Here is a 121,896-nt window from a genome sequence, read left to right on the forward strand (position 1 = left end):
AATCCTAAAACTCATATGGGGCAACAAAAGACCCCGAAATGCTAAAGCAATCCTGAGAAAGAAGAACAAAGCCGGAGGCATCACAATCCCTGACTTCAAAACATACTACAAAGCTACAGTAATCAAAACAGCATGGTACTGGTACAAAAACAGGTGCACAGATCAATGGAACAGAATTGAAAGCCCAGAAATAAAACCACACATCTATGGACAGCTAATCTTTGACAAAGGAGCTGAGGGCCTACAATGGAGGAAAGAAAGTCTCTTCAACAAATGGTGCTGGGAAAACTGGACAGTCACATGTAAAAGAATGAAAATCAACCATTCTTTGTCACCATTTACTAAAATAAACTCAAAATGGATCAAAGACCTAAAGATTAGGCCTGAAACAATAAGTCTTCTAGAAGAGAATATTGGCAGTACACTCTTTGACATCAGCTTCAAAAGAATCTTTTTGGACACCGTAACCCCTCACATGAGGGAAACAATAGAAAGAATAAATAAATGGGACTTCATCAGACTAAAGAGTTTCTTCAAGGCAAGGGAAAACAGGATTGAAACAAAAAAACAGACCACTAATTGGGAAAAAATATTCACAAGTTATTTATCTGACAAAGGGTTAATCTCCATAATATACAAAGAACCCACACAACTCAACAATAAAAAATCAAACAACCCAATTACAAAATGGGCAGGGGACATGAACAGACATTTCTCCAAAGAAGATATACAGATGGCCAATAGACACATGAAAAGATGCTCATCATCACTAATCATCAGGGAAATGCAAATCAAAACTACACTAAGATATCACCTTACACCTGTTACAATGGCAAAAATATCCAAAACCAAGAGTGACAAATGTTGGAGAGGCTGTGTGGAGAAAAGGGAACCCTCATACACTGTTGGTGGGAATGCAAACTGGTGCAGCCACTATGGAAAACAGTATGGAGATTCCTCAAAAAGTTAAGAATAGAAATACCTTATGACCCAGCCATCCCACTACTGGGTATCTATCCTGAGAACCTGAAAGCAGCAATTCCAAAAGTTCCATGCACCCCTATGTTCATCGCAGCATTATTCACAATAGCCAAGTCATGGAACCAACCTAAGTGCCCAGCAACTGATGATTGGATAAAGAAGATGTGGTATATATACACAATGGAATACTACTCAGCCATAAAAAAGGACAAAGTCGTCCCATTCACAACAACATGGATAGACCTTGAGGGTATTATGTTGAGTGAAATAAGCCAGACAGAGAAAGACGAACTCTGTATGACTCCACTCATAGGTGGTAGTTAACATATGGACAAAGAGAACTCATCGGTGGTTGCCAGGGGAAAGGGGGGTGGGGGGAGGGCACTAGGGGTGAAGTGGTGTACCTACAATAAGACTAATAATGACGTACAACTGTAATTTCACAAGGATGTTAACTTTCATAACCTTAATAAAAAAATAAAAATAATAATAATAATTCTACCAGGTACCACTTAAAGAGGAGGAAATCTATAACTTTCAATGGAAAGGCACTTGTTAGGACAGAACAAGTTGGAGTTGCCTCCTTTACCCTCTTCTTGGCTCATTTGGTTATTTGGGCCTCTACACAGTTTCTTCTTCTTGGATTGTCACATAGTCATTTGGAGTCTGGCCTCTGACCTCTGGAGCCCTATCCGGAATGGGAACCAGAACGCAGAGCTTTGTTGGGGAGGCCACACATCAACCCAGTGCATGCCCTGGCAGCTCCACCCATTCTCACTGTGTGGCTGATTTTTTTTTAATGTTTTTGAATTTTCTTCACTCCTCAACCCCTTGGCTTGTCTGAGTTATGGGGACCCCTGGCTGCTCCTCTAAGAGAGAAGTAAGCAAGAAGACAGTAGCAAAATCAGCTTTGGGGTGAATTTCAGGCAGCTGGAGGGATCTAGGATAGGTTGATGCCTTTGCACCTCTGAACAGATGTGTATTAGACTAGAATAGAATAGAAGAGAGAAGCGTGAAGAATGGGATCCTGGGGATGCACTGGGATCCCAGGTGTGGGCCAAGGAATAAGGGCCCAGACAGTTAGTTCCTCATCATCTACTGAAACATCTCCCCATTATCTCTTGGGTTGGAAACCAGGGCCACTTGACTGATAAGAGCCTCCCTATAAGAACAAAGCACAAGGGGCCAGTCCAGTGGTGCAGCGGTTAAGTTCACACATTCCGCTTCTCAGCGGCCCCAGGTTCAGATCCCGGTTCAGATCCCAGCTGCGGACATGGCACCGCTTGGCACACCATGCTGTGGTAGGTGTCCCACGTATAAAGTAGAGGAAGATGGGCACGGATGTTAGCTCAGGGCCAGCCTTCCTCAGCAAAAAGAGGAGGATTGGCAGCAGATGTTAGCTCAGGGCTAATCTTCCTCAAAAAAAAGAGCAAGACGAACATGTTAGCATGGACATTTAGAAGGAAAATTCTGAAATTTTACATCGCAAATGTGGAATAAGAGTACAGTAAGCATTTGAATCAAGTCTTTAACCAGTAGAGCATCTTGCTACAAAAACGAAAGTTCTCATTCATAAAATGTTTGAGCAATTACCTGGAAAAGAACTAGCTTAGTCTAGAAACAGCCAGGTTGAATTTTTTTAAAGTAATCTCTAGCTGTTCAGTAAAGTATCAATCATCTAGTTATCAGTCCCCGTGTTTGTCTCCCTCATTAGACACAAGTTGTTCAAGGGCAGAGACCATGTGTCGTGCTCACTTTTGCATCTTTGATAATAGGCATACAATAATATTGGTAACCCACTGGCCTCTCAGCACTTAATAGCCAGGGTAAAGAGTTCACAATAAACATCAAAAGCAAGACAAAGTTGAATAGCTAGAACTACTTAGGCACAAAGCTTATGTCAAGGGAAGACCTATGCCCTGAAGTTGCCCTAATGAAAATCCAGCCTTTGCTCAGCCTCTACTGCTCTCTCTTTGCATTTCACCCATCTCGTTGTTGTCTAAGAATTGTAGCTTTTGCATCTCAAAGCAAAAATCCCTAATGAGCTATAATTCTGACCACAGTTTGGCCACTGAGTGTCAGTTGGGAAAAACTATATGGTCTATGACTCCTCCTCTGATAACCCCATACAGAGTGACCAGCAAACCAGTGTCACTCATTCAGGGGTCATTTGGGAAAGACAGTCTTATGAGCAATGTGAACACTTCAGGAAGATCAGAGGGAGAATTGGGGCTTTCACATCACTGGCTTGAAGGAGTAGTTCCCAGGCTGGCTTCAAGACTGCTGGTAGGCCCTGCAATGTCATAAAAGAGATTCCTTCTGTCCAAAGCGAGGAGAGCTCAAATTCTTTCTCTATAGCCGCTCCTACCAGGCCAATGACCCCAGACAGAGCTAGTGAGGGAAGAGTGACCTGGCGACACCCAAGAAATGGATAGGTTCGATTCTTCACAGCTAAAAATCACCCTTGCCTTGTCATGTATATAGCCCTGGATCTGACAGAGGAGTTTCCTTTGCTCTCTGAAAGAGAACTCACAAGAAACATGAGAACAAAGACAGCTGGGAACAAGGAAACTAAACTCTGCAGGTGTCCCCTTCCCTTGCCCCTCATTTCTGCTGACTCACTCCTTCTCGCCTCAGAGATGAGCATCTTCAACCCAGGCTCCCGAGTGAGGCTCGTTGACAGGAGGGTGATGACCTTCCCAAGCCTCAGCCTGGTAGTCTAGCTCGAAGGCAGCCTCTCTGTCATCAGGCCATTTTGGGAAAATGTAATTCACCTAGCTCTCTTGATTTATAGGAAGCTAAACTTAGAAGAATGAGCACTCTCAAGAAGCCAAAGCCAGAGAAGTAAATATCACAGACAAAATGCTTTCATTGCATAAACTTCCCGGGTCTGTAGAGCTTGAAAGGAGCTCATCTAATTGAACACCCTTACAAGGAGACTGAGGCCCACAGTGACAGGGCTGGGACTCAAATCCATTTCTTTTGGAGTCCAAGTTCAGTACTTCTTAATGGCACTAGTTCTTCCATGCCCTTCTAGATTGGCAACTTGTTTCCTGGGTTGGAAACTCAACCTTGGGACCCCTAAATTTGTACCTCAAAACTAAGAGAAGAAGGAAGGAGTGACTTTTGGGTTTCAACGTCAGGTCACTAAATTGAAAGAGAGCTGCCGCCACAATAAAAATTCTTCATGCCTCCTCTTTGGGGACTTGGCTTCAGAGCTTCCTGACCCCAGGAGCCATGGCTCTGACGTTAGAGGTCTTAGCACTCCTCTAAGCCTTAGGTCTCCTTGGAAAGGGGGTGACCCCGAGCATGTTTGACGGAGACATGCACTGGAAGAATTGGCAGGCAGAAAGAAGGACTGTGTGCCAAGTTATGTTTGGGGGCCTGGAACTGGAATTTTTGTCACTACTAGTAGAACAAAGCAGTAGTTAATCTGAGCAGATTCTGTCAGTTCTACTTGAGAATTTATCTAGAATCTGACCACTTCTTTCCACTCCTACTATTACCACTCTGGTCCAAGACATGAACTCTTGTTTCTCTAGCAATTCTCTCTAACTAGACTCACTATTTCTGTCCTTGACCCCCACAGCCTGTTCCAAAGTGATTCTGTTAAAACTTGATCCAGATCATGTCACTTCTCTGCTTAAAACCCTCTAATGGCTTTTCTATCACTCAGAGTAAAAGCTGAAGTCCTTACTATGAACTACAGGATGCGACACGATGGGGTCCTGTGACACTCTGACTTCATCACCCACCACTCTCCATCTGTTCCAGTGACACTGGCCTCCCTGTGATTCCTTCACGGTGCCAGGCAGGCTCTCACCTCAGGGTCTTTGCCCTGACTGTTCCCTCTACTGGTAATTCTTTTCTCTCCCTATCCCCATCCCAAAAACCTGACTTAGCTCTTTCACTTCTTTCAAGGTCTTTAATCAAAAGATACCTTCTCAGTGAGGCCCTCCCTGACTACCCCCACTTAAAACATTAACTCACCCCACCTGGCTGACATTGTATATACCTCTTTCTCATTTTATTTCTTCTCCTTAGCACTTGCCAGGAACATATTACAGATTGCACTTATTTATTGTCTTTCTCTCCCACTAGAATGCAAACCCCACGAGAGTTCACTGCAGGATCTCTAGTAACCAGAACAGTACCTGCACACAGTAGGTAATCAACTAACATGAGTTAAATGAAAAAATGCGTGAAAGAGGGTTTGAGTGCTTAAACCCATGACATAGTAGCACTGACCTGCCCTCCAACTGGAAACTAGGAGTCAGGCCTCCTGAAATAAGAACATTTGAGCATCCCTGTCTCCAACTGTTTACAACTCTGTTTCCCCCAATAGGTGACGAATGGAGACACATTCCCCATACTCACAGCCCTTCATCCTGTCCCTTCTGAGTTTCCTTCCCCACCGAGGCCCATCCCAACTCAGAGGCCCTCCTACCAAGTCCAGTGAGCCTCATCTTGCATAAGAGCAATTGTTCAACAAGTGGCAGCACCAACTGTGTATCAGCCACTATGCTAAGCACTTTCTATGGAGCACTTCATTTCATCCTTATGAGGTAGGTAATATTGCCATTTTCACATGAGAAAACTGAAGACAAAAGACCACATCGAAGACCTAACTGGGTAATTTCCCACTTTTTTCTCTTCTCTGAGAACTTCCCACCTACCCACAAAGGTGGGTTCTTGCTGGCGTGTTGGTACCAAGCATACACCACCACTCCTCAGGCCACAGTAGAAACTTGATCCCAGTGGGGCAGGTCAGTTTCTTTTTCCCAGAAATGGAGATTTGGTTTTAGAAACATTTGTCCTCACTGTTGGGCCCTTCACAAAGGTGGGACTGGAACATCAGTGTGTGGTCATGTGTACCATGAAGGCCAATTGAGAAAGAAGAAAGAATCAGATGCGCTGAGAAAAGCGGGAGCAGAGAACTTAGCAACTCCAGAGAAAGATAAAAAGGAAGAAAGAGGCCATGCCATGGTCCACAGTGGCTCTTCCACAGCTCCCAGATTTTCTGAGAATCTCTCTTACAAGAGTACTCCATTTTGATAAAATAAACCAAGTGGCTTTCAATTATTTGTAACCAAAGGGGCTTGACTCAGAGAAGTTAAGTAACTTACCTGATGCCACAGAGCTCCAGAAGGATGAAGCTGGAGCTCCAGGGCCCACACATTTCTGTAACTGCTAAAGCATTCAGACTGTGTCTTCCCCACAGAGGATGGCAGGGCAGATGTAACGCGTTCCCTACCAGATCACACTGTCCCCTTGTACCTTGTTTCATACCCAATACATTTTCCCAAGGAAAATTGAGGTCACAGTAACCTCTGGGGCAGCTTCAAATGGGAAAAGAAGTTACTTAATGATGAGAATGCGCAGGAAGGAGGGGAGGGCAGCACCATTTTGATGGGTAAGGATGGGGCACCATGGGGTAAGTTTATGTTTTCACCGTGTCTCAAGTCTTTAGGGGAGCAAGTGGAACCATCTCCTTCCCTCCGTGAGCCCCAGCTAGCAAATGGTGAGGAGGAGAGAGGCCAGGAAGGAGTATGCGGGCAGCTTAGCCTTTGGAGCAGGGACTTAGTCCATGAGGCCTCCAAGCCCAAATGCCTCATCAGGGTAACTGCGTTCAGATTTGTCTCCAACGTGCAGTCAAGCCAGGTGAAGCCCAAAGAAAAATGGGCCAATGACTTCTCTGGGCAGATCCATTAGCAGTAGCTGCTCCCTCGGAGCCACCTAAAGTCTGCCGCTCCTGGAGCTCCGTTATTGACTCTGTTTATTTCTCTAATTTGTCAAGCACTGTCTGCAGACTCGAGCTGGCCTAAGTGCTCAGCTTCTAGCCCGCCTCACAGGCTTCACCAATTTGATTAGCATACTCTGCACTCCATCTTTTGAGTCATTAATGAAAACACTGATGAATACTAGGCGTACATCAGACCCCTGGGAGACCTCTCTTCAGCTGTACTGTCTTCTTGCCTGGCCAACAACCTGGCAAGGATGACCCCTCTTTTTAGGCAGCTTTTGCCCATTGTTCAAAGTTTTTGTCCCCTATTTCAATTCATTAATTTATTCAATCACCCATTCCTTAATTATGCTAGGGCTAGAGGTTACCACAATTCCTGGAAAATGCGAATTCCTGGAAAATGCTTAACAAATGCAAGCTGTTACTACTACGAGGTGCATGGAGAAACGAAGATGCACAGGACAGACCCCAGCCCTCAACATTAAGAATGGGAAGAAGCATAACACCTGCCACTTGCCAGTGCTGGGCTAAGTATTATACAGATACTATCCCGCCTGTGCTGGACATTATCCACCCTAGGGAGGCAGTCATTGGTAATGATTAAGAGTAAGGATTCTTAAGTTTTTATTCTGGTTCATCCACTCACTGGGTTAAACATTTGCTTTAGATTTTCCCTCTGTAAACTTACCCCTAGGGTTGTTATAAGGATTTAAATTATTAAATAAGATAATACAGAAAAGGTGTTTGGTGCACTGCCCAGCACATAATAAGCATTCGGTCAGTGCCAGCCAGTGTAATTATTTCATGCAATACAACTGTCTGATACAAAGTACTGTTGCTGTGTTTTACCAACAAGAAGGCTGAGAGTTAGGGAGACTAACTAATTGCCCAAAGTCCTACAACCAATAACAGAACCAGGGTCCAAGCCCAAGTCTGTTTGCTGCCAAATCCCATCAGCTTTATTGTTATAACCTGGAAAGGAAGAAAACATGCATAAATAACTATTTTACAAGATAGAAAAGCAAATGAGACTATACAGCACAGAATATTTTCAGGACACACAGTGGATCCTCAGTAAATACTACCAACTGATAATGACGATTACAAAATTATAAGTGCTATACTGAAGTTTTGGAAAAAAGCATTCTAAGGTGTCTGAGGAAAGAGAGACCATTTCTGAACAGGGGACTAGTTGGGGACCTTCATGGAGAAGTGCTCTTTGAGTAGGCAGACGGTGTGAGTTGGACACAGTGAGTAAAGGTCAAAAGGCACCCTGTGTAATGTCACTCACTACATGAGCAAAGGTGTGAAGATAGCAATGTTGAGGGTGTGTCTGAAATAAAACCAGCATGAAGTTCCATTTAGGTAGCATGTGGGATATGAAAGGAAATGGCTGAGGATGAGCTAGAAAGGAAGGAGACACACTGGTGTTCATAAATGAGGCCTTGACCAAAAAACCGACCAATGCAGAGATATTTCTCCGAAGAGCCTCCTGCAACTCACACTGGAGAAAGAACACAGTAGGGATTGAAGCCGAGGTTGGGAATGAAGAATGGGATTTCTTTAATATTCAGACAAGAGTAATTTCCAGAACTCCTGTGCAATAGGGTTTACCTCTGAGGTGGAGGCCAGGCAGAGCTGACATGCAGCCAACACACGTGCGCAAACACAGGTTGTTAAAATATTAAAGTGTTTTGAACCTCGGGGACATTATGCGAAGCGAAACAAGCCAGTCACAAAAGGACAAATTCTGTATGATTCCACTCATATGAGGTATCTAAAATAGTCAAAATCATAGAAATAGAAAGTAGAAATGTGGTTGCCAAGAGAAGGGAAGGGAGAAGGGGGAATTAGTTTTTAGTGGGTGTAGAGTTTCAGTTTTGCAAGATGGAAAACTTCTAGAGATGTGTTGCACAACAATGTGAATAAACTTAACACTGTGAACTGTACACTTAAAAATGATAAATTTAACGTTATATGCTTTTTACAATAAAGTAAAACAAATATGTGTGAATACCCCCCACCTCCAGTATATGAAAGTGCTTTCTTTCCTTCCAGCTGGTAAATGTCGCTGCCCTGAGCCACCCAAGGCCCCTTCTCCTGGACCCCTAGACCTCCCTGACATCCTGCTATAAAACGATTAATGTCTGGCACTATTTTGAAAATCACCCCTGGGGCTGGGGGACTTGACTTGAAGATGCTTTTGCACAGCATTTTTCTTAAGTTGGAAAAACACAATTGTATCAATGAACGGGAGAGGCGGGCAGGGCGGTTGCTGGAGAGTGTTGAAAAAGCAAACAGACCCAACCATACACTCTGGCCTCAGATATTCCTCAGGCGAGATCCCTGCAAAAAAAAAATAAGCTCTGCCGGGAACTCTCTTCCTGCTGAGTCACTGGGGCGGCAGCCCTGCCCAGCCGTGCGACTGTGTTGTTTGGGAGTCTGGCGGTGCAGACCCTGAGAGGGTTCCCTCCTGAGCCCAGGGAGACCATGAGGGTCCATATCAGGACATCGGGCTCTGCCACCATGCTGGGCCCACACCTGACCATTCACCTTGTGGGCACCTGGTTTTCCTGTTGCTCTCAGCGTCAGAGATCCCTGATCCCTCCATTAGCTTGTCAATGCTGTGGAAGGTGCCAGAAAAAACAATCCTAAAGAGTAAGCTCTTGGCAGCTTTGGCTCAGTCATTTCTCTTCCTAATGAACCAGTGGAGAGCTGGATCTCTTGGTACATTATTGCTCCTTGCCCTGCTCCCAGCTCATCATCTGCAAGGCAGTGCAGCTCCCTCTGAAGCAGGAGAGAGGAGGGAAGGCAAGGCAGAAGCTTGGGGCCTGTTCTCCCCTCTGCTGCAACTTTTCTCCTGCTGCCCCCAGCAATGCCCTCTCCCAGCCCTGCATTTCAATCTGATCACTCCCACTCCCCACAGTCACCTCCCCCAACCCCCAGCCCTTCACCAAAGAGAGCCAAGAACAGTGAGGATGGGATCCTGAGGCAAAGCCCTTGATTGGGCCAGGTCCATGGAGCAAATCCAGAGGTCAGACGTGAGTGGTGCTCCAGGATGATCGGTGTCCCCGAGCCTGGAGTGCAGGGCCCTGCGTGCAACATGCTGCTGCTCGTTGAGAAGACGGCCCCACTCTTGAGCTAGGAAGCGTAGGAAGGAGATGTTGGACCTTCACCACCTGCCCTGCTGCTGGGTGAAGATACTGTTTCTTTAATAAAAGTCAGAGCCTTTCATCCCTCCCATCTAACAAAAACTCAGAGGACACCTGGAAGACCTTAACTCCGTCACCCTCAGGAGTGGCCGCCGTCAGATGCTCTTCCAAGGGGCTTCCCCTGGGAGGGGAATGGAGAGTCCATGAATTGCACTGAGGGCCTGAACAAGGGAGAAAGGGCACAGGAAAGGGAAGGGAGGGGGTTGTGAAGATTAATATGGTCCTTATTGGCACATCAGCCCTCCACGTGCTCCCCAAGACCTGGCTCTCACAGCAGATGGCGCGGGTGGGATGAGAGTGAGAAGAGGAAACTCAAGAACTGGAGAGACAGGAAGTAAGCAGAGGGGGCCTAGAAGCAAGGAACACATGGAGGCTGAACTGAGAGAAGTGGTGAGCTGGACATAGCGCGTCAGGGAATCATGATGGCAGGAGGAGCTGGGGAACCAGCATCACCCCCAATAGACAGCAGACAGTCGTGCTGACCCCTCCACTTGGATCGCTGATTCAGGGCCCACCAGGCAGTTGTCACTGACTTAAGCTGCAAGGCCTTGTAGCAATCAGTTCATCATCACAGCCTTCTTATTGACCAAGTTTTTCCAAAGGCATGAGATGCCAGTGGCCTCTCAACAGGACTCCCCAGGTGCTGGGGAAGAGAGGGCCAGGGAAACAGAGATGGAGCCCAAACACTAATGCTTCTGCCAGCAGGGCTCAGGGCATGCCTGGCAATGCTGGTTCTCTGGCCCTGAAGCAGGCAGCAGGCTGCCAGGCCAGGCACAGACCAGGGGCCAAGAAAGAAAGAAGGCCACCCTAAGGCCCTGGGATCCCTTGTCAACAAGCCAGTGTCCTTTAAAAAACACTCCAAAGAAAACAGCAAAAGTGAGACAGAGGATTTCCTTCCTCCTCTGGCGTGTCTGAAATCCCCTCTGGGTTCTTCCGGGAGCCGTACGTCTGTCTTTATAACAATCCTAGACATTGGTCAAAGTTTTTAATCCACCCTGCAAACAGGAAATGGAGAGGGAAGCAACATCGAAAAGATGCGTCAGAGTCTGTGGCTGTGGGAGCTTGCTGGTTCTTGTCATGGGGATAAAGCTGAGGAGACACAGATTTTTCTGCATTGCACCTGATGGGGGTGGGAGAATGAAACCCACAGCCTAGAACTGGGGGTCAGGGGAAGACAGTTAGAGAAAGGGGTTAGTAGGAAGGAAGGCAGAGAGAAGCAGAGGCAGGTGAAGGAAGGGAATGTAGGGAAAAGGGAGAGGTGGGAAAGGGGGAGACTGGAGGGGGAAGGGGAGGTGGAGGAGAGGAGGAGGAGAGGGAAGGGGAGGTAGAGGAGAGGAGGAGGGGGGAAGGGGAGGTAGAGGAGAGGAGGAGGGGGGAAGGGGAGGTAGAGGAGAGGAGGAGGGGGGGAAGGGGAGGTGGAGGAGAGGAGGAGAGGGGGAAGGGGAGGTAGAGGAGAGGAGGAGAGGGGGAAGGGGAGGTAGAGGAGAGGAGGAGAGGGGGAAGGGGAGGTAGAGGAGAGGAGGAAGAGGGGGAAGGGGAGGTGGAGGAGAGGAGGAGGGGGGAGAAGGGGAGGTGGAGGAGAGGAGGAGGAGGGGGCAGGGGAGGTGGAGGAGAGGAGGAGGAGGGGGGAGGGGAGGTGGAGGAGAGGAGGAGGGGGAGGGGAGGTAGAGGAGAGGAGGAGGAGGGGGAGGAGGAGGAGGGGGGAGGAGGAGGAGGAGGGGGAGGAGGAGGAGGGGGGAGGGGAGGTGGAGGAGAGGAGGAGGAGGGGGGAGGGGGAAGGGGTCGGGAAAGAGGAGGAGAGAGAGGAGAAATGGAATCATCATTGACTAGATCTGTCTTCACTTCTCCCTGCCTCTCTCATCCCCTTTATGTTCTGGGTCAGCAAGTTCTTGCCACTGACACTTAAATTCTCTTCACTTTATTGGCTCCACCACCCACCCCTCCAGGTCCTTCCTGCCTCCCCTCTTACTGTTCAGTGGTTCCCATTAGTCTTCTTAGTTTCAGTTTCTCCCATCTCCAGCTCATCTTTTCACCATCTAGGTTTACCTTCCTAAAGTAATTTTTCCATGACATTCTTCTCCGACTATACTGTTTTTGTCATAACCTTCTCTTCAACTCCCACCCTCCAATTTGGTGTAATGGACCCATGGGCTATTCATAGAGTAGATTTCAGGTTCTCAACGTCTGCACTATTGACATTTTTGGCCAGATAATTCTTTATTTGGGGGTGGGGGATGCTGTCTTGTGTATGGCTGAATGTCTAGAAGCATTTCTGTTACCCAGTAGCACATCCCTATCCCTCTCCACTGTGACAACAAAAGATTTCTCCAGACATTGCCAAACATCTCCTGGGAGACAAAATTACCTCCAGTTAAGAACCACTGACCTAGATTCAACTCCTGACTCTGTCGTGTACTGTGTACCCTTGGGTAAGTGACATAACTCCTGTGAACCTTAGCTTCCCTGACATCAACACAGGGCTACTAATATCTACTTTACAGAGCCACTGTGAGAATTAAATAAAATAATTCTAAGAAGTAACACATACCTAACACAAGACCTAGCACATGGTAAGCACTCGGTAAATATTTGTTCCTTTCCCTGATCTCCATTCTTTCCTCCAAAAGACATTGGTAGTTATCATTGTGTACAGTACAAACCAGAGGTTTCACCACCATTTAGCCTCACCCTGTATATGTTAGTTAGAATATCCATTTGTCTGTTATTATAAGGGATAAAATAATCGTGGATTAAACAAGATAGGAGTTCCTCTCTCAAATAACAGTCCAAGCAAAAGCAGCTCAGGGCTGATAAGGTGGCCACATGTTGTCAGTATCCAGGCTCCTTCTATCTTGTGGTTCCTGCCATCTTCAATACAAGGCTTTCATCTTGTGGTCTAAGATGGCTGTTCCAGCTCCCAGCACCGCATGTCTGTACTTCCAGCCAGGGATAAGGAAAGGGGGCAAGGGGAGAAGGCACCTCTTTCCCTATGTGGGCACAATTGGGAAGTTGTCCACAACACTTCCACTCACATCCTGTTGGCCAGAACCTAGTCACACAACCACACCTAATGGCAAAGGAAGCATCTTTGGTTAGGTGGCCAAGTGCTCAGCTAAACCTACTGTTACCATGGATGAGAGAACAGACGTTGGGAGGACGTACAGCAGTGTTGGTCTCTGTATATAGCCACAATTCTACTCGAGGAACGGCCCCTTTAGTCAGCCTGTCTCCCTCAACACCTCCAACAATCTCTCTACCCTTTGCTAGCCTTGTCTTTCACAGGGGCTTCCCCTCCCCCTTTTCCCTGCCAACTCTAATCCCATACATCCTTCAAGGCTGGACTCAATCCCACCTCCTCTTTGAGACCTTTCCCAATTACCCCAGCCCAGAGCAAGTGTTTGCTTCTCTAACCTTGGAAAGCACTAGTTAACAACCTAATTACCCAAACCTGAGGATTGTATTGGCTAGCATGGCCAGTTATTAATCTATGTGCTTCATCTCCTCTTAAAAGAGTCCTGAATTCCTAGAGGGCCCTAGCCCATGTTGTTTGCTTTTTCAAATTCCTACGCAAAGCATTGTGTTAGTTCGTTAGGGCTGCCATAAGGAAGTACGATGGACTGGGGGGCCTAAACAACAGAAATCTATTTTCTTACAGTTCTGGAGGCTAGAAGTCTGAGATGAAGGTGTCAGCAGGGTTGGTTTCCTATGGGGGCCTCTCTGCTTGTCTTGTAGGTAGCTGTCTTCTCGCTGTGTCTTCACATGGTCATCAATCTGTCTCTGTCCCAATCTCCTCTTCTTATAAGGGCACCAGTCATATGGATTAGAGCCTACCCATATGACCTCATTTTACTGTAATTGCTGCTTTAAAGGTCCTATCTCCAAATACAATCATGTTCTGAGTTGCTAGGGGTTAGGACTCTAACATATCTTTTTGGGGGACACAATTCAGCCCTTAACAACCATACTGTAGATGCTCGGGAAATATTTCTTATCTATTTGATTAAAACACACAGAAAGAGACGGAACAATCATGCTCTAATTAACTCCTGTGCCTGGGACCTCTCCATAATGTTTGACATGGTTACTTCTCCTCTTGCCCCTCTTAACTCAATATTCTCTTTGGCTTCTGTGACTCCACTCTCTCTGAGTTCTCCTTCTTCTTCTCAGGCTACCCCTTCTCCATCTCCTTTGTGAGTTCCTCCACCTTTGCCATCCTTTGAAAAGTCAGCGTTTGTTGGCATTGTTTCCTCTTCACTCTAAGCTCTTTCCATGGTGATCTCATGGACTCCATTGCTGCAATCACCATTTGCATGCTGACAGTTCTCAAATCCATAGCTTCCACCAAGACCTCTTGTGAACAACTCGTTCAAAGCACCACCAGTTTTATTGGGACATCGTACTGGTGCCATCACTTTAATATGCCCCAGACTGGATTATTTATCAATCCCCTCATTCTTCTCCACCATAGTGCACTATCGTCCCCAATGCACAATCACACACACTCATATTCTTCCTTCTCTGAAGATCCTTATCTCACTGAAGGATATCATCATCTCTCTGGGACTAAACTCTCCCTCACTCCTACATCCAATCCCCAAATCCCATAAATTTTACCTCCTTAATACTTCTTTCCATCCCCTCTTCTACCAGTTGACTTTGGGCCACTGTCAGCTCTCACTTAGATTATGAAAATAACCTTCTTTTGAATCTCCCTGCCTTTAATCCACTCTCTCCTCTTCAACCAAAGGGAGTTTCTAAAGCAAATACAAAGATATCACTCCCCTGATAAAAATTTTTAAGGACTTATCGCTGGCCTTACACAAAATTCCAAATTCCTTTGTCTGGCAAAAGAATTTTTCATGCTCTGGGCCCTTCTTCTCTATTCAGCTTTATCTCTCAGCCATCTTCCTGTACACTATTATATTCCATGACCTTAGTATATTACATTACTTTAGTATATTACATTACTTTAGTATATTACATTACTTACAGTTTCCTAAAGAGTCCTACACTCTCTTTCATCCTGCTGCTTTTCTGCATATTTTTCACTCGGCCTGGTCTCCTTATCTTTCTCCTCATCCCCTGGCTAATTCTTATTCATGTTTCAGGTCTCAGTTTAGACATTACTTCCTCCAAGAAACCTGATCATCGTTTGAGAAATAACTCTTCTGCACCCGCTTCTCAGGAACCAACCTCCTCCAATCTTCACACACGTTAACACCCTCCCTGGCAGAGTTCATTTCCTAACACCTGAGCATCTCTTGTACGTTGTTCATATCTTTATTAAAGCATTTATCACACTGTCATTTACTTTTGCACTCCTGTCTCCCCTGCTAGTATGCAAGCTTCTGGAGGACAGAGGCCGTGTCTGACTTCTGTGCTGGAAATCTGTTTGTCCTTCCAGATCTCCACTCTACTCTTCTCTGCCCTGCCATGAGCCCCAAGAAGCTGACCCATACCGACTGCATCAATGGAGGTCAGCCAATGGACAGAAGAGAGGGAGGTCAAGGTTTTCACCAGCTGGACGAGTCCCTCAAACATAGGTCACACACAGCTCCTGCCAGGTGGCCATCTCCACATGGCTCTCTCCTTCTGGATTCTGGGAATTTTTCTCCCCTCTTGTCCCTTTAGCCCTAGGTTGATAATATCTTCCTGATGTTACCAGCTCTAGGGTACTACACTATCCTTGTTTTCCTACACTCTGTCCTCACCTTTGAATATAGTCTCTTTATTAAACTCCCCTCAAATTACCAATAACCTAATTTAAGTTTGCCAGGACCTGACTAATTTCCTCTTTGAATCCCTTGCAAAGAGTCTTGCACATAAATGTTGAATAAATGAAATGGGGAAAACAACCCAAGCCATTGGCTAGCTTGACTTACTCAACCACCATTTCACAAGGAGGGAAAAACAAATCCCAGTCGAGAACTTGGAAGTAAAGTGAGACAGTTTTAGTGTTGGCAGTAATGATCCTTGGACTCTTGGCAGGAGGTGTGGTGGGGAATTGGAACGGGCTATAGGGCAGATGCCCTCTTACAAAGTGTCCCCAAGCCCTCTGCGAAGCTGCCAGAGGGCTGAGCATAATCCACCTGTGAGCCCCCTAAGGGAAGTCCATTTCCTGCAGTGACTGTGCCCCAGGTTGGGGGGGGAAGGCCTCTCAAACCTTCCTTTTCTTTCTTGTGGTCTCAACCCTAGAGAAGTGCTTAGAAAATCACTGGAAATGTTGCCTCCTCCATCCTCCCACTCAAATCTGGCAGCCTGAAATTCAAGCTCAAGAGGTGTGGGAGGGGATAGGCCAGCAGTCGTCAAAGCAGATAGACTGCACTATTAAGCAGAGTAGGGGGTCCAGGCCACAGCCTGGGGGCAGGATCCTCCGAGATGATTCATACTCTACACAACCCTGTGGTGCCCTCCCCTGGTCCAGGGCTATTAGAGCTGGAAGAGACCTCAGTGCTCATCACACCAGTGGAACCTGGAGCCCAGGGAGGGGAAGCCATTGCCCAAGATCACAGTAAATTATTGGCAAAGAACGTGCCAGGAGCTAGGTCTCCCAATGAACAAACCTATCGTCTCATACGCCACATAGTACATACACCACACTGCCTCCGAGGACAGGGGATGCTTCCAAGATGTCAGGTTTCAGTGCGAGGGAGAGGTTCACAAAAGAGAAGGGGCAGACAGACCACGGGTCTTCCACTGGGTGACTCAGTGAAGGGAACTAGCACTGACTGAGCCGTGGCTGCACATCAGGCCCCGTGCACCACGGTGTCGGGCTGAAGGTGCTGTTCTGAGCACCAGCAAATGCAGACCTGACTTCTGTGTGACCCAGAATAGGTGACTCAACTTCTCTAAGCCTCGGGTTCCTTTTCTGTAAAGATAAAAAGAATACCTCACAGGATTTGGGGAGAGGATTAAATAAAATAATCCACGTAAAGCACTTTAGCACATTTGAAAACTGGCAGTGAATAAGCACAGGATATATGTTGGCTATTATTTTTATCTACAGCAGTTGTCTTATTTAATTCTCACACAATTCAAGAGAGGGAGGACATAGGCTCAGAAAGTGAGTTATTTGCTCAGATTTGTCTCCATCCACATTCCTTAAACTCCTGCCAAGGGCAGACTCTGCTCCAGGCACTGGGAATCCAGCAGTGAACAAAGGCAACAAAAGGCTCTGCCCTCATGGAGTTTATATTGTAGCTGGGAAGACAGACAAACAAAAATCAAAGTGAGTTGCATGATATGCTAGAGGGTGGTAAGGGCTTCGAGAAACAGAGCAAGGAAGGAGATGGAGTGAGGAGTGGAAGTGTCACTGACGACACTGAGTAAAGGCTTGGAGAAGGCAGGGGTGCAGGCATGTGGATCTCTGAGGGAGGAGCATTCCAGAGAAAGGGAAGTATAAGTGCAAAGGTCCTGAGGCAAGTGTCAAGTATCAGAGGGACAACCTGGAGGCTAGTGCTCTGAAACAGAGGAGTGCAGAGAGGAGCAGTAGGAGAGGAAGATAGAAAACACTGTAATTTATGGCGCTGGAAGCTGGGATTTGAACTCAGAACTGATTCCCAAATCCATGCTCACGCATACCCCCTGCCTTGTTCAGCCCCATCACAGGCTCCCTAGATGATCCACTGATGTGGCTGGGAGGGTTGATTCTGTTCTTTCTAGAGAGGGCTTTGTGTGGTTCAAAGTCAGATACCAAGAAGGGGGTGAAGAATTCCATTTCCAAATAAGTGTAATGTCTCTGTCTTCGGAACAAAAAATCAAAATGTAAGCTTCAATATAAAGAGGGTAGGACAGAATATTTGCAATCAGAGCATCCAAGACATCCAGGACATGGTCACCCTAAGCAAGCACCAGTGCTTTTCAACCCAAAAGGTCCTCAGTGATTTAACCTTTGTCCACCTCTAATAAGGAGCACCTGGGAAACTCCTCCTTCGCTGGCCTGGAGAAGGGCAAATGGGGACTCTCAAATCCTCTATCAGCTGCAGTAGCAGCAAGGTCCAATGGGCCCAGAGCCCCATCCTGACTCTCGGTCACTCTCAGGACCTTCCATATGCCTTCCTTTCTGTCCTGTAGGAAGAGGACCTCCATCTGCACCACTACCTCTGCGGGTATTGCTAGGAAGGCTCAAAGAGAACCTCTCGAGAGGGCTGGCTCCCACTCCAGATAATTGCCAGGTAAACACACAGTGTCCCTGTGATGTAATGGGCCTGTGCTGACAGAGCTGAATGCAGGAAATTGCTCACTTTGGGAGGGGCAGGGACTCTCCCAGGCCTTTACGGTCCACTAAGTTGCCTCTGCCAAGGTGAAACGGCTCCCTCGTGACTTGGAAAGTGAACTATCTTCTACCATTTCACAAAGCATTTCACTTACCTGGACTGCGACGTTCCTCTTCTCTCTCCATGAAACCTCTGCAGCAGGGTCGTTTCTGCAAAAAGACTAGGAAAACAGCATGTATTTCAAAAAAGGTGAGAATTCATGTTGAAGGAGGTTGGGGGTTGGGGGAAGGTAGAGAAGAAATTCCTCTGGAGCTACATTAGGGCCTCAGGGTTACACCAGAGAGAACCCTGTGCCAGGGTCCAATACCGGTCATTTCCTGAAATCTCCATCAGCTGAGTGACCTTCAGCAAGTCAGGTCACGACCTTGGCCCTCAGATTTCTCATATATAAAATGAGAAGATAACTGCTAAGTTTGCATTCAGCTCTAAAATTCTGTGATTTCAGAAGAATAGATGGCATGGGGCCTTTGTAATGACTGGGATGGCTCATGATGGGCCCAAGATGATCCATCTTTGTTTCAGATCCAGAAACCCCTTTAGCCGAACATTTGCCACTGGCCAGACTGAGACCTAGACTGGGATTTTCACATAGGCAGCAAAACAAACACATTAAGAGGGGCTGGTCGTTTTTACTTGAAGCTTGGAGGCCCAGAGCAAAAACATACAAATAGGGCTAGGGACACACACACACTCAGCCCAGAATTATTTAATACCAGAAGATCACTATCATGAGCTGCATCAACAACTTGGCATCCCAGTTGGTGCCAACCAAGCCCTCTCGCTTAATTACATGCCTGGAGCACTACAATTTAAAATCCTGGCAACCACATGCTACGCAATTAAAAACGAACTAGTAAACAGGCCTTCCTTGCGCCCCTAATATTTTGTTAGAGTTTGTCCCTGCTGTTCTCCCACTTCCTTAGTAACTTAACGCTTTTCATCAAACAGCCTCAGTCCCCTGATGCCTGAGCCTGTGGATCACTCTCCAGCTTCAGTCAGGAGGCCCATGGTCAAGTGCCACTCAAACCAGTAGCTTTGCTTCCTCTCAGCCTGAGCTTCCAGGTCACTGTGCTTCCACTTTTCCCAGTTGAGGAACACAAGATTCCTGGACTGAGTTGGGGGTGGTGAGTGGATTTTGCATCATCAGTGCCTTTGAAAGTTGAAAGTGAGACTTCGGCATTCAGCCTCGATTAGCCTTCGTTTGTTGATTAGCTCCGCTTTTTCTGCCTTTCCATGTTTATGAATGGAAATCGGTGCCTAAGAGACACTCACTGTCAGCCAGAATCACAGGAAACAGAGAACCAATTCTCTACATCATTCCAAGCAAACATTAGCCCCAGCTCCATGTTCTTATAAGAGCTACTAGCAGGCAGTTCTATGGGTGGCATGAAGATGTCCAGATTTCTTCAGTCTTGCCTTGGTTTTTTTCAAACAAGTCCACCTAAGGGTAGAAACCATGTCTATTTCAGTCTTCACTGTAGACCCTGCATAGTGCCTAGCACAGAGATAGTAGGTTCCAAACAACGTTTACGAAGGAGTGAAGGAATGAATAAATGTCAGAGGAGGACACACAGGAACCCCAGTCTAGAAGGGAGGGAGGGTTGGTACCACATTACACCCAATTCTCTAGCAGCTTGTAAACCCATTCAGAGAGCCAGCCCCCAGTTTATGTTCCAGCTCCTCTTATTGCTGACCCTTGAAAGAGCATTGCCGATAAAAACTTCACCTCTGGAAGAGTCTTCTATCCTTTGTCAGCTATTTCAGACTGAACTTGAAGGAAAAATTAATTTGGCTTCAAGTTTTTCCAACACTCATTTATAACTCCTCACACAAAGCCCAGACATTCATACCATTTTGTCACCCAGATGCCAGCTAACTCTCTCAAAGGTAACCTTCTCTCCACCCCCACCCCAACAACTCCCAGCCCAACTACCTCCTCCCCAGCTCAGGGCTTCCGAGGACCCACAGGAAGAAGCTGCAGGCTGGGAGGTTTCTGTAATGTCCTCCTTACTGGAATGAATCTGCCTCAATTTCACTCGTACACCCCAGAGATTAATGTTATCTTATTAGCAACACAAAATGGGAAAGACTGAGCTGTTTCAGCTTAATCTGCTTAGTTTCCAAGGCTGCAGTGAGTTTCTCCAAGGAATGTGCTTGGCTTTTGTTAGAGAAAGGAAAAAAAAAAAGTCCAACGTATTATTTGGCATAAATCTGCCTATGTAATTTAGATTGTGAAAACCCACTGATTAAGTCCTGGTCCTGTCACTTTTTTTTCCTATGGAGTCTACAAATATCATTGTTATTAGGAAATCTCATGCTGTAAAACTCACCATTGCAAATCCCACTTTTATTCTTTCTCTCTCTCTTTCTCTCTCACACACAGTATCTGCTCTTTATTCTCATTAGCACCATCTGGTGGCAACGCAAATTCTCCAGTACTTTTTAAAAAAGTATTGCAGACCCCAAAGAGTACCTGTATATGTATGTGTATTATATCTATTATATTTATCTATCACCTTCAAAAATAAAACCAATAAAAATGTTTAAATTTATTGATTCATTTTAAGATAATTATAATAAACTCATTAAATATTTAACATAATGTATTTTAAAGAAAAATAAATACATTTTCCAAAACAAAAAAAACTCTATGAAAAAAGTATCATTATTTTACATTTTTGCACATCTCTTTAATGTCTGGCCAAATTCTCATCTCTGCTTCTGCATTCAATCTGTTTCAATATCTCGTTTTGTTGATACATAAAGAGAATCTGGGCTCACACAGACATGTAGTTAGAAAAGGGAGGACTATTTTAATAGCTTTTTCGGACAGTTGTGGGCATTCTTCTTTGATAACATATTGAAACTCGACAGTTATAGTTTCTTAAAGTTTAGTTGGAATGTGGAATCTGAAATCATATCCATGAACTTTTCATTCTATGTTATATGAAAATCCATTGGTCTATCCTGGACTTTGAATGGATTTTTTAATGCATAATATTGTAACTTCATTCTTGTCATATGGAAAATATTAGTTCACAGGGTTATGCAAAACTCCCAAATGTTGACACATTTCATTATATGACACCAAAAAATCACATTCATTAATACCACTACCAATCTCATCAGAAAAGTCTTTTAAGTATCAGGAAGCTGTCAAGCTCATGACAGACTCAAGTTTTCCAAAATTCTAATTTTCAATTGAAAGCTCGAATTTATCATTGAGAACAAATACTGCCAGTTGTTTTCACTCCATTCATTTTCGAGAAAATATCTGCCAAATACTGAAGCCCGAATAGCCATAGTTGGCTTGACAATCATTCTTTCGAGTGAAAATGGTGTTCTATGAAAAAAAAAAGCAGCTAGCTGAGCTAGCAACTCAATCACATACGTGCTTTTCCTCAAGACAACCCTGTACTTCCACAGACGGCAGAAGCGCTTTGTGCACACTTCACATTTCATCACACAGAATGTTGGAAAGGTGTACTCATGAGTGAAGATGTAATTAAATTAGTAATGTTTGCTCTTTCATTAAGGACGTTCTTAAGTGAAACTGGCATCTCCCTTCTGTGAGCATATGGTGCTGAAGAACACAAGGGCTACCATCCAGCTTGGTGTCACTGCCACGACCTGTGCTAAGGTCCCAGGAGTTTTGCCCACCATAGTTTCTGTGCCACTGGTGCACATACTGACATGGTGGAAAAGGCAAACAATGGCTTAATACTATTGGGAAAATAGTTTCCAAAAATGGTTGGTTTTCAATGTGGGTGTATGGACCACGTTTTGGAAACAGTTGCTCTACTGGGACAAACCCTCCATGTGGGAGGAAGGAGGGAGGGACTGCTATATTCTGACATTAATATCATTTGCTCAGAGATGGAGCCAAGAAAAAGATCCCCTGTGCCCAGAACCGTCTCCTAAGCCTCTCCCCCGAAATGTTACTTTCCATGGTATATACCCTTTTCTGATTCCCCACAGACACATTTCTTTTCCTCACCCCAGGGTGGACTAAGTTGCACAGGTGGAATCCAGCTGGAAGCACCCACTCCACCTCCACCTATGCTAAAACTTTTCTGTTTCTCTCCCAGTTATCACCCAACCCTAACCCTTGTAATAAAGAAAAGGCTCCAAGAACAAAGTACCCTGTGAGGTGAGGAACTCAAGATAAGCAATCCGGCAAAGGATAAAAATCCCCTCTACATGGGCTGCTCCCAATACTTGGAAACCCCATTACCATCACCACCCAGTGACTATTTCCATCTTACTCATCTTTCAGGTCTCGACTTAGATATCATTTCCCACCTCTCTCTCTATATATATGTATATAGTCATGTGTCAATTAATGACGGGGATATGTTCTGAGAAATGTGTTAGATGATTTTATCGCTGTGCGAACATCATAGAGTGTACTTACACAACCCCAGATGGTACAGCCTACTACACGCCTAGGCTACGTGGTACTGATCTTACAGGACCACTGTCGTATATGCGGTCTGATGTTGTTGACTGAAACGTCATTATGTGGCACATGACTGTAGTCTCATAGTGCCTTAATTGTTGCCTTACCTGATTTTTCCCACCAGATGGTAAACTCCAAAAAGAGAGTAGTCATTTTCTGTTTGGTTCACTCTGGCGCGGGGCGGGGGGCAAGGGGAGGCTGTTAAAACACAGAGGGGATGTGTTTACACATTCTTTTTTTAAGTAGATTCCTCTGGGTGGTACATCCCTCTCCATTCACCACAGTCCCCCACTGTATCTTATTGTCATAAGAATGCACCACTGGATGACCTGCCTGGCCCCAAACAGAATTGGAATTTGCCAGTCACACTGCACCCCAGACCAGAGTAGGCCCTCAGTAAGAATTTACCCCAGGGATGATTCTTTCCTTGTCAGGCTGGGTAAAGCACAGAACAAGATAGGAGTCAGTATTTCTTTAGCAGGCCACCCCTCACTAGCCATGGCCCTCAGGACTGCCTTTAGCTGCAGGAGTTCCATTGTGCTTGGTAAACAGCTTCAGTGATCCCAGCATATTTGGTCTCACCAAGGAGACTGCAACCTTCTAGAGAGAGGAATCCAGTCTCTCTTCCTTTCTTTTCTTTCCTTCTTTTTCTTGCACAACTCTCTCTTGCCTCCCCCCACCTCGAATTTGACCACTTAATTTGTCAACCACTTAATTAGGTTATGGTCAGCTTAGACACCTGGGTAGGATACAGTCTGCTCATAAAGAAGATAATGCTCTCTCAAGCAGGAGGCCTCTTTCCTGGAAGATCAAGTCTTACAGGGAACAGGGAAGTGTACAGTATTAAGGGTGGGGAAGGGCTGCGGGCAGGGAAATTATGGGGGAGTTTGGGAAGGTCGGCTGGGACCAGATCATGCTGGCCCTCAAGGCCATACAGAAGAATGTGGATCTTCTCCTACAGACATTGCGGTATAACATGACCAGACCTGTGATCTATAAGCATATTTCCTAGGGCGGATCTTCCCTCCCCCTTTCCTACTTATCACAAAGAAGTCTCCAGTGCCTGTCATTGAGAGGAGGGGCAGGGTAGAGCTGCAGACACCCACCCTTCACCACCACCCTACTCCCTGTGCCAAAACATGTTCTCCAACTTGAGCTGGTCGGACTAGATGGGGTGGGGACCGGAGGGCTCAGAGCATTAGCACATCAGTCCCAGCCTTGAACGAAGCACATTCCGTAGTCAAGTTAACAGGGTGTGGTGTACTAGGCCCAGCCCCGTTCCCTTCGTGGAGGGGCATGTACCTGCGCAAGATCACGCTGCACACCCGCCCAGGACCTGTGTCTAGGAGACATCCATAGCACCTCCTCTGTTCACGCATCCTCACTAGGTGCTGCCTGCATTCTGCAGGTGACTCAGCATTCCAGCACCATCTCTCAATCGGGAGGAAGTGATGAGGAAAGGGGTGAGGAGGAGATTCCATTAAGACAGGGGAGCTGGACCTAGCCCCAACCCCAACTCTACTTTCCAAGAACAGGGCTTCTGGAGTCCCCTGCTGTGTTGCTGGCGGCAGGGGGCGGCCTCGAAGCAAGTGGCCTGGGTGTCTGGAACATGGGCAGAGGAACCTGGTATCATGGGAAAGCACTCCCAAACTACTGTATTCACCATGGTTTTGCTGAAATTAAAAGTAACACATATTCACTGTAAAAAAAAAAAGTCAAAAATTCTAAAAGAAGATTTTTAGACCATCTACAATACCTCTCCATAAAAAAAAAAAACTGACTTATTTTCCATCTTTTTCGTATGCCTATCAAGGTGTAGATTGTTTTTTAAAGATGGAAAGAAAAGAAAATATATTTTCTGTATATAATTGAGATCAAGTTGTTTCTGAAGTTATTTGTATCCTGCCTTTTAACTTATGAACATTTCTCTATTTCCTTAATTATTCTTGAACAATCTCATCTTAATGGCTACATAGCATCACGTATGGTTTTATCATAAGACCAGAGATAGGAAACTAGTGTGAGGTATCACAGGGGTCACTTTCAAAATAGGAAGAGACAGAACTGTGCTGTGTGATATGAGAGGGCACCAGCTCTTGCCTTTGTGCCCCTCCATCCCTGAGGACTCAGCTCAGGTGTTACCCCCTCCATGAGGTCAGTGAAAGCCCCGCTCAGGCTAATGCCAGCCCACATTGGTCCCCTAGCACCATCATCGCACTGACCACATTGTATTCAACCAATTTCTTTACATTTCAGTCTCTCCCACCAGACCATAAGGTCTTTGACAACTGTCTTTGTCTGAGCAAGCTGTGACTCTCCAGTGTTCAGCTGGTACTTGGCATATAGAAGATATGCACTAAATTCCGTGCAAAGAAGCAAAGTTTAAGAAACCCCCTGTTGTCAGGCATTTAGACCATTTCTAATCAGTAAAGAGAACCTTCATGCTCTCATTTTCTCAGATTCTATGTTGAGCGAGGAAGAGGGTGGAGGATGGAGAGGAGGTAGACCAAAAAAATCTTGTTTGGGTCATTTGTATGGAGTCACTTGAACCCTCCTGCAAGTAATGTTGGGATGGCTTGTAAATAAATCTTTGCATCTGACTCATGATACAAGCACAGATGCTAGAATCAGACAAACCCCCAGCTCCACTCTTTGATAGTTGCGTGGCCTTGAGTATGTCACTTGACTCTCATCCTCATTTTCCTCAATATAAAAATGGAGATAATAAGGGGATCTACACTTATGGATGTTGAGATGTAAATGAGATAATGCAGGTCAAGTCTTAGAGCAATGCTTGACATACTGCAGCTAGTTTTTATTACTAAACGTTATTTCTGGGCCCATGCTATAGAATTAAAGCTGCATGGCCCAACTGCTTTCCAGAGACACGGGCCAATTTATATAAACGCATACAGCATATGGCACCTTTCATGGCATGCTCTCCAGCAAGAAGCTTGGTCAGTTTGCCATCTTTGCCCAATCTGCTTACAAAGGTTATGTGGGCCCTGGTCAAACCCACCTTGAAGTTCAGCAAAAGGCCATCTTTCTCCTCATAGTCTAAGCATCCAGCACAGACCTCACAGTCCCCCCCTCCCCAGGAGGAAGGGGCTAGGAGGTGCAGAGTGACATGAAAGCTCATGGCATTCAAGCATGAGGTGTCCATATAGAAATTAAGATGCCATTTTTCCACATGCAGCTGAATGATGAAATAAGGGACTAAAGTGGCAAAAAAAAAAAAACGGCCCCAAACAAGATTTTTTCTGTCTGCTTTCACTCTTATCCCTACCCAATACATAATCATGGAAAGTGAGAGCACAAAGGCTGCTTTGTGATCAGCTTGTCCCAGAAGAGGCCCAGAGAGGTCAAATGGCTTGCCCAAGGTCACAGAGCTGACAAGCGGCATTAAGAGTATCAAGACCACAAGGAATCCATGACTCACAACCGGAAAACCTCGTCTACAAGCTACAACTCCAGTTGTGATTGTCCTCTTAGCCCCATTCTCAACTTCACCAGGAACGTCAGGGTGGATAGTGATAGGAGTGGGAGACAGCACATGCTTGCTAGGGGCCCTGAACGCCAAAATCCATGACTGTGCGAAAGTCAGTGGTGAGAAGAGACGAATCACGTGGGCAGGTGCTGTTCAGCACCACGCTTCAGAAGGGCCCTTGTAGTCCAGTGGGGGCTCCAGGACCTCCAGGGGGGCTCCTCACCCAGCTCCTCTTTCCTGCACCATAACTGTCTCTCTCTCTAGTTATTTTTTTCCTACATATGGAAATTCCCCAGAAACAGCCAGTTACTTGGACATCTTGTTTAAAGAAAAAGAAAAGAAAGGAAAGGACAAGTTTACAAAGCACCACGGCAAACCAGAAGTCATTGTTATAAGTTTTATTCAAGTCTGTGTGTGCTCTGGTGGTGAGACCAGGCTGAGATCAGCATTACACTGTAATACGAGAAGAGGTTTAACCATTGAACCAAGCCCGCTTGGCACCCCTCGTTAACAATTTACAGTACCTTGGAAAAAAAAAAAGCCAAAGAAAAGGACCTGATAGAAGTTTCCTTCAGGACTTTTCTATTTTTAAATATTGTTGACAAATTACAATAACTTAAATCCCAAAGCAAAATGGGAATTCAAGGACACAGGGTCAGGACACATGGACAAGACACTGGAACAGGGAAGGCCCAGGGAAGAAAACTAGTAGCTAATCACAGAGGAACAAAATGGACATGTCTGAACTTTTGCTTCAGCCAGAATCAAAGGCTCTAATGGGGAGGAAAATTCCAAAGAAAGCTTTTCCGCGAACTAAGGAAAAACCATCTCAACCCCTTTCCTTAATCCTCTAGAAGATATAGATACAGTCTTAGACTAAATCTGTGTGAGCACGTGAGCGTGTGTGTAGGATGGGCAATGAGGAAAATTAGAGGAGAAAGTTGACAAGCTCATCATCTCTCTTCTTTGCTACAACTGGGTACCAAGGGCATGTGGCTTGATAGGACAAAAAGGCAAAAGCCTGCTTTCAAGTTCCCAAGGAGGAGCTACAATAAGGCTTCCAAACTCAAGAGACCAGGAGGGACGTGGGTTGAATCTGTGGCAAAGAGCCATAATGGGGCAACTGTGGGCTGGAAACAGGAGAGAGGCCCACAGGCCCCCAGGCCCTCAGTGGTCCTAGGAGAAGAGCTACAGAATTGACACATTCAACCCCTGTGCAGAACAAATCCCTGAAAAACTGTGGAGAGGAAATGGTGGAGGAGAAAGCAACCAGGAACAGAGAGGAAGTCGACTGAGCTTTAGGGAGGTTGCAAGTCCCGCTGGGTATGCCCAGTCATGAAGGCAGATGACAGGTTAGCCACAGGACACACTCCTCCTTGGACAAAGAGCCATCTCAAAGCCTAGGTGGACCTACGCTAGCCCGATTTTATCCCAGGGCTTCTAAACAGTGGCCTAATATGTGCCCAGAAGAAAATGAGAGACTGCATTGCAGTCAAGTAGATCAGCAATGTCACTTCCTAGCCGTGTGATCTTGGGCATGTTACATAACCATCTGAGCCTCAGTTTCCCCATCTTTAGATGGAGGTAATACCCCCCCAACCCCAGGATTATTGTGAGTTAAAAAAAGAATACAAACCTCTAGGATAGCACCTCCCACACAGAAGAAGTGCCATGGTTTCTCATAATTTATTATTAGTCCCCATCCCCAGGCCAGGATAAACCCATGCCTCATTCTGACAGTGATGAAGAAAAGAGCCACAGCCAGCATGGCTTCTGGAACTGGAGGATGAGGCAAATGATGAGTAAAGACGACAGAGAATAGTAAATGTAGCGAAAAGGCTCCCGGGGGAGGTGACGTGCTGGCTGACATTACAAAGGTGACTGGGGCAGGCACAGTGCTTGGGGCTGCCGCCCTCGGCATGCAAGGGAGTGAAATGCCTCCGTCCACTTCAGTCCTTTCTGAAATCTGGAGAGAGAATGATTTATTCACTTCTCTGGAAATTCAAAGATGTCCCAAAGAGGATGAAGATGAGAACCTAAAGGATCCTCTTCAATGTAATCACTTTCCTTTCCGCTGAAACAGACACCCCTCTAAGTGGCCTCAGGGTTTCAAAGAAGCCGAATGGAACCTGGAGAACATCAAAGAAAAGTCAGCCCCCCCACCCCGCTACAGGTCCAAGTCTGCAAACTGTCCCCCGGCTTCACTGCTGTAAGTCAGCACGTCCCTGTTTAAATGCAAACACTCCCAGAGAGCTCCCACCTCACTCAGGACTGGAGGGGAAGGGCAACCAGAAAAGACCTAAAACCCACTTTGCCATTCTGCCTAAGCACCACAAATGCATCACAAATGCAGCTGAGGGGCAGGGAGGGTAGAGACCTGGGGCAGGTGAAGGAGGCACTCACCAAGGACGCAAAATTTAAGGGGACACCGAAAATCGCAGGAATCAAGAGAAACCATATTTCAATGCAGCATTTTAAAATATTTAAATTAATGAAAAACACCACGATGAACACAGTATCAAAATTTTAAATAAAGGCAGGATCCATCAAAGCAGGCAGGTGTCTGGGTGTGAAGGATTTCAGGAATGTGGGCAACATATTACTTCTGAAACTCCGCCTTGGACTTCAGCAAGTACAGAGCAGGTAACACCATATCCATGGGGCCATCACGCCCCAAGACCCCTCTTCATAAACCAACCTGACCTCTGGGGGCAGAATTCCCGGATGCCCATCCCACACATCCCAGTAGAAAAGATCCATCTCTAAACCTCTGGAATTGTACTCCCGCTGTCCCATCCGGAGTAGCTATCTAGTTGCCAGGTCCACGCCCACCAAGCAGACTAGTAAAACTAGGCTGTGGGTGTTGGCAGGGGGGGTGGGTCAGACCAGCCAGGAGGCAAGACGGGTGAGGGAAAAGGTGAGTCTGTTTCCAAGAGAAACAAAGAGAGGCGTGGAAAAGCTCCTGGCTCTTATCCAGCTAGGCCCCGAGGCTCTTCTCTACTTCTAGCTGCAGTCATGAGCTAAAGACCCAAAGCGAGTCCACAGGCAGGGGATGTAGGGAACCACAGGTGGTAAGGATCAGGAAGGACCAGTCCTTCTGGCTCCAGATTAAGAAGTGAGCCCAACCTTCGGAAGAACAAATGCGAGGGCTCCAAGGGAAGCCTAGGAAGGCCAGGGTGCTTCCAGAGCCCAAGACTGGAAATGGGCAAAGGAGGGGGTGGGGCCCGTCAATGTCTCATCAGGATGAACAAAAATAGTCAAGAGTTTGAAAAGAAGTCAATGGAGGCCCACCTGGCCTGCACAGCCAACCAGAAGCCAAGGCTCCCCCTTCTGCCTCTCGCCCTCCAACATCAGTGATAGCAAGTGACCAGGCAAGGAGGCCAGGAAGGGGCCAGGGACCGAGGAGGACTCCTGGAAGCAGCAGTGGGTTTTCCTTTCTGATGTGGATTTTTATTAATTTGAATTCCTGATCTAAGAAAACAATGATTTGTCTGAAAGAAGAGAGGCATTGCCAATGTGTTCCTAACAGTAACTGTAGCTTGACAGGGAATTATCCTCAGGCCTGAAGCCAAGGCCTGCAGCGGGTGGTCTGGTAGCTTGAACCAAATGAAACTGCCGACATTCGACTGGTTTTGATCTACAGCCACACACATACAAACACACAGCATTTTCCACAAAGGGCAACAATCGAGCAAGGTGAGGCTCATCAGTGCTGGACCTGGGGCTCCGGGACCACCCATTTAAAGTCAGAAGGGCTTCATGCTTCAGGGAGGGAAGGCAGCCTCCTTCTCAGGTCACGGCTGGGCCCAGAGGTCCAGAGGGGGGAAGAGACATGTGTGACTTCATACAACTCGTATGAGGGCAGCTCAGATCACCAGATTCCTGCCACCCCTGCCACCACGTTCACCTATGATCACAGTGTGCTGCAGGTGGCTCTCACCTCTGACCCAGGTCTACAGTCTCTGGCAGAGCCCTCAAGAGAAGTCTGGCATCTGCTTCTTACCCTAAATCCCTCAATAGGCAAGAGTGTTTCTGACCTGCCTGATGGGGCGGGGCCCTCACACACTTGAGTCCGAGGCACAGGTCTAACTAAACCCATGAGGAAAATCCACAGAGGAGCCTGCCAGATGGACATCTCAACGCTGAAGTGTACCACTCAGCATCCAGTCTTCAGCAACCGCTTCTCTGTGCTTTGTTAAAAGCGACCTTGGAGAGTTAGGAATGTTCAGGAGGTGTCTCCCTCCTCGTGGGGGAGGGATGTGTGAGGGGGCCTCTCACGTGGGGACTGTGGAGCAAGAGTGTTGACAACGTCAGGCCTAGATGCTCTTGGGGTGTCTCATCATGTCCCTGAGCAACCACGGTCTGAGGGAAAAGGTGCCTTGTAAGGAACCTTACACCATGACACATGTCCCAAGGGCCAGCAGACCCTTTCCCAAAGATTCTTCCAGGAATTGGCCTGATTCCAGTCTCTAAACAAGTCAGATCCTGGGAATGACTCCATGAAATCAGACCCCAAACTGTCATTCTGACATCGCCCATTTCCTCCTCTATAAGACACTAATGGTGGGGATGATAGGCCTGACAAGTTAAGTGGGGGAATTAGGAAGGATGCGTTTAAACACCAGGTGCTACATAAACGAAGCAGAAGAGCATGTGCCTGACGATGGTCCCCATTAGTCATGCTAAGCCAACTCCAAATCACTCCTCTTCCAGAAGCCAAAGGAAAAAACAGTAGCTGAGTCCCCTAGAGGCAGAGATGGTGAGCACCACACAGCCAGCTTCAGCAATTTGTCCTTGTCGCTGGCAGAAAGCCACGGGCTTCACTGACCTGCTCTGATATGTACCCTCAATGCCCTTTCAGGGAAGGAGGTTATGGTCGCTTTTACAGGAAGGAAATCTGAGAGGGGGTAAGAGACAAGCCTGAGGTCAGACAGCAAAAGCAGAAGAGGGAACACAGCCAACCCGTTCAGGTCTCAGAGCCTGGTGCCCGATTCAGCAATCAGGCTAAGTAGCTTTTCCACTTCTCCTTACTTGAATCTTCATCTTTAAGCATTTCCCCTTCTCTACTAGCAAGTATATCTAATGCAGAAGGAAAATTATGTAATTTTGTAAAGGTCAGGAGGAAAGGTTAGGTTATTCTGGGTTGTCCAAATCCAAGATATCTTCCTCCTCCTCCTCATCATCATCATTACTACCAGACCCTCAGGACACAAAAGGATGAGAAGCTAAGAGCATTCACCAAAGCCTCTTAGAAATAACATAGGAGGATAACTGGGACATCAACTCTGCCTCTTGCAGGGACCTGGATCCCCAAGGGGGGTAACTGGAGGATAATTGTGTTTAGAGTCAGTGGGAGGAGCCGAAGGATCCAAGGAGAAGAGGCAGAGAACAGCATGTTTCCCATCACCATCTTCCACGCAGTGAGCACCTGCGAAGAGCAGAAGGAAAGTGTCTTTGAGGAAAGGGAAGAGGGGAGGCCAGCTACTACCACTGCAGAGGCTTGATCCCCAGCTTCAAGGCTGCTCCTGACCATGATCACAGAGGCACGGGAACCTGAGTGGACAGAAAGCAACACAAACCTGTTACTAGATGGAGCCTTATCCCACCCCAGCCTTGCCCCACAGAGAGAGTGTGGCGGGCAGAGCCCCATCAGAGACCAGGTTTGGAGGAGCTAAGAGATGGTAACTACTCCATCTTCGTGGAAACTCACAGAAGCATCCAGAATAACCCTGCCTCTGCCTCTTGCAGGTACAATTCTCTTCACAGAGACCTAGCCTTCCCTTGTCTTTCTGCCAGATGGAGGAGTAAGAATTGGGTTCAGCTTCTCACTCAATGACAAGTGGCTGTCATACAGTTTACACTACATCAGTTACACTACCACTTCCAAGACAGATGGCTGCAACCTAATCAAGTGACAAAAAGTAGAAAATGAGCAAAGGAAAAATCCCTGCCTCACACCACAGAGCACTGTCCAGAGCCAGCACAGTTTGCATCATGCTGTAGGCTGCACTCCACCAGAGGGCCATAGAGCGGAGCCAAGGCTTTACACCTGTGTTGGTGGCTTAGGGACTGCGGCCATGGAGAGTCCAGGGGAAGAGCGAAGAACAGACCATTTGTGTCCCTCTCCCCATCAAGAATGAAGAGGAGTCACTTGGTTGGCTGGAACCGCTGACAGGATTCACATTTTTTTCCCTCCAACCTGAGGAGTGGGGGATGGGGGCAAAAAATCACCTCTTACATATTGGCTTCACAGAACCAAGAGGAGAGAGTCAAGATGCAGTTACAAAACCCTGGGCAACAGAACCACTAGTGCCTTCCCCCAAGACTAGGTGGGGTCCTTGAACCAAAGTGCCAGTAGGCTCATAAAACAAGGAACAATTTGAAAACCAAGGTCACCCTTTTTTCATCCCCAGGGTGGGACTTCTGTCACAGTTAGAGCAGTGACCAAATCCCTCACTTGTGTCAGCTTCCCTGCTCTCCCCATTCTGGCATCCAGGCAGCAAACACAGGGAACCTGCAGGTTGGCCTCCAACATCTCCAGACAATATTCCACGATAAAAGACAGTGGAGCAACACTGAGAGTCTGGAAGGGAGAGGAGCGTGACCTAAGGACTCTGCTCCCAACCAAGCTGTTCTTCCCACCCAAAGACAACTGTGCACACCCAACCCAGGAGGCCTCAGAGTAAGCGGAATAGTAAAGATACATATGAGAAAGCTCCAGAAGAAGATCTACATTCAAGTTAAGGAAACATATTCCAGAAGAGGTGGGGTTGGCCTCTGTTGTCCTTCCTCCCAGCTCATGGTCCAGAGCCCAGCACTAGGGGCTATCTGTGCACAGAGACAAGAGGCTGTGGTCAGCTGCCAGCACCTGGGACTTGAAGGTCACTGTAAATCAGTAACTCACTCAGCACCTTACAAACATCATTGCCTCACCATATCCACTTATGGAAGGGACCACTAAATGGCTCTGTTTTACTTCAAGGGCATCCCAGAATGGACGGCCTGGCTGAGAAGGAATCCCTACAGTTCCACCTCCCGGTGTCCAGGACTATAGTGGTGCAGGCTATAGTGCTGCAGTGTAGAGACATCTCCCAACCAAACACATAACCCAAAGTCCACTAATTCCAGGGACTGGAGGAAAGATCAGTGAAGGGTATAACACACAAACATCAGACAACAGAAGAGACAAGCACAGGGACTTTGTCTCTGGCTTCCGAACGGGCACCAGTGAGTGAGTCTCCCAAGAAACTGTTCCTGGGATGAGCATGTGTTTGTATCAGAACCTGGTCTGACCATGGTCGACCCTAGATAGGAGATGGGTGATGTCAACACGTTTCTGCCCTTCTTTGAGTGTTTCCAAAAGGAACAAGGATAAACAGACCCTGTTACCCTCCTTACTCCAACTCGACTATATTTCTCCTAACTCCCTCCCCTCCCCAAGTTCTCACTAAGGCAGGTCCCCCTACCTCTGGTAGGCTCAAATAAGTAAGTAGGGCACCTGGAAGGGCAGGGAGGGAGTGCCAGCTCCATCAATTCCTATGCCCCACACTGGGGCACTATGCCTTCAGCCCTCCGGCTGGCACATAAGGGCTTAGGACACAGAAAAGCTCACATCTCACACCAACAAGAGTCTGATTCATGGGTGTTGGGGAAGAATGTGGAAGAGGAGTAAAATCAATCACAGAACATCCACTCCTGGTGTTTGGGAAAGCTGAACTCAGCACTAACAGAGGGACCCAGGACAGGCTCCGGGCACACCCAGGGGGCTGAGGAGAGGGAGCAGCAGACAGATTTGGCTGAGTGACTCTGCAGGGTCACCCTAAAGGCGAGGAAGACTGTGGAGGATGGGGACATGCACGCACCCCTCCCTCCCCTACAAAGCCAGAGCTGATGGCCACAGTCCCTCCAGTGGACTTGGGTAGAAAGGCCCTGCAGGGCAAGAGACTCTCTGAAGTGGCCCTGTTTCCATCCCTTCCAACTTCAAAGTGCATTATCAGTGCAAGAAGTAGGGCTGGATCCCAGGGGGTCCAACTCTGAGAGAGGGCTGTGCCAGCCAGCTCCCCCAGCTCCTCCTGCTTCCCCCTGGCCCACCCCTGACCCTTTCATGCTAAGACCAGAACTCTTGCTGGATCTCATAAGGAGCAGGCCTGTGTGTGTTCAGTTCAGCTCTGCACAGCGGCACAGTGCTGTCCTGACTCTGGCCCTCTGCGTCCAGGTCCAGAAGTGTCCGCTCGGCTGGGGGCACCGGCCCCGCCTGGAACGGGAGCAGGGCTGGAAGTCCAGGCCGCTCCTCCACAGTGCTGCTGCTGCTAGCAAGGCAGGAGTCCAGGTTGCTCGGCGTCTCCGTGCTGGAGCTGTTGGCCGGGGAGGCGCTACGGGCATGGCTGGGGGACACAAACCACCAAGGGTCCAGCCGTTGCCGGTTGGCAGAAGGACGTGGCCGAGGCAGAAACTCCAGGGTCTTGGGTCTCTCCAAGGTAGAGTCCTGTTGTGTGTTCCAGCGCCTTGGAGTTGGGGGAAAGACCACATTGGGGTCAGGCAGACGGGGGAATTCACCTGGGTCTCGGCTGGGGCTGGGGGTTTTCAACATTCCTGGTCAAAGAGACAAAGGGAGAGGCATCAGATGATGGCATGTTTCTGGGCCAGATATACTCTGCTCCCTCCCTACCTTGCCATATCCCCTATTCACTTGGGAGAATATGGATGACAAATATTTAATGAGCAGGTACTATGTGCCATGCGGTGTGTTGGGAGGCACTGGGGATACACACAATGTGAACTAGAAGGTACCTGTATCTGATGATGATAATGGGACATATGGGGGTCACGTCTGTAATGAAATAACTTAAGGCAGATGTTGGCAAACAAGACCCATAGGCCAGCCACCTTTGTTTGTAAATAAAGTTTTATTGGAAAACAGCCACAGCCATTGTCTGCTCTCCCCCTAAGTCATCAGAGTTGAGTACTGTAGTTACAACGGTAATGACCCACAAAGTCTAAAATATTTACCATCTGGCCCTTTACCAAAAAAAGTCTGCTGATACCTGACTTAAGGAAATGTCTGTTGATTCGCGATTCATCCATTTAATAACCATGTGACGGGAACAGAGCTAGGTATCAGAAATCTAAAGATGAGTAATATAGAGGACTCTATTTCCAAAGAGATCACCTATTTGAGTATAACAAAAAATTTAAAGATGGGAGGGCAAGCTGAATGGTAAAATACAATTGTCATTCACAGTCAAATCTTGTTGAAAGGGTATTGCCATCCCCTCTTCTCCTACTGGATTAGAGACGGTTTCTAACTGAGACCTAGGTCTTCTAGGAAGCAAAGGACAGTGGTGGGAAAGACCTAGGATGAGAGTGTGTGTGCCCACCTATCGCAGGTGTCAGAAGGAGAAGGTAGGCAGACGCACAGGCAGAGCAATCTACCTGGACACATCTCCAGATCTGAAGTGTCAGGCATGAGCAAGGCAGGAGTGGTGAAGGGCGTGATGCCCAGGCGGAAGCTTGCCTTATGAGTGTCTGTACTAACACTGTAACGAGAGGCTAGAGCCCAGCTACATGGCAGAAAATACCCTTCCTATGTCAGTGTAGGATTCCTTCTGGTAAGTTTGGTTTCCTCTTCAGGGAACAAACAGAGCTAGACTCCTGCCGTTCCTGTACCCTGAAAGCACTGCACCATGCACTCCAAGACCCAAGGCCTGAACACCCCACAGAAGTCCCAGGTATGATTCTTCCTGGAACCTGCTTGTCTTCTTTAACTCCTCAGGGAAGAACCCTTGAGGCACAGGACAGAAAGAAATTGGCCACTTCCTCTACCCCAGATGAGAATGTGTTGACTGGCTAAGTCAGAAGGGGAATGGAGTCCACTCCAACATCTCTGCTCCTGGGGAAGGCACAAAGGCAGGAAAGAGAAAAGAGGAGGAGGACAGGACTCACCTGCTCCAGGGCTGGGGCTCAACCCATTGCTGGAGGGGCTCCTGCTGCCTACGACAGCCGCTGGCTTGAGGGCCCCATCAGAAGGAGTCCTCCGGTGACTACCGGGCTGCGACGGGGCCGTAAGGGTGACATGGGTGGGAGTCAGGGATTGGTTGGGGTCTCGCTTGAAGCGCTCCACTCGGACATTGACCAAGGGGTTGTGTGTGCAGGGAGTCAGGGGCGGGGCTTCAACCGGGCTGATGGGCATCTCATACACCACAATCTCATCGCTGTCTGAACGCAGCAGGGAACGGGTGGAGTTGCACTCAGAGATGGAGGAGAGAGAGAGCAGTGTTAGGGAGGCAGAGGGGTCTCCTAGCAACAGCATGGGCTCTTCCTTCTTGAAGAGCTTCCGGGATGGGGGGCTGGTGCTCCGACGAGGACGGCTGGCCCTCTGAAAAAGACCCTCACGCCTCTTCTTCTCTTCCCGGGCTGGTGGCTCAGGCTCCTCCGGGGGAAGCGGCTGGCACTTGCCAGCTTCCAGAAGGTCAAACCCTAGGCCTGTGGCTGCGAGAACAGCCCCGCAGCCAAGCAAAGCCACCTCACAGCGGCGGTGGTGGGTACCACCCCGCTTGAGGCTGTTAGTTGGTGTCAGCTGGGGGGTACTGGTGGCTGAGTTGACTGGAGTGAGTTCCTCGTGGACTCCATCACTGCAGGGGCCATCACCATCCTCTCCACGAGGGAATGGGATACAGAGGTAGGACTGGTTGGGTGAATGCTGTAGACGACTCTCTCCACTTCTTGGGCCTTCACTGTCCTCATCCTCTGCGAAGATGAGGGGAATGGCAGGGAAACAGGAAATGGAAATTAAGCAGCAAGAATAAGAATCTGGTCCTTCCCCTCAAGCCCAGTCCCCCTGGCTTAGCATTATGGATGCAGAGGTCAAAGACTATAGGGGTGGGACAAGGAATTGGGCATTGAATCAATAGGGCTTTACCCCTCCACACTCAACTGTGGCCAAAATGGAGAAATCACTCTCCACTCCAGAGCCTGTTTTCCTGTTTTCAGAAAAGAGGATCTGCTAATTGGCTACTCCTTTCACACGGAGCCTCAACACAAGACATGCAGTGTGAGTTTCCTAGAACATTGGATAGAACAGAAACATCTCTAATTTTTCCACCTTAAAATTGGAAGGGACCTTGGATTTCTAAAATGTTACTCTAGAGACTTGTTTTAAGACTAATCTCCTATAAAGCATTAGAATCCCCAACATGGGTGAAGGCCCATCTACTCTACAGACTGACCTGCTATGACCTTGGAAATCTACAGAGATAAGAGTACTAACTGAGAGAGAGCCTGAAGAAGACCTTACCCATCCAGTAATCACAGACAACACTGAGAAGCTTCCTTAGAGGAAGACTGTGGTGTCTTCTACCACCATCTCCTGTTTTGCGGACTCCCCATGTTAAAATCTGAGGAAATGGAGCCAGAAAAGGGAAGTGCCTGATTCAAGGCTTCATCCTTCTGCACTGCCCTAAGGAGACTATAACTGGCCCCTTAGGATAGGAAGCCAAGGGCAGGCTCTATGGCAGCAAAAGTGATCAGGGAAGATTCAATAAAATGGGAGAAGAGCAAACTAAGGGGGAATAAGGTGGAGGACCAGGAGCTGAGTAAAAGGAGAAAACCCCCATGAAGTAACACTAGGGGTCTTCAAACAGTCCTAGAAGCTCAGCCAAGAAGTCCCTGAGGGAGAGTGTCAAGACAAGGGCAATGCTTACCCATCTCCATAAGGCTGGTGAACCCTGGCAGGGCTGGGCTACTCCTTGGGCCCTTCCCCAGGTTGGGGGCACTGGACGACCACTGCTTGTATCCATCTACCAGGGATTTGAGGCTGAATAGAGGAAATGAGGAAACGGTTAGAACTGGTTACTTATCCTTATGCTACTCTCAGCTCCATGGGCCTTTGGAAATGTCTCTCCTATCTGCTTAATTACACCAAAGCCCAAAAGCCTTGGGATACAGGCCAAACATTACTGAACCCACCTGCTTCATTAACAAAAGTGCACATGCTCTAGGGAAAGAAAAGCAGTGGCATGGCCCATCCCCTTCACATGATGCTCTGGAGCGGTAGAAAGATCTAGTGGGCAGGCTGGCAAGAAGACAGAAAGAGTAAGGACTGCCCAGCACTGGCCAGGGTCTTACCTGAGGCAATCAACCCAGAGACACTGAATACAACACACAGGTGACCTCAAAAATACTGCAATGCGAAGACTTGCAATGCAAGGCAAGCATTGGACAGACGAGCTAGCAGAGATGGGCCAAGCTACTCCACTCACCCCATTTATTAATTTCTCCTTCCAAGCTTATGGCATGCTTAGGCAACTTTCGAAGCCATCTACTTTTCAAACACAAAAATCAACCAACAAAACTGCACCAACCTAGTGCACTTTGGGCCAGACCTATGTGGCTAGTACACAATGCTCTAGTCGAGCCCTCGGTTTGTCTGGGAATGGAGAGAAAAACGACAGCAGCTCACTTTCAAACCCCTGTAATCAGCTCACAGTGACAAGCCAGTACTCTGAGGATATAGACTGGGGACCCCAACAACCCGCTTATAGGATGGGGGAATCAGAGACGCAGAGGCACTGATCTTTTCTCTGAAGGACAGTAAGAGGGAAGACTGAGGAATCTGTGAGTTCTGGTTGCCTTGGAGCTATCAGATTTATAACCAGAAGTGGCTCTTATTTTAGGGCTAGAAAGAGCCGTTCAACTAAAGCCCACTCTTCCCAGAGTCCCAACCACTCTTGAGGGAGAAGGACCAACTTCTTCCCTGACCTCAGATCTCTGTTTCAAGTGCTATCAGAAACACCAATGAATTAAAATACATTCCAGCCACCATTGGTTTCAACCAAAATACAGAGCCAGAGATAGGCAAGGTGCTAAACCCTGGAACTTCCAAGTGATAATCTTATAACCTCACCTCTAACTCTGGATCCAAGGAAATCCAGATCAGCAAAGTCAAAGCAAGTGCTAAAGATCAAAGGACGAATAGCCATGTCCTATCTCCCTAAACCTAAGGGTGCCAGGAGAATGCCAAAAACAGGAGCGGCCAGAGAAGTGAGGAGGCAAAGCCAGACCAACACAGGACTCTTCCCAAGGTGCACAACAGTATGGCTTTAAAAAAAAAGTCAGCACAGCCCAGGCAATGATGAGGCGTGGTTCTACGGGGTGCGCTGTGAGAACAAGGACGTGGAAGGGCGACTATTACCAGTACATGTGATGAAGGGTGAGGAGTAGACTCACCCCAAGTGGAAATGTGGAGATTCTGAAGGGGTACTGAAACCATTAGCTTTCTCACGTCTCTGAGGGGATCTTCAACAAATAAAGAGAATCAACAGGTAAGCAACAGCCGTACATCCTCTTAGCCTCTCCCATGTGAGAACCTTCCAGGCTGGACTCTAGCTATGTCCCAGCTGCCCTTCCCTTGATCAGTCAGCAAAGCCCACATCATGAAGGAATCTGAACACGATGGCCCTGCGTGAGCTGCCACAGGCCCAGGACCTCCCAATCTGTGGGACAAAGGACCCTTTGCAGCCACAGCCTAACTGCAAAGGGCCTGAGAATCCATAGATACCTGAGCTGTCTACAGACAAGTGCATGTTTCCTAGAGATATGCACAATTTTTTCAAAAAGATGGAGATTCAAATTCACTGAACATTACTGAATTCAATATAGCTTTTTGTGATTACGTATTTTCTTCAATCAACAGGGACTAAAATTAGAAATATTATCATATAGAGGCTCTCAAAAATTTCTAAGATTAAAGAGGTCTTTATTCAAGACTGGAAGGAATATACGTTATTTCTTCAATAGGAATTGAGAATCATGAAAAATTGTCACATATTTTGAACTGATTCAAAAGTTTCGAGGGCAAATCTACATAAGGAGGACAAAAATTCCAAAGTTAATATTTTGTAATGCAAAATAAAGTCAATTTAGTAGCAAGACAAAAAAAAATACCTTTAAATGAAGCAGAACCATAGAAACTATTGGGACCCACAGCCAACCTGGTAAATCCTATTTGGAGTCACACTAATGTCAGAAATATCAAGGGATTCATGGTGACCGAGTTTCTCAGCCCCAGCTCAACCCGATGCTAGCTCAGGGCTCAGACGACAAACTGAGCACCTCTTGCTTCTATAGAGCTTAGTACAGCAGAGCAATCTGCCATCCTCAGAGGATCCAACCACTGAATTCTTCCATAGCTTAGACAGTCTGCCCTACACATCTAAATTTTCTATTCCAAGGTATCTAGTGATTTCCAAAGCCTGGTTTCAAAGAGTCAAGCCTTTGTGACCCAATCAGTTATTTTCACCTCCAGCTCAGATCTGATATGGGGAAAAAGATTTCGGACATGAAATCTTAGTATTCGGAGAAATACCAAGGCCAGTTATAGGTTCAGGGCACCTATAAGGTTAATATTCAACCTTAGAAGCTCTTTGAAAAGCCACTAATAAAGGTGAAGGGTGTTACTGCCTGTCCTCACACTTGGAAAAGGAAAAAAACATGGTTCCAGATTCTAACACCAAGAGTAAGAAGTGTAAACCATCACTTTCACTCTTCAGGGATGAGACAGAACTGCACGAGAGGCATGCAAGAATCCTCATAGTAAATACTGACATATGCTTACTCTGCGCCAGCTAACCTGCTATGCGCTTCCACAGAGGAACTTATTTAATCCTCACGTCAACTCCACGACATAGGTACGGATATGAGCCCCAATTTATAGATGAGAAAACATAAGGTCCCACAGCGAGGCATGGTGGAGCCAGGCTTCACACCCACGCAGTCTGGGGTCAGCATCCAAGCTCATCACTGTTATACTACAAGTGACTAGCCTATGAAGGACCAGGGCTCAGGAGAATTTGGCCCCTAGACCACAAGACCACAGCGAGAACACATGCACATCCACGGCACCAAGGCGTGCCTTGTGCTTTGCCCAGAGGGGGCGCTCACAGACATCAGTATGGGAATGGGGCGGGACCTGAAAGAAGTTCTGGTGGCCCTGGATTTACACCCAACTGCAGTACAGGTATGGATTATTCTGCCTGCCCCTGCCTCAGGAGGAGCCTGGAGTGAAGAGTCCCGTGAGGCCTGCTCCTCCATCTCTTTCCTCTGAGGAGGCGTTTTCAGGGGAGAAGCCAGGTTTAAGCAGACACACAGCAGAACTCTACATTTGCTTAATGTGTGGGCTACTTACTGCTCTGAAGAGGATGCCCCCAGGGACCAGCAAGCTATAACCCGTGGGCTCAATCCTGCCCATCACTTGTTTTCATAAAGTTTTACCGGAACGCAGCTGTGCTCATTCATTTTCCGCCCATGGTCTGTGGCTGCTTATGCACTACCACAGTAAGTCGAGCACTGACGACCCAGACCACAGGGCCCATAAAGCCTAAAATATTTACTATCTGGCCCCCTATGGAAAAAGTATGCCGATCCCTGTCCTAGGAGGTTCCAGGGAACAAGGAGATTGGGAAACTCTGTTATAAAGATCAAGAAACTTGCAATTTCTCAGAAAGCAGTGAAACACACAACAAAGAAAAAGGTATTATGTATCCTAGTGTTAAACGGTGCCCCCATCTTTGCGTGAGAAAGAATTTGCCGTCATCTGGCTCTTACCCTTCGTCTCCGGAGGCAAGGTCCCTCTGACCCAGTGTGCCCGGCCCCCACGTCCGTCCCTTCTTCTTGGGGGCCCTTTTCTCCTCCTCCTCTCCCTCCTCCTTTGGAATGACAGAGTTCCGGCCCCAGGTTTTGCTGCTTTCACCTGGTGTCACTGTGAATGACAGAGGTTGGATGGGATCTGGAAAAGAGACAGACAGGTCCCCCCAAAACTAGCCTCTCCCCCACAAGACACACACACACACACACACACACACACACACACACACACACACACTTGGAACTGCAGGGAAGAAATCAGACCTCTTCAAAAACTCTGTGATAGAGTGGAGCCTTCCAGGAAAGCAATGGAGTTCTCAGCCAACAATCGTTTAGCACTCCCAAAGTACCAAATGCGGAAAAACTTCCTATAGTTTCTTAACTGCAACGTAAGCTGGAGCTCAGGCCAGCTGGACATCAGAGTTCGAAACAGATCTGACTCAAGGAACTTGTTTCGTTGGGTGGAATTCAACTGGGGGTGGCGGGGCGGGGGAGGAGGGAGGTAGGAGGAGGGAGAGAAAAAAGACAAGGGGCAAGGAAGATGTGGAAGTACACAAGTTTTGGTAAGAAAATGCTGGAAAGGAAGAAAATGAGGATTTCAAGATCATGGAGAAGGAAGTCAGGAGTGGGAGAGGGGGAGGGAACGGGCCGAGAGAAATACAATAGGTGAGAGAGGAGGAACATTCTTCTGACACCGATACCTTTGAGCAAAGATTGAAACCCAAATGTATCAGACATTAGCCTATATTGTAAATGAGTTAAGAGAGCCAGTTACCAAAAACAGGGAGCTCTGAGGACTGAGGCAAAATACTGAGCACAGGGAAAGGGGACTCCACTGATTTGATTTGATTTTTCAAGGAAAGCCAGAATCCAGTTTTTTTTTAATGAAATCTCTCTATCCTCAAATTAGGAAAACTAATTTATTCCTACACACATATACATATGTGTATATGTATGTGTATGTATATGTGTACATATAAAATTCTTTCAAGAAACACTGCCATAAAAATAAAATGAGTCCACAAAATCATTCCATTTGCAATAACATGGATGGACCTTGAGAGAATTATGTTAAGTGAAATACGCCAGTGAGAGAAGGATAATCTGTGTATGACTCCACTCATATGAGGAATTTAAAATTATGGACTAAGAACAGTTTAGTGGATACCAGGGGAAAGGTGGGGTGGGGGGTGGGCACAAAGGGTGAAGTGGTGCACCTACAACATGACTGACAAACATTAATGTACAATTGAAATTTCACAAGATTGTAACCTATCAATAACTCAATAAAAAAAAAAAAGAACACGAGCTGAGCTCACCAAAAAGAAAAATAAATAAAATAAAAATAAATAAATAAAATGAGTCCAGGGGCCAGCCCCGTGGCCGAGTGGTTAAGTTTGCGTACTCCGCTTTAATGGCCCAGGGTTTCGCTGGTTCAGATCCTGGGCACGGACCTACACAACGCACATCAAGCCATGCTGAGGCGGTGTCCCACATAGCAGAGCCAATAAGGACCTACAACTAGAATATACAATTACGCACTGGGGAGCTTTGGAGAGAAGAAGAAGAAAACAAGATTGGCAATAGATGTTAGCTCAGGTGTCAATCTTTAAAATTAGTCCAGATCTGGCTTATCATAAGTATTTGCTAAGTTTTCTTAGGACCTACGCTTTGAAAAAGCCCTTCCTTGGGAAGCATGGACAAAAGAAAAACAATGATGCCCCAATATGGCAGAAAGACACAAGGTCCCCAGGCCAGGGTACCAACCTGAATCTACATCACACACCAGCTCCCAAATCCGTACATCACTAAAGATCCCATCAATACCCACAACCCCCCTCACTGGTATATGACTAGGAGTAAAAGGGGGAGGAGGGAGTCGTAAAGCTAATGGTGAGAGACAAGGGGCAGGGCTAAGGGTTTGCGTACATATGTGCATGTATATACACATTGTCGAGGAGAGTGGCAGAAGTTATGGATGGAGCAAGCCTGGACCAATCGGTGGCTGGACAGAGCAGGGGACAGGTGCCCGTGTGTGTTCTGGCCCCTAATTTGGGAAACAGTCTCACACTGGATGGCTCGAAGACGAGGAATGATGGTGGGGCTTGCAGGAGGACTGGAGCGGCTGCTGATAAGACTCTTCCTCTTATCCATGGTGGGGGAGGCCTGGACCGTGAACTTGTGCTGGAAATCTGCTTGGGCAAAGACAAACATATGCGTGTGCATCAGAATTTTCCCAGAATCAAATTCCTATAAGAAAACTGACACTTCCTGGCAGGCTCGAGGGACAGGCCCCTATTTCCTGAGAAGCCTCTGTTCACCTGGTAAATGTTCTCTTTCGGAATCATCTTTTTCCCAAAAGATGGCAGGATGGCAAGATGAACATATGAAAAGAAGGAAAATTCATTATCTGGGCGAATGTCACTAGATAGTTTTCATACAGCTTCTATATAATGTATATAGGCGTGGCAACAACACAGAATAGTTTTTTTAGATCATGATGTTTGCTGATTATTCTAGGCAATCTAACTTAAAATTCTCTGTTTCATATTTTCTATTAGTACACACCCCCCTTTTCTCAGAGACCTAAGCAAGGAGACTGATGCTTCTCATTAAGTGTAGGCAGAGCAGGGTAACAAGAAATATCCTTGGTGGGAACTGAGGGAAGTGAGGGAGATGGAGCTAATGGTCCAAATCGTGATGTTTTCCAAAGGCAGTTCAGGCATAGCATAAAGAATGCAAAACTTACAGCTCTGAATTTCTGAGTTTCAGTCTCCTCATCTATTAAAGAGGTTTAATAAACAGCTGCATGCTGTACCTGGGTCTCCCCACTCAACTGTGATCTCTCTGAAGGTGGGCACTAACGCTTTTATATGGGCTTCCCCAGTATGCAGCAATACGCTGACACATGCTAGATGCTCGAGAAGTGCCTAAATGCCCCCCAAAAAGAAAAAAAATGTGCCATGAGACCAGTAAATACATCCCAGGAACACACTCACTGAATTCCACTAAATGATTCTCTTGCCTGTACTTAAGCCACCATCCTAGTGCTTAAAACCATCCGCTACTGCTCCATTTATGTCTCTTCCCTTGTCCCTTACACTTCCCATAAACGTGCTTCCTGAGGTCTTATAGACTCAGAATACAACGAACAACTTTTTTATCTACATACACACACACTTGAGCACTCACCTTCCTCCCTGGGTACATTACACCCCAAAAAGATTCTAATTCTTTACTTCCACATTTCTTTGCATCTTCCCAAGGCCGTATATATACCACAAATGTACCCTTATTCAGCCGATGTGTTTCTGAAAGGTTATGTGTAAATCAAATTCTCATACGTTAATCCTAATCTCAACTGTACTCACGGAACTAATTATCTAAAGAAACCCTGAGATAAGTTATTTTGCAAAGCCAAGAGTTCTCTTGTCTCACACATACACACCCTGGAATTTTTTTTCTCCAGTTACATGCTTCCTTCTCCAGGTTTGCTTAAGTGAGATGTGCCTGTGTGAGCACCCATGCCTCTAGCAGCCTGGACCACGCTTGCCTGTCAGGTCCATCACTGGTTTGCTTTAGGTTTACTTAAGTGAGACGTGCCTGTGTGAGCGCTCATGCATCCAGCAGCCTGGACCACGCTTGCCTGTCAGGTCCGTCACTGGTTTGTCTTCCCTTCATATTCTCTGTTTAGTCACACCCAAACATTTCCCTGCAGTGGGGGAGCTTTTCAGCACGCCCGTCATTCCACCAAATAGAATGGCCCATTTCAAACCTGGGTCTCATGTTTCCAAGCTTTGTCTATGGCCCCAACAGATCCCCTCCACACCAGCCCCTGGCCCTGCTTCCACTTCCCAGAAGGTCCCTGGCCACTGACCAGAAGGGAGGCTGATGCGGTTTCCATCCTTGAGCTTCAGCCGGCTCTTCCGGAACTTGCCCTTGCGTTTCTTCACCCGGGGCTTCTCCTGGCACAGCTGGTGGATGATGATGTTGAGCTCCCGTTCTAGGATGTCAATCTCCCGCTCGGCCAGCTCCTGCTCCCGTCGCCGCAGCAGCTCCTCCTGGTTCTTCTGCTGGAGTGCAGCCCGCGTCAGCTCCTCCTCCCAGGTGCGGAGCTCCTGCAGGGTGAGTAGAACCATCAGGGAGAAGAGTGGGGTGCTCAGTGCAGAGGCGTGAGGTCCGAGAGCCTCCAGAGGGCTGTGCCCACAGCAACCTGGACAGCACTTCAAGTCCTCAGTGGAGATGTGGGGCTCAATAGTCAGCTGGTAAATGAACACCTGACCATCCTGAAAGGAAGGCTCAAAACAGCCATATGGAGGACATAGCTAGAGCAGCCACAGGTAAGCCCTGGAGACAGGGGCTGATAGTTCCCAGCTCTCCTTGATTACCAATTAAAATTGCCTGTGATTGGGCAAAAAATAGAGGTCTGGGCAGAAAATATAATCATGTACTTAAATTTTACAGACTTGGTTCTATTTTAATTTTTTTCTATTATATAAAGGATTTTTTTTAAAAAGCAGAGCCAACGTAATGTGATATAGCTTAAAATGTGCCCGCTGGAAATGAATCACCCCTAGGTAACACCTAACATTCAAATAAAAATAAATATATTTCCAGGGTGGCTGTTCAAAAGGTATGTGATGCATGTCATCTAAATCTTTGTTCACTTGGTGAGCAAATCCACTGAGCCATGTGTTCTGAACTCTCAACTTATCTTAAAGGACAACCACTTGCTCTGGATCGTGACAGCACAGCAGAGAAGAGAGAACATTTCCTGAAGTCTTTGCCAGGCGCTTGCTCTAGAACCACTGCCACACTAGGTGGGCAGAACCTCTTCCCCGTCTCCCCTTCCTTCCGCATGAATTTATAAATAAACCCAGCACACAGTTCCTGAGAAGAGGTGGGGGAGATAGGGAATCAAGAAACAGGAGAAAAAACAGGAAAGAGAACAAAGCATGTATATAAAAATTTAAAATCTGGAATCTAAACTGTTAACACTGGTTACCCTGGGCCTAGGATAGAAGAGGGGGACCAGAACTTAAGAAACTTTCACGTCGGGGGCTGGGGGCCGGCCCCATGGCCAAATGGTTAAGTTCGTGTGCCCCACTTTGGCGGCCCAGGGTTTCGCCGGGTCAGATCCTGGGCACACTCATTAGGCGATGTTAAGGAGGCATCCCACATACCACAACTAGAAGGACCACCCACAACTGAAATATACAACTATGTACTGGGGGGATTTGGGGAGAAAAAGAAAAAAAAAGAAGAAGAAGATTGGCAATAGTTGTTAGCTCAGGTGCCAATCTTTAAAAAAAAAAAAGCTTTCATGTCAATAACCTGACCGAACCATGTCTAAAAAGTGGGAAGGTTTTTCAATAAAGCAACCAGAGCAACACTTCCATGGTCGAAACTTATTATTTTCAATGAAATGCTCCACTATAAGAAGTCATTCTGGACTAAAACAAAATACTGTAGAAAAGGAACCTAGAGCTAGAAAAAAAAGCTGAGCAGCAGGTAGAGAGCAGAAGGAACAGAGACAAGATGGGAATAAAATATTCTGATGTTAGGAGCTTTTCATCTGACTTGTCCTCCATTCCAAAGAGAATATCATAAAAGTGATAGAAAGGAGAGAAATGAGAAGAGGATTAGCACCTTGAAAATTGTCTGGTACATGGTAGGTGCTCAGTAGTTGCTGAATAACTGTTGAGTCAATGAATGAATGAATGAATGAGAAATAGAAAGAAAGAGAGAGAAGACAATTTTATAAACGTAATCCTTCTTTATGGGAACATAGATTCATCGTAATTGCCTGAGAGATGAGCTTGAACTTTTGAACTTCTCCTTTGATGAGATAAGCCCCAAACAGATTAACTGTTGGGTGCCCTCCAAATCTTTGGCTTCTCTGTCCTGTTACTTTGCTTTCACCATCAGGAGAACAAAAACACATGGAAGAATCAGAAAAATTATTCCTGGTTGGTTGATTTTGCTGTTAAATGGAAAAGTTGAAAAGTTCAAGCTAATTTCAGCCTTCCTAAGTCCTCTCTCCTGCATGCTCTTGTCTAAGGGATGGCTTAGGTCTAAGCCCCTTCCTTTAAAGGAACTCAAACCCCAGCTCAGAGACCAACCCATCGTCAAATACCTAGAAGCAGTAGGTTGAGCCAACGTGAAGAAGGAGCTGAATCATATGGGCAACCAGGACAGCCATGGACTACTTCCCCATGGCGCCATATACCTAGAAGATCCACAAACAAGCTAAATCCCCTTCTTGTGAAACACCTATTTGGGGATCAACTTCACAGTATGCAAATCACATTTTCCACATCTAATGATTTAAGAGGAATCTCTCCAGAGAGAAAGCTCGTTATTCATCTTACCCTCACTTGCCCAACTACGAGCCTTACAATAGAGCGGCATCATAGCATGGTGGTTAAGAACAAGGATTCTGGAACAAACTGCCTGAATTGTGTCCTTGGGCAAGTTAACATGGGCATCATATGTGATACGGAGTTAAGAGCACCGACATCACAGGCTTGTGTTATATAAGACAATTATCATCTTATGTAAGATTACATAAGAATTCATATAAATTACTAGTAACGGGGCACGGCACATAGTACATGCTCCACAAATGTCAGCTCTTACGAGAATGGGTTTAACTTTTCCTAGTAACTGACAAAATCCAACTTTCATTTTTCTTACTGGCTGGTACCCTTATAATTTCATCAATCAAAAGAAAGATAATCAAGACTGAGTGATTCAGCAATCTAAAACTTGGCCAGCAACTCTGGGGGTTCTTCTAGTTGGAAGAGAATTAGTAACAGGAAGAGTCTCTTTTAATTGTTCTGCTCAATGGTCAGTGCAGGTCCACCCCTCTCCTCCTGGGTCCCTGAAGGATCATCATAAGCTCACTCCATTCCCCTACAGAATGCTCGTTGACTTGCCAAACAGTACCGGGTTTAGGATTGCTATGTTGCATAAAAAGAGTTTAATCTCTTCAAATCAGCTCTGGAAATGAGTTTTAAGTCATTTGTTTAGGGAAACATCAATGACATTGGAAAGAAGATGGTTTTGGCATCAGAAGACCCAGGTTCAAGATTCTGCTTCCCCACTTACAAGCTGGGTGACTTTAGACAAGTCACTGACCCTCAGCTCTGAGATGAAAAAGACAGTAACATGCCGTCTACATGCTGGTGGCAGGGGCCATAAGACTCCTCGATAAAAAGGACGAAAAAGTCTCATGAGACCTTTAAAGTGAAAGAACTTGGAAGCCATAGAGACATAGCCAATTTTAGCTACTATTATGATCATACTGCTTCCCAAATTCCCATAGTGGGGAGTGAGAAGGGAAAAAAGAAATTAACCAAGTCTGTCTATGGACACGCCTTGTGCCCCTGGCTGCAGCCCTTAGATTTAGTCCTGCCCCTGCAGTATAAGCAACATAACTGCTTTGATTAGCTTCACCAGTATGGACACAGGTGGATAATGACTGTTAACCACACACCAAGGGCACAGAGAGGGGCCATCAAGGGGGCTATTTAGGGAATGGCCACCAAAACAAAAGGTCAGATCTCTAATAGGCTAAGAGTCTCTGAACTCCCCAGTTGGTTTGGGCTTTGAGATCTTCAAAAAACGTGAAAATGCCAAATGATTTCAGACCCATGGTATTTTTAGCCCATATGCTGTTTCTGGTTTTGATACCAAAGACACTGGCAGGATGTCCTGATAACTGTTCTCAATGTTGAAGCATCCATCTAAATCAAGTTAACCCCCTTCTAGAAGTTCATTGCAGAACCAAGAAACCTTTCTAGAACCCTCTTATATTTCAGCTGGCAGGGTGAGACAGCCTACTGGTACCTGCCCAATGGTGCTCTTCCTCCAGTTTGGACAATGAAGTAGATAATCCACAGGGAGAGCTTTGGACTCATGACTCTCCCTACTTACTCCTGCCACATCCCAAAAAGAAAGAAAAAGTCTCTATCATTTCAGGTCACACCTGAGGCCTAGAAAACTCTCTCCATGTAAAGCTGGGAAGGAAAGAGCTGCCCTGTTATTGCAAACCAAGCAGGAAGGTGGTCGTGTCAGAATCTATTCAGAGGCCCCAGTGGAGAAGGTCCACTGATTCAATGCATGCCTCTTTCTTTTCTTTCTTACCTTTTCTTTGGCCCTGAGTTGGTCAAACATCTCCTGAATCTCATGTTTCCAGTCATCCTGCAGGCAGTGGAAGGAGTCTTTGGGCATTTCGAAGAAACCAGACTCCTCTATGGTAGTTAGCTGGTCCAGGATATTCGTGAAAGATGGTCGTGAATGGGGGTCAGGGTTCCAGCAATCTGCATGGAACATGTGAGTAGACAAAAAACATGAATGAACAGAGGCAAACATATGACTTCGGATACTACGTGACTTCATCTGCCAGAAAACTACGTCTCATTTCTCCTTTCAGAAACAGAGATTGGGAATTAGGTAACCCCAACCAGGGCTCGGGAAGCAAAGCAAGCTGCCCAACATCACAGTCATAAAGAGTGAAATTGGAAATAAAAGGCAGCAGCTCTGCACCCATCCACTTCTGAGTGCTGACTCAGCACAAGACAAGCAAGTCCCAAGAGGTTTCCTGTGTGAAGCATGACAACCACTATTCATCAGGTTACAACATCACTCCAGGCCTGACAATAGGCAGCCACACACTGGGCCTCAACTTCCCAAAAACAGTGAGCTACCCTTCCCCCAATCAGTGGGCTGATGAGAAGGCAAGGATAAAAAGCACTGGTGTGGGAGTCAAGAAAAGCGAAGTCTGTCTACTCTCAGATCAGCCAATAACTAATGGAGTGGCCACCTGTCCACTTAAACTCTCTCAGCTTTGGATTTCTCTCTTACACGATTATAGGGTTTGACTAGATGACTTTTAGAGTTCCTTTCTTCTCAGATGTTCTTCATTTCTATATGTGAGACACTCAGAGATGCTGACATAAAAGCTGCAATACCTTCCTAATTTTGTATTAAATAATAATGTACTAAAGTACTGGAGAGCAGGCTTTAGTTATTAAGTTCTCCAGTCACTGTAGATGGGCAGAAGGGACATCTGTGACATCAATGTAGCAGGCCGGTAACATCATCTTGGGGAAGCTCTTCCAACTGCCCACAGGATTCCTCCTTGAGTGACTAATACTTCATCTCCTCTTTCAGTAACCGATCCTGTGGAACTGGCCAAAATCTATCAAGTGCTGATAGGAAGGTAAACTGTCTCCACTTTTGTTCCAGACAGGGGTCACTTACCTTCCATGAGTTTGGCAAAAGGTTCTGGGCATGTAGAAGGAATGGGAAGGGCAAGCTTGTTCATGGCCACTCCATAAGCAACTGCTAAGCCATCGATTCCTCGGAAGGGTACCTCCCCAGTCAGGAGCTCCCACAGCAGCACCCCATAGCTAAGGAGAGAAGAAGACAGAGGCCACAGGATAAACCAGGGGTGCAACTCACTGGCACAGCTCAGGAGGCTTTGCCAAGCACTTTCTCCAACATGTGGGGAAACTAACAAAACAGACGCGCTAACGTAATATAAAAGGGAGACCATAAGGCCTACTAGCTAAAAGCAAAAACTCTGCAGTCAGGCACACTTGGTCTCAAACTCTTGTTCCTCAAAATCCTCAACTGCAAAGTGCAAATAACACTAGCAGTCTCACGAGGCTGTCATGAAATAAATGAGCTCCTCTAAATCGGTGCTCAATAGCCACAGCTATTTTGTTGTTGTTATTGTTAACATAACAAAGTGGGAGAAGAGGCAGCCTCTCAGGAATAAATATTTTCTGTTTTAAGAGAACTTCAGCTTTAGTCACAGATATATATTTTTTAGCTTTAGAAAAGCAGAGAGCTGAACTCAAAACAAGCAGATTTTATCCTATAAAAGATTTCTTTAAATGCCCACTGGGTTGAATAGATTCCTGCGCTGGGTCAGCGTGAGTGAGTCCTTAACAGAAACCTCTGTCTAACTCAAAGGGAAAAGTTTCACATGGGTGGCCTGCATCGGGACAGCAAAGCGGTGTGTCAGCTGTGAGGGCTTCAGAGTTCACACTCTCCCTTTCAAGTCCACATGAAGAACTTCTTTCCACCCGTCCTGTGAGTCAGAGGATGGGGAGCACAAACCTTAGCAGAATAATTCTTCTATGAATTCACCATCAGAACCAGGCAAAATCACCTAACGTTCACTCCTTCCAGGAATAGGCAGGACAAGAAACCATAAGGCCACGAACAGCTGGAAGAGTGGCTCTCCTTATATTTTCAACACAAATCTTTTGTAACACTTATCAGTAGTTTACAATCAAGAAAAAGTCGTATTAATTAAAAAACAACAATAAAACCAGTATCTATTTTATCATGATACCTTGTATGTGCAGGGTGCTAAGACATTTACAAACGCTATCTTGAGTCTCTACCACAAACTTGCAAGGTAAGTATTACCATCGTCTTGCAGATGAGGAAAGCAAGTTTTAGACAGGTTTAGCAGCAGTTAGTAAGAGCATACATGGAGTAAGTCATGGTGGACCCTAGACCAAAGCCCAATTCTTTCTCTCTAGAATGCCTTCTACTATTTCTCTGTTTCATAAACTCTAATCGTCTTTCAAGATCTGTTTCAAATGCACCACTATTTCTTCATTCATTTTAAACATCTACTAAAGATTTACTATGTATCAAGCTCAATGCCAGGCACCAGGATACAGCATAGACACAGATCTTACCCACAAGGAGATTAGTAAGAGGAATAGAAAATAATCAATTAGAATACAGAGAGGTGAGTCATGACAGAGATACTATGAGGGCACAAAGAAGGGTCACCTAATCCAGACCAGGATCGGGGCCAGGAGACAGCTGGACCTCGGCTACTAAGTGAAGGAGGCGCCAGTGCTCCAGAGACAGGGGTCAGGGTGTACAAAGGCATGGGCCTGCCCTCAAAGAATCCCAAGTGGCCTGGCATGGCTCCAAAGAAGAGCAACGTCCCAACCAATGCGCCAGGGCATCCCGGAGGATCCCTACAGACAGGCCCTCAGAGTGGCCTTGCCAGTCTCCCTGGACAATGGCTTTACCCCAGTAAGCCCTCCAAATACTATTAGTTTCTTTATGCATCTTGACAGAAAAAAAGCCTGGTAGGACAGTTGCAGGTCTAGTCCTGTCTAGACAAGGAGTTGGACTTTAGTCTGAGACTGATGGGAACAATGCTGGACACTTTAGGAAGCCCTCCCTGACCCCCCCAGGTGTTACTCAGCCCTTTTTTGGGATGCCATGTACTGTAGTTGTTTGTTTACCAGCCGTTGGGGCTCCTAAAGGGCATGTTTTTAATCTTTGCATCCTCAGGGCCTGGCCAGGCTCTGGTACACAGTAGCCTCTCCTATGGTGAGTGAGTTGGTGGGTGGGTGTGGGAATGAGCGCACGGTCAGATGGTCCTGCAGACTGCACTGGGTCCCTAGAGCAGGCCCCAAATACCATCAAGAACAGCACGACTACACTTCCTGCCAAACCTTTCATGTTTGGCACTCACCCAGATGGTGGTCATGCTGGGCAGCTTCTACCAAGTGACCTCTCAGAACTCTGAGCACTGCTGACTAGATTCCCATGTTAGAAGGACTCTCATCCTCAGCTGCCTGCTCTTGGGCAACCCCCAGGTCCCAAAGAACCCCTTCCTTCCATCCAGGCAAAGATGGCTGGTGTCCCAGCCCTAACTACTTGGAAAGACAGTAAAGTGTTTCAAAGATCAAAACGTGTCCTGTTTGTGTCCTTGCATCCCATCCCTGATGGTCTTCACACTGAGTGGTAGGTGACCCATGGACATGTCTCAGGCTATCGGGAAGATGGAGGAGCCAGAGACCTTACCCTCCCAGCTTCAAGGAGGGCAGCTCTGCTCTCACCTGGCTTGTTTCTTTGTTCATCTGCATTCCATTCCATTCCGTCTGAAGGGCTCTACAACTAAGAGAAACGGGAGAACTGCTGCTCAAGAAAGACGTAGACAGGCTTGAGATAAATGCCTACATTACCACTTACAGCCGTGTGACCCTGGGAGAGGAAGCTCACCTCTCCAAATCTCGGTTCCCTCAACGGTACAAGCAAGACAGCAACCCCCACCTCACGGAGTAGCTGCAAGGAATAAATAACAACAACTACTCCTCATCCAGAAACCACTACCTAAGGCTCGTAAGCAAACTGCGTTTCCCCTTGGAAAGCGTCTGCCGAGATGTAGGGAGAGTCCCCAGTGGTGGTGAGAGCCGTGCCAAGGGACACCAGCATCCAGGGAAAGTAAGCCTTTCTGGGGATGACTAGACCAGTCAAAGCTTTCCCCTGCCATCGTTCCTCTTTGCTTTTGTAACAGCAGGTGGGTGATATAAATGAAGTCTTGGCATTCCCTTGGCAGGAAGAGAGGCCAAGAAGGAACGGGAGAAATAGAGGTAAGACGGGTCTGAGCCTCAGGGAGAGTGGGGAAGTAGAAGTCCGCGGAATTTATCTCAGGTTTAACTTTGTTGCCCTCCCAGGATTGAGAGAAGACAAGAGGTCCTTTCAAGATCATTTACAAGCAGCCTGGAAGTACCAGCTCAGTTAAAACTTGGCCTTGGAGTCCCTCCCCCAACAGGGAACCACCAGCTCCCAAAGTGCTGCCAGTGATTTCCCAAGAGTCCTCACAGCCTAACCCAAACCCTCAGGAATGCACCCTGTGTCGATAAGGAACCACCTCAGAGGTGCGGCAATCCTCTCCACATTTGGTAGGGTCAGGGGTAGGGGACGGGTGTTTTATATTTTTCAAAGTGAGGACAAGCACCAGAGCGGAAAGCAAAGCTTCCTGACCAAAGGCACAGCAATTCCACACCTGAGCTGGACCAGGGCTGTTTTTCTTATGAACCTACACTGTCTCTAAGATGCATGCTCTGAAAGGAAAGGCTGTCCCTTGAATAAGCTCCTGCACTTGGTAATTGGCTGTGACCCCACATTCCAGGAACAACACTGACTGTTTAACAATCTTTGGCAAAGACAATTGAACTACCATATGTGAAAGCACTTTGTAAATTGTAAAGTAACATACAATTCTTCTTCTGGCTGTTGTTAACCAGACCTCGTTCAAAATGATGATATATTTATTAACATATATATTACTATATACATTAATATAATTATTGACATAAATATTTATTGACATGGTAATATGCTAATGCTATATTATATTCAAAAAGCAGCTTATAAAACAGAATAATCCCATTTTAAGGGATGGGTAGATAAGCATGTGAACAGGAATAAACGCACCAAAATATCAATATAGATTATCTTTAGAGGTGGGTTGCAGGTGATTTTCTTTTTCCTTTTTTCTTGTTTATCTATATTTTCTAATTTTTTCTATAGTGAACATGTTTTACTTCTGTAATATTAGAAACTTAAAATGATTAACAAAATGCCTCCACTTCATCCCACACACAACAGGCGATAAGTCATTATAGGACGATGGCCTCTGGTTGTAACCACCTCTCCCTGCACAGCACGCCCAAAGGAAAAGATTTTGTCAATTACTCTTCTTGAGGTGGTCCAAAATCTAAGCAGATTGGGAAACTTACTAGAGGATCTGGGCCATTATCATCTTACCCTCCATCACAGTACGTGGAGGAGGCCAGAGAACTACCTCTGAAGAGCAGTAAGACAAACTCAGCTGGCACTGGGCACCCAGCAATAACAGAGGCCCAGAGGTCTGGATGAGTTCCAGGAGGGGAGAGGGTTGGACTCAGGCTCAGCCCAGTACCTGGCACAGAGTAGGCATTCAACAAACATTTCTTGAACAAGTAAATGAATTACAAGTCAACTGGGGAACCAGCTTTGTCCCGAGTTCCTGGGCACATTCTGGCCCTCTCTGGGATATCCTGCTGGGTCCCAGAGATGGCGGGCCATTCATTCTGGAAAAAGCTGCCCAAAGGGCAAGAACAAGAGTATACAGAAGGTAACACGGCTGCAAGCACAGAGTTTCAAGAGACACATATCCAGTAGTAACAACAGCTTTACTTCTACCACCTGCGTGAACTTAGGTACCTGACTTAAACCATCGAGCCTCAGTTACCTCAACAGTAAAATGGAAATGATATCTACTTTTGGGGATTCTTGCGAGGAACAAATGAGATAGGATACAGAGCATTCAGCAGAGAGCCTGGCCCTTAAGCATTTGTAGGTGGTACATACTGTTACCACTGTATGTGTATTGTACAAGTAGCAATGGACACACGTTTTCCTCTGGTAAAGGTGCGAGATCATCTGGAGCCACTTAGATGACTCGGCTTGAGGAGGGTAGAATTAACAGCCCATTTAGTGGATTCCATAAACTGTCTCCTACAAGGAAATGCTGTAGCATGAAAGCTAAGAAAGCTGCAAGGGAGCAGGATGAATTATGTTTTCAAACCACATTCATCAATCAAGCTGAGTCAGGAGGCTTAAATCCCAGGAATAATTCTAAACTAGAGACCCACCAGCAGAGTAGGCCATGTGACAATTCCCAAGACACCTCATCCAAAGTGCTGTTGATTTGGAGTTTACCTCCAAACTCTCCCCTTCAGAGAGCAGAATAACTTCATCAGATGCCTCTCACTGAAGAGGCTCCTCAAGCCTGCTTTCAGGACCTGTGGTCGAAGGGTAAGACCTGGAGGTTAGTCTTGGAACAAGGACATCTTGGGTAAAAGCTGAAAGCTCTTGCCTTGTTCCTTTCATGATGGACAAACCCCTGCAATGGCCTTGCCCTTCCTTGTCTGCCATTTCTGTCACCATGACAGAGAAGACCCTACATTAGGTATTTGAGCTTTCCTTTCCCACTAAGAATGTGCCTGGATACTGGAGGCAACTCTGTCCAAATCAATGTAGCAGCAGAAACCTTTAAAGTGTGTGACCACACAAGCTGAATGATTTCAAGGCCAGGCCGGGAGAAGAGGCTAGCAGGAATATAGGAAGAAGAAAATAATCACGTTACTGAGAAGTCATGGTTTCCCATGAAGAAAGGTAAGATAAAGTTGAGTGTGGCAAGTGGCTGATTGTCCCCCCAAATCCATGGAAGAGATTCTTCTTCCATAGTAAGCCCAGCTAAAGCCTACATTTGTCTGCTTCCTTTGCAGCCAAATGTGCCCACGTAACCACGCAATGGGGTGTGCACAAAGGAGATATGCATAACTTCTGGGTTGTCTCCAGATTAAAGACAAGCTGCTTGCTGTAGATAAGCTCTCTCTCCCCTTTTCTTCAGACTATAATGCAGAAGTAACAGTCACTCTGATGGAACCATTTAGCTAAGAACACCACCCTGAAAGAATCTGAGTTCCTGAATGATCTCACAGGACACAGCTGCCCCACCAGCCTGGACTGGCTGGACTACTCCTTGAAAAAGAAATACACTTCTACCTTATTTAAGCCATGACATCTGTATGTCTCTTTGTAATAGCAGCTTAGCTTAATTAATATACTAACTAATCTCATTAGCCTATGGTCAAGCAATGAATGTGTTAGGTTGAAGCATATTCAACTGCTGTTTTTGTAGGTCAAAAACAGTTGAATATCAGTGTACAGCTCAACCTAACGAGATCTGGTCAGAAATTTTCAGAAAAGGATAACTTCACCCTGTAGTTAATGTGTGGTGAAATAAGATTAAATATACGGAAGCTACAAAACATCATTGAAAGAAAATTAAAGGAGGCCTAAACAAATAGAAAGATATCCCATGTTCATGGATTAGAAGATTTAATGTTAAGATGGCAATACTCCCTCCAAAGTGATCTACAGAGTTAACACAATTCCTGTCAAAATCCCAGCTATTTTGCAGAAATTGACAAAATGATCCTAAAATTCACATGGAAATGAAGGGACCCGAAATAGCCAAAGAAGGAGGAAGTTGGAGGACCCAAACTCCCTAATTTCAAAACTTACTACAAAGCTACAGTAATTAAAACAGGGTGATACTGGCATACAGATAGACACATAGCAACAGAGTAAAACTGAGAGTCCAGAGATAAATCCTCACATTTATGGTAAATTGCTTTTTGAAAAGGGTGACAAGACAATTCACTGAGGAAAGAATAGTCTTTTCAACAAATGGTGCTGGGACAACTAGATAGCCATATGCAAAAGAATGAGATTGGTCCTCTACCTCCCATTGCATACAAAAATTAAGTCAAATGGAACAGAGACCTAAATGTAAGAGCTAAGATTATAAAACTCTTAGAAGAAAAATAGGTATAAGTCTTCATGACCTTGGATTAAACAATGGTTTCTTAGATACAACACCAAAAGCACAAGCAATCAAAGGAAAATAAATTGGACTTCATCAAAATTAAAAATGTTTGCGTTTCAAAGGACACTAACAAGAAAGTGAAAAGAAAACTCACAGAATGGGAGAAAATATTTGCAAATCATGTCTGATAAGGGATTTGTATCCAGAATATATTAAGAACTCTTTCAACATAAAAATAAAAGGACATATAACCCAAGTTTTAAAATGGCAAAGGATTTGAATAGACATTCATCCAGAGAAGATACACAAATGGCCAATAAGTACATGAAAAGATGCTTAACATAATTAATCATTAGGGAAATACAAATCAAAACCATAATGAGATACCACTTCTGATCTACTAGGATGGCTATAATCAAAAAGACAGACAATAACAAGTATTGAGGGGATGTGGAGAAACTGGAACTCTCATATATTGCTAATGGGAATGTAAAATGGTGCAGCCACGGTAAAAAACAATTTGGCAGCTCCTCCAAAAGTTAAACAGAATTACCATATGACCCGGCAATTACACTCCTAGGTATATACCCAAGAGAACTGAACACATATGTTCACACAAAAGCTTGTACACAAATGTCCATAGCAGCATTATTCATAATAGCCAAAAAATGGAAATAACCCAAATGTCCATCAACTGATGAATGCCTAAACAAATTGTGGCATATCCATACAATGGAATATTATTCAGCTATAAAAATGAATAGAGTACTGATACATGCTACAACATGAATGAACCTTGAAAATATTCTACCAAATGAAAGAAATCAGTCAGAAAAGACCACCTACGGTATGATTCCATTTGTACAAAATGTCCAGAAGAAGCAAATCTATACAGATAGAAAGTAAATTAGTGGTTGCCAGGGGGTAGGGATAGGGAGAATTGGGAAATGACTACAAACAGGTATCAGATTTCTTTTTTGGGTGACACAAATACTCTGGAAATAGATAGTAATTGTAGTGGGTTGAACAGCGGCCCTAAAAAGATATGTCCACGTCCTAATACCCAGAATCCTTATTTGGAACAGAATCTCCCTTCGAGTTTCTGGAGGGAGTGTGGCCCTGCTGGCACCAATTTCAGACTTCTGGCCTCCAGACTATAAATTTCTATTGTTTTGAGCCACCAGGCTTGTGGTAATTTTTACAGCAGCCCTAGGAAACTAATAACAATGGTGATTGTTGTAAAACTTTGTAAATTTACTAAAAATCATTAACTTATACATTTTAAAGGCTCAACTTTATGGCATGTGAATAATATTTCAATAAAGTTGTTATTTAAAGTACACACGTTCATAACCATACACATGCAAGCTCCTTTTACAACACGGCAGGAAGCAACAACTTCACAGGCTAAGTAAAGTACATGATAACCTATCGTCCTTTCTTTTGTATAACAAGGTGATGCTCCTGCCTCACAGTCACGAGAATATAAACTCTGTAGATGCTGATCCTCCCATCAGTGAGGACAGGATTTTTAGATCCATGTCCTTGTGACCTCGTGGGCTGACATTTACTAGAGGGATGGTTGGTCTAACCTGTGACTCCGCAGTTTTGGGGGTATGCTTCAGACCCATATTTTCCCAACCTCAATTCTCCAAATCCTGAAGTATGTGTGCAGCCAAGACAGACCTGGGGAACACTGACCCTGCAGCTCTGGACCTTACCTCCACACGTCGCTGCCTTTGGAAAACATGGAGGCACGAATGACTTCAGGTGCCATCCAAGCATATGTCCCTGCCGCGCTCATCTTGGTGGTTCGGTGCCACTCCCGAGCCAGGCCAAAATCAGTGATCTTCAGAATCTTGTTGCTCAGATCTCCATTCTCCACCTTTTGGAGGATCAATACTGGGCAACAAAAGGAATAGAGAAGAAACCAGAGAGTCTGCATTAATCACAGGGAAACCACCGAACACAGAGCCCTCCTTCCATCCTCTAGTCCTGAACTGCAGGCTCCATCATGTGGCTACCACGGGTTGATGGTAGGAGCCATTGTTCTCATACACCTACAATGCATAAATTTTTGTGCCAAGTATTTTATAGGCATTATCTTTAACCCTCAAAACAACTTTATGAGGTAGATAGTACTCTCATCTCTGTTTTACACATGAGGAAACAACTAGATCCAAAACCACCAGAAGCCAGGGCATTTCCGCACAGCGTACTTTCCTGGAATGTGTGTTATAGATATAGTCTCCCAGCAGTAGTGAAATGTTTAAACTCTCTCCTGGGAAAAAGTCACTACCACCTCATGGCATGGTGAGGTCACCAATAGAGATACAGCTCTGTTAGATAAATTTTCAAGGCCACACAACTAATAAGCCAGGGCTGAAACCCAGGCAGCCTGACTCAAGAGCCTTCTCTGCTGTCTTTACACCATTCAGCCCATTCACACTCTATGAAAGAAGAGCTGTGAGGTCACAGCTGACCCTTCTGAGAAGCAGCTCCTTGGGCTTTCTCTCTGCCAGGGCACCCCGGGCTATACCCACCCTCAGATCACAAGGAATGGGGAGGTACATGTTGGATTTTCAAGGTTTCAGATGGTGTCTGGACAGTTTCCATGAACCTCTCCAAGTTACTTTATTTAAGCTCTTAAGAAAGCACGTCTTTTGGGCACAGAGATTTCCCCTTAATCCAGGAACTCACCCCCACCCTTTGAGAACTGGCTGACAAGTTGGAGAGGTCAGAGTGACACACATGTTAACACCCGTGCTGCTCTCTGTGAACATGGCCCAGGCAGGAGGAGCTAGTGCACTGAACTGATTATACTCAGGGCCCTGCCTCCTACATTCTAACACCAAAGCACCACAGCGTGGGAGCCATCTTGGCTCTCCCAGGACAGCAGCTGAGGCAGCTACCTCACCCACTTGACGGTTCCAGTGGTAAGTGTGCCCTCGTGGGAACCAATCTCCCTCAAAAGAGCAAAACTGCAAATTGACTCAAGTGCTGGAAGCTAAGTCAAGGAACTCTGCCGGAGTGGGCAGCTAGCGAGCTCCTTGGACGTGCGGAAGCCAAGCCTTCGTGTTCCCAAGTGGGACGGTTGCAAAGGCCCAGTGGCAGCATAACCTCTGGTGGGCCAGACGCTGAACCACCCGGGATTCAGAGCTCAGTACACAGGATTTCAGCAGAGGAAGAAAGACTCTCTGCCGTTCAAGCCCAAATGGGGAGGGTACGGAAAGGGAACGATTTTAGGGTAACTGCCTTAGGCAGGTCCCTCAAGTCGCACAATTGGACTTTTCCTGCTGCCCCCAACAAATGTCCACTGAACTGTTACATATTGAAAGGACTTAGGCCTATGTGCTTCTCAGAAAATCAGCCATAAAGAGGGATTACAAGCAGCCATAGGCCTGAGAGCACAAGATAAAACAGTGCCAGCCACTCCCTAGATCTAATGGACTGAGACTCCTTCCTCCACGCCCTCTCCCCACCTCCTCTTACATACACCCCCCACGCCGAGCTGCCAGCGTCCTGAATGGGTCCAGGCCTCTGAATGCTTGGGCAGACTGGAAAAAAAAAAACCTTTCTCCATCTCTCCAGATTCTTCTGTGCCTCTCTCCTCCTTTCCTCGGGCAGAGATAGACAAATATGGACCCAGACTGCTGGGCAAGTGACTCTAAAGAAACCCACCGTTCCTTCTACAGAGGTGGCCGCCCGCTCCTGACCATTTCTTTCTGAGCCGCCCTTAAACAGAAGATTTGGAGGGAACCCTATCCTTCCATATCCAGTGGGGTTCCGTCCCGCCACCCCAGACCCCAGAGGACTGGCAGGGGCAGGGGGAGGAGGAGAACAGTTTCATGATACTGTGTGGATCCAGCTGAGCTGCCTCACTCTATGCTGGAAGGGGAAGCAGCGAAGTTTACATTCTGTTACAGGAAATAGCTGTTTTAGAAACTGAATAGCATATTGAAGATGATTTTTGAAAACAGACTAATCTGTCAGATGGCTTAAAAGGAATGGCAGAATGATGAAGATGGGGCAAGAATCAGCCCAGGGACGTTGGTCTGAATTTAAATGACTTTAGATAGCACAGGTCCAGCCTGGTTCCATCTAACGCCACTGCTCCCTGCTGCCTTACAACCAGCTGACCACGAACATTTATCCCAACAGGTTGGGTCCCTGAAGCCATCTGAGTTAGAAATCCCTGGCCTAGGGGTCCTGCCCTCTGCAAAGAGGAGAGGCTGTGTAATCAGAAGCCAGCTAGTCATCCTGGCAGATGGTAAGAGCCGATGCTTCTCAATAATGGTTTCCTGAAACACTGCTATCTACTAAGCATCTATTACTATAAATAATTAAAGCAACAAAGTATGTGAAAGCTTTACCTTTTTTGTAGATTTTTCTTCATTGAGATAAAATTCACATAGAATTAACCATTTAAAGTGAGCAATTTAGCAGTACTTAGTACATTCACAATGTGGTACAACCACCACCTTTATCTAGTTCCAAAACATTTTCATTGCTCCTGTAAGGAAACCCAGTACCCATTAAGCAATTATTCCCCATTCTCCTCTCCTCCCAGCTCCTGCCACCCACCAATCTGCTTTCTCTCTCTATCAGTTTACCTATTCTGGATAGATCATATAAACAGGACTATTCAACGTGAGACACATCTGGTTATTTCACATAGCATAACATTTTCAAGGTTCATCCACATTATAGCTTGTACCAGTACTTCATTCCTTTTTATGGCTGAATAATACTCCATTGTATGTATATACCACAATTTGTTTATCCATCTGTCCACTGAAAGACATTTGGGTTGTTTCCACCTTTTGATTATTGTGAATAGTGATGCTATGAATATGTGTGTACATATACTTGGAGTATCTGTTTTCAGTTCTTTTGGGTGTATACCTAGGAGTGGAATTGCTAGCTTATATAGTAATTCTACGTTTAACTTTTTTTTTTGGGTGAGGAAGACTGGCCCTGAGCTAACATCCATTGCCAATCTTCCTCTTTTTTTGCTTGAGGAAGATAGCTTAACTTTTTGAGAAACTGCTAAACTGTTTTCCACAGCAGCTGAAGATTTTACAGTCTCATTAGTAGTGTATGAGGGTTCCATTTTCTCTTCAACCTCGCCACACTTATTTTCATTTTTTTTTATTATAGCCATCCTAGTAGATGTGAAATAGTATCTCATTGTGGTTTTGATTGGCATTTCCCTAATAACTAATAATGCTGAGCATCTTTTTGTGTGCTTGTTACCCGTTTTTATATCTTCTGTGGATAAATATCTATTTGTTGTTTGCCTTTTTGTTGTTGAGTTATAAGACTTATAAGTTATAAGTATATCCTGGATACTAGACCCTTATCAAATATATGATTTGAAAATATTTTTTCCCTTTCTGTAGGCTGTCTTTTTTACTTGATAATGTCCTTTGATGCACAACATTTCTTAATTTAGATGAAGTCCACTTTATTTTTTCTTTTCTTGCTCATGCTTTTGTTGTAATATCAAAGAATCCATGGCCAAGTTCAAGTTCATGAAGATTTACCTCTATGTTTTCTTCTAAGAGTTCTATGGTCTCAGCTCTTATATTTAGGTCCCTGATCCATTCTTAGTTAATTTTTGATATCATATGAGATAGGGGTCCAACATCATTCTTTTGCATGTGGATATCCCATTGTCCCAGTGCTTCTTGTTAAAGAGGAAAGCTTGACTCTTTAAAACAGAGTGAAGCACAGTCCTCTCCCAACATGGTTTCCCTGGTAGGAAAGAAAGGTTATATTCACAGCAGCTTACTTACCTGAACCACTGCAGTGAGCCCATTCTAAGCTTCTACCGCTGACCAACTGCAGCAATAGCAAATTATCATGCTTGACTTCTTGGAAAACTTAGGAATGTTTTATCAAAATCTGGTGAAGTCTATGAAAGCATATTGTGTAAACCTCCCCTCTCATGCGTAGGGTAGTGGAACAAATGCTGAAAACAACTAACAAGTGCAAGTCAATGGGGGCCTGGCTAAGACAGAAGGAACAGAGAGGAAAAGACGCATTAGAACTAAAGACCTAGTGATTAACCAGATATAGGGGCTTGATGGAGAAGACAGAGGTCGCCAGCCTAGTACACATGGGTACCAAGTAGAACAGTAGTGCCCCTCATTGAGAAGTTGAGAGACAAAGCCCATTTGAGAAAGCCACATTGAGCATGGGACATAATGGTGTTTAAGGTGACATCAAGTTTAGGCTTGACGTTTTCCATGGGACCCTGGACCAATTTCATGAACTCTGCACCTCTATTCTCGCTTTTGTAAAATGAGGATAAAGACTAATAAGATTAATAAAGATGATACAGCAATGAAGCACCCAGCAGAGAGTATGGCACATAAATAGGCACTCAGGACACCACAGCTATTATTATTATTACTAAGTGTCTTGTAAGTAAGTGGAAACCATGGAACTCAGCACTCAAGGTACTAGGCGTGAAGCCTGGCAGTCTCTGATACATAATAACCATGCAATAAATTTTTACTGTATAAACAAATGGAATGATTGATTAATTAATAATGTTAGCTACCTATCAATCACTTAGTGGCATGCTGCTCTTTACATACATCACCTTAGTTAATCCCTAAATTAACCCTATGAAGTAGGTGTAATTATTTTCTCCACGATAAAACACACACAGAAAGGTTAAGTTAGAGAGGGATGGAGATGGGATTCGAAACCAGATCTCTCTTTGCACGCTGTGCCATGCAGGGGACAGAAAAGAATCCTATGCGTCTTTAAGGCTTATCTCAATTTCTGCCAGATCCCTAAAACCGTCAGTCATTAACTAGCCTTCACCACTCTTCCTTTTCCTGAATTATTCCTTCAGCATCCAAAACCAATACCATATAATTAAACATTATATTTTTTATGATTATTCTTCATATGTATTTAATAGTCATTTATTTATTTATTGGTGAGGAAGATGGTCGCTGAGTTAACATCTGTGCCCATCTTCTTCAATTTTGTATGTGGGACGCCACCACTGCATGGCTTGATGAGTGTGCGTAAGTTGACGCCCAGGATCCAAACCTGCGAACCCTCGGCAACTGAAGCAGAGGGCACAAACTTAACCACTACGCCACAAGGCTGGCCCCATATTATATACTTCTTTTAATCATTCCCCGCTGCTGCGTGAATGTGTGCCTCATCATTTTCTCTAGAATGTGATGGAATATGACTCCCAGAAGGCAAAAACCTCTCCTTCTTCTGGAACCCAAGTCGTTCCCCCTCCAGGAACCAAGCAGAGGACCAGGCTCTCTGGGGGAACTGAACCCTCACTGGTCACTTCTTTTACTGAAGGAGTATCTGTGCATCTTCTGAGACCATCAACCTCCCCATTTGATTGTTGTTGAGTGTTGGGCAGCATCCCCCCAATACTATCCATCCCTGAGGCACTAAGGGGAGCCGGTGTGTACCAGGCAGGATAACAAGACTGGAGAAGGAGGAACACCTCAGCCAGGGGTCACTAGTGACTAACACACTCAAGTGGTGCCAGGTGGGGTGGGGGGACACAAGGCAAGATGAGCTGGGGACTCTGCCCATAAGGGCCTTCTACACACCATATGGAAAGATACTCGACAAGATGGAACATCAGGTCAAGACAAAGCGTGCAGCAATAAGGGCCCACATTTTGCTACAATTAATAAGATAATCACAGTTTTCTAAACCTCAGTAACCCAAAGACATTATTCTTGACTATTTCCAGATCAGGACACCACCTATATACCATTTATTTAACATTTTTCTTAAAATTGACTTTTTTCAAAATGGCTTCAAGAAATTTTATATCATTATTATAAATGGAAAAGACAAATATCCTTCTAATATTAGGTAACTTGTACAAATAAATAAAAGGAAAACAAAAATAAACATTATTAAGTTTCAGTAGATCCTGCTACTGCTCATAGCCTGAGTCTAAAGCCTGCTGTCTCCGTTAGAAACAAAAGATTACAGGTGTAGAGGGGAATAAAGGCAGACTAGCACCAAAATGAATCTTGACCTCCAAGAACATGGAGAGGTTGAATGAGTTTCTATGGGATTCAACGGTACTGAATACAGACCACCTAAATGGCCTCAGGGCCATCCTCTGCTAGGAATTCAGAAGAAGAAATGAGTCAGACAGGGTGGCCACAAAGGGCTCGTGAGAATGACCTAATACCATTTAGCTGGAGGCCAGGCTCTCAAAACTTGGCATACCTGAGGAGACTCTCCCATTAGGTCCTAATGGTAAATTTAGCTTTGGTTGATGATTTATCATTTTGAGATTTCGTATTTATTATTCATCTCCATTAGCATAAGGGGCTCCGATTTGCTAAATGATCACCTTGGCACCAAGGCTCCTATCACCATGCCTTCATTTGGTTTAAATGATTCAGCATCATCTCTCCCAGATTAAGCAACTGGCCTAACTCTGTTTTGAGGGTTGTGTTCTGCTTGGTTTAGTCTTTTTTCTTTTTAAGTTTATTGTCAAATGCATATACACATAAAAGGGTGGATAAAACATGTTTGCATGGTTAAAAGAAAATAAGATGAAAACCCATGTAATCCCATCCAGTCTCTGAGAAGCTCCACGTGTCCCTTCCTGTCACATCCCTCTCCCTCTCCCCAGACATCTCAGTCTTGACTTTTGTTATGCGTTCCTTTACTTCTCTTTATGATTTTACCACTACGTACACATACTAAATAAGATATTGTTTAGTTTTGAAAAGGTGCTTTTGACAAGTCAAAAGTGGTTGTGTATACTAGTTTTCTAGGGCTGCCAAGCAAAACTAACACAAACTTGATGGTTTAAACAACAGAAATTCACTGACTCACAGTTCTGGAGGCTAGAAGTCCAAAATCAAGGTGTCACCTGGGCTAGGCTCTTATCAAAGGCTATAGAGAAGAATCCTTCCTTGCATCTTCCAGCTTCTGGTGGCTGCCAGCAATCCTTGGCATTCCTTGGCTCAGGGTAGCATAACTCCAATCTCTTCATTCGGCTGTCTGCCCTCTGTGTGTGTGTCTCTGTGTATTCACATGGCATTCTCAGCTCTGCGTGTCTGTGCAAATTTCCCTCTTCTTATAAAGATGCCAGTCATTGGATTAGGGCCAATCCTCATCCAGCATGACCTCATCTTCACTTGATTACATCTACAGAGACCCTATTTCCAAAAAAGGTCACATTCACACCTTAGGACTTCAACATGTATTTTTCAGGGGGACACAAATTTACCCACAATATAGAATAACAGTAAAAACATTGCCTTTGCTAGATGAAGCCTCACAGAAGGAAATAAGCTAAACATAGTGTCTGGTCATAGTCCCAGAGAACTGACAAGAGCCCTTTCTGGGAAAGTCAGTAAGCGAGATCATCTATGAGTTGGAAAAAGTGGGTAGATGACCACAGTGGGAACATCTGGCACTTGGGCAGCGGAGATGCAAATACTAGACATCCACCAGAAATATCGTTGGAGGAGCAGGCTTCTCTGTATTTTCTATTTCTAAATTTACTTTAGCCTACCCCTGGTTCTCAGGGTTGGGCAATGAAAACACTTCTGTCTGCCCAATTAGCAGGGCAAGGAGGGGTGAGCAGGAGCTTCATCAGCACATGAGCAAGACAGCCAAGTGCAGATAAGAATCTGGACCAGCCTCCCCCAGGTAGTCAGTCCTCAGGTGAAAGAGATGGAACACCAGCAGCAGGTGAGCTGGTGATGACAGCCTGAGTGACCCTGCCCGATCTCAACTGCCCATCATCTTCGTCTACTGCACAGCCGTTCTCCTGGGATCTCCCTTCAGTCCTCAGAGTTTTCCTTCATCTCTCTCCTGTGTTAATTCCTGTGTCCTGCATCCCACCTTCTCTCTTTGCTGGTCTCTTCTCTTGCTTTGGTGGTGTGCATTCTCCAGCAGCTCCTTAGAAACCGTGAATGGAAAGCACATTTTTTTTAGTTAGAAAATGTCTATATTCCACCCCCATACTTGGTATAGAAATGATTGGAGATCCTCCTTCACAATTTTGAAGGCATCGTACATTATTTTCTTGCTTCCGACATTGCTGTTAAGAAGCCTCAAGCCATTTTGCTTCCTGATGCTCTGTAAGTGATGGGTCTTTTTCTTTCAGGAAATTTTCAGTCTCTTCTTAATCTCCAAGGTTCTAAAATCTCAGAGGGATGTGGCCTCGGGTGGAAACTTTGTGAGCACTTTCAAATCTGAACACTCGTCCTTCAGTTACAGGGAGTTTTCTTGAAGTATTTTACTGTTAATTTCCTCCTTTATATTTCCATTTTCTCTCTTTCAAGAACCTCTATTATTCAGATATTGGGCTTTCCAGACTGGTCCTCCAATTTTCTTACCTTTTCTCCTGTACTTTTTCCATCTTTTTTTCTTTTTGCTCTTCTTTTAGAGACACCATCGCTTTATCTTCTAACCCTTCTATGGGTTTTTCATTTCCCTATCATGGTTTTAATTTCTAAGGGAGCTCTTTTTTGTTCTCTGAATTGTTTTTTTAATGGAGTGGCCAGCCCAAATGTAGCCGTGGAACAGCTGTTTTTGTAATATGCACAATGTCTCTTCTTTCACCCAACTGCATCACTGGTGGCTCTTTGTTTTCTCCCAGTGTAGTATGTTTCAGCTACTTTTTCGATTTGTGCTTCAGTCTCTAATGCACCTTTGCTCAGAGTTACAGCAATCCGGTGGCTGTCCATTCATGATTAAGAAACAAATTGTGCTTATGTTTTTTTTTTTTTTAAAGATTGGCACCTGAGCTAACAATTGTTGCCAATCTTTTTTTTTTCTTCTTCTTCTTCTTCTTCTTCTTTTTCTCCCCAAAGCTCCCCAGTACATAGTTGTGTATTCTAGTTGTGAGTGCCTCTGGTGGTGCTATGTGGGACGCCACCTCAGCGTGGCTTGACGAGCGGTGCCATGTCTGTGCCCAGGATCCAAACCAGTGAAATCCTGGGCCGCCAAAGCCGAGCATGCGAATTTAACCACTCGGCCACGGGCCAGCCCCTGCACTTATGTTTTAAAAAAGGAAATCCTTATGTTCTAAGGTGCATACCAGAAAAATTTACCAAAACAAGGACAGGATGCTGCAGCTTTCCTTCAAAACAGTCAAAGGAGGGAAATGAGTGGGGTGACAGAGGAAGCACGATCACCCACAAGGTGGTCATGGTTGATGCTGGATGAGTGCTGGGGGGTTCCTTATGCCCTTCTCCTTACTTGTGTGTATGTTTTCCATAATAGTAAGTGGGCCAGGTGAGACAGCAAAAGCTGACTAGAACTCTGAGCACACAGGAGGGATGTGTCAACTGTGAGCTTCACCACCGGGAGATCCGGGTAAGCCTGGACAAGGTATCTGAGGTCACTTCCTTGAGCTGGTCAGCTCCCAGAGAGCACTATTCTTCCAAACCACTGGGAAAATAAAGGTCTGGCTGCCAGTGTGCCAGGAATCCAGTCAGGAGGAGGCCGAGGTGGTCTCGGAAGGCAGACTTCAGGATATAAAGAGTTACTTCCTCTCCACTTCTTTTTAGTACCCATAGCCTCCAGTGTGCAATCACACCCCAATCCAGAAACCGTCTCACCCCTTCTAAAGGGAAAGGAAGTCAGGTGGCTGCATGGAGTAGAGGAGGAAGAGATCCATGGGACCCAAATGCATTTCCTACAAGTGCTCCTCAGTCTGTTTATTTTAGCACCCGCCTTGACCCCAGTTCCAGAGGTACCTGGTGCTGCCAGTTCCCAGACTTTACAGGATTCTGTGGTTCTTTGGATTTTGATTAGTTCTTTGCTTTCCCCACTGTCAGCTTAGAATTATCTTTCTCAAATATCCTAAGTCAGCTATCGCTCATCTACCTGTTTTCCAGCTTCCAAAACTTGGTTGCTGCTGTCTTCTCTCTTGTTGGCCTCGTGAGTTGTCGTAGTTTTAGCTGGGTTTCAAGAGAGAGCACAAGCAGATGCAGTATCTGTATGTGTTCGATCTGCCCTCCTAGCCCAGCATCCGGCCTTCAGTTTTGTTTGTTTCCTTCGGGACAGGGAGAAGGAAACTGGCAGAGTCTGTATCCAAAGGGACCCTGCAAGGGTTTCCACATTTCCTAGGCTTGGTTCTTCCATCTTTCCCCATATGCAAAATCTGTACTCCTGCTTGTGACTGCCACAGCTCGGCTCAACCATCAGATCTGTGTCACAACATCCTCTCCCACCTTAACAAGAATAAGCTCGGAGCTGCCGCAAGGCAGAAAGAAAAAAACAACAGACGAAGACCCAGAATATCTGGGTTCGGGCTCCACGACTGTGTGGTCTTCACCCATCTCTGACATTCTCTAAGTCTGTAATTCCCTGAAAGTACTGTCGGTCTTTCCTGGGGCCAGCCGAGCTCCACCACCCATCTGAGCTGAAGAACAGCTAAACCCAAGGGCAGAGAGGAGTGAGGCAAGGTGATTCCACCCAAAGAAAAGCTCCATTCACTAGACACAGTCAGGCCTTAGGGCAGCTGAGTCAGCACTGCAGACATTTGCTTCCTGCGGCCTGGTGTCTCCAGTAGAGGAAGGAAGAAGATCTCAGGCTCCAGTCCCACTCAGCAGCCCAGAGTGCCAACAGGCTGGCTGCTAACACAGAGCAGGTTCCCTGCTGTGCTGACTCAGCAAGAGCCACATGGAAAAGCCTGACTCATGGACCACTACCGTGCAGCGAGGGCACGACCAGCATGCAGTCCCCAGCCTCTCCTGCCCCTGGCACTCGGCCCACTCTGTTCCTCCAGGCAAGGCCAAGAGTGGCCAGACTTGCTTACTGAGGCGAGTGATTCACCACCTAGACTCCCTAACTCTCCGGCTCAGCAGAGGTGTGGTGCTGCCTAGAGATGGCAGGGAGATGCCAGGAACAGCTGAGGCCCCAGCCGGGTTCAGCACCGTCAGCAGAGCTGCACCAAGTGGCACAGCACAACCAGCAAAGAGAACTGTGCTTCCTGACAGGCACTCAGGGACAGGAAGCCAGAAGTCCCTGCTGGACAAACGACAGAAAGGTGGAGAGGACTGGGTCCTTGGGGACTTAGGGTCCATCCCCTCTCTTCCTACAGAAGAGGAAACCAAAGTGAATGGAGGTGTGAAGTGCTCTCCTGGCAAAGCCAGAGGACACCCAGCACAGTGACCTTCTCCTAAGACCCAGAGGTCACAGGAGCTCAATAAAGATTTGTCTTGAATGAAGGAATGAATACAAACCATCCCAAAAGGTTTTGGATTAAGTCAGTTTAGACAGTGGTCCCCAAATACCTGTTTGAGGGCTGGCTACATCAGAATCACCAAAGATGCTACAGCAATGGTTCCTAACATATTAAAATATGTCCTTTCAGGTTAAAAGAAAAAAAAAGCCACTACTACAATGGTAGATGTACTTTTAGTATGTGCTGATTAAGAAAAGACTAACCAGAGCTCATGTTTCCAGGGGCCTTGGTGCATGCTGTGCCCTGATTAAGTGATTCACATCCATAATATTATTTAATTAACAACTCTGGAAGGCACTTTCAGATGTGGAGGTTGAAATTCAGAGAGGCGGGTCCACAGGCGGTAAGACAGAGCCAGGATATAACCCATGTCTGAATGAAATCACAGTCAGGGCCCCACCACGCCACATGAAACACCCAATAACAAAAACACTTTTCAATGAATTGGTATTTTATCAACACAGCAGCACCTACAAACATCTGAAAAACAGAAATACGAATATTTGCACTTCCTACAAACATATTTAGATTCAACGACACCTTGCAGTAGCCCCCTGCCCAGGAGTCTGCAGCCCACCACCGGGAACCTCTGAGCTCAATGATCGACCAGAAGCCCGTTACGCAGAAAGAAGCAGGGTACCGCCCCTGAGGGAAGGATGTACCTGTCCACCATCACCTCGCATCCAAGCAGGTGTCTCAAGGCCTTGGACTCCAGAGGAGGGGATGGGAGAGAATCTCCAAGGAAGGGTTAACAGGAGGACAGAGTCAGCAGCATTCGTGAGAAAGAGAAAACAAACTGAAAACACAGCAGAAACAAACTGCTACATTAGCAATCCTGGCAACTGGTCATGGAAGGACTAACAGGGATTAATGCTAGGAAGAGAGCCTGAAAGCTGTGACCCAGACTGCTGGTCGCCCTTCAGTGGTTATTCTCCCCTCTTCCCACAGAAATAGAATCCTCATTTCAAGATGGGCCCCTGGCCAAGTACAACATTAACCACATCTTCCAGTCTCCTTGTTCCAAGCTATGGCCAGGTGACTAAGAAGGATCATGCGGCTGTTTTATGTCTTAAAAGGTATCAGCTCAGGGCCTCTGACCCTTCTTCTTCATCCCTTCCTATATTGTGCTGCCTGGAATGAATGTGATGGCTGGAGGTCTAGCTGCCATCTTGGACCACAAGGATAAGACCATGCCCAAAAGTTGGCAGAGCTGTGAATGGAAGGAGCCTAGGGCTTGTGGAACAGAGTTGCCATGCCAACAAGGACTGTCTCCTGCTAGACTTTTATGTGCAAGGGAAACAGATTTCTTATTTCAGCCACTGCTACTCTGAGTGTCTGTTTCTCATAGCCAACCTAATCTGACCAAGACAAAGGTCAATTCCACTACTACAAAATCTCTTTATAGCAAAACAGAAACAGACGTATCAAAATTGAAAATCTAAACCAAAAGCAACATTTCAGTGAATAAAATCTCCACACAATATAGCCAAAGATTTGGACAGCCTCTCCAAACTTCTATAAAATGAATCAACTTGAAACATGTTTCAGCTGCATATTTTTTCAGTAGTATGTCATGTTCTATAATAAGTGTTGATTTAAATGTTTCAAAAAAAAACAAAAGCCCACATGCATAAAGGGCCATATGCATTGTGCTAAGTAAGGGTGTTTGAATGTAAATTAAAACAGCACCTCTCCTCAAGAAAACCATCAGCCAGGAGGAAGATCCAGGGAAGAGGAAAGGATAGAGCCCGAGGCCTCTGTTTTTATTATAAGTCTTGTGATATAATTTGGCTTTCTAAACTAGATACTATATACGTAATCTAAAAATATATATCAAAAACACACAGTAGGCAATTTAATAACATATGTGACTATATTATAATAAAACAATAGTATACAAAAATACATAGTGTGATCATATTTCTTTTTGTTAAGAACACACTATCACATAGAAAAACACCTGAAGGATATATATCTAAATGCTAATAGCGGTTATCTCTGGGTACTAGGATTTGGGGGGATAAATTTTCCTTTGTCATCTATATTGTTGAAATTGTCTACTATAAACATGTATTTTTTGTTAATATAAAAAAATTAAGTCTTTTAAAAATAATAACAATTGTGACAATAATAATAACATGCCTCCTATGTCCCAGGCACTATACTAGGACCTTCACATACGTTACCTCACCAGTCCTCAAGGCAACCGTGCAAGATGGGTAGCATGCTCATTTTAGAGGTGAGAAAGCTGGGTGAGAAAGCTTAAGGAACTTTTCCACATCTAGGAAGAGAAAGAGCCAAGATTTGAATTCTGCTCTGGCTTCTATGCCTACGCTCCTTCGACTACACCAAGCTGCCTCCTCCACTCGGGCTTCAAATGTTTAGCCATTACATCTCCACAATACCTTGTACAGCTCTACAATGCTGCTCTCTCCTATGCCGTGGTGTACAACCCACACTTTCATTGTATTCGTCTTGGTGCAGTCTCAGATCATAAATTAATTGGGCAGGAAACTCACCTAATCCTATGTCCTGTATGGACAGAGCCACCACTAAGAGTGACTTCCTCGCAGCACTGTCAAGTAGAAGGCTACTTCTCACTGGCAGGGACAAGGAGGGAAAGTTGTGTTTAGAAGAGAAGAGAACTGGCAGAGAAGCCACCAAAGCTAGGAGTCAAACCTAATTCGACCTTTAAGTCCACTGCCCTTTCCGCTAGAACCCCAGGGGTCTCTGCCTCAGACCAGACCGCCAGAGTGCTACTCTCTATCTTTCTAGGGAAGGGAACCAGCCTTTTATATTTATCCGAGAGTGCTTTACAAGTGAGGACTATAAATATTTGGGAAGCTCAAAGACACCCAAACGAGGACAGCTTTGGCAAGGTGTGGTGGCAAAAGCTTGCTGGGGGGCAGCATCTCGCCAGGCAGAATTTAGGGCAAACGTGTGCTAAAAGCACAGTGGCTGAGACAGGACATTAGCTTGGGGGTTGGGGAAGGTGTTGATGGGCAGGACAAGCAACCCTCCTACAGCAGGTCTAGAACCATCTTAGAAGTTGTGAGTTTTACTTTGAGTCACATAGGCCCTGCCAACTCAAAACCACCCATCACCTTCAAGTCACTTCCCTCTAGAGTCTACCCAGGCAAACCATCAGCAAAATCAACGGGAGAGCTGAGAAGACAAAACTTAAATGTTCAAACCTGTGAGGATAAGAACTAATAAAGCGGAGGAATCCTAGGACCCTGAAGTTCCACTCTTTCCACTGGACTTTCATCCTCAAGAAAGGAATGTATTTGGTGCTGAGCAGTAGCAGGCAGGCCCAATATGGCTGTTCAGTGGAGCCCAAAATAAAATGTTCCCAGTCCAGGATCTCTCTTTTGATTTACAGAATCTCCCATCAGCCTTCAGACACTAGGCTGTAAGAACTAAGAATCACCTTGACTGACGGATCTCTAATTTTCTAGCCATCTCTAGGGCCCTGGTGCCCGGTCCAGTGCCTATCTCACTACCCCTTTCATAGGAGAATCTTCAGTTCCTGTTCCCACCCACACCAAACCACCATCTATGTCTCTTTTTCCCTTTCTAAAATGCATGCCCTGCCCAGTGATTCATCCCCAAACCAGCAGAAAGGGCCTTTAGAGAGCGGTAAGAAAGGTCGAGGCTCATACATCAGAAAGGCAAATAAGCGTCAACTCCAAAAGCTCTGGACCTCAGCTCCACTGTTCACCAACAGCCTCAGTCAGCCTGTGAGGAACATTACTCACTGCTCCTTCATCCCAGGAAGGACCATTCTCTACCTTCAAAACCAGCGGGAAAGGTCAGAGAGGAAGATTCTCCTTGCTCCATTACAGCCCAGGGGTCAGAAAGTCTCCCCTGTAAGACCAGCCCAGTACTATTAAAAGTGGCCAGCGTACACTGGCGGGAGTTCTGAAGCGCAAGAATCAGCCCTTCACCAGAGGGTCACATGCCCCAGCAAGTTAACTCTTGGGATGCTGGGCTTTGACCAGGGACCACAAGGCCCCACTCAAACTGCAGCATCCACCCTCCTCTCTGGGAAGAGGGCACGACCACCATGAGTGGAAAGCAATCTGAGATTAGCTAAAGCCTCTAAAATACAACCAACATCCAGGATCAGAACTATCAGCAGGAGAGAATCCAGGCTGTTACTCCAAGAGACCAAGACTCCTCTCTGCTAACATTCCCACCTGAGAATCTACTTCTGTGGCCAGTGAAAGATACCAATGGCTTTAGTTATTAGAAAAGGTCAGCAGTCACCTACACAGGCAAAAGGGAGAGGAAAAGAGGGGTGAAGAGATGATCCTATAAAGGAAAATAGGGTGGAACTTCCCTCATGCTCACTTCTCCACCCCTACTCATTCTGGTCATAAGTCCACATCTACAACCATTACCACTGTGAGGATTTATGGGGCACTAACTACAAGCCAGGCACTGTGCTAAGCATTTTACATGCACTGTCTCAATCAAAAATCTCATGAGATGGGTACTGTTTTCATCTCTATTTACAGATGAAGATGCTGTGAGTGAAGTGAGGCTATTCCTCAAAGTTACATAGTCAGTAAGTGGCAAAGCTCAGACAACTGGCTCCAGCTCCCATACTCTTAGTGATTATCTTATTCTACCCCATCCGCCCATCTTGTTTGAGCATCTGCTGTGCAAGATTCTGGAAACAACTGATGCAGAGAGGAAGAAACTCCTCGAAAGGGGGTCACAGAATATACAGCTGTTCTTTGAGCTGTAAAGAAAGGATAAGGATTGGTCCAGGGGAGAGAATCAGAAGGCCCCTCTCAGGAGGGGGAATAATGTGATTCCAGGCCAAAGGGGAAAAAACCCTGACACACATAGGGAATAGGAAATAGTCTCCTGTGGCTGGAGCAAAACCTTCATGAAGGGAAAAGGGAGAAGATGGAGCTTGAGCAAAGGATTCGGGCAGGACTGAAAGACTACAGGCCACACAGAGGAGCCTGGAATCTACTCTGGAGTCACAAGCAGTTTTTAAGCAGCAAAGTTGTGTGGTCGCAATGAGACAAACTGAACTGAAAAAGTAATAGACAGGCATCAAGGACACAATAAGTAATCTATTACAATTGTCCAGGGGAAGGTGGTGAAGAATGAACTAAGGAATTGGGGATGAGGATGATGGGACAAGAAGACGGAGTAATTAATTACTCCGGAAGAGAGTAATTAAGGAAAAGGTGCAGTCAGTGAGTCCTAGGAAATCTCTCTGGCTTTGCATCACTCATTTGTTTCAGCTGGGTACCTGTACGTCATCAATCTAATGGGAAGGTACGGGTGTTCAGTGAGAACACCGGGCTTTGAGAGGTCACATTTCCTCTACGTCTGCATCAACATCCATCCACCCACTCTTCCCTTCCAACAGGGACTGAAGCTTCCCATCCCCCTCCAGCCTCTCCACAACCACCTAGGAACATGGTTCCTTCATTTCCAGTTCTGGCCACCAACTCACAGGTTACTAACTGCCACATCTGGACCACATGCAGTTCCATAGTCCTGATGTGCTGAGACCAGACACTATTTGCCAAAGCAGCTTAATCTTGCATTCCTCTGGGACAACGGGCAAGCCCCAGATATCAGCACACTGTGCTTCACAATGTCAGCCAAGGACAGGCAGCAGAGAGCTCAAGGAAATGGCACAGGCTAAGAATGAGGTCAGAGGGGACAGAACTGATAGATGAGCTTCCCAGGGCTGGCTAAAGTGTTGCTCTGGAGAGCCAGTCCTCAGACAGGCAGCTGGGCCTTAAGCACAGTGTTCAGACGGGCTAGTTAGTTACCAGGACTGTGACACCGGGGCCGTGATTCAAACCCTGAGAATGTCCAAGGTTTCAGGCCATTCCCAACTCTGCCTGGACGTCTTGTAAATATGTGCCGTGGGGAACAAGGGAAAATCAGATGTATACATGTGGACCGGCGCTTGAGAAACTCAAAGCCCCAGCCATCTTCATAACGTGCCTGCATCTGTGCTTCCCACAGATTCAACAGCATGAGGGGTGGATTTCTGCTGCCTTCTTGGGCTGGAGGATAGAAGGGGACACGATAGGGAACTAATATATTTACAGACTAACAATACCTGGTCTCAAGGAGCACAATTCATCAGTCTTTTTAGGTAATTTTTCAATGACCCCTTTAACCAGCCCAAGTTTTCCATGGGAACTTCATTTTCATCTCTTCTTTGGATGCTATACCCCTTCCCACCTCCCTCATGCTGCTGAGTAATGGTTTTTCTTGTAGCCAAGTTCTTGTGATTAAAACAGGAAAATCAGTGCTTGCCACCTCGCTGGCCAAACCTCTCAGCATGTGTTTGCAGGACACCTTGCTCTCTCCAACATCCTAAAATATGACTACTTCAAAAGACGTCAACTTGGGCACCTGCAGCCATTGCCATCTTGTGCAAATTAAGCCCAGAAAACACAGCTGGGACTGTAGCTCTGAGCTCGTCCAGACACAAACGTCACCAGCAGGAAATAGAAGTCAGAGGCAGAGCTTTTGTGCAGCCACTTTGCTTATTAAAGAACATCTCCTCAAACCCCCAACCGCCCTGAGCTTTCCCACCGTACCAGCTCAAAGTGGCTGAGCAGAGCTCCCAGATCTCTGTCACGCTTCGGAAGCATCCAGCAGCAAACTGGATAAAAATACTCAAGAAAGAGTCAGCACATCAGACCTTTGATGACTGCGTCAACAAAAAGCAGTTCTTCTTTCTCGGCATGCGGGCACGGGGTGCTGCTGCTGCGCAGATTCTCAGGACCGTGCGTCCCCAAGCTCTGCCACCAGAGCTCCCTTGACAGGCATGGTGGGTTGCATTTTCAAAATGGCACAACATGTCCCATCATGTGACCTTGATGTTCCTCCCACTGAGAGGTGGGTCTACGTCCCCTCCGCTTGAATCTGGGTGTGCCTGAGACTCACTTTAACTTACAGAATGCAGAGGAAGCGACACTGCATGACTTCTAAGCCAGATCAGAAAAGACAACACAGCTTCTACCTTGTTCATTGGAACACTTGTGCTTGAAGCTTGGAGCCACCATGTAAGAAGGCCAAGAGCCCTGACACAGCCAGACTCGTAGAGGGGTTACACATGGACACCCCCATGTGCAGTCCTAGCCTTCAAGTCCTCCCAGCCCAGGCACCAGACATGTGTCTCAACAAGCCTTTCAGAAGATTCCTGCCTGCAACTGCAGCCTCACCTGGAGCCTTCAAATCTTCCCAGCTCAAGCCCCAGACACTGAGAAGCAGAAACAAGCCATTCCTACTGAGCCCTTTCCAAATTCCTGACCCAAAGTCTCCATGAGCATAATGAAATGGTTCTTGTTTAGGGTGGTTTGTTCCAAAGCAATAATAATGGAAACAGTTGGTGACACACTTGTGAATCGATTCTCATATCTGCTGCTACCAGAAAAGCAGCGGCTCTTGGAAGTAGTATTTTTTAAAAAGGAAAAGCTTCCTTTTATTGAGCATTTACTTTGTGCTAGGCATTAGGCTAAGGGCTCACATGCATACTTTCGTTTAATGCTCATTACAATGATATGTATAAAAAGCAGGATTATCCCCATTTTACAGAGGAGGAAAGGGCTCTGAGGTGGAGGGCCTTCTCCAAAGCCAGATGTGTCTGACTCAGAGCCCCTCCCACTGTACCACACTCTGCTCTCCAGCCACTTGGAGACAGAAGCTGTTTCTATATGGCAGACTCAGCTACTCGGGAGCACGGCTTTCCTGTTCAATAATAATCCAGGTCCAGGAATTTGCTAAAGAACCCAGATGACGGGCACAGCATCAACAAACACGTGGCCTTGTCTGAGCTGGGGCAGGCCTCCTTCCCTGGAAAGTCACTGCTGTGGCCCACCACCCTATAACCAACTCCCCATGAATTCCACTTCCTTCAGACCTAACTCCTCCATCAAGGCCTTCCAGAGAATTTTGCCTTCTCTGACACCATCTCCTGTACCCTTGGCACACCGTTCCATACTGCGTCACACTGTTCTGGTTGTTTGGGTGTGTTTACACAGCATGGCTCCTGAGGATGGAAAGCATGTGGTGGAAGTGACATCTATGTTACATATATGATAAAGTGACCTACCACATTTCCTACAGCATCTAAACAAAAGTGCCACATCAGTTTCTCGGGAGGACCTGTTGGGTTGAGAATCATAATCCACGCACAATGCAAACACTCCAGGCTTTGTGACCTGTGCTTCACCCAAGGCACCACAGAGGAGAAAGGATTTGAGGGCAGAGGAGGAAGCAGCAAGATCCACCACAGATACCCATCATCATCACCTTGCAGGCAAGGGAGCCCGGACCACAAAGCCTCAAAACAATGGGAGTTGCCATTTTGAACCCTAAGTCCTTAACAGTCCTGGAAAGCTTAGAAACACAGATTAAAGCTTCCTATGACTCACTCTTCAACCTCTCAGGTCTTAAGAGTAGGGAGGGCCCAACCTCGAGTACCTCCTCAGGCTAAGACTAGCTTTGTTCTGACTCACCGACTTTCAGTCTGCGCTACAGATGTCTTTTCTAGTACCTTCCTTTCACCTGCATGCCCACTGGGATGGGTAAGACAGGTTCATGCCCACCTCCAAAGATTACTCTACAAATCCTATTCTCCGTGTGATGGAGTTGAGGATCTTACTGTGGTTGGGCAAACTCAAAACCATGAAGATTCTCAAGGTGGTTCACCTCAGTTTCCAGAGAGAAGCCAGTCTGTTCCTTCCTTCCCTGCCACCTAGGAAGGTAGGGAAAATGGGCACACTCAGAAACTGCTGGGAAAATGCTTAAATGCCTTATTTCCTGCCCTCAGGGAACCTCCATGTGAGGAAAGGTCTTAGAATATCTCTCTTTACCTGAGCAGGCACATTCTTACTCTTCCTGGAAGGTCACATTGATGACCTTCCCATCCCCAGCCTCTCCTCCAATTATTCCATATCAAATCAAGCACCAAAAAGCTTGTGAGGAGCCTAAAACTGACTGGATTCATAGTTCATGCAACCTAGAGCCATGCATATGAGCCACTCACACGTTAGAATCACAGGACAGAGATGTGTCCAATGCGGGGACAGGACAGGAGGGAGGCAGCATCCTAATGTAAATCAAAATTAGTTGGACTCTTTACTTATTTTTCTCAGGCATCAGAGGCTCCATATGGTCCACAGCAACACTTCTTCAAACCCATTGCTTTACACAAAGAAGCTCACAAATTTCCTGCTTAAAACTCCTTTTAAAAAAGTGTCTCTGGGGGCTGGCCCCGTGGCCGAGTGGTTAAGTTCGCGCGCTCCGCTTCAGGCGGCCCAGTGTTTTGTTGGTTCGAATCCTGGGCGCGGACGTGGCACTGCTCATCAAGCCACGCTGAGGCAGCGTCCCACATGCCACAACTAGAAGGACCCACAACGAAGAATATGCAACTATGTACTGGGGGGCTTTGGGGAGAAAAAGGAAAAAATTAAAAAAAAAAAAAAATCTTAAAAAAAAAAAAAAAGTGTCTCTGTCAGGCCAGATCTTCAGGATTCTAGTCCTTGTCCCCTCCCCTTTTCTCCCATCACAAAAGCTCAAAAGTACTAGTAGAAACAAAGTCAAGATTCTTGAGAGAGGCAGGAGAAGGCAACAGCTGGGAAGCTGTTACACCAGCAATCAATCCAAATCAGGGAAGTAAGGAACAAATGGTGAAAGTCAAATCTGTCTTTCATGATATTAATCTGATGATAAAAATGTAGGTGGGCACCACAAAACATGCTGAGCTCTCCTCCACGGAGAATGGCATTGCCACACTGATCCAACGTGATCCACCTGGTTACAAACTCAGCCCCAGAGGCAACGCCCCAGGAGGGCCTGCTGACCTCCAAGATGACAAGGAGCTAAAAGCTGTGGGGCTCTGCCATTAGCAAATGTGTCCAAATTCTTTTTGAATGTTTACATTACTTTTCTGGTTAATAGTTTTAAAATTCTGTGAAGGAGCATCTCTGAATTTATCTGAAATTTATAGATACTTTCCTTATTCAAACAAAAACAAAACCACAACACAAACGCAAGGAAAAACAAGGGTCCAATAAAGTGGAAACTTCTGTTATGGTTTAACTTTTGGTGAGCAGTATGCAAGCATAATTTTGGTTCAGGACTAACGCTAACGAGAGGCAAAGCTGAGGCTACGGCTACGGGATGATGGCTGAGGCTCATATTGTATTACTGGAGGGGCCCAGGGGGAAGTTAAAATGAGACACTAGCTCCTGTGCATCAGGACCGTCAGCTCTAGAGGTGTCAGGGGCCCCTGAGTTGGAGCAGTGAGGAATCCCCTCCCTGTAATTCCAGATGTGGGGGCGATCTGCCCTACAAAGGCCCCAGGACCAGGTGTAAAGTCGGGGGCCAGCCCCATCACACCCACACTTGGGTGAGTCACAGGGTCCATTCTGCAGAACAGCTGCTGGAAGAGGGTCTTCCAGAGCAATCTGATCTCAAAGAACAGAGCAGAGAGAACACCACACAAATGCTCAAGAACCTGGGACTCAAGTTCAGGCCTCACCATTCTCTAGCTATGTGTTCTCAGGCAAGGCATTAAACCTCTCTGAGCCCCAGTTTCCTCTACGGTAGAATGGGGGCTACCACACCTCTGCCTAGAGTACCTTAGACAGATACCATTCCAAATAAAATTCTATAGCACCAAATACAAAATATGATTATTCTTCATTCCATCTCTAGGAATATCAGGGGAAAAATGAAGGGTCATTTATTGCTATCACCATGAATAATAAGCTAATGAAAAAAATCAAATGTCATGTTATACTAATAATCTTAAATCATCTGAGAGAAGCTTATACAGAAAAAATTTAAGTTGATTTTCCATTACCACCCATGGGACTTGATGAGGCATCCTTCCTTGTCACCAGCTGCCAGGCACTTGGGAAGGACAAGCTAATTTTATGATTAATTTAATCCAAATAATTAGAAAGGGTAGGTCTCCCATGATGGAGGAGCGAGAACTGTCAAGGGCAGAGAGATTGTTATTAATCCACCTGGGATTTCTACCCCTAAGCATAGGTAGCCAGGATTGCTTGTCCTGGCTTAAGAAATAAAACTGCTTTTCAATCTGATTTAAAAAATGAGCAGAGGCCCTGAACAGACATTTTTCCAAAGAAGACAAACAAATGTCCAACAGGTATATGAAAAGATGCTCAACATCACTAATCATCAGAGAAATGCAAATCAAAACCACAATGAGCTATCAACTCACACCTGTTAGGATGGCTATAATCAGAAAGACAAGAGATAACAAGTGTTGGCAAGGATGTGGATAAAAGGGAGCTCTTGCGCACTGTTGGTGGAAATGCAAATTGGTGAAGCCACTACGAAAAACAGTACGGAGGTTCCTCAAAAAATTAAAATAGAACTACCATGTGATCAAGCAACTCCACTTCGGGGTATATAGCCAAAGGAAATGAAATCACTATCTCAAAGAGATATCTCCATTCCCATGTTCATGGCAGCATTATTCATAATAACCAAGACATGAAAACAACCTAAGTGTCTGTCTATGGATGAGTGGATAAAGAAGACGTGGTGTGTACATACATATGTATGTATATATGCATACACACACACATGCGTGCGCACGCACACACACACACACACACACACACAGAGGAATAATATTCAGCCATAAAAAAGAAGGAAATCCCACCATTTGTGACAACATGGATGGACTTCAAGGGCATTATGCTAAGTGAAATAAGACAGAGAAAGACATACTGTATGCTCTCACTTATATGTGGAATCCAAAACAGCCAAACTAATAGAAGCAGAGAGGAGAGTGGTGATTGCCAGTGGCAGGGGGTAGGGGAAATGAGGAAATGTTGGTCACAGGGTACAAACTTCCAGTTTGTACTGGAAGATGAATAAATTCTTGGGATCTAATATACACCATGGTGACTATAATTAACAATACTGTATTATATACTTTAAGTTGCTAAGAATAAGTCTTAAATGTTCTCACCACATACAAAAATGGTAATTATGTGAGATGATGGATGTGTTAACTAACCCTACTGTGGTAATCATTTCACAATATATATGCGTATCAAATCATCATGTTGTATACTTTCAAGTTATGCAACGTTATATGTTAATACCATCTCAGTAAAGCTGGGGAAAAAAATAAAAAGTTTTTACTGTTTCTTCTTCCTGAAAATTAAACCACCCAGAAGAGCAGTGAACATTGTTACCCTTCTCCATACACAGTGAAGAAAATGATCGGAGTTCATGTTAGTGAGCAGGAAAGACGCAGTCTTCACTCCTCAACTTTGACCTCTGGGCCTTATAAGCAAGTCATCCCTGATTTCTCAGATAGTGTATAGATCCTCATTCCACCTCTGTCCACAATACTTTGGACCTAGCTGGAAAGCCTGGCAGAGTAACAGGTCCGCCTGTCAGGGTCTGGGGGTGACTGAAAGCAAGAACACTGTCATAAGCCTCAGGAATTCCAACAGCAGGACTTTAAGCACTTAATTTCTCCAGCTCACAACTCAAGGTTCCTTTAAGCTCTAATCTTCTCAATAAACATAAAAGAAAGTTAAGAATGACTGGAAACTGAAGACCAGCAATATTTTCCCCAACCACGGCCCTTTTCTCCTTCCTCTTAGATTCTGAAGGTTAACAGAATGCAGAAACAAAAAATACAGCAAGGGTCCAGACAGCATGTACACTATGACTAAAATGGCAGACGAGGATGAGGTATATAGACAAGAATAAGCAAATCACATACAGTCATGAGCTGCATAATGATATTTGGGGCATAATGATATTTTGGTCAACAATGGACCGCATATACAACGGTGGTCCCATAAGATAGCACCATATAGCCTAGATGTCTAGCGGGCCATGCCACATAGGTTTGTGTAAGTACACTCTGTGATGTTTGCTTAGTGATGAATCACCTAAGGATGCCTTGCTCAGAATGTACCCCTGCCGTTAAACAACACAGGACTGTAAAACAATAAAAACAGTGGCATTTGCACAGGGGAATCGGGGATAACTTTTTTTCTTTTTTCAATGATACTTTTCCTGTTTCATTGCCTTACCAGGCACATCAGGTTGTAAGCAGTCACAAGGATTGGCAGAGAAAGGTCTTAGTTACAAGATCAGTCACTGGGCGACAGGCCCCAACCCTCCCCCAGCTCTGTTCCCAGGGATGGTAGACAGAGCCCTCATAGGTGGCAATTCCAGAGGCAAACATCAGGCTTAAGACTTTCCAAGCAACTCCAAGAACACCTTCCTCTAGGGTCCCAAACTCCTGAAAAGTCTATGAAATGGATACATAAAACCCAGGGCTTGACAAGAGCAAATGCAGCTTACTCAATAAAGGAGCTTGAGTCTACCCAGAAAGGAACCAGGGACAGAAAAACAAGATTTCATAGCAAAACTGGAACTGCTGCCAAAGATCTGGACTGCCATACGCAACGTCCTATATTATGCATGATTCAAGGTGGGCGGGGTAGGGAGCAAGGGAAGACAGAAGAAGAAAAAACAGTACCACTTCTGCTGTCAAGAATCTTATTGGAATTCTTGTTTTCATAGAAAAAAACATATCAAAGGAGACCAAAAGAAATCTTAATTTCATTTGCCTCTAAGAAGCAAACTTAGGGTTTAGGGTAGGCAACAGACCAACATTTTTTTGTATTTCAATGTTGCACTAGTTTGACTATGTGTATGTATTACATTTTGAATTTTAAAAATCTAGGGGCCAGCCCCATGGTCAAGTGGTTAAGTTCATGTGCTCCGTTTCGGTGGCCCAGGATTTTGCTGGTTCAGATCCTGGGCACGGACATGGCACCACTCACCAAGCCATGCTGAGGCGGCATCCCACATGCCACAACTAGAAGGACTCACAACTGAAAATACACAACTGTGTACCGGGCAGCTTTGGGGAGAAAAAGGAAAAATAAAATCTTCAAAAAAAAATCTATAGTGCAATTGGAGAGAATACAACTAAAACACTGAAAATCCAGTAACAAGAAAAATCACACTCAAAAGTGCAGGCTCACAAATTGAGGATCTAAATACTGAGGGAGTAAACATAGCTGCTGCAATTGTAATAGTAACAATAAATATATGGAGCACTCACTATGTGCCAGGCACTGCTAAGAGCTTTACCTAGATTATTTCATTTCATCTCACTTCTACCCCATAAAATGAGATAGGTGGCATTATAATTATTCCCACTTTACACTTACAAGAACTAAGGCACAGAGAGTACAGCATTTGCTCAAGGTCCCAGTGAGCAAGAAAAAGAGCCAGGACTGAAACCCAGCCTCACCCACAGCTCATGCAGGCTCATCTCCAATGGAAAAGGGAGTTCATATTCTAAATACAGGCTGTGAAGGAGAAGAGTTCAGGCATTGTTGGAAACTGTCTTGTGGGGAGAGGTTAATGCATGAGAAAAGGCACAGGGCTGGATCTGTGATGATCAAAACCACAAACATTTCTTGAGAACCTACTAAGTGCCAGGCACAACGAGTTTTGGAATAGCTGTAGGAAATAAAGCTCTTAGCCCCATGGCGTAGTGGTTAAGTTTGCGCACTCCACTTCAGGGGCCTGGGTTGGTGGGTTCAGATCCCGGGCGTGGACTTACACCACTTGTCAGCCATGCTGTGGTGGCGACCCACATACAAAAAAGAGGAAGACCGTCACAGATGTTAGCTCAGGGTGAATCTTCTTCAGCAAAAAAATAGATAAATGAAGCCATTATACAGAGACGGAAAAGGGGCATTCACACTCCATTCTCCTTCCAAAAGAATATGATCCTCAAGTAAAATCTCTTCAGCCCACCTTAAAAGAGACTGTGCAAGAAGAATGCTACGTTGCTTTGGAGAAGCCAGGAGGGGGATGTGAAAAAAGGCAACCCCTTTGACCTCAGCAGCAGACTAGTGCAGCAGGGAAGGGACAGAGAGAAATATACGGCCTTCCTCCTGGGGCAAAAGCATTTTAATTATCAGCTGAGAGCCCAGCAGAGCTATAAAACTGGCCAGCTGTCCCACTCAATAAGGCCAAAGGCCATTACAAGATGAGGCAGCATTTCTCAGGGGGCCGAGCATTGCGAGCTAAGGCAGGTCCAGAGGGAGGCAGAGGCACAGGCCTTCCACAAGAGGCCCAGGCACAGTTAGGAGGGCCTGGTGGGCTCGATCCCCTTCTGCGGCTTCTGCTGAAATAAGTCTGCCCATTTCAGTGGAAGCAATAAAACTACGCCTGGCTGACTTGAGAGAGGCAGCTCAGTGCTACCTAAAATGCTCATACTATTTCAAAAAGGGAGACCCAACTCTATCTTGTGTACACCTAAAATAACAAGGTATAGAAAGAATTTTCTCCTACTTCTTGAAAGAGAATAAAAAGTGCAGCCCATTACTGAATGTGGTTCCTGTGTGATTCTTGGCACATATTACTTCACAGCATCTTAAAACAATACTGCTCTTTTCTGTATTGTCCACATTTTGCAGATGAGATTCCTGGACCTATGAGAGGCTAGCCACAAGCCCAACATCAAGGGCTCAAGAAGTAGCCTAAATTCAAGTCTGTCTGACTCCCAAGCCAGTGCTCCTTCCATTAAATCACAGTGGTTCCCAAAACCAAGCTGAAGGGGGAAATGCTTTCTTCTAAAATCGAAACTTCCAAGTCTCCTACAGAGAGCAAAAGTCCTGGGGAAGTTAGGAGAGAAAGGGATGTGCAATGCACAGCTTTAACATGTCTCACTTCTATGTCTCACTGCCACGGTCTAGTGGACAGCACGAACTCAAAAGTCTTCCTGCGATTCTGCTGGTGAGCAGGGACACAGAAGCACACAACTAAAACCACCTAAGTGGTCTTGAGCCCCATCTGGAAAAGCTTCATGTCAATTCAGAAAAGTGGGTGGGAAGCAAGAAGCAAAGCTCTGAGACACCAGGATGCCCCTCGCTCAGCTGCAAGGACAGAATTGGTATTTGACTGACTGCCTCCTGCTTCCAGGATGAAGGCTGCCCTTGGTTTACTGTGAATACCCATCATGATTCATGTGACTGGAGCATCTTCTCTCAGCAAGGCCATCTGTCATGCCCCGGACAGCAAAGGGGGAAGGGAGCACCTGTGGGCTCCTGTTAACTGTTTTCTTGATAAACCGCTTGATGAAGATTCCCCATCAGCTTCAGCCCCTGCAACAAGAAGCCCAGAAGTGGGGAACCTGGGCACACTGGAGCCTGACAGAGGTTCAGACAGACCACACAGTCATCACCTACTCCCAAAACACACACATTCACACTAAGTCACATAATGTCAGTCCTAGGAGAGACCTCAGAAACCATCCCATCCAAACCTCTCACTTTACAGACAAGGAATCTGAGGCCCAGAGAGATCACAAGATGCACACAAGGTCACACAGCTGGCCAGTGCCAAGGGCATCACCCAGGCTGCTGTTCGGTCCACAGCACCAGTCTAGCTCTTACGCAGATGCCCTATTTAGGAAGTTCTCTATAACGGTAGATTCATAACCTCTGACTCTTAGATTAGTCAAAGCTATGACCCTCTCCCCCAAGAATGAGTCTATACACGTTTTGCATAGATTCCAAGGGGTTCAAGGGCGCTGTGTTAACAATCCCTCCTTAATAAGAGGAACAAGTGTGGTTCTACATGAAGCCGATGGGGGTGTGAAGGGTGAAGAGAAGGGGACTTAGGGAAGAAGCTCCATTTTTCTCCTGACTCAACCAGACCACTGACATCACCACTTTGTGTCTTGGTTGCTCTATCCATTAGCGACCCTGAGCTCCCTCATGGGAATGAGGTAAAGCACCACGTCAAGGAATGGAAAATTTTCCAAGAGATGAGGAGGAAAGGAGAGACAGGCAGGCTCTTGTCATGTCTCCTGAGAGATCCTGAAACACAAATCTTGACCAAGTGACGACAGTGCCACAGGCCACCTGTGAAAGTGGAGGTCACTACTTGACTCTTAATAGGTTTGCTTGGGAAGGCATGCGGGGTAGCGAAGACATAATTTTTTTGACTTTCAAGGCAATAATGGCTCAAATCAGAAGAAACAAAGGGGAAGAAACTAAAGAATCATCTGGAAATTAAGAGCCCACATGCTTTTCGAAGCCCTTCTTTCCCTGAACCCGACCCTTCACTGACACTGTTTTCCCCAAGCTAACAGCTCAATCACAATCCAGAAATAGTACTGAGATCCTTCAGACAACACATTCCTCTCCTCTGACTCCAACACAGGCTTCATAGGTGCCTAAATGTTGCCCACAGTCCCCAGCTACTTCCTGTCCCACTGGGTAAGCTGCAGAGAAGCGCCCAGAGTCACCCAGTGGGAAGGAAAGGTAGGCGGCACTCCAGAGCAAGCTTGGGGGAAATGAAGGCAGATGTTCCACAAAGAGAATACTTTCCCTCGTGAAGCCTTCCCAGTGACCCCTCCGCGCCTCCAACCACAGGACAGGACTGAGGCAAGAGAACGCACAGGGAATGTCAAGGGCACTGTCTCCTCCAGGAGGGCCATATCTCACTGGGCATTTGCGTCTGCTGGTCTCCCCACCTAGAACCTTCCTGCCCCACCTCCCCTCACCACTTTGTCTCATTAACGCTTCTTCACTCCTTCAGAGCACCTCCTCAGGAAGTCCTCAGGCATATCCCCTTAACAGCCACTCTGATGGCACCAACACCTCCCCTCCACAGCACTCACAGATCTCGACTTTACATTTTCGTGTGACTCTGTTTTCACTTAGGTCCTTCTCCCTGACCCCACAGGGAGCTCCTGGAGGGCAGGGCTGTGCCTGTTTTTGCTTACCATTATACACCCAATACCAAGTGCTCAAAGGGACACACAAACGAGAATGATCTTTGTGCAAGAGATGGCCCCAAAGGCCCAAGGGAAAAGAAACAAGCAAGGTTCCTGGGCGAAGTTAAAGAACTGAGAGAGGTCCCAGGACCTGCAGGTCAGAGCTCGTGGCCTCGTGGGCTCTGCCGCTGAGTCACGCCCACCGGCTGGCTGCTTGCTTCATTCCACCTTTATTCACTTGAGTATTTATTCTGACCTGCAGAACATGTCTCTGTATTCATGGGAAATACTACCCATCAACTGAAGACTCCAAACACTCTGGAACGTGCCTGGTGGCTGCTGGCTGACCACAGGTACAGCCTCCTGCAACCAAAGGAGAAATCCAATTCGCTGAGCGGTTGTACACTGTAGCCAGGAAAAATTCTCAAAACACATCTGTCATCCTCCAACTCTCTGTGAAAGGGAACTTGGAGCAAAGAACCACAAGACCACAAATGCGGAGAACAACAGGGAGAGAGATTCAGGTGACCTGAGCCAGGTACTGTTGGAAGTATCTCATCTGGAGATGCGTTCATGAGGCACAGAAAGTCATTTATGCCCCTCTCAAAAAGGACTGGCAATTGCCAATACTCTGCTGCCTCCCAGATCTACCCTGGGAATGTTGTATAGTTTGTTTTATTTTCCTAGAGTAAAAATTGCTTTTACGGCCACTCCTCATCCTTTCCAAGGCAAGTCCTTTCTGCCACCTCGCTCCCAGCCAGGATGCCTGTCCCTTAGCAGCTTCATCCTAAAGGCGGGAATGTGCTCTCCCTCAGTGTGCAGGAACAAGGACACTAGAAAGAGTGGAGCCACAGGGGGTCACAGGGTTCCACAGCCTTGCAGCCAGCAAACTCTCAGTCTTGAGAAATCTTACACAGGAAACCTAGCCAGGGGCCGAGGCCAGCATCCGGTCCAGGGCTTACAACATTACAGCCAGCCTGAAGCCAAGGACGAAACAGCAGCTCTGTCCTCCTCACACTGCAAGAACGCAAATCTTCTACTTCCTTACCTTGTGAACTCCGAGAAAAGGTTGGAGATGGGCACAAAGCACCAGGAGCACAGAATGCAGACAGACATGCTACTTTGACCTCCAGTCACAAGGGGAGCAGCCAATCAAACAGCTCAACACAAGTGGGATGGGAGCATGAGAGGGAATTCACAAGTTGGGAACAAAAGGAGTGCTGAGGTTGGATGGAACAGACTGGTGGTGGATCCAGGCAGCAAGAGGTGGTGGCCTGCTCCAGCAGCACCTGGCAGCTAGAAACCGGCAGCAGTGGAGACATCAGGGCTGGCACCCAGGGAGAGTGTGGAGAAAGAAAGGGGCAGAAGCCTTGGAGGTTGGTACAGAACACACTGTAAAAATGTCGCACTCCAGCATCCGAAATAGGTTGATGAACTCAGACAATTAGGAAGGATCAAGGGCCTAGGCATTATAATGAGGATGAAAAGCACCATGCAAGGGAGGCATCAGGGACAGCCTCTGACAAGAGAAAGGGATGTTTACATTTTGAGATCCTGCAAGTAGACCAATTCAAGTGATACATTACTCCCTGAGTTATTCATTCTTTCATGTGCCTGGAACTCTGCTAGGCGCTAAACACACAAAATCTATTTGGAGATGTAGGCGATGCTCCTGAAATCACAGCCAGCAGAAAGAGGAGGCCAGGGGATGCCGCTTGGTGGCCCCAGCGCAGCGTTCTGTTTTGTTTTTCAATGGCCACGAACACCACAGGGTGGAGCATCCACTCACTTCACCATCATTCCCACCAAGCCAGACAGCTTTACACCGGCTGCTTCACACATGTGCTCACCCTAACTGGAAGGCATGAGAGCTTGCAAACACTGGTCTAGCAGCTCTAGGCCCTTGTCACCCTAATATTCTTCTACATACTGTCAGGTAATATGTGGTTAGCATCAAATGACTGTTTAGCATTGTCTACAGTGATAGGCTTTCAGGAAGCAGCAGCAGCCAGCTTTCAGGCGAGCACAGGAAAGTGGGTAGGGTCTGGATAGGCAGAGAGATGAGACGAGGACACCCCTGAAAGCAAGGTCATTCATGCAGCAAGGGTGAGGGTGAGGAGGGCCTGCAGGTTGGGAAGTAGAGGGTGTGTTCTAGGGCAAAGAGGAAACCAGCCTGGCTTACAGGGGAAGTCCCGTTAGAGGAAGACGAGGGAGATAAGGCAGCAAAGATCTCCACTGAAGGTTAAGTGGACATTTGAAAATAGGAAGGCGGGTGTGGCTAGTCCCAAACCAACTTCACTATTCCCCTCTGTACTTTCAACTACAAAATTAAGAATGAGATGATCATACATCAACAAAATGTGGATGCTATGGCTCTGTGAGCAGAGCAATATTATTCCTACTTATATAAACTAAAGCACCACAGGGCCGCATGTGAAACACCCCAGCTGCCCCACAGCAGTGTCATGATTAGGAACACAAGCTGAGGGACCCGACCTGGGCTCAAAGTCAGGGCTTGTGACTGGCAGTGAGAGCTGACCCCTCCAAGCCTCAGTCTCCTCATTCATGAGAGAGAGACATGCACAGTCTACTCTGCAGGCTTGGCTGTGAGAATCAAATGAATCCACACAACATGTGTAGACAGTGCCTGAGCTAAAGAGAACACTCAGCAAGCACTAGTTGTCGCCATTATTATTATTATTATTATACGGGGTTTGGTTTAAAGATAGTATATCTAAACAGTAGAACACTGTAAAAACCTTCAAATGTCTTGTGGTAGGATATTTATTTACATAAGAAAGTGGCCACTTCTTAACAAACTGACAAGTGGGGGAAGGGAAAGCACATGACAAGCAATATGTTTATTGGGATTTCCTGTGCACAATTTAGGGGTGAAAATCCTAAACGCACAGAAAAATCGGGAAAATGTGCACTGCTTTTACCTCTATGTTTTTCTATGTTTTCTAAGAGGAGAAACGAAGTAATTTAAAAATAAAATAAAAGTAATAACTACCTTCACTTTGCGTACGGCTTTTCATTTTCCAAAGCTTTTCCATATTATCTCATTTTTACTCTAATTTAACTCAATGGCTACTATTAAACTACTATTCTGCCAAATGCCTTCAAGCCAGGCTACCTACTACACTAAATCCTGAAACCCATCTATCTACCCCTAAAAGGACAATCTTTCCTCTAAAAGACCGTCTTTCACAGACACCTTTTCTAAGAATCAAATGTCTTAGTTTTCCCTAATCTGACAGGGCAGAGACACATAAATCAATTTTTATTGTCAGGGGCTTTTTACAAGTAGTTTTAAGAAGTGACGTTTAAGGTAACGATGCAGTGTGGGAAAGTAGTATAAACCATTAGTTAAATCAGGGGTCTGAGCCACCCGTCCCAGGGCCTAGCTAATCTTTTCAGCGATATGATGCCAAGTATCTGAGACAACAGTTCTTCCCAATGCACGTCCCACATTAAGATTCCACTGTATGACTGCCACCTGCTCCCTCACCAGCACACGCTCCTTCTTCCTTGGTAGCAGACCCTGATTAGTAGCCAGGCCCACTGCCACCCAGAATAAAATCTTCCATCTCCCAGCCTCCCCTGCACTGGCCTTGGCCACGTGACTTCATTCTGGACCATTAATGCAAGCAGACGTGTTGTGCTGCACCTCTGGGAGGTTCATGGGGGCCAACTCAGCCACAGGAGCACCTTTTTCTGTGCTTCTGCTTTTCCTCCTCCTTCAGGACTGATTTGGACCAAACAGCTGGCATTTCAGCAGCCATCTTGGACCGTAAGGCCACCCTGAAGAGGCAGTCATATACTGGGAAGACGGAGCGAGAAACAGGAGGCTGCGTCCCTGATGACACTGTGGGGATGCCCTAAAACCCTTCAGACTTCTTTTCAAAGACAAATGTACATACATCTTGTTTTAGCCACTGTTATTCTGTTTGGTTTTTTAAGTTATATGCAGTCAAACCTAAACTTATTGTAGATTATGTACCACCATAGGATGTGTTATATACTATACACATTTCACTGCCAGTAAAATGAGTTTTTTAAGTAGGCGACCAGGATAACAAAGCATTTTAATAAATCACTTTCTACTGTACCTTTTGTAATAGCTAGATGTTTATCGCCAACTATTTTATTTTTTCCAAAAAGAGAGCCCCCATAAATACATACTCTTTTCACTAGTGATTCAAAGTCAACTAACATATAATTCATAGAATTCTGCCCTCACATGATAGTGACCAAAACCCAACTCTCTGGAACAGGTCAGTGTCCCCAGGTCCACAAAACAGAAAGAAGTTACAACTTTCAAACTGGAGGCAAAGAAGTGGCATAACACTTCTAAAATGATTTTCAAGTCATGCATACACAGCCATGGAATAACAATGGTTTCATCAAGGCTCATATCAGATGTGCACAATCCCACTCACAGACCAATATCAAGGAGCCACCCTAACTCACATGTGAGATTTACAGGAGCAGGTGTCAACATCAGCACCAACCATGCAGCCCCATGGACCATGCACAATTCTGGGCATCAACTGTAGTGACAAGGTCCTTTAAAATACTGCCCCCCATGTAAGTCCAACTCCTGTCACAATACAGTGCACTTGAAGGCTCCCCCTGGCAATCCTAAAACCCACTTAAGGACAAAGAAAGGACCAAGGCTTTGTCTCCTGGATGACAGAATGACATTCAGGTCTCTTGCTGTCTCCTGCAAACAGCAGAACCTCAGCAAGTTAGTTTTTTCTTCACAAGAGCCTAGACTTCCAAAGACAAATCTCATAAAACATAAAACCTTCTATTTACAGCTTGAAATTACACCCAAACTTAAAACTCCATAGAAGAAATCATTAACTTTTACAATTCCATCATCCTAGCCCAAGTTTTTAAACGGGCTCAATTAGGCAAGGTTAGAGCACTCTGCCTAGCTCTCCCAGCATGATAGGGATGTAAGTAAAAAGAAAACTCAGCTTCTATAGCACATTTTCTACCAACACACCTACTTATTCTCACCCCATCATCCCGAGCAGTCTCTAGGCAGAAATTAACTTTGAAAAGGGGCCACTAAAAGTTTTAATTTATTTGATACATTTAAAGAACAGAATTTGGGAGGAAGGATGAGAATAATCATATGATAAAGAAATAGAACAACGGCAGAAGGAAAAGAGAAGTAAGATTTTATTTTATGGAACTTAAATCCTTCAAATGCATTACATCTAAAACACACGTTTCATACTCTCGCAAGGATGAATTTTTCTATTATTTAGGAGGAAGAGGGTGTAGTTGGAAGAGATAAGGGTAATAAAGGCTATTGTAAAGTAAATTGGAAAGTTTATTTGTATATGTATAAACCATATATGCTTTAAAAATGCCTAGAAGTATATGACACATGTAACAGTTATACTCCCTGAAGGAAAACATTATGGGTTACCTTGCTCTTCTTTTTGTTTATCTATACTTTCTAATTTTTTTTTCTTTTTTTTTTTTTGAGGAAGATCAGCCCTGAGCTAACATCTGCCGCCAATCCTCCTCTTTTTGCTGAGGAAGCCTGGCCCTGAGCTAACATCTGTGCCCATCTTCCTCTACTTTATATGTGGGATGCCTGCCACTGCATGGCTTGCCAAGCGGTGCCATGTCCGCACCTGGGATCTGAACCAGCAAACCCCAGGCCACCGAAGCGGAACATGTGCACTTAACCGCTGCGCCACTGGGCCAGCCCCTATACTTTCTAATTTTTGTACAACAAAAACACTTACTGCTTATATAATTTTAAAACATATTTTTTAAAGTAAATAGATTCACAATAGCATTAACAGAAAAACAAGCCACATCTAGAACAGCTTAGAACAAAACAAAGTCTGAAAGATTTCTGGACTCAAAGGTGAAGGATGCAGAGTGTGAAGTTCTGGGGGCCCACACCCCCCGCAGAGTCCTAACAGCCTCCTCTCTGGACAGGATGCTCACAGGAATTGTAAGCACATACCATTTAGCAAGTTGCGTCCTCTTCACCACTCAGTCTAGGCCAGAGAGAGCACAAATTACCACACAAAAGAAGCATATTCCCAGTGCCTGCTGATTCAGTCAAGGAAAGGGACTGAAATTTCTACCAACTCACCATTTAATTATGTCTAACACTTGCTTTACGATCCAGTTTATGGATTCTGGATGTTTAACAAACAGTTACTTCTCGGCTCCCTCTTGTTAAACACTAGGTAGTTACAGCAATTAATTAATTTCACCCCTGGGCTATCAGGAGGTGTGTAATTCTACAAGGTCGTTTTCTCCAAACTGACACTGTCACCTGAATCAGCCTCACAGCTTCAAGTATGCCTCCTCTTTTTATAGCTCCTTCTCCAGCGGGAACTCAAGTTGCGATATTTAGGTAGAAATGCACACGAGTGGTATAGGTTTGCTTTTTATCTCCTGTTCCCCCAAAGAGGAAAACTTCTTTTGTGATGACAGACACACTTCCCTCAAGTAGAACAATAAATCGATATTTTTTTTGCACAGTGTATGAGAATTACACATTGTCAACCCTGCCTGCTAATATGAGCTCAGAATTACCCCAAACCCCTCGGCTGTCTCATTCTCTGCCTAAACCAATCTTTCCTGGCACGCATTCCACTCCTACATCTCAACTCAAGGATGGAAGGGTTTTAAGCTAGGAGTTTCACTGCCCACTAAGATTCCGTTAGGATTCCACTCCAACCAAAGCCATGGACTGGGGCTGAAAGTGCTGTTAACCCCTCCAGCCCCACCTCTTCATACTCACTGTTGCTGGACTTAAGGTCACGGTGGATGATGGGGACAATGGCCTCATCGTGTAGGTAGTTCATCCCTCTGGCAATCTGCACAGCCCAGTTCACCAGGATGTCCGGGGGAATCCTTTTCCCAGATAACACTCTATTCAAAGGCCCTCCACGGGCAAACTCCATGACCAAGCAGAGGTTGGGCTCCTTCAGACACACCCCCCTCAGGGCAATGATGTTGGGGTGCTTCAGCATGGCAAAGAGCTTGGCCTCCTGGCGCACATTCTCTATGGTCTGGCTGATGTCCTCATCGGGGTCATGGCGAGCTGCTTTCACGGCGACCTCATCCCCTATCCAGAAAGCACGATAGACCTTTCCAAAGCCCCCGATGCCGATAATCTCTTCTAGGGTTAGTTCTGCAAAATCAATCTCTAACACTGAGAAAGAGAAGAAAAGAAGAAGCAAATCAAAGACATTCTGAAAACACCGTTGAATCACCCATTTACCTGGATGGGTAAACACAGCAAGTGCCTCTTCACCTGGCTTTTCCGTCTCCCCATTGTAAGGTAAACTCCATAAGGGCAGGAAATGTGATTAACTTATTTTCTGTTGCATTGTCCTTAGTGACTAGCACATGGTAGCCATTTGATAAATATTCATGAAATAATTTCCACTTGGAACATCATGCAGAATCTTGTATGGAGATCAACCATTTTAACTAAAGGGAACACTGGGGGAGATCATTTTTATGAGACTTATTCAGGTTTTACTGTGTACTAGGTGGTGAGAAGCATAACAATTCAGTGCCAAGGCAGATACACAATAACCAAACCATAGTGTGAAAACAGCTTTCGAAGTGGCATGATCAGAAAATTAGGAAAACCACTAACTCCCACCATGGGACAGGGACTAAGAGGGTGACTGGGGAAAGGATTCTCAGGAAGGCAACATCTGAAACGGGCCCTAAAGAATGAGTGGGAGGGATGTCATCAGGCAGTGAAGATCAGGGTGGACAATCTAGGCAGAGGGAAGGTCATGAGCAAGAACATGGGGCATGAAAGTACATGGCATGTTAGGGACTTCAGGGAGTCCAGTGCAGCTGGATTATAAGCATTAGGATAGGAGATGAGGTTCAAAGCCTTGTTGGGGTCAGCCAGGTCACGAAATGTCTTTAAAGCCATTCTGAGGGGCTTGAACATCATGCTGTAGAGGATGGAAGTCATGTATCTTTAAGGAGAGTGGTGTTAGATCAGTGATTTAGAAAGGAAACCAACTCTGGCAGCCACGTGGAATATAACTTGGAGGACAGAGAGCCCACGGCAAAAGGAACCACTAAGGTGGCCACTGCGGTAACCCAGGCACGTGAACCTCAGGAGCAGTGAAGACGGGGAGTATGGAGTAAATTGGAACACTTTCAAAGCTTGGTTCTACTGAGACCTCGTGTCTAAGACACGCAGGAAAAGAGCCTCAAAGGAGACATATTACTCCAACTCCATCCCTGATGGTCCCAGTATCAGAGCCAACCACTCGTCCTCCTTCCCAAATCCTGAGTTTGAATCTAAGGTATGTGATTCTATCTTGGGCTCTGTGTGGAAAGGCTTCCATGTATGGATAATAATAGCTACCAGTGATTATAAATCTTGCGCTAGACATGGTGTTGCTATATGACCAAAGTGCTATTTTATGTTTCTTTCATGAAACCCTGTTCTCTATCTTCTCAGTCTCTTTGTCTTTACCTGGCTGACTCACACTCACCTCTCAAGTCTCAGCTTAAACATCAATTTCCGAGAGGAACTTTTCCTAACCTCCAACTAAATGAGGTCAGGTCAGACTTCCATGGAAGTCTCTATTTGGCAAGATTCATCAAGGTTATAATTACTTGTTCAATACCTGTCATCTTGCTAGAATACGAGATCCATAGAGTGGGTTCTGCCTGCCTTATCCACCACTGTACTCATCACGCCGAACATTCAGTAGGTGACCAATGGACAGTGAAGTAAAATGGGGAAGGAAAAAATTCTACCTCAGTAGGAAATAAACCAAACTCAGATCTGAAAATAAAAAAATTGAATTGGACCTCCTGAAACAAATACAGAGAATAGTCATACTTTGCTAAACAACTAAGAAAACAAAGACACACTGATGAACTTTTGCCAAGACCAAAAGAGGAAGTGCCCACTGCTGGCTGTTCCATTCCTTACTCAACCAGTTACACAATGCCTCCAAGCTCCACTCAGATGCTGGCGGTGCTGAAACCTCTGTTCTTGTTTAATCCTAGTACTTCTCCTATCTAGGGGTACCATTTCATTTGTATTTTGTGATACAACTGGCATCATACAAAAGAAACTCTTAAGAAAAGTTAGCTGGACTATCTGCAGGTATACAAAAAGTATAGGCCATCTTGACTCCAAAAGTTCCAATTGTTCAAGCTTATTACCTCATCTAGCACTCTTCTTCAAGAATAAATGGTATGGCAGGTCTTGCAGCAATCAAGATCCATTCTAAAGTCCTTCCAGCATGGCTTTCAGTACTACAGAGGCCAAAAGGATAAAAACTACACTTCCCAGACACCCTGATAGCTAGAGTTCTGGTTGCAGATTAGGTTCTGCCAATTAGATGCACAAGCTCTGGAAGGCAGAAGTGGGATGGACACCATCTTCTTGCTGCTTCGCCTGGCCAGCATGGCTGGGGACGAGTGGGGTTTTTCTCCAGCAGCATGACCAGGTCCAATCATTAGTTCTGTGGATGTGGAAAGAAATGTTGCAAGGCCAAGTGGTTGCCTAATCTCTGAACAGCAACTACAACAGAGCATTCTTGAAGTCAGCAGCTTCATTGGCAACTCCTGATTCTACTACTTCTGGATTAGAGAAGTAGCAGCTTGCCTGGTGGGCCAGGTCTGCAGTGTTCTGGGAGTTGTTCCCATAGGTCCAGCTGACAGCTCCTTCTCCTTGCCCTTACAAAAATTCTGTAAGCACCTAATTTCCTGTGCTAAATCACTTTCTGCTTAAAATAGCTTGAGTGTTTCCGGGTCCTAAAATGAATCCTGACTTTTTACTAATCCTTGCCTTATCTCATCTATAAGAATGAGAAAAATATGGCTATGTTAAAGAGAGATTCGAAACTCTCTTGGAGAAAAATGTAAGTTATGTTAGGAGTCTCCTTGGTCACGGAAGGAAGAAACATTCATTTTCCTACCAGTTTTCCCACTGATGAAAAGATATGTGCCTATTTAACAAATCTACTTTTATACATCTTATTTCCTTAACTGAATATCTGAATTCTCCTTAAATTAACTGTTGTATCTTCTCTTATATCCTCCCTTCTTTCCTCTGGTATGAAGCACAGTTGTGAACACACTGGAAATTTAAATATAGATATATTTGAAGGAAATTTAAATATTTATTCTAAATGTATGAGAACTTAAAAGATGTGATTCTGAACTAGGGTGCTGAAAGGACAGCTCCTCGGATGGGATTTCACAGAAGACAGAAAACCCCTGTGGGGAAGAGAAAGCAATAATCTCTTTCTCTGAGTAAAACAGAAACTCTCATGTTCTTGCTATTCAGTTAAGGAAATATTATGACCAGTCTTCAAGAAAAGTATAGAACACAGCTTTCAAGCAGAGAGAAGACAGAACGGCAGCGGGAGAGGGAGAGGACGCTTTTTCTTGTAGGAACTAGACTTTCAGTTGCAGCTGAGAGGATGTGGGGCTCTCCTTTCCTTCCCGGCCCCAATCAAGACCTGGTTTTAAGTAAGAATCAGGTCAAGTTGCATTCAGCATATTCTTCAGCTTCTGTGGAAGGATAGTTCCAGGAATATCAGGAAGAAAACCTTGTTTCTTTCATTTTCGGAGTCAAGATGTTATTCTCTCTCAATTGTATCCTTGGCAACTAAATGTATAGGCACATTCTGGTGGGTTTCGGGCAAGTGATGGTACATACCTCACTCATTTAAAAATCTTAAGTACATCTGTAAACACATCCTTTTATTTCTAGTGGATGCAAGAAAAAGAAATATAAGTGAGTAATAACCTTAATTTATGCCCTGCTTGAAAACAAACACAAGTCTCCTGTAAGAGAAAGTTATTTTTAATACCTAGGATTACATATCTCCCAAGATGATAAATTTGGAACTGTACATTTTTCATCTTTCACTAAAATAAAGAAGATGAGCGATCTCCTGGGTTATTTATATTTGTCAGCCCCATGGAGAGCTAAACTCTAATACCCACATTGGAGGAGATAAAAGTACTATTTAAATGTTAGGTGATTTATAATATCAATATTTTAGTTTTCTTTGTCACAAGATTTAGTCATTTCCCCCTCTTCTGTTCTAAATAAAGTTTGAAACGAAACCTACATTTTGAAAAGCAATATTTAAAACTAGAACAGGGGCCGGCCCCATGGCCGAGTGGTGAAGTTCGTGCGCCCTGCTTTGGCAGCCAAGGATTTCGCTGGTTCGGATCCTGGGAGCGGACATGGCACCGCTCATCAGGCCACGCTGAGGCGGCATCCCACACAGCACAACCAGAGGCACTCACAACTACAGTATACAACTATGTACTGGGGGACTTTGGGGAGAAGGAGAAAAAAAGAGGAAGACTGGCAACAGATGTTAGCTTGGGGCCAATCTTTAAAAAAAAAGAAAAATTAAACTAAAACAGAACATTATAACTTGTCTTAGTGTCTTCTATTCATGAACTAAAGTCAGAATTCATGCCTAAAGGAGAAGTTCAAAAGGACAACTGGGGAAAAGTTGTCAGTGGCTCAATTTCATTGTCTTTGGAGACAAGGTTGTCAATCACCTTTACTTTCTGAGTGACACTAACTAAACTGGTGGACACAGCATACAGACCAGAAGTACATCTGTCAGCAACTTCCCATGTTCATCTGTATCAAAGCACTGCAATGAAGCTGTATATTTGCATCACCAGTCTCCCTCATGGGTGACTTACAAGCACCTCCTTATCTCATCATTTCTTTATCCTCTGGTATTTAACACAGTCTCTACCTTTCACTAGGCACTCTGGTTTTTGACTGGAATTAAATTTTCTGAAATATCAAGAATTCCAGCCAAGATCAGAACTCCTGGTGAGACTAAATAAAATAACTCACCGGGACCTTCCAATGCCATGTTCTTCAAGTCAATTCTTTCCATAAGCACAAAGTCCTTCCTACTTTCTCATCATCCGAGTTCTAGATATAGGAATCTACTCTATCCTGGGCACCTAACGGAGAAGGAGCCTCTGTTGTAGCATACTGTGGGTAGGTCTGGCTTTCTGTGGATGGGCTCTTCCAGCCTCAGTCATATTCACTCCTGACTGCTCTGACAGCCAGGAGCACAAGATAGTAAAGAAACTGAGCTCCAGCTCATGAACCTCACATAGCTCTTCTCTGACATTAGCGGCCCCTCAAAAAAATCATGAAACTTCACCCACAAAGAACCTCGAGATCCGACTTATGTTTAAAACTACACTGTTTTCTAACATGCCAGGCCATTCTTCCAACATTTCTTCCAATATGTGACCAAGTACATCTTCAACACTGTTTCACACACTGTGCTGGTACCTTTAGCCTCCATGTTCCCAGTACTAGCGCCAAAAAGGTAACACCTACAAAACAACTTAAAGTAATGTGTAGCCTCCAGACATTATAACAATCCAAATGTAGAAACAGGAAGTTTTAAACTGAATGAAAGGGAGAGAGAAACAAAGGATTTGAGCAGCAATTTGACAGTCAAAACACCAACAAAAAAAGGAGAGTAAAAAACAAGGAAAGATACCATAATAACATAACTGGTCCGATGAAAATAAGTTACAGTGCCAGAAAGATAACCATTACAAATGAAATTTAAAAACTAAATGTCCAAAGTTGGCCCTTGGTAATGATTTGTTTAAATCAACTAAGACGCAAAGTATACAAAATATGGAATAAACAAGGATAAGTATGCATTAACAATACTTTTTTTTTAACAGGAAAGAAACTACGGAAACCCTCAAATACAAAAAGGGTAAACTCCACCAGGAGATATTTATATCTTTCTTCTAAAACCATCTAGCATCATTAAGAGATTCTAATGGCAACTTAACTCCTTTGAAAGAATAAAGGAAATTTCACTACAAGGCGTGGAACAGGGGGCTCCTGGGAAATTGGTGAAAACCAGGACACTGGAAGAAAGGCCCTGGGAGGGACCCTGGGGCATGGGCCCCCTGAGATTTGACAAATAGCAAATATAGGCAAGGATCTAGGGTGAGAATAAGGCAGAAAATGTATTGTCTGAATATGCTGGGTGTCAAGGGAGTGGGAGTTAGCCACTGTATCTTGTGCTCCTGGTGTCTCATGGGGGAATGACATACTTTTCCCTCTCTAATCATTTCTCCACCCTCCATACACACACACCCTTCTTAGCACATTATTCGGTGAAACCCCTAAAGGTACAACTTCTGAGATACAAGATTAGGATCCAAGAAATCAACACGACATTTCAAAGACACTTCAGTCTTGAGTTCACACAGGCTTCCGGGACTTGGGCACCAGCCCAGCCCAGCCCTGCGAGACACCCCCATCTCCTTCAAAGCAAATGCCTTTAAGGGGCGGGGACAGGCGATAGAAAAGGTCGGGAAGGTCCCTGATTTGGGAACTAAGGTTATGACAGAAATCACAAGCTTGCCTGAAATCCTTACAGATTGGAGGTGGGGGTGGGAAATGGGCAGAAGCTCATGCTGGGGCTTCATGATGTGGAAATCAGGAGCTGCTGCTGAGGTGGTCAGATGAAGGTTAAGAAGCCCAAGCGCCTGAGGTTCCAGGTAAGGCCTGCAGCGTCTCGGTCTTATCCATCGCAAAGCCCCTGCAGCCCCAGCGCGCACGCACACGCCCCCAGGTCAATCATTCCCCACCTCCAACCTACCCCCAAGGAGAGCTCCCCTCCCACCGCGACCATCCCCAGGCCTCCACTATCCCCCTCCCCGCCGGGTTCCGGGGCTCCGCCTTCGCCTTACACTGAATGGGCGGGTAGCAACTGGGGTCCTCGCCGCCAGGCTGGCAACGACCGGAGAAGGCGCTGCGCGGGGTCACGTAGTTGCTGGGGAAGATGCCCACCCGCTGGTTCAGCTGCCCGGTCCACCAGCCCTCGTCGCCGGACACCTGCGAGTCCTTGGACAGCACCTCCACCACGTCGCCCAGCCGCAGGGTCAGCTCGTCCTCGCCCGCCGCCTCGTACTCGAACACGGCCGTCCAGTAGGGCAGCGGCGCGTCGGAGCCCAGCTCCCCCGGGGCCGCCGCCGCCTCCTCCTCCTCTTCCTCCTCCTCCTCGGCCCCGGCCCCCGCTCCATCCTCCCCCGGCGGGGCGGCAGCGGCGGCGCTCGCCAGGCAGCCGAGAAGCGCTCTGGAGGGCTCCATGGAGCGGCCGATCCATAGGGTGCGGGGCTGCCGCCGCCCGCAGGAGCCGCCGCCGCCTATTGTTCATGCGGCTCCGCAGAGCTGGGGGGACCCCCTCCCCGACGGCGGCCGCAGGTAGGGCCCGGGCTGGCGGCGCGGGGAGAGCCGGCGCGCTGGGGCTGGCGCGGCGCGGCTGCGAGTGCGCCGAGCGCGAAGGCTCAGCGCGGCATGGGGGCGCGGCGGGACCGACCCCCGCCTTCGCGCTCGCCCCGGGGAGGCCTCGCCACCTCCGCCGCGGGTACCTGCTCGCGCAGCCGGTGCCCGCCGCCGCCCGTCGGCCGCCGCTCCCCTCTCCGCGCCGCGCCCCGCCCCCAGCGCCGCCGCACGCCCGGGACCACCTGACGCGGGCCTGGCTCCGCCCCAGCCCTGCGGACCCGGGGGCGGCACCGCCCGCAGCCGGGCCCGCCCCGCGCCAACCGCCTCCCCATTGGCCGCCGCCGCCCGGGCCGCAGGTTGCCCAGCCGGCCGCCGGCCCGCCCCTCCCCGCCCCCTGCGCCGACGTCGCCCGCCCCCGTCCCCGCCCCCTCTCACGGGCTCCCCTCCTCAAGCCCCAGGTCGACCCATTTCTCTCTCTTATTGGCCCGCGCGGCTCCATTCATTGGCCCAAGGTACCTGTCCATTTCCAGGGAGAGTTCAACACCTCCCGGCAGGAGGAGGCGGCGGCCTCATTGGGTGTCCGAGGAGGGATGGGTGGATCCTGAAAGGTAAAGCCGAGCCCTCATTTGGACCGAAAAGGCTGGAGGAGGCCGCTCCCTTTGTTTGCTGTGCATGGGGTGGGGGGGCTCCGCTGGGCAGCACCTGTGTTCTGGATCCTTAAGTGAGCTTTTGAGAGTGAGCAGAGGAGAAGCGAGCTGGGTCGCACCCCCCGGGAGGGTTCTTTTTTCTCCAGCTCCCTCTTACAGGTGGATTCTCCCCTCTCATGAATCTTCCTCTGCCCCGGTCCTACCAGGTGGATCAGCTTCCGCTCCCACCCGACGGAACTGCACCCCCCTTCTTCCACCTCCGTAACCTTTTATCTTCTATTTCAGGCCTTTAGGCCCATTGGAATGTATCTTGGAAGAACTCTTTAAAACTACAGTTCTCGCTTTATGAAGACTGATCATAGCCCGCCCATTCCCGGTTCCTATAAAGAAGAAATTAGAGTGTGTCTAATTTTTAGAATTCAGAAAATCAAGCGACCACCTTAGTGGGGCTTCAAACTGAGGCTGGGAAGGCTATCGATAAAGTGTTCTCTCTGAAGAGACTCATGTTTTCTACAATCGTGTGTTCCTTTTGCTTGAGTAAATTGCGCCTTGGGTCATAGGAACCTCTATAAATCAGATTAAGAACCAAAGTAGAATATACATTCTAGCGATGCTGCGGTTCACGATCAAGCGCTGACCTTTTCCTTCATCCTTTTGTTATCCTCCTTTTCTCAAACATTAAGAAAGAATGATAGGTGGTCCCTAATATTTCTTCTCTGCTTTAAACCTATCATAGCAATGAGAAGATTCTCTGACATTCAAAACAAGTCAGTGCTGAAAGCTCTAGCCAGATCACCAGCAAACTGTTACCTTTCCCCTTCAGTGGTAGGAACAGGTATGATTCCATTTAGCAAGAGTTAGTGCTTCACTGAGTATTTTTTGTTTAATTTTGGTTTGAGGTCCATTGTTAGACAAACAGAAGACAGTGGGGCAATTTGGAAAGAGAACCAGGGCTGGCATCTTCAGCTCTGCCCCCCCCCCCCCCCACCAGCTGCATATCTTGGGCAAGTGCTTAACCCTGTAGTCCAGTCCACATCCTTAAAGTGAGGAGCATGGACTGGAAGATCTCCTGTTTTCTTGTAGGCCCCACGTTGTGTGGTTTGCACTCCAGTGTGGCTACACCATATACATTTGAGGTCTTGAAGAAGAGAGGTGAAGAGTGCTGTTCTGCAGAGCGTCCAGAGTATGTCTTGAGAGAGCATTTCTGAATAAAAGCCCTAAAACAATGTTCAGATTCTTATTGTACATAGAATCAGGGAACTGGAAAAGATATGGATGAGTCTTCAAGCAAATTCTCTAGGTTTTGTTCAAGACAAAACTATTCTATCCCTAAGCAGAATAGAACAGGACAGTGAGGGGTAGAGGTACTTGTGGAGTTGGTGGGTTTTTGGGATTTTGTTTGTTTGTTTGTTTCTTTGTTTTTGCTGAGGAAGATTAGCCCTGAGCTAACATCTGTGCCAGTCTTCCTCCACTTTATATGTGGGTGGCCACCACAGTGTGTCTGAGAAGTGGTGTAGGTCCATGCCTGGGATCCAAACCTGCAAACCTGGGCCGCTGAAGCAGAGCACAGTGAATTTACCCACTACACCATAGGACCAGCCCCTTGTATTTTAACAAAGACCATAAGAAAAAAGATTTTCGTGATAAAATTTTAATTTGGAGGAAAAATGAATTTTACAGTAGACAGACAGAGAGAAACAGAAACGGGAAAAAACCACCCACTAGAAAGATATAGAGAAAATTGTCAGCAGTGGAACTCTTTCAAGTAGAATTATGAGTACTTGGGTAATTTTTATTGTCATTTTGCTTATTGGTAATTTTGCCTGTTTTTCTATACAGTTTTGTGCATCTCCACTCCTCCACCCAGAGGAGAAGAGGAAAAACTCCTTGCTTCCTCTCAGGAGGGAAAGTCAAACTCCCCATGTAATTTAAATCTTTAATACCATACCATGTGTTTAGGACCTGGTGAGGAGTCATTCATCAAACATTTCAAGAAGTCATTCGGTAAATATTTGTTGAATGGATAAGTGCTAGGAATTCAAATGAGGGAAGATCCTTCAGGCTAAGAGCAGGGTTTTATGGAAACGGCAGAACCCAACCCAGTCCTGGAGGGGTCTGGGGCGGGGCAGGGAAGAACCCACATTCAGGAAAGGAGGGGGGGTAGGGCACAGCCACAGAGGTGGGAAAGCCTGGAGAAGCCCATCTGGAGGGAATAAAAGGAAGAGAAATGACTCTGAAAAGATGGGCTGAGACCAGATGGTAGAGGGCCTTTAATGACTTGATTCACACTAATAATTATTGAATTGATTATTTGTAATTATTTAATGTCCAGTCTGTTCACCATAAGGGCAGAGACCCATTTGTCTGGTTCTCCACAGTACTCCCAGTGCCTAGAGAGCGCCTAGTCCATAACTGGCTCTCAGTACATGTTTGTGATTGAATGGCCAACTTGAACGCCAGGCCAAGAAGCCTAGGTTTTGTTCAGCAGATAAGAAGTTATCACTGAAAGCTTTTGAGCAGGTCACTGAGGACAAGGATAGATAAGGAGTGGATGAGGTGGTGCTTAAGTTGGGCATTGAAGGATGTATACAATTGATAAGTGGAGAATTAAAAGCGTGGAGATGGGAATTAATATAACGGATAGCAATAACAGAAATACCAGCCTGAGAAGAGGAGAGAGGGATGGGAAATAAAATTCACTAAATAAAAGAAGGTCAGATTGCAAAAGACTTTGAAAGCCGGGTGGAACTACCAAGACTTCACCACTCTTAAGCAGGGGTTGATAAATGTTACCCCAAAAAGGACCATTTTCTCTGCCACACTGGAAAGTACAGCGCAAGGCAGGGAGAAAATAATAGTAATCAATGGTGCAGCTTGGTGCTAGACTTATGTCAGAAGGTCCTGATTTTTCCTCTCTCTGTCCATTAAAAACCCTGTGCCTTTGGGCAATGTACCTGTTTGACCCTCAGTTTCCTCATTTGTAAATAGGTGTAATAATATAACCTGCTTTTTATAGAGGTTTATAGGACTAAATGAGACAAGCCATAAGAAAGCTCTCAGGATGCTGCTTAGCACTCACTAAATATTCAACATATTTACTTCCCTCTTTCCTCTGCCCATCACCCCCAGAAACACTCTAGGAAATTAATTAACTAATTGTACCCTACGGAACTGCAGAAGCTTCGTGACTGGGAGTTGAACTAAGGTTTCTCCCTTAAAAAGGCAGGGAGGGGGGGAGGTGGAGGGAAAATGAAAGAAAAGGCGGAAAGAAGAAGGAAGGAAGGGAAGGAAGAAGAGAAAAAAGCCAGGCAGCATCCATAGACTGATGGTTCAAGGCTGGGGCCTTGGGTTCTGACTGATTCTGAATCGACACGGACTATTTGCCATAATGCAGGCTGACCGCCTGAGCCCCAGAACCCTCATGCGGAAACGGGATAGGAAACCTATCTCCCTGGGCTCCTGGAATGATTAAATGACATGAGGTATATTGTGTGCTTAGCACAGAGTTCAGCAAGTAGTAATTATTATTATTATTCGAGCCTAAAATATGATTTAGTAAATGAATATCACCCTCGCCTCAGTTCTTCCAGGAAATGTGTGAAATCAGTACTTTGGTGCTAGAATCCCTCAGGCAGACGCTGAACTTTCCTAAGACAGTCAGCTCACCCCTCTGACCTCTGACGTCCCACCGTTTCAGGAGAATAGCCCTGGGTCCTCACTCATGAACTCCGCTTGGGTAAATATGATTTCAGTAAGTATTTTGGGAGGGCGGGCAGTGGGGCTGATAGAACAGAAGCTTTGAGCCGAGCCCTCAGGTTCAAATCCTTGATCAACTAGTCCCTTTGGACGAGGCACTTCATTCCTCTGAGCCTCCGCCTCGTTATTTGTAAAATGAGGTGGTTGTGAGGATTTAGAAGTAAGGAGTACCCCCAGCAGTACCCAACACGTAACAGGTGCTCAAGACATCGTAAATGTCCTTTCTGCAATTGAGAGAGGTTTTTTTAAAGATTTTATTTTTCCTTTTACTCCCCAAAGCCCCCCTGGTACATAGTTGTGTATTTTTAGTTGTGGGTCCTTTTAGTTGTGGCATGTGGGATGCCGCCTCAGCATGGCTTAGATGAGTGGCGCCATGTCCGTGCCCAGGATTGGAACTGGCGAAACCCTAGGCCACCGAATCAGAGAGCGCAAACTTAACCACTCGGCCTGGGGCCGGCCCCCTTGAGAGTCTTTTAATTCCTGTTGTCTGAGGGTTCATGGGGCTTGAAACATGAAAATGGTAGGAAATCCTCCCCCATTTCTTCTCCCTCCGGTCTCCTCTGAAAACCTCGGTTCAGAAAACCACTGTCCTATGGCAGCTGTTTAGAATGTCACATCTCTGGAGAGCGAGTTGCGTTTTAACAATGATCAGAGCCTTTAATCAAGGAATGAAGTCAAAGAGAATCCCTGCTTCATGCAGCCTGGTTGTGGGGCCAGCCCGTGGGGACGGCTCTCCGGGAAATCACTCCTCTGACCGCGCTGGGTCTGCAAGGACTTCAATTAAGCGTTATAGTCAAGGACGCCAAACAGGTCCAGTCAAAAGAAGAGAGATTCCACTAAAGAGAAAGTTATCCTTACAACTGGAGTTTTTGAAGAACATGTAGTGACTGGGAAGATGATCATATACAGTGAGAAAAAAATAAAACTCTCCGTTGTAATCTTAAAATAATTCTAAAATTGGTAAATCAAGAGAAAGAACTGTATGTGTAATATATTCCTAATTTTATGGAAAATATATTTCCATTAGTATTATTGAAAGAAATGTATCAAAATATGAACAACTCTCTCCAGTCTAGACAATGGGATTAGGAGTGATATTTTTTTCTCTATCCTGTGCTATTCAGTCTTTCCTACCATTACAATCTTCTGATTCTCTAATCAGAAAAGTATGTTATTGTTAGTTATGATCATGGAAAATGTTAATGATGTGGAAAGGTGCACAACATAATGATAAATGAAAAAGTAGTGAAGAAACCCTTTATACAATATGATCACAAATGTGTGTGTGCCCGCGGGTTTGTGTACGTATCAAAATCTTATTAGTCATTTCTGAGCTGAGTGGTGGAGTGTGGGTAATTTGCATTGTCTTCATTTTCCTTTTCTTTATTTTCCATACAGCTAAAATAATCACATAATAGTTTCGTAATTCGAATAAAGAACCACAAAATCGTCTTTATTTTTTGTAATAATGAAATAAATTTCACACTGAAAGCCTCGTTGTTACTTGGAGAGATGGTAGACGGGGGAAAAACTAGAACCCGAGGATGAGGATAAAATAATGTTAATAACAATAGTGATAATGGCTGCTATGAATTGAGGGCTCACCATATGTTCAGTCTCCTTTATTTACCAGAGTCTTTAACAGCTCTTCCAAGCAAACGAAAAGGTCCTTGGATATAAACAGTCCATTCCTTCCCCAGCCTTCCCACCTCCTGGGGGAAACCCTCTTGGATATGTGCAGACGGATCTGTGGCTACCTACTTTTAGAACAAATTTCGCGCGGCTGTGGCCTCCCTCACCGAACACTGGCATCCACTTGTTTTCTTCTTCAGCTTTTCAAAGCTTGGTCTTTAAATCATTAGTGGAAAAGGTGTAGCTGAAAGTTTGCTTTTGAGATTTATACCTTCTCATCTGAAAAAAAAAAATCAATTTAAAGATTTTGTATTTGTTATTTAAACAAACCAGTAAGATCTGATGAATGAACAACTCTCACGGCTGTCCGTGAAAAACGTGTCTTGTGTTAGGCGGAGCTGTTGCGTTAGGGGCTCTGCACAGCAAGGCCCTCTTAGGCACGATGGTAGACAACTGCGCCACCGTGTGGTACTGAGGGGTAGGGCAGCTTTTTCTTTTTTAATGACATTTTTTCTAGTTTTACGCTTTAAGTGCTGAAAGTACCCTTTGTGGTCACTAGGTGGAGCTCTTTCAATTTGTTGTTGTGGAGACCAAGACAGGCAAGTGCTGTCTCTAGAGCTCGAACCCAAATCTTCAGAGCGATCCTGTTCAGACCCTGTCTAGCCACACAACTGCTTCCAATTCTTCAAGTTAACTCGAGGATGTCTGCAGCCAGCTGCTGGGAAACCTTAGATCTACCTAGTGCAAAAAGGCAATTTTACATCCAAGGAGACTGAAGCCCAGAGGGGATGGATGACTTGCTAAAGGGTCCACAGCTAATTCGGAGTCCCTCGCTTTATTCCATTCATCCGTTTATTAACCAAATATTTATGCATGTGTCTGTCAGGCACTGTTCAGGGCACTGGAGACACAATAGTCAAAATATGCAAAAATCTCTCCATAAATCTCATCTTCTCATAGAGAGGACAAACAAGATAAGCAAGTAAAATACATAATATAATATTAGAAAGGGATAAATACTGAGAAGAAAAAAAGAGGGGGAGATGAAATGTGAGAAGGGGTGACATTTCAGCAGCCAGAGAAGTCTTTCTTAACAAGGCGACTTTTGAAATGAAGATCTGAAGCAACTGAGGAAACCAGCCATACACATGTAGGAGAAAAGCACTGAGACAGAGGAAACGACAGTGCAAAGGCCCTGAGGCAGGATCATGCTTGTGTATTCAAGAAAAGAGCCAGGAGGCCGACCTGGCAGGAATGAGAGTTACAGGGTAGGAAGAGGTAGGAGAGGAACTGGGGGGCCAGAACGTGTGGGACTTTCGGGTCAAAGGACTTTGGCTTTTGCTTTGAGTGAGATGGGCGCCATTTAGGAGTTTTCAGCAGAGGAGTGGTGTGCTCTAACCGACCTTATAACAGGAACAGCCAGGCTGCTAGGTTCACGGTAGACTGCAGAAAACAAGGGAAGGGATGCGAGATGAGGAGGCCCTTCAATAAGCCTGGCAGCTGGTTAGGCACTGTGCGCCACAATGGTTTGGTGAAAGATGGTCAGAATTTTAAAATATATTTTGAGGGGAGAGCAGCTAGCTTTGCTGATGGATCAGACGGGGTATGAAAGAAAGAGCAGAGTCAAAGACGACACCAAGGCTTTTGGCCTGAGCAACTGGAAGCGTAGCATTGCCATTGGGTAAGGGAGAATGGGGGGAGGGGGCGCCTCTCGGCAGCTCACCGTTAGACAGCCTAAGTCTGCAATCACAGCTCCACACCCAGGTGGGGATGGCAGGGAGGCAGTGGATGACATAGGTCTGGAGTTCAGCCAAGAACAGTTAAGTCGTAACAGTCCAGTTAGCAGAAACGTTAACTCCATAAAGCGACTAAGGGCACCATAATGATTAGTGCCAATCTTCCTCTATTTGGTATGTGGGATGCCACCACAGCTTCGCTTGACAAGCAGTGTGTAGGTCCACACCCAGGATTGGAACTCGGGATCCCCAGGCCACCAAAGCAGAGTGGGGCTGAACTTCAACCGCTAAGCTACAGGGCTAGACCCAAGGAACTTTTGTTAAAGGGTCTGCTTTGCATAGTTGAAGGCTGCTAACCTTTTGCTCACAGACAGGCGACACGAGTCTCCTGACACTGTTTAGCTCTTTAGGATGCCGTTTGCGGGTTCTCCGGGTTACGGATGGAGGCCCACCTGAGGTCAGTAAGAGCCCCAGCAGGCGGCTGTCAGGCCAGCGGAGCATCAGTGAAACTCTCTTGCACTTCCCTTGGTACTGCAGGTGGAGGAATCCCAGTCTGAGGACTTCCTTTCTCTGCTTTCTTGGATTCTGCTGACGCCCAGGTCAAGTGAACTGCTTGCAGCCGCGTGATCTGTCTGTCTATCGTTTTGTCACCTGCCCTTAACAGTTCCCACCCCCTAGCTCTGGGCATGATGGAATTGACATTCTTTCTTTTGCATCATGTCCTCTCTTGGGGACAAGGGCAAAGGATGGCAGAGTCACTGAGAGCTTATTGAGTACCAGGCGGTAGGTTGGGTACTGACCCACATGCCCTCATTTATTGTACAAAGACGATGCCACTGACCTACCAACTACGCCACACATGGTAATAACAGCCAACGTTTAAAGAGTGTTTTACGGTTCCAAAAATACTTTTACATATAGTCAAAAGGACAATTTACTTAACCTCTCTGTTAAGCCTGTTTCTTCAACTGCAAAATGGAGATTAACAAAATCATACCTACCTCCTAAAGCGTTTTTTTATAGCTTTATTGAGGTATGACTGATATGCAAAGAACTGCACACAGTGTGCACACTTCGATGAGTTTGGACACACGCAAACACCCGTGCTCTAAAGTGGTTTTAAGGATTAAGTGAGATAATATATGGGCCGCAGTAGGAACAGTGCTTGGAACACAGTGAGCCCTCAATAAAGGCAGGAACGATGATACAGTCACTGGCCACAGAATGATGTGTCGGTTAACAACGACCGCACATCCGACGGTGGTCTTGTCAGATCAGTGCCGTAGAGCCTAGGCAGGTAAGTAGCCTGTACCATCCAGGTTTGTTAAGTACACGCTATGATGTTCGCACAACGACGAAGTCTCCTAACGACACGTTTCTCAGTACATATCCCTGTCGTTAAGCGATGCGTGACTGTATTACCTCTTTGGGCCCTCAAAAAATCCTAACCAACTTCACTAATAAGGACACTGAGGCTCAGAGAGGCTGTTCGGTGTGATAACACAGCAACAAGTGGCAGAAGCACACAGTCATGAGTAACGTCAATTCCCAAGCTTTTCCCACTTGGAATCTATTTCCTCCACGAGTATTGGTTTTATGTCAAATAAACCAAACTTTCTCCCCAGGTCTCCTGGTGTCCACTGGCTTTGTCTTTGTGAAAGGACACTGGGAACAACAGGGCAATCACAGCAAAAATAACTAAGCGTTCTTGGGCACATCAGTGTGTCGGGCCTGTGCCAAGCATTCCTCAGGCCTTTCCCGTTTCATCTTCACCAAAACCCTGTGCGCTCGGTGCTGTTCATGATCCCTTTATGTAAAACCTGGGGCCCGGAGCCAGTAAGCCACAGGCGCGCTGCGCGCTCGAGCAGAATCTGGGGTCGGCCCCAGGGTCGGCACAGGAGGGCTTTCACCCGGAAGCAGTTCGTCTTTGTGCAAAATCCGCTGCACCGTAGACGCTCCCTGTCAGGACTCAGTACGGATTCGGGGAGGCGGATTGCCTCACACCCCTTTAGGATAACCTGACCCCAGGACAAGCCATGAGGCGCCACACAGTGACCCCTGGGGCAGCCTCGCCCTCCCCTCATCCCCCCGCCCCGCCTCTCCCCTAAACTGAGAGGCCTTGCCTGCTGTCCTCCCAGCCAGGGTCCAGGCCGAACCCCTGCAGCCCGCGTCACACGCAGTGTAGCCCCCACCTCAGAGAACCCCCAGTCCCGAGGTGCTCTCCCAGTGGGGAGGATGGACTGGGGACGTCTGAGGGGCCTGAGGAGGGTGCAGAGGCAGTCTGAGGTCTGGACTCAGTCCCACGCCCCCATCACCATTCCTGACCAGGACCCCTCCGCACCCACTCCTGCATCAGGATTGGGAGTCTATGGTTATCCTTTGCCCCTTGACATGCATATTCCACGCGCCACTTCTGGGGCTCAGAGTGTCCTAAGTAGAATTAGTACCTCATGGTTGAATAGAACAATTTCCCCTTTCAGACAAGAGGCTGGATGTGGGGGAAGAGAAAACTTCTTAGGGGCTTGGCCTGAGCTGAGGTTATGGACCTGAGCAACCTCCAGGTGTTGTTTTCTTTTCTCTCTCTCAGTCCCTTCCTCTTTCCCTCCCTCCCTTCTTTTTAGGAGAATGGTGCCCTGTGCTGGCTGCATGCTCCCGGGGCAGAATTGTAACAAAGCTCCCTCTGCTCCTAGCTGGGGCAGCCCCTGACTAAACTGGGTGAGCCAGGATCAGAACGATCACTTTGCACACTTCAGGTGTCTTTGGTGTGGGGCGTGGATTTGGCTAGGTGTGACTGTTCTGTTCCTAATTTAAGCCACTGGTTGCAAATATATGTCCTAGTGCCTATTAATAACCCGCAGTCAGCATACTTGTCTGCTGTCACTCGGTTACCCCAACAGTGACCCCCTTCCATGCCCCACTCCCCACAGCTCTCCGTACACAGGCTGAGCCATGTGTGCCCCTTGTGAGAGCCACAGCTGGGTCTGTGTGTGCCTGCCAGTTCTCTTCCTCCTGCTCCACCTCTTTCCTCTCCCTCACTTGCCCACTCCTCTGTCTCAGCTGTAACTCTCTTCTGGGGCTGTAACACTAGGTCACTAATAGGGGTGGGTGAGAAGGAAAAGAGAGAGGAAAATACATAAGGCAGTTTATTCTGATAGACCCTCAAACCGTGAAAATTACGCAGCTGGATTCCTTCCAGCCATTGGCTGTGAAAATAGTGGTCCTGGTTCTCAGGGCTCCCCAGGTCTGTTTGGGTGAGGAGCCTTTGCGCTGGGCAGCATGGCTACAGGTGCCGAGTCCACTAACAGACAAGAAAGTTCATCTTCCGTTTGTGAAGCTTTCAGCCCCCACCATTCTGTTTGCCTTCTCCCTGTCTCAGCTTCTCTCCTGTATGTAACCTGCTGCCAAGAAACAACTTGAAACTTGAAGTATAAATAAATAATACCTCAAGAATTACCTGAAATGGGGTTTTAAAACTTAAAAGGGACCAAAGAAAAGAAGTGTATTGATAGAGGATAGCAAGAACTCCAGGAGAAACAGTGCTGGGTTCTATGTCCCCACTTACCGACTGGAGCTTCTCTCTGCCACAGCTGCATGGTCTATGAAATGGGGAAACAAATCTATGCCTATCTTGGTGTAGAGGATGGCACGAGACCGTGCCTCAAGATCTCTTCTAGCTCTGAAGAAGTGGAGATAGACAGAGGAATGGGCACGGCCTGCAATCTGGGGAAAAGGAATCTTGAGAGCCTGTGACTTCAGAGCCTTCCTGGTTGGTACCCCTGGAATCAGACGGCCACGTGTGGCCCACACAGCATAAAGGTGAAGGCTCTGACAACATCTGACAGTCGTGATGTCACCCTCAGGTCCTTCTGTAATTCTAGCTCTTCATAATCACCCCGTTAGAATTTCACCACTTCCTGAAAATGTAACTTCCCCCGCCTAGTGAATTGCTGCCTATCCTTTAAGACCCAGTTCTGAAGCTCCGCACCCCGGGAACCCTTTCCTGACTCTCTGCAGACTCACGGGAGCCTTCCTCTCTGGGTCACACAGGACCCACCCACACTTAGAGCCCTCGCCACTTTGCGCTTCCGTCTGCTCCTCTCCCTTGACCATGAGATCTTTGAGGAAAGGACTTGGTCTTCTTCATCTTTGCCTGGCACCATTCCTGTTTGTCCTACTTTGAATAGAGATAATAGTGCTTCTAAAACGATCCACCACCTTAAAGGGCTTGCCCAGGTGATTTGGTAAGTGTCAGAATTGGAAGATCTAACCCAGTTCGGAGCGGAGACCATAGACCCCAGTTTGTAGCTGTCCCCGACTGCCTCCCACCATGTAGTGGAAAGCTTCCCCAAAATGCAGTGTCCCCCTCAGCTTTCTCCTTTCTCTCCCATCTAGTTCAAATGTCAGACAGCTGGGATACCTGTGTCAACTCCCAAGGAAATGAAAGCTTTAATAACCTGTCTTCCTGACTTGCTCATCTACCTCCTGACAAAGACTTTCTTGGAGAGCTGAGACCGTTCTCCTGGAGACCACCAGGCTTTGGGCCTCTGACGTCAGAGCCTGGGCCCTCTGCCTTAAAGCACGACCTTTCTGAGTTGTTGCAGAACCTCTCTCTCAGTCGACAATCTAGCATAAGCCACGCTACAACTGGGGGATCCTGAGGCTTATCCATACAGTAGTCTCTCATTATCCATGGTTTCACTTTCCACAGTTTCACTTACCCGAAGTCAACCGCAGTCCAAAAATATTAAGTGGAAAATTCCAGAAATAAATAATTCGTAAGGCTGAAATTTCGTACTGTTCTGGGTAGCGTGATGAAATCTTGCCTGTCGGGCTCCATCCCACCCAGAACGTGAATCATCCCTTTGCTCAGCATATCCACGCTGTATTCACTACCCACATGTTAGTCACTTAGTAGCCCTCTGGGTTATCAAATCCACTGGTGAAGTATCACAGGACTTGTGTTCAGGTAATCCCTATTTTACTTTATAATGGCCCCAAAATGAAAAAGTAGCGATGCTAGAAATTCAGATATGCCAAAGAGAAGCCAGAAAGTGCTTCCTCTAAGTGAAAAGGTGAAAGTTCTTAACTTAATAAGGAAAGAAAAAAATCATTGTTGAGGTTGCTAAGATCTATGGAACTTTTATTACAGTATATTGTTATAATTGTTCTATTTTATTATTAGTTATTGTTTTTAATCTCTTACTGTGCCTAATTTATAAATTAAACTTTATCATAGGTATGTATTTATAGGAAAAAACATAGCATATTTAAGGTTTGGTACTATCCGCGGTTTGGGGCATACGCTGGATGTCTTGGAACGTATTCCCCATGATTAAGGGGGGACTACCATAGTGTTAAGAACCATCCTCTGGATACATAGAGGAATAAGAACTGGGTTGCAATTCATCAGGTTCTCTTCCCTCCAGCCATGTGTACTGTAGTAAGCCATTCAATACTCGGGACCTCAATTTTCTCAACTGTAAAAATAGAAACTGAACTTAATAAACATCAATCAGATGCCAGTGTGTACAGAGCCCAGAGCTAGGTTCTGGCGATATAGATGCAAAGATAAATAGGATATGGTCTGTGCTCTCAATAAATGTAAAGCCAGATGGGAGAGACAGGAATTAAAAAACAGACCCCACGGCAGAGTGAAATAAAGTAGATAATAGAAGAAAGACTATTAATACCTGATTTGCCCACCTCATACTGTTGGGCCAAGAATCAAATGAGGTCAAATATTCTTAAAGTATTATATAAATGGAAGCAACTATTATGTTATTTGGCTTCTGTAGGAGACACCAGTTGGATCATCTGCTCAAATCTCCCTTGTTTTCCAAGATCTGCTCCTCTAGCCAAATCCACATCATAATGGTGCCTCCCTCCCCAAGCGCCATTTTCATCATTTTGGTTGATTGAGCCAGAGGCAGACCCCTGGCCCAAGCTGAGCCATGGAGAGTCCCTGCTCTGGATTTGGAATGGGAAGGAAGGAAATTCAGTCTCAGTCACCCTGGGCTCTTGAGAAGAGGAGATAAAAATCCTGGAGACATGGACAGCTATTTTCTGACAAGGTGGACTGGAAATTAAAGAATGCCAAACTGCCTCATTTGAAAGGAAGAATGGAGCAGAGGTTCAAGAGGAGAGAAGATAGGAGGCAGAGGCTCCCTGACATTCAGGACTCAGTTCAAGTCCATCCCCGCCTGCCAGAAATGACATCCCAGCAAGGATCATCGTTTGCTAAAGAGAGCTCTGACGGACTTTGATCACTTGCAACTAAAAGATTCATAATTAAGCAGTTTCTAAATTAATTCAACTCAGGCTAATGTAGAAAAGAAGTCCTGCATTAGCCCATGTAAGACTTACGTCATTCATTCATTCAGTCAGTCAGTCACTGAATATTATTAAATGCTCACTATTATAAGGCTCATAAGAAGAGGAAAGAAAGCAGTTGGCTGCACCCTGTATGATATAAACCAGTCACTGGATGTCAGTCTTCTGGTCAGCTGGCCCTGAAAGTTCCTGAAATTACCCAGTTGTGCCCTGGGAGACTTTGGTGCTGCCTGATGTTGCTGTCACTTGCAGTTGTCTCCGAGAAGTTCTGGAGGCTTGAACACTAAGACATTTGTCTGCCCGTCACCCCTTCCCCCCTGGTAGCATCCACTAGACCCCACTCCTACCACACACACGCAGACTTTTGGGGGCCTGCCCAACCCCATCCATGCTCTTCTGGTGAGGTTGTTAATCACAGAACCCTTCCCCTGACCACAGGGTGGACGTAGGACCTAAGCTGGGCAATCAGAACCTCTTTCTGGGGAATCTGAATTTTGAGCTGAGATGAATACAGAGGGTCATCTCACAGCAGCACACATAGAAAAGATCCCCAGATGCCCCGCTAAGATCAGGGCACCCATTCCCTTGATTCAGTTGTTCAATTGTTCCTTTAAAGCTATAGCTATGCCAATATCATCACTCAAAAAATAAAAATCTTTTGAACTAAATTAGCCAATCGGTTATTTGTAACTGAGTCCCGAGACATCTCCTTTTAAGGTAAGAGTTCATGGATAGGAGAAGGAAAGGGTAAGAGAAAGAGGAAATTTGCCTCATGTCCACAACCCAAGCCTACAGCCCAAGTCTAGATCCCATTTTTAAGACCCTTTAATGTATCTATATTTACCATGAGGTTTTTATTCATGGAAATCTACACAAGTCATTCAGCTGGAGGCTGAAGCGTATTTCAGGACAGCAAGTCTGTTGTTTCTCCAAAGCCCCTGTTCGCTCCTTACACACCCGTTCTGTCTTCTGCCAAGCCACCTATTGCTCATTTCCAAAGCAAAAAGAATCGGGACCCAGATTCCAACGCAGGACGCAAGTCGTGCTTGAAGAAATAGGCCTTTGATTTTTGTCATAAATTTTCTTGATGGACATTATGTATTCTTTCTAGTCAACACAGATCCCTCATGAAAATGCATTCCTTATCTTATGAAGGTTGCCTCCCAAAGTAAGACTCACAGAATCTCAAATAATAGACCATTACTCCAACCCCCTTGTTGTACAAATGAGGAAACTAAGGTGCAGAGAGAGTAAACGGCGCAGTCCATAATGTTGAGCTAACCAATGGCAGACCTGGGACCAGAACTCAGGTCTTCTTACCACTCGATCAGAGAGAGTTTTTTCCACTATCTCATGCCTTCTGTCACATTACAACTCACTTCCTTAAGTATAAGAATTTGCTTAATCTATATATATAGATGTTTCATTGGGAAGTAAATATTTGACAAAGAATCTGGATACAGAAACCCTAAAGTATCTGCTTCCACGGCTATGCAAGATCTATAAATTGTGCAAATTATGTCAGCAAAGAAATAGAATCCAAACAGTACAAGTTAATGCACATCCAACTCTTGACTAAACATAACGTTAACAAGGTAAGTTACCTGGTACTCAGTTTTCTCTAATTCCCCAAAGTGATTCAGTTATATGGTAGAATTAGAACGAATGAGAGAAAACGACAAGGAATTTGGTTGGGGAAGAGATGTTTAAGGGGACTGCTCAGAGGTAGTGAGTTCTCCATCACAAGAGGTCAAGCAGAAGTTGGACAAGCAACCATTTGTCAGGGATGCTGTAAAACAGTGGTCCTCCAACTATTTCATAAGCACCAGATTCACCCCGAGATCTTGCTGTGGAGATTGCTGGACCCCACCCTAGAGTTTCTGATTCAGGAAGTATGACATGGGGCTTGAAGTTTTGCATTTCTAACTATTACCCAGGTAACACCAGTGCTGCTAGTCCAGGACCACACTTTCAGAACCACGGTGGGAGAAGGAATTCAAAAGTAACTGGGATGAGCCACTTCACTCCAGTTAAGGTATACAAAGCAAGGTCACATTTTTCTTCAAAGTCCTATCAGAAATATTGAGTCCACTTTTGCCCTGCGAGACTGGGCTTCTTTTCTGCCTGAGGCTACTTTTGGTGATAGCCCTAAATCCCACATATGCTTCTATATACTCACCTTGATGCTGAAGGACAAAGAGAGCCACCTTGATGCTGAAGGACACTTAAAGTGCCCGTAGTTGCTGGTTCTTTAGGACACGGCATTGAAGCCCACACCTGGAACATAACATTCCTCTGAAAACAGCACCACGGGCAACGGAACGCACTGTGGATGGTGGTCATGACAAAGCACCAGACCTCACTCATTCCAAGTGCCTCATGGAGGGAAAGCCAGAGGGTCTGTCATTGCTGCCCATGGAACCACAATTGAAAAAAAGAACATTTTGCATGGCCCTACGCCATCCTTGTGACACCTGCGAAAAGGTGTCGACACCTGTGAAAGCACGCAGCCAACATCTGTTGACCTTTCACTCTGTGTGAAGTATTGTTCTAAGCAAGTTACACGTATCTCTCGTTTAATCCTTATAACAACCCTATAAGATGGTAATTGGTAGAAATGGGGCTTGAACCCAGAGACTTCAGCTCTACACCCGACACTCTCAATCAGAGATAAAATAGGTGTCAGAGTGTAAAGGATAGGGAAAGAGCTTGTCTGTCCTCACGCTGGCACACAAGGCCAGAATTTTAGCCCGTGGGTGTTGTCACAGTCTTGCCACAGCTCTAGAGGCCTGGACTCCTAAAGTGTCATCTGTTTGTTTCCTACGTACACACAGTTATTGTTTCCAAAGCTCATTCAAAGTGCCAGGTGACTTGGTCAGGAAACGTTTCCAGCCTTAGCCACATTGTGCCCACACCAGCCTATCCAATATGATGGTCTCAGTGCTGGTGTTGAGCCCAAATTGCCATTCCAGGCTGCCCTTGCCATCGAATAAGTTGCCCCCTGAAGAGTCTTGGTGTCCCTTCCTGCCTGCTGACCTTAGCTGGGATCATCTCAAGCATCAGAAGTATGTAATAATATTCAACGCCGAAGAGATATAGTCTTTAGATCCCTTTCATTCGAGTGGCCCCCCATGCATATTTCTCCAGTCTCTCCCCAACAGTCAACCACATGCCAGGGATTACACACATTTGCTTCCTTCCTCCTGGACAATGGGCCACCACTGGCTTTATCTTTTACAACCAAAGAGCCAATTCAGACAATTCTTGCAAAACAGGATCTGCCCCCAGGTTCTTTGTTGTACCCATCCTAGACAGGGGCTTCAGCAGGTGCCCCTTTTAAAAGTCAGCTTCTCTCTCAATGAAATAATTAAATGTTTACCTTCCTTGGGCCTTTCTCCCCAAGCATTGGCAGTCTAATCGTGTCTTCATTCAAAATATATTGAGCACCTAATACATACAGGGCACTGTGCTAGGAGTGAGAGAGAGAAATAAGCTGCAGGCTTTCTTGAACAAAAAGGATAAAAGGCTGCAACATCCCTCCCAGATCTCTTGCCCCAAAGAAGACAGGAAGGACATGGGGAGAGGAGAAGGAGGGGAGTGAGTCAAGAAGGAAGAAGCGATAATCGGCAATCTGAAGACTGTCTGCTAGTGAAACCAGAACAGCCTGACGTTGAGTCTACTTAAGGACAGCCTCAACAGTGAAACCTTATTAGCCAAAGCTATCAAAATAGACCCACTTTCTAACTATGTAGTTAAACTTTTCACTCCCCCACAACTACATATAGATCTATCTTACAAGAATAATTTTTTCAACACACCCTCTGAAATACGTGATGATGTTCTCGTTTGAAGAGCAAAATAATTTAGGTGCAGATGGTAAGTGACTTGCCCACTATTATGATGCAAGCCAGTGAAAACACTAGAAACTGGTTCTTAGAAGCTTACCAGGAACTGCTGAAGGTTTCACAAATGGCTGGCTCTTAGGTCAGCATCGCAAGTATCTATTGCTGCATGACACGCCACCCCAACACTTAGCCACTTGCAACAGCAACCATCTATTAGCTCATGATTCTGCTCTTGGACTGGACTTACCAGGGCAGTTCTGCTGGTCTCACCTGGGGTCACTCAAAAGCTTGCAATCTTCTGGTGGGTTGACTGGAGCAGGATGATCTAAGATGACCTCACTTACAGGACCAGGGCCGTGATGCTAGCTGTTGGCTGCTTCTCTCCAGCTGACGTCATTCAGTAGGCTAATGCAGGCTCACGTGGCTGCGGGAGTGTGCCAAGAGGGCCATGGTGGAGCTGCAAGATCTCTTAGGCCTAGGTTCTGGAACTTGCACAATGTCCCTTTTGCCACATCCCGTTGGTCAAAGCAAGTCAAAGCCCAGCCCAAATTCAAGGAATGGGTAAACAGATTCTGCTTCCTGATCGCAGAAGCTACATAGTATTGTGGCC

The 121,896-nt window shown here is 45.9% G+C and overlaps 1 protein-coding gene and 1 long non-coding RNA gene across 5 annotated transcripts; both read right to left on the reverse strand.

Annotated features, from left to right (window-relative positions):
* Nucleotides 1–26,541: 26,541 nt before the first annotated feature.
* On the reverse strand, nt 26,542–103,352 carry MAP3K9 (mitogen-activated protein kinase kinase kinase 9). 4 transcript variants are annotated; one of them, XM_070594555.1, is made up of 12 exons: nt 102,806–103,352; nt 95,832–96,245; nt 59,732–59,912; nt 51,065–51,213; nt 49,946–50,121; nt 45,675–45,915; nt 43,867–43,989; nt 41,759–41,912; nt 39,383–39,451; nt 37,858–37,970; nt 36,101–36,904; nt 26,542–34,750 (listed from the first exon to the last, which is right to left on the reverse strand). In XM_070594555.1, the coding sequence occupies exons 1-12, from the start codon at nt 103,203–103,205 to the stop codon at nt 34,266–34,268; spliced, it is 3,309 nt and encodes a 1,102-aa protein (XP_070450656.1). In that variant the 5' UTR covers nt 103,206–103,352; the 3' UTR covers nt 26,542–34,265. The 4 variants fall into 4 exon arrangements, with proteins under 4 accessions (XP_070450656.1, XP_070450655.1, XP_070450658.1 ...); XM_070594554.1 differs by having other exon boundaries at nt 41,759–41,939; XM_070594557.1 differs by lacking the exon at nt 39,383–39,451.
* Nucleotides 103,353–109,350: 5,998 nt separating this feature from the next.
* Nucleotides 109,351–121,471, reverse strand: LOC139079267 (uncharacterized). Its single transcript, XR_011532729.1, has 2 exons — nt 120,821–121,471; nt 109,351–109,654 (listed from the first exon to the last, which is right to left on the reverse strand). It is a non-coding gene; the product is annotated as an uncharacterized lncRNA (long non-coding RNA).
* Nucleotides 121,472–121,896: the final 425 nt, after the last annotated feature.

The sequence above is a fragment of the Equus przewalskii genome, chromosome 25 (assembly GCF_037783145.1).
Source record: "Equus przewalskii isolate Varuska chromosome 25, EquPr2, whole genome shotgun sequence".
NCBI classification, from domain to species: Eukaryota; Metazoa; Chordata; class Mammalia; order Perissodactyla; family Equidae; genus Equus; species Equus przewalskii.

Coding starts and splice junctions, on each gene's coding strand:
- MAP3K9 (XM_070594554.1), bottom strand. CDS start 103,205: ATGGAGCCCTCCAGAGCGCTTCTCGGCTGCCTGGCGAGCGCCGCCGCT. Junction 59,913..95,831: donor TGACCTTAAGTCCAGCAACA/GTGAGTATGAAG, acceptor TTTGTTGCCCAG/TATTGATCCTCCAAAAGGTG. Junction 51,214..59,731: donor AAAGGCAGCGACGTGTGGAG/GTAAGGTCCAGA, acceptor TTCTCTCCTTAG/CTATGGGGTGCTGCTGTGGG.